Source organism: Takifugu flavidus, chromosome 18, assembly GCF_003711565.1.
Source record: "Takifugu flavidus isolate HTHZ2018 chromosome 18, ASM371156v2, whole genome shotgun sequence".
NCBI lineage: Eukaryota > Metazoa > Chordata > Actinopteri > Tetraodontiformes > Tetraodontidae > Takifugu > Takifugu flavidus.
The window spans coordinates 10,059,156-10,174,254 of NC_079537.1; the positions used below are offsets into that span (position 1 = coordinate 10,059,156).

At 45.5% G+C, this 115,099-nt stretch overlaps 8 protein-coding genes and 1 long non-coding RNA gene across 13 annotated transcripts; 4 read left to right on the forward strand and 5 right to left on the reverse strand.

Annotated features, from left to right (window-relative positions):
• The first annotated feature begins 463 nt into the window (after positions 1–463).
• Positions 464–4,002, forward strand: arf2a (ADP-ribosylation factor 2a). Its single transcript, XM_057014990.1, has 5 exons — positions 464–617; positions 1,392–1,546; positions 1,671–1,781; positions 2,016–2,140; positions 2,295–4,002. The coding sequence occupies exons 2-5, from the start codon at positions 1,402–1,404 to the stop codon at positions 2,454–2,456; spliced, it is 543 nt and encodes a 180-aa protein (XP_056870970.1). The 5' UTR covers positions 464–617; positions 1,392–1,401; the 3' UTR covers positions 2,457–4,002.
• A 4,292-nt stretch (positions 4,003–8,294) lies between these two features.
• srcin1a (SRC kinase signaling inhibitor 1a) lies at positions 8,295–64,859 on the forward strand. Its single transcript, XM_057014879.1, is given in 24 exon segments — positions 8,295–8,722; positions 32,491–32,541; positions 34,560–34,589; positions 35,297–35,649; positions 40,124–40,150; positions 44,480–44,675; positions 45,227–45,238; positions 45,550–45,845; positions 46,404–47,227; positions 47,391–47,492; positions 48,728–48,855; positions 49,614–49,634; positions 50,277–50,437; positions 52,179–52,354; positions 52,939–53,069; positions 53,323–53,470; positions 53,736–54,042; positions 54,153–54,417; positions 54,512–54,651; positions 54,793–54,945; positions 56,033–56,269; positions 57,425–57,562; positions 60,542–60,788; positions 60,791–64,859. Coding segments are annotated over 24 exon segments (4,464 nt in total). The 5' UTR covers positions 8,295–8,658; the 3' UTR covers positions 61,048–64,859.
• LOC130515016 (uncharacterized) lies at positions 26,797–29,389 on the reverse strand. Its single transcript, XR_008947106.1, has 2 exons — positions 28,957–29,389; positions 26,797–28,852 (listed from the first exon to the last, which is right to left on the reverse strand). It is a non-coding gene; the product is annotated as an uncharacterized LOC130515016 (long non-coding RNA).
• Positions 64,860–64,942: 83 nt separating the features above from the next.
• On the reverse strand, positions 64,943–73,650 carry fmnl1a (formin-like 1a). 2 transcript variants are annotated; one of them, XM_057014907.1, is made up of 25 exons: positions 73,153–73,648; positions 71,134–71,217; positions 70,891–70,977; positions 70,725–70,798; positions 70,415–70,498; positions 70,183–70,329; positions 69,927–70,032; positions 69,730–69,806; positions 69,556–69,649; positions 69,210–69,284; positions 69,015–69,125; positions 68,712–68,861; positions 68,518–68,619; positions 67,622–68,249; positions 67,415–67,539; positions 67,120–67,319; positions 66,801–67,035; positions 66,653–66,721; positions 66,500–66,580; positions 66,174–66,303; positions 65,932–66,095; positions 65,752–65,853; positions 65,575–65,673; positions 65,353–65,467; positions 64,943–65,275 (listed from the first exon to the last, which is right to left on the reverse strand). In XM_057014907.1, exons 1-25 carry the CDS (start codon positions 73,321–73,323, stop codon positions 65,211–65,213), a joined length of 3,375 nt encoding a protein of 1,124 aa, XP_056870887.1. In that variant the 5' UTR covers positions 73,324–73,648; the 3' UTR covers positions 64,943–65,210. The 2 variants fall into 2 exon arrangements, with proteins under 2 accessions (XP_056870887.1, XP_056870886.1); XM_057014906.1 differs by having other exon boundaries at positions 65,932–66,303; positions 73,153–73,650.
• A 471-nt stretch (positions 73,651–74,121) lies between these two features.
• On the forward strand, positions 74,122–78,035 carry mlx (MAX dimerization protein MLX). Of its 3 annotated transcripts, none has more exons than XM_057014973.1 (8): positions 74,122–74,363; positions 75,129–75,168; positions 75,280–75,369; positions 75,885–75,994; positions 76,070–76,172; positions 76,602–76,701; positions 76,832–77,033; positions 77,125–78,035. In XM_057014973.1, exons 1-8 carry the CDS (start codon positions 74,325–74,327, stop codon positions 77,179–77,181), a joined length of 741 nt encoding a protein of 246 aa, XP_056870953.1. In that variant the 5' UTR covers positions 74,122–74,324; the 3' UTR covers positions 77,182–78,035. The 3 variants fall into 3 exon arrangements, with proteins under 3 accessions (XP_056870953.1, XP_056870955.1, XP_056870954.1); XM_057014975.1 differs by having other exon boundaries at positions 74,211–74,363; positions 74,936–75,168; XM_057014974.1 differs by having other exon boundaries at positions 74,256–74,363; positions 75,132–75,168.
• A 229-nt stretch (positions 78,036–78,264) lies between these two features.
• psmc3ip (PSMC3 interacting protein) lies at positions 78,265–80,337 on the reverse strand. The gene is made up of 8 exons (XM_057014984.1): positions 79,922–80,337; positions 79,567–79,667; positions 79,410–79,499; positions 79,201–79,312; positions 78,906–79,051; positions 78,770–78,823; positions 78,628–78,687; positions 78,265–78,553 (listed from the first exon to the last, which is right to left on the reverse strand). Exons 1-8 carry the CDS (start codon positions 79,938–79,940, stop codon positions 78,497–78,499), a joined length of 639 nt encoding a protein of 212 aa, XP_056870964.1. The 5' UTR covers positions 79,941–80,337; the 3' UTR covers positions 78,265–78,496.
• Positions 80,338–80,756: 419 nt separating this feature from the next.
• Positions 80,757–85,912, reverse strand: retreg3 (reticulophagy regulator family member 3). 2 transcript variants are annotated; one of them, XM_057014942.1, is made up of 10 exons: positions 85,805–85,912; positions 85,320–85,583; positions 84,415–84,521; positions 84,175–84,205; positions 83,959–84,085; positions 83,759–83,843; positions 83,141–83,278; positions 82,954–83,033; positions 82,646–82,778; positions 80,757–82,556 (listed from the first exon to the last, which is right to left on the reverse strand). In XM_057014942.1, the coding sequence occupies exons 2-10, from the start codon at positions 85,553–85,555 to the stop codon at positions 82,027–82,029; spliced, it is 1,467 nt and encodes a 488-aa protein (XP_056870922.1). In that variant the 5' UTR covers positions 85,556–85,583; positions 85,805–85,912; the 3' UTR covers positions 80,757–82,026. The 2 variants fall into 2 exon arrangements, with proteins under 2 accessions (XP_056870922.1, XP_056870921.1); XM_057014941.1 differs by having other exon boundaries at positions 85,320–85,886.
• Positions 85,913–86,579: 667 nt separating this feature from the next.
• On the forward strand, positions 86,580–91,762 carry tubg1 (tubulin, gamma 1). Its single transcript, XM_057014945.1, has 11 exons — positions 86,580–86,763; positions 87,104–87,216; positions 87,406–87,573; positions 87,659–87,727; positions 88,553–88,632; positions 88,705–88,831; positions 89,771–89,857; positions 90,092–90,241; positions 90,324–90,476; positions 90,557–90,718; positions 90,829–91,762. Exons 1-11 carry the CDS (start codon positions 86,715–86,717, stop codon positions 91,024–91,026), a joined length of 1,356 nt encoding a protein of 451 aa, XP_056870925.1. The 5' UTR covers positions 86,580–86,714; the 3' UTR covers positions 91,027–91,762.
• Positions 91,763–92,009: 247 nt separating this feature from the next.
• Positions 92,010–111,959, reverse strand: plekhh3 (pleckstrin homology, MyTH4 and FERM domain containing H3). The gene is made up of 13 exons (XM_057014925.1): positions 111,349–111,959; positions 108,214–108,269; positions 103,854–103,948; positions 101,205–101,387; positions 100,127–100,284; positions 98,548–98,671; positions 98,062–98,359; positions 96,865–97,072; positions 96,595–96,722; positions 96,058–96,178; positions 95,235–95,723; positions 94,939–95,130; positions 92,010–94,137 (listed from the first exon to the last, which is right to left on the reverse strand). Exons 1-13 carry the CDS (start codon positions 111,481–111,483, stop codon positions 93,967–93,969), a joined length of 2,358 nt encoding a protein of 785 aa, XP_056870905.1. The 5' UTR covers positions 111,484–111,959; the 3' UTR covers positions 92,010–93,966.
• Between the last annotated feature and the right edge of the window lie 3,140 nt (positions 111,960–115,099).

Genomic DNA, 115,099 nt, shown 5'->3' on the forward strand with positions numbered 1-115,099 from the left:
AACTTGATCAACTGTCGATATCTGTCTGAATTCAAAAGTGCTTAATCGTGCAAATGACTTTTTCCATCCATAAACAGCACAGCTTCATCTGTTGGTCTTCAAGAGAAAGCGCAGTCATGCATGGAGCCCCATCTACTGGAGTCACGATATAATTAAATAACAAATGTCCGCGATGGGTTTGCCTGAATTGTTATATTTAGGACTATAGTTTGCAGTCACTGCCCAACATCTTTATCTTTTCATAATTTCTATCATTTGGCATATGGGCACATATGGGCAGAATTTGAACCTGTTTTTGTTTTTTTAAAAAAAAAAAAAACCAAAAAAACCCCACGATCCTCAGATTTGACCCTAAGCACATTCTGCTGTTTGCTGTGTTGTGTACTCACGCAATAAATTTCATTGAAAACATTTCGACTTAAATGAAAACCACGTTTCGTAGATCGTTATAATGATATTACCACTCCAGTCCACAGTGTGGCGCACTTAATTTGTGCACCAGCGTCGTCACACACGAAGAAGAACGGGGAGGATGTGATGACGAAGAAAACGACAAAGCCTCCGCCGGAAGACGCCATTTTGTTGTCCAGTGGCTCGAGCGACGGGAGGAACGAGAGGTACAAATGTAGTTTAAAAATATTTTACAGTCGGGTGTTGGTTTGCGGCTTTAAACACACGTACAGCAAGGCGACGGACGCGTTAAAAATCAATCAAAGTTGAAGGGCGTTTCAAGTTGTTCAAACGTAAAGCAGGGCACTTGTGACAGTTCATCAGCGGTCTCCTAAGCTGTTAAACTTAAGCGTTTTTTTTTTTTGCTAAATCGCTAAGTTTTAAAATTGTTTGCATGTTAGTATAGAATTCTGAAATAATCGACACATTGTCGTGTTATTTTGTTAATGTTGACTTCATCGCGTTGTCTAGATTTAACAAGAGATTTAACGTTAGCCATAGCACCAATCTTCCATTCCTCTTTACGGGAGTCGTGTTCATTGAATAATTACCGGTAGTAATAGTGTGAAGTTTACTTTTTGGACATGATCAATTGAGCCTGCTTGCAAATTAAGTTCAAGTTCTTGGCCTGTATGTGGACCTAAACTTGAATGTCAGACGTAATGTGTCGAGATAGCGTTGAGTTCATCCTATATTTGATCTAATAAGTGTATAACAACTTTTAACAATTTCACAAGCTGCTTTTCTTGAGGCCACGTTTACCAGTGCTCTTAAAGCTGGATTGTAATAAGTCACTACTTATTTTTTTTTGTGATTCTTAACATACCAAGAGACTGACTCACTGCCAACACCCACCGTGACCCTGAACGCACCACGCTCGCAATAGCAGTTCTCTATGAGAAGTGTTCCAGTGACAAAAGATGTTGTGTATGTTCCTACAGGTGAGACAAGATGGGGAATTTTGCTTCCTTGTTTAAAGGCTTGTTTGGCAAGAAAGAAATGAGGATTCTGATGGTTGGGCTTGATGCTGCTGGAAAGACGACCATCCTGTACAAGCTCAAACTTGGAGAGATTGTTACCACGATCCCCACTATTGGTGAGTTGTGCCTCCCAGCTTTCCAGCCCTTTACAATATGATGTCAATGCATACTAATCTAGAAATGCTCCGAAGGCCGGGCTTTGTTCCAACTCCAATCATTTTGCTTGCACGCCACTGACAGGTTTCAATGTGGAGACGGTAGAATACAAGAACATCAGTTTTACAGTGTGGGACGTTGGTGGTCAGGACAAGATCAGGCCTCTGTGGAGGCATTACTTCCAAAACACGCAAGGTTAGTTTCCCTCATGTTAGCAGATCTCTTTATGTTTGGGCCAGAAATATGTGGCCATGCTGGCCTTAGCGGTATGTTCTTTGTTAATAAAATCGATACTGGGTGTTATTTATAGATATAATGTGCTGCAATGATAAATGATGTATATTTGGAGATGACCTGCATATGTGAATGCAAGGAGCGAGACTCACGCGGACATTTACCCACTTTCCTTCACACCGTTTCCACCTTCAGGCCTTATTTTCGTGGTGGACAGCAACGACCGTGAGAGGGTTGGCGAGGCCAAGGAAGAGCTGATGCGAATGCTGTCTGAGGATGAGCTGAAGGAGGCCGTGCTGCTCGTGTTTGCCAACAAACAGGTGGGCCTCCTCGAACGTCCCTCAGCGTGGGGCGATTGAGTAGCGGTCAATGAAGTCTTTTGTCAAAACCGTTGAGTTAAATTTAGTCCTGTGGAAGGTCGTAGCTTGGTCGCAGGTCATTTTGGTTGCTAATTGTTTGTTTGTGGGCCTTCAGGACCTGCCCAATGCCATGAATGCTGCTGAGATCACAGACAAGCTCGGCCTGCACAGCCTGCGACATCGTAACTGGTACATCCAGGCCACGTGCGCCACGAGCGGAGACGGTCTCTACGAGGGTCTGGATTGGCTGTCGAACCAGCTGAAGAATATAAAATGATCACGCCTGTCTCCCCGGTCCGTGGCGTGATGGAGACTGCACTGGTCTGACTGTCACACCGTCTTTCTTCTCTTTCGACTGAAGCGTTGGACCTCTGGTCAGCGACCCCCCCTCCCCCCCATCCCCCCCTCCCTTGAGAATCTTTGTACTGTATGGCTGTGTTTGAGTATTTTTGGACGTGTGAATGAGTGTCTGAGTGGAGTGGGAGTGGCCCTGCTGTGCCTTGAACACAGTTAACTCCCAAATACTTCATCTCTCCAGTGTCAGCACATCCAGAGGCTTCGGCCTCCAACATTCCTGTCAGACGAATTAGTAACAAGAGTTCCTCTTTTAAATCTGTGTCTTTAAGACATTTGTGATGAGCACATATTGACAATGAGAATATTGTACTTGTCACATGTCACAGTAATTTATATTATCTGACATTCCAGTAAAAAAAGAAAATTGTTCTGAAAACTGATTTTGGAAGCTTTAAATTTTAACCTTCGCCCAGCCGGATCCTCTACTAATTCATTTAGTTTGAATCGTGAATCATCCACCTAAGGGATTATTTTATTAGAGATGTGTTCCTGGTAAAGTTCCCAGTTGGTCCTGACAGTGATTTACCTCCAAACTGAGTCTGGAAAAGGCAATAAATGGTTCATGTTTACATTATGAAGGTGTGCTGAGTGGCAGCTGTGGGATGGCTTTCAGTCTCCTCTGGTCCAGTCCACTGGAACCGCGTCGCCTTGGATCCCGCTCCGGCCTTTCATTTCCAGTCTAATGTCTTAAACGCCATTCTTCGGGTCAGGTTGCTGTTACAGTGGAAGCGTGCATGACCTGGTTTACTTAGCAGGAGCAGCGTGCCAGGTGTGCACCCTGTGAGTAAATACGCCCTGTGGACCCACTGGGAGGAGAAAGGGCTCGTTGTTTCTCCTGTTCGGGATGGTGGCGGCGTGAGCGTTCTCCTCCTGCGCTTTCACAGGGGGACACTTGAACAAATTGTCTCTGCTCTGATGGACGGAGTTGTCCTACTCTACCCAGGACTCCATCTTTGTTTCATTCTGGTGCGTCGTCTATCGGCAGAGAACCTGCACAGACACGCCAGCAACAGGCTAGTTCGGACGCATCCGTGTTTCCCGGTGGCTCCCGAACCCATCGGGAGCGTTGCTCCACCTGCCCCGACCAATACTCTACGATCAGTGTCAAATTAACCTCAAGGAAAATCATTTTCCAACCTTTGCGTTTCTCCAAATCGACGCGTTGATTTCCTGTAGCCTTTGTGATGGTCTGAGTTTTCCTTTCGTACGTTACAGCGTTTTGCTTTCCTTAACATTTTCCTAGAATAGGGCAGAATAATCGGCGGTGCAGTCCTGACTGTATAAATAAATGATATTCTCTCTACGGCTATACAGTTTTTTCAGATGTGAAGCTTTAATTTTCATGATTGTTTCTGTACAAACAAGGTATGTGTATATGCTTTTCTTAATTATGCTTTTTTTTTGACTCAACGTGTAACATCCGATAAATGCACTATAATAAAGAGATCTCTATTGTATAACTTGAACTGGCTTATATTTTAACAACTACTTCCACTGGGAACACTGGAGGTACATGATCCCAAAAACAGATCACTACAGTTGTTGATCTAAAATCCAGAGAAATGGGATGAAGGAATATTTAAAATAATCTGACAATTTTATGCTGAAAATGAGATCAGCAACAAAGATGAACATACTAATAGAAATGGGATTATACCTTAATAGGCTTTATTTATTTATTCAGTGGTTACCCAAACAATTCGTTAAATATAAACCAGAAAAAACACGGATGATGGCAAAAATAATAAATCATAACTTATGTTTTCAAAAATGCCACGTCTGCTATGACGTCGACCCTCCACTAGATGGCAGTAAATGCGCATGATTGAAAAGAACAGGGCCGCTACTACAGGCGGCCACACTCGGACGAAACCATCACGCACGCACGTTCGGTCAAAATTTTAAAAAACAATCAAAAAAGTTTGACAGAGCAAACTTGCCTCCACATAATTTAAACAGCTGTTTATATGTTGCGCCTCAGTAGAATGAATCGTCATCATCTTGGACTCTCCTCCTCCTCGCACCGGTGTTTTAGGGCACAAAGGGATGCTGACTGGCTGGATGAAGCCCGGGGCTCTCGGGGATGCGGTCGAGATCAAGGTTTTCCTCTTTCCTGACCCCTGAATGGCCTGCGGACCTCTGCACCTTCTCCTCCTCCTCTCCCCCTCTAAATTCCAGGTGTCCAATTCTCTATGGAGTTGTTACCTTGGAAACAGCACCTCATGTATTTATAAAGAGACAGTGGGTCGACATGGAGATGGGGAGCACCGAGACGCGTGCTGTAATCGTGGGCACGTGCACGAATGTTGCATAGGTTAAAGGGTCTCACCCTCATCACTTTCACACTCATAAATCTTGAATGATCCCCTTTCCTTTATTTCAATCGTCCAGTTGTGTGTGTGAGATTGAGCTCAGGGGATCATCGTGAATTCGAGATGAACGGATCTGATGCCGCGCGTTCACGTTCCTATACACGCAGCATCCGCGTGGAAGCGGTCACTCGCCTGGTGTGGTGTGCACAAGTCACAGAAGGTGCTCAGCAGTGTGCCGGTGACCAGGCTGGTATTTTACATCCACCACCCACACACACACACACACACACACACACACACACACACACACACACACACACACACACACATGCGCGACACGGCTCCGGGAACATTTCAGCAGTGACTGTGCTGCTGCATAAAGGCGAGTAATCTCTGTCGTCTCCCATTGCCATGGAAACGCAGGAGATGTCAAATTGATTGGCGGCGTTTGAATTGAAGCCGACGCCCAGAACTTTGACTTGACTGGGATCAAATGTCAGCGGGCCGGATGTCCTGCAACAATGTCCTCCTCTATATCTCTAAATGTTCACGTTTGATCCGGAACTACACGGAGAGAAATTCTCCAGTCAGAGATCTTAATTGCAGGATCCCTTCGCCTGGGTTTCCCCCCATGAGGGGACGTGTGTGTCTCCCCGGGGGACGTCAGACAGGTTGTTTGTCTTCCGCACGGCTCCATCCTGTGGCCGTCCTTTGTTCTCTTCTTCTCTGTACACGAGTGTCCGTGAAACCTCCCAAAGGATGGAAGCGTTCATCTGCATCATCTCTGCCATTTATCCCTCTTTCATTACTGTTCGTGTTTAGATGACGGATGCTGGGAGGACATCCGGGTTATGAGCCGCATCCGTCACCGAGGACGTCGGGGGGCCTTCGCCCGACCTCGTGCCGTCCCCTCCGAGGCTCTGGCGGCGGAGGTCGCAGCACGGACGCCCGTGCGTACGTGTGAGTGGAGCTTCTGTCCGGTGTGGAAGAAAATCTGGGATGTAGATTGATGTGTTATGACAGCCACCTCCGCTCTGGCAGGAGGAACACCTCTGCCTCCCGCCTGTCCAGGTTGGCTGACATCCCTCCCAGCCTCCGCGGCTCTAATGACCTCGGATGGCCAGGTTTCGCTGGAGCGAGTGCAGATCTATTGGGCCATCAGATGTGTTGAAGGTTTTCCGGGTCGATGAGCTCGCAGGAGCGAGATGGAGAAGGACAACCGGGCCACAAAGTGGGTTCTTCTCCCAGCGGGAAGCAGCCAGTCTCATACTGACTTCACGGGCAGAATTACGACCGACTCTATGGCGCTCATCAGCTCCGTACTTACTCCTCAAGTTGGTCCATTGTCAATTACCGGTTATTGCTCAGTGGGATGACGAACGCCTCAGTCAGAAGACGGCACCAGCACGGCGCCGTCGCCATCAGCCTTGGGCTGAGAATCCGTCTTCGTCTCTTGCAGCCGCACATCTAGAGGCGTCATGAAAGGGAATCCAAACAATCAGCCACCGCCGTTAAAGTCCCACGTCGGGGCGTTTGAGTAGCGCCAGCAACCTCGCTAGCTGAGATGAAGGATTATCACCTTCATGCTAATCGCTGTTGCCTCTGAACGGGCCTAGCCGATCTGGATTCGTTAGCGCGCCGCGACAGCACGCCGGTGTTTGTTTACAGGCAGCCTGACTGTACTGGGGTGTTGCAGCACATTTTTAATGAGGCGAAGACTCAGCTCTGACACTCCGTCATCATCGTTAGAGACGCTGCCGCGTCCACGTCCGCTCGGACGCTAAGACCGGCGGGTAACTCCCGTGCTGCCCACTCAGTCATTATTCATCACTCCTCACACCTCTGTCCTCTTTTATCTCTCTCTCCTGGCATTTTGCCTCCTCGCCCCCCCCACCCCTCCATCTAACCCCATCGTGGTTCGTTCTTTCCACAAACCCACGTGTAGTTCCGCACACCACAGCTTCCGGTGCGGTTTTCTCCCCTTTACACGTGGACCTTCTGCGTTCCAGGACAGGTCTGCCGTCCCCCTCCCGTCCGGTCGGTCTCACCTTTCCCAAACTGGCCTCAAGCCTAACCCAGCTCCAGCATCAGCTCTTGTCACTGGGGACAGTTGACGCGTTCACTCTTATCTCCCCCATCTTCTCCCTCGCTCGCATGCATCACCAGCACCACCCTCCCCCACCCTCTGGTACAGTAGCTGGGCTGTTCTCCACCCACCCCCTGCTAGCTCAGCTGCCAGGCTCCGCACACGAGTGTGTCCCTGGACTCCACTTTATTACCATATGATGAGAGGCGCCGTAGGCATGTTGCAATGCAGCGTGCGGCCTGCGTCTTTAAAAGAGGGAGAAGAACGCCATCATGCATGATGGCAAAGGAGGCGTGATGGAGGGAGAGAGGGTTGGAGGCAGCGTGGATTCCTAATGGTGGGCTTTTTCCTGGCACGCTCTGAAAACTCCCACAACTGAAGAGCGCACCTTCTCTCTCTCTCTCTCAGGTTCTCCCCATCAACCTCCCCCTCACGCACACGCGAGCGCACGCCCGTGCTCACAGGCGCACACACGCGCAGTGCTGTCAAGGAGCGCCGCCGCCGCTGGACCACAGCCATCTCGCAGAGGAGGTTCCAGCGGAGGGAAGAGGAAGCCGGAGACAAAGGGAAGGAGGACGCGAGAGGAGAGAGGAGCGAGCCCACGCACGGACAGGAGCGAGCCGCGCACTCCGGAGAAGAACGCAGGCGGCGAGGCACAGGAAGAGGGAGGAGGAGAGAAGGAAAGGAGAGGAGGGGAAACAGGAAACGCGATCACTTGCAGCTGCAGCGGTCCGTGGCGCAGCATGGGCAATGCACCATCCCAAGGCATGTGAACCCTTTCTCCCTTCAGAAATGTGTGGCGGGTGGCGCTTGGAGCCCGCGTCTTGTGCTGTCCAAGCGGGGGAGGGTTGGCACGCGGAGCGCGCCCTCGCTGGGGGAGAGCGAGGCTGATGGGCTGCAGGTTAGGAGGCTGGTGCCCGGGGAGGGACTGGAAGGAGTGCCGGGTGGGAGCTGGAAAGGCTGGGTGGAGGCACCGATGGTGGGAGCAACAAGAAATATGAGGGGTGGGGTGGGGTGGTGGGGCTGGAGAGCAGGAGCCATCGGTGGAGCAGGTGGTGCTGGTGGGTGTGTGTGTGTGTGTGGGGATGTAACAGAGTAGAGGGAGACTTGTTAAGGTGATTATTGTCACTGAGTGTGGAGAGTATTGATGTGCTTCTGAGTGTGTGTGTGTGTGTGTGTGTGTGTGTGTGTGTGTGTGTGTGTGTGTGTGCGTGCGCTGGAATGATGCAAAGCCACCCTCAGCCACACGGATGACCTCTGGAGAGTGATCCACACCAGAGGGGTGGATGGGAACGATGATGGGATGGAAAAAGGTCTTCATGGGTGGAGGTGGATGCCGGTGGTTTGATGCTGGGGGGGGGGGGGATGATCTCCGGACGGACGTGGCTGGACCACTGTTTTCCCTCTTTCTCACATTGTGTTATGTGTCTTTATGCTCCCGCACGCTTCCTTCCATTTTCGTGAAATCTCCTGGCGAATCTTGAAGTCGGACTGTAAAATGTTCTGATTTGGGTCTCTGCTTCTTGATGGGGGGGCGGGGTTTGCCGCTCGATGTGCATTTGCCGTGTGTCTCGTAGCGTATTTGCACATGTCGTAGGGGAAGAGGGGCAAAATCAGGGATTCTCTTCGTTCTCTCACCTTTTTCTGCCCCCCCCCACCCCCCCACCAAGAGGACAGTCTGCCAGGTAAAGTGAGGAGAGAAGCAGCGATCAGAGAGGGTTGCAATGAAAGACGTGGACAGATCAAAAGACCACAAGAGGAAAGGAGGGTCGGCACGTAGTGGGACGGGTAAGTGGTCAGGATGAGGTCATGCTGGAGCTGGTGGTAACCTGAAACCTATTTAAGCCTCTTTAAATGCACTTATTGATCGCTGTGGGGGGGAGTTTAAAGCTGTGCTGGGAGGACACGGATGAGCTGGACTCGTTTGGTCGGGTTTTGACTCCCTGTCATCTGCAGGGTGACCTGTGGCTTCACCGGTCGTTGCTCCAGGTCCCGGCGGTCTGAAATCAGGTGAAGGCGGTCGCTCGCTGCGGCGGAGGTGCGAGTCTGTGGAGCCGCTCCAAGGCTCGTTCCTGGAGTCCTCCTGGACGCCGCAATGATCCAAGAGCAGAAGCACGGCGCTTTTAATTAACAGGCCGAAGCCGAAGCTGATACGACCCTGGGGTATTCTTCATTTCGTTGCTTCCGTGAGGCCGGGTACGGTTTCCCAGATAATCCTGCCAACGCGGGAGCCGGAAGGTCACCAGGTTTAACTTTACCACCCTCACCAGCAGAACAGGGGCCTCCTACAGGCAGATTCAGGGGCCGTTGGTTTCCTGTCCTGATTGTGGTTGCTCTCGGCTCCCTGTAGCCAGCACCATGGCGTGCGCGCTTGTGTTCATCCTCTCCACGAAGCAGCGCCAGATGCTACCAGGACATGGTCAGGGGACGGGAACGCCGTCCGGTAACATAACTTAAGTTTCTTTCAGGAAAAGCAGCGGGGACGTGACAGGCAGAGGCCCCGCTCCGCTGGGTTAGCTGGTTTTAATTTCGGCGCTCGCCGTCCTGACTCCTGCGCTCGTCAGATCAGATGTTTATCTGCGTTTATCTGATGTCCTTCGTGCCGTTCCAGCCTTTTCAGACCGGGGCCACACAGATCATCTCGCTATGTGATATTGAGAGTTGTGTGTGTTTGCCGGTGCCACACAAAGCGCCCCCGGCTGCTGCCTCCTGATTGGCTGATGATGATGCAATGGTGTGTGACAGGAGAGGCAGCGTGATGAAGGAAGCACGCGGTGGACAGACTAACCAGCACTAACACTCACTAACGGGTGATAAAATAAAGGAACGGCATCACAAATGTGACGTAAATGACTTCAGTGAGTCTGCAGAGTCTGACCTTGAACGTGCATTGCTGTCTCGTGCACGCTCCAATCTGCGTTTTGAGAAAGTAAAGATAGAGAGAAAGATTTTTGGAATTATAGTGTGGAAACTGCAGGAGGTGGGGGCTCTCGCTCCAGGTTCCTGAGGGTTTGCATCAGTGGTTTGTGGCCAGCATGGCGAGTGTTAAGTGCGCTACCTGACTGTGGGGGTCACTAACGGTCGAGCAGTTATAAAATGCTTCTTCGATGTCATTATCTGGGATATTTAGGACGTTTAACACAGCGGAACCTGTGAACCCCTGCGTAGTCAAAGCCCAGCTGGCTGGATTAGTCCAGTTTTTAAACAACATCCACGCAGGTGTGCTAGCTTAAAACTAAAGTTGGATCTCAACAAAACAGGTAAAACTGCAAACTTTAGTTCTGAATGTGGCAAAGTGTCGAAATACAAGAAAATAAGCCGTGTTGTAACGTAAATCATTTTTTTTAAAGGCTCAGTCAGCGCCGGCAGCCGATATCGACGGTCCTGACATAAAGTTACCGTAGCAACAGAATGGCCAGTCTACATTATTCCTGATCTGTTGCGTACTTTCTGCTGCCCCCGTAGTGCCACAGGTCCTTAATGCAGTCTTTAAAAGCTCCAGCCTCTGAGTAATAAAGCATCTCTGGCTGTATGGGGGGGGGGGGGGGGGGGGGGGGGTGCTCACCTACAAGCCCTAAAAATCCTCAATCAAAGGTAGCAGAAAGCGATCTGCGGCATAAGCTAGGTGCTACGTGTGCAAAGGGCGTTTTAGTTATCATAAAACTTTCCCTTTTTGCTGTTTATTTTACAGTTAATTGGTCCGTTAGAGTGATGCTGGGCAGTAATTGCAATCTGTTTTCTCCTGACAGTTGCTACGCTGCAGTTTAACGTTAAAAAAAGGAGCAGTTAATTAGGTAAATATTCAGATTTGCTAAAGGAAAGCTGTTTGGCTTCAGAACTCTTTCTTTTTCGTTCCTTTTTTTATAGACTGTGCAGTAATGGCCACTCTCCCCCCATTTTTAGATGGTTAAAAGTCTATTTTAATAGAAATGTGAGCAAGGCTGAGAATCCGGGCGTGTGAGGACGATTATGATAATCTTTTCATTTGCAGACCCGAGTGTAGACGACCGGATATCGTCTGCACGGCGACACCATTTATAACTCCTGTTTTAAAATCTAATCAATGCACATTTTTAATTGTTATCTCACCGTTCAAATCTCACACAGTAGAAAAGTTTAGTTGGAATCGAATTCTATTTCATTTTTTTCCAAACCGTTTTTACTCTTAACACATTCAACAGTAGCGGCGTCTCGTTTTTGGCTCATCCGTTTGAACCTCACCTGCTGTTTGGACACCAAAAATAGCTGCGAACGATGTTGGAGGACTCGTGTTCGGTGAAAACGGGCCTTACGAATCAGCTGGCATCCGTTTCTGTCCCTCGCGGCACGGCGGCGTGAGCAGATCTCGTTGCACGCGGTCGTATTTAGCAACGCGGTTTTTGCGGCGCTATTAAACATTTAAAGCTACACGAATGGCTGAAAAGGTTTCCGTAACATGCATGTAAGGAAAAAAAAAGTGTTGGAGTGAAAGAGAAAAGTTTAACGGAAGGAAGATGGAGGCGTTAGCGAGTCGTTAGCAGAAGCGCTAATCATTTTTGGTTTTGCGTTCTACATTTTCTTATTTTCATCCCCAAGATGCTCTTGGGACAGCCATTGATGAGTTTGGGTGGATTAGCTTCCTTCTGCTCTTGACTGGATCCAAATATCCACTTTTTTCTGGTCATAGCCGCAGTGGTCTTCCTCTCTAGCTAGCACACACTCTGGAAATCATTTATTAAACGCTATTAGCGGACGAGCAGGTAAATTCCCTTTGAGTCGAAGGTTTCTTCCTCGTGTGATGTTGCTCTGCGTGTCGTCGCCCACTATTACCCATCAGGTGGATCACAGAGCTGACTTTAACTGCGGCTGAGCAGAAAACGCCTTATTTCTGCCAGCAAATCGATGGATCGATGCGAGCGGGGACATTTACCTTCTCATGTGAAGACAGCAGCTCCAGCCTAATTGCATCAAACAGGAGTGTAAAAAGAAATAACTAGTTGGACTCGATGTGCTTTCATGTGTTTCCTCTTTTTTATTATAGTGAGTGAATTTGCCAGTAATAATTAAATGTTTCTCCAGCTACAGTTATTAAACTTTGAGAAATGACGCCCCCCCCCAAAAAAAAAGGTCAGCAGCAGGCTAACGTTAGCGGCACCTTTGACCAGAAAATCTGTGTAAATCACAGCGTTTCTACTCAAACGTCAATTCTTTTTTTTCTCAGAAGAATCCCGACACCTCACATTTGTTAATTTAAGACAACATCTAAAGACTCGTTAAATCTAAATAAAGAAGAAAAAAAAAGCAGACGCACATTTGCGCGCGAAAAACTGTGCATGCGCGCGTACGATACTCAAGTAATCTTCTGTTTGGAAGTCGTTGCACGTGAGTGAGAGACATAAAAAGCCCTCTGCTCACCCCGACAATCCTGCCACAGTTACTAGGAAACAAGAACCTGGTTGTTGAGGCAGCGGAGGTGCAACAAAGATGCAGCCTGTCAGCCAGGCGGATAACATGGTCACGAGGGGCGGGGCTCTGTCTGAACGCCACATACTGATAAATAGATGAATAAAGGGAAGAAATTCTTCTCTAATTCAATTCTGAATTCATGATCTGTCTCCTCCATCATTAAAAAAAACCTCTGTGTGGCCATTTTACGCGTCTAAGTATGCAAAAAGCACGTGCGTGCGCACTAAGACGTGGATTTTCATGTGTTTTGGACTGTGTGGGCTGTTTCTCCAGCTCTTTTACTCTCTGCAGAGGTGGGTGTGGCACCGTGCCTCCTTCAGCCGGGGTAGCAGGAAGGTTGGCTCCACCTGAGCCTGAGCAGCAGCAGGCGGACGCCGTCATCACCGGGACGCCGCCTGGCGCTCTGTCGGCATTCACTCGTTTGTGTATTCAGTTCATTTCCGCTGAGTGAAAGGAAGCTGGAATTATGAAGCAGCCACGAGACACCTGGACACGGAGCGAGACGTCGTTTCTGCTTCTCGAGGAGCTTTTGATGCCTCCTGAGTTACAGATGGTTTCAGGAGCCTCGCTTGTCATGTTTCTCCGCAATATCGACGCTAATCCCGCTAATCAAGGCGGCTGAGTTCGTCCCAAATCCGAATTCCTGATGGTGGCGTCAGTGGGTCGGAGCAACTCCCAACTGTTTCATGTGGCTCGTCCACGGTTGTCTTGGAAACGCTTATATGTCACCTCCCGCGTCGTGCCGGTGGGAGTAAGAGCCCTCGTGCACTTGTGCCTTTGCCGGCGCCTGAGGTGCACGTGGGCGTCCCTTTCCGTGCAACACAAGCCGCACTTCATCCGCAGTTTGCATCTGTTAGCGTCCCAGCGATGTTTTTGTGGATGGAGCTAATAAAGGCTCCCGGCTGAGCTCAGAGGAGTCTGAGGGAAATCAGCGGTGGTCAGCGGGGGGCCGTTTTCTCCTGGTACTTCAGTCGCTGCTCCTCGCCTGTTCTTTTCATGGTTTTCTCCCCACAGGCTTCAGTTCGGAGCGTCTGAGGTGTGTGTGAAGGGTGTTTCCCTGCTGTTGTCACAACCCAATATGGAGATAATGCAAGTCGAGTCCGGTGAATAAATGTCAAGGTCGGAGCGGCTGCGCGGCGCTTCCAGCAACGACGCCAAGCCAAATGGGCTTGAACTGGTTTACGTCAATAATTAACGATGGTTGGAGTTAACGGCAAAACGTAACGGAAAATCTTTCGTAGAAAATAAGGGAACCCTTCATTTCCTTCGTTTTATAATCGTCTGCTATTTTTATGGACTTTTATGAGCTAGTGTGTGCGTATGTGTGTGTGTGTGTGTGTGTGTGTGTGTGTGAGGTGCTCACCTGCTGATAATGACAGCAGGTTCTGTTTGAATGATTCATAACGGAATACAAATGAGACTGGCTGCAGACGCCTCGGAGGAGCTGAGCTCTGCATTTCCGATGCCACTCGTCCCCCCGGGGGGACGTCGGTCACCTGCACGTCTCGCTCTCGCCGCTCATGGCCGCCAGGACCTTGGCGGAGAGTACCAGCCCATGCAGGGCCTTCTTAATTAGTTTTTCCCTTAATAGGAAACCGTCCTCGCGTCCACCTCCGCCTTTCCAATCGAAGCGGTTTGGGATTTGCCCCGTGAGGTTTTTGTTGAGGAATGAGCAGCGGGATCCGGGCGAAAGAGGCCGCGGCATCGTTGTGCTTTTAGGGAACCGGTGGAACGGCAACAGTGTTGACCTTCAACTTGCGCCTGATTGCTGCCTTACATTCCTGGTGCCGGGCGCTCCGGCTCTTCCTTCCCCTCCTTCCTCTTCACGGTTGAATCTCCCCGATGCCGCCTGGATGTAGCGTGAGTCAGTATCGATTTCTTTTCTCTCTGCTGTGTCAGTAGGTGTTTGATGCAGGAGTTCAGCCGTACGCGCAGCTTTGCTGGAGCCCACTCCTCCTTTTTGTGTGTCCTCATCCTCACCCAGTCTATTCATACCTCACACACACACAAAAAAGAATCCGCGCACGACGCCCACTTGACAACCCTGGAATGTTGCTGTCGCCGTCTGGAGCGCCGAGGTCCTGCAGGTCTCTGCAGGAGCAAATATCTCAGCGACTGATTCCTTAGAACACAAGAACCCCGCGCACGTGCGCCATGAAAATGTGGGTATTAAACGGTGCACAATAATGGAGTTTTAAATTGCTGCCGTTATGCTTCCTTGTGTTGAGATAAGTCCGGAGCATGTCCGTCCTAATGTGTTATTTGCAGCTTCAGACCAGCGTAGGTAATTGCGGCCTTATCAGCACAGAAAAATGGAGGCCATAGGCAGCCACGGCCTGCGGCGTGTGCGGCAGGTAACGGGAGAGGAATGTATAACGTCCTTGTTGTGTTCGATTTATTCCTCTCTTGTCATCTTATTTTGTGTTGTTTTGCAGATTTCCTGTAGCCTTTAGCTTCCGCGTGAATGACGCTGAGCTGCTCGAGGGGTCACGCCTGCTTCGCGCCTCATTATCATAACCGTCATATTGTGATGGCGCGTTCCTTCTCTCTCACGATCACTTCAGTTAAACTGGAGCTGGAATGGAAGCGATTTTGTGGCGTCCGCCTGGGAGCGGCCGTGTGGTTAGCTTTGACTTGATCCTGGTGCCTGTGAAGGAGGGTCGCCCCTTATTCCACTGCTGCACATCAGCTCCGTCAAATGGGATTTCCTGTGTCGGAACGTTGTTCATTTGCGTCTGGAAGTGTCCCGAAAATCTGTCGAACTGAGCATCTCTCTGGTGTCGCACGTGCAAAAACTGTGGACAATGGCGAGCAGGTTTCCGGGGAGGACCGTGTGATTCCGATGGCACCTTGGCCCGCCGGCGCTATCGCTGCAATCACGCTCCCGTCGAGTTCAGCCTTTTATCACAGGCCTTTCACAGAGACCTTTCAAATCCAGAGGGGGGGGGGGGGGGGTAGGGGGGTGTAGGGGGGGGTGGAAAGAGCAAGATGGAGCCAGAGAGGAGACGAGGAGTGCTTCTGCTGCCCCGAGCGCTCGTCTCCTGGTCTCGGCTATGAAAAAGTGCTGCTGGTGAAGAGCGCCGCTCCATAATAGCAAAGAAATGTGGGCAGAAAACTGGAGCGGCCCGTGCACGACTGCAGCCCCGCTATTGTGTGCGTTCACCACCACCACCGCGTCAGCCAGGGAGCCTTTTTTGATTGTGACTTCAGCGTGCACGATAAAGCCAAGCGCTGAGGCGTGATGCTGCTGTGCAGCGCGGCGTCGCTCAGCACCAGTACAGTAGAGGGTACAGTACCGGCCTGGGACGCCTCTTGGACTTGGCTGCAGAGGTTTGGGTGCTCGTGCGAGTGAAGCTGTGCGGTTTTAGGGCGTTTGCTGGCAAATCTGGATGGCAGAATGATGGATGAGGACTACCAGGTGCTCCTCTCAGACGGGCAGATGTTTGGGCAGCTGTGGGTGCTGGGTGCTGAGGACGCTGCAGCAGGAGGTAGGCAGAAAAAGCTCTGCTGTAGAAACACTGATCGTTAGCCTGCCCCCCCGGTTCAAACGGCTCCCCTAAGAGAAATGTGGGACTTTGAGGATTTTCGTTACCGTCAAGTTTGTAAGGCCTCGCTTTATGGAGCACTTATCTCCAATAAACAACCAACAAGCTTTGTTTCCTCTCATGAATCATTTAGGCCTGCTTTGTATGCCAAGAGGAGTCTGAGAGAACATTTGACACAGCAAACTGAGACCATTTCTGCTCTCAATGCCTCCCAGCGCTGCATTTGTGTGTGTGTGTTGTCCATAATTCTTTCTTTTGTGTTCTGGCGTTTCCTATTTATTTGATGTCCATAAGATGAATTATGAAGAATCATCTAAGGAAGAATAGGGAGGAGATGTGCAGCATGCTCCGTTGTTTCCTGCTCCTTTTATACCTCCTTTCCTGTCACAGGGAGGAATATGACGGGAGGTTAATTGGCCTCCTCCAACCAACCAACTGAAATGTTGAAAAGACTAAAATCTCTGGGGAGGGTGGGGGGGGAATGCAGCCTTAAAGACTCAGATATCATTACAGATTCTACAGTATATATATATATATATATATGTAAGTAGCAATAAGTCATATAGGACCATCTCACCGATGCTTTGTTGTCCTTATTAGTGTTGCAGGCAGATTTAGGATGGCATAAAAGAGAGATTTGAACCTGCCTCCCAATTACCAAGACAAATACTCATAAGGTGACACACGCAGATGGGATTTCCCTTGAAAGATATGATGCCTGAGTTTGCTGTAAAAATGCCTGCAAAGGGCTGAGGAGCGTGCAGAGCTGAACGGAAGTCGTGCCTGACAAAAGCAGGAGAGGTGGTGTGTGTGTGTGTGTGAGTGTGAGGGGGGGTGGTAGGAGTGTGCATGATCGAGATAAGCGACAGATAGACTGAGAGCCATGTACGATCCCCCCCCACTCTCCGTGGTTGAGACACCCCGCTGAGACGGTGGAGCACTGCAGTCGTGATGTCGTACAAGGACACGTGAAGGACGCGTAGAGCTGGCTGCACCTCCGTGGCGGAGAGGATTCATATAGAGTGAAAGGAGAACAGGCACGGCCATGATGGCGATGATGACGATGATGGCGATGATGATGGCGCCAAGCTAACATCCTCCATTACAGGAGGCGGTTATTGCGCAGTTGAAATGACTTATTTTGACTTGAAAGTGATTTCTGCTGGTGTATATGTGGGTACAGATGCCCTATAGAACATGCAAGCTCCATATGGAAAGGCCTCCACGGAGAAGGCTTGTTCACGCCTTCCTGCTGAACCCTGCGTGTACGGCAGGTAAAATAGGTCCCCTGGGTGAATGTCCGAGACTTTCCAATCAACCCACACGCCGGCTCCCTCCTCCCCACAGCGAATCTAGGTCAGACCTTGCGTGACGGACAGCTCGCCATTATCACTGCTCAGACACACAAAACCGAAAGGCCGGGAGCTGCAAAGTGCTGGCAGAGAGGGGGAAGAGGGCAAAAGTGTGTCCTTTAATTCCTCCCCCGGCATTGTGACAGGATTGAAAGTCCCACCGCGGATGCTGCCGCGAGCTCCTCCGGCACAGCGACGCACGTAAGGGTGGAGCAGACAGACATTTTATCTCGCCGCTCCTTTTGGGTCTTAGCTGTTGAACCGGGCCTTGTCGGGGTTTAGTGAGTGCAGACTCTCATTTGCCCGACTCTGCCCGTAATAGCCCTGACTTAGAGGGAGCCTGCGGTTCACGCTGGGTCATCATCACTGGGATGTTCAGATGACAGGGCCATGCACCCTTTCTTTATTCTGCCAGTCGATGACAGCGGTTGCACTCTGATCCGCTCCCGCCAGTCGGTTTCCTCCCCACAGTTCCTCGTTCTCCGTCCTCTGTCTCCATTCTCCATCCTCCGGGTCGTTTCCACGCTCTGCTAACGCTGTTTAACACTGTGTAAGCTTCCTAATTTGTTCTGCCGGAGACGCTGATGTGTAGCCAGGCAAAAGAGGTAAACATAGCAACTGTCAAGTAGTTCCTGCGACCTGAAGTTTTGAGAGTTAATTACACCCACTTCCAGACTCCCGGGTGGAAACGCGTCCTCTGTACACATGCTGCTGTTTCCTGCTTCCATTGGGATACCCCAACATTAGTCACGATTCATCACCCAGCCATGGAAGGGAACAAATGTGAGTCACAGCTCTTCTGTTATATTAATGCCCAAACATTAGTACTATTCTGCAGCTTCCTGAAGAAAAAATATGTCATTGATCCGGGATAAAGGAAGTGGAAGAGATTAACACTGGGAAATGAAATCCAAGCAAGGTCATAGGCACCTTCCCTCTGTGTTATATGTTCTTATTTATAATCTATGGTCACACATTAGGTGAGGAATGGGATTTATTGTGCCAATCACACTGAATTTTGCATGCTATATTTCCTACCGAGGCTGTTTTTCAGCTACTCTGACTCTGGGTATTTTGGCATAAGAAGTGCAAATGATTACTGTAAATCCAGAGCTAGACTCATGTTGAAAGCAGGAATCTTTTTTTTTTCCCTTCTTTTTTTTTGTAAAGACTGTGAATTCCTGCTGGATCTGTCAGATTTAAAGTAATAAATCCTCACATCTCCCTTGACAGAGGCTAGGATTACTTTCGCTGTTCCCACCTGTTAACAAGGGAGTTTGCTTTGTGGTTGGAGATGAGACGTTTGTAGTCGTTGCCTGATGCTGCTGCTGCCTCTGCGGCTCGTTTGAACCGCTTATTCAAGCTATTTTCTTTCTTTCACATCACTCCGCCTGTTCATTACAGGTGTACCACACTGTTCTGGAGTCCTGCTTGTTTGTATAAAGGCTACAGAGCTGTAATTGGACGTGATTGTTGCTCTCCCCCCCGACACGTTAGCAGCAACCGTGCGGGTGGATCGAGTCGACGAAAGACGACTGGGTCGTGGTGTCACACAGTTCTGCAGGGGGGAAATAAAGGGGGCAGAATCTCTGTGAAAAGGAGGCAACACAGATGTTCATACACAACTCATTGTCCTGCCACTACACGTGTGACACCTCCCGCTCATGCTCGGTGCTGTGTTAGTTGGGACACTTTGTCGAACGAAGGATCGCTGCCAGGTGAAAAACGACAGATTCATTCCATATCTGTCAACCAGGATGTCTGCGTCAATGTGGGAGGTTCTGCGTTCATCCTGGAAGACTGTCGTCCATAGAAGGCAGAGAGAAGCTTTTCATGCATCGGCGTTTAAATAGAGGCCAGAGTTCGACGACTACGGTCAGAATTCGGGAGCGAATACAGATATTCTATGGTTCTGTTCTGCTTTAATATCTAATGCGTGCGTCCGATTGAAGGTGTTTCAAATGTGGCTGATATGCTGCAGAAGAGAGACGCGGAGGTTTGAATTAAAAAGGACGTTTTAACAAGGGCTCAGAGGACGTAAAAGCCCAGACTACCTGCTCCCAATAACCTCCTGAAACAAAAGTCCGATGGAAAGATGCGAGGGTTTTATGCTCCTTTGTACTAGTGTGTGTCTCCACACGAGGACATGGATCACCTCTGCCCTTTCTGCTCCTTGAGTGCTATGTGTGGTATTTCCACAGCTCATTACAGCTGAAGAGCCAATTAATGGTTCTGGGGGGAGAAAGCATTTTTATGACATGTAGCCATATTGTCCTGGTAAACAGCTGCATAGGAAGTGAATAAATGTGTAATTTGCAGTGGAGAAACTGTCCTTTGGTGCCTTGTTGTCTAAAGAACCCTGGTTTTCTGACAAGGACATCTGGATTTCCTCTGATAAGGTTGAGTAGAACTGTTAAATAGCTTCTTGCTGATGCTGAAAAGCCTCTTAAATAGGAAATCCTCATAATTTTGTGCTCTATTATTAGGATAACGCAGCCAGGGTGAAGGTTAAAGCAAGGATAAATATATATGCCACTATTATTAGAGCGAGATAGATGAATGAACAACATAGAAAGACATTTCAATGCAAGTGGAAGTGCAGACGTTCATGGGAGGAAGTCTTCCTTTTGGTTGGAGTTGCATCCCCCCTGTGAGCAGCTGCAGGAGGCAGAAACGCTCTCCTGTAAATATGACGGTCACAACGTGGGAACATAAATTAACAGCTAAAAAAGAGGGAATGACAGAATGTTGCCGTGACAATGATGGAGCTCGGGTGCGGTACTGAGTAGCCAATTGTGGATCGATATCTCACACAGTCCTGTCCAGCATCTGAGTGAAAGTCTCAGTTTACTCCCTCTGGATCCCCTTCAGACTCGACCGAGCCTTCGTTGAATACCAACGAGCCTTCCCTCTGATGCGCGGTCTGCTTTAGGACTTCACCGAGAGATCGTTCCTTTGATTGGGAAGAACGTTGACGTGGGGTTCTCCATTAAATAAACACAACTCATTGACTCAAACAAACGGATGGTTCAACCGGGCGACCCTCTAATATTAAAGCATCGTTTATTAATGATGTTAGAACGCAGGGAAGGTGGTGTTTGGAAAAGTGCCGTTTGCAGCGTAATTAATCCTTAGTTTAACAGTTCGCTTTGCTCTTACTTCTTCCAGCTCTGGCGCATAATCAGCTGCTAATTTGTATTTTAGCTCCATTTCTCAGTGAGGTTTTTTTTTTCAACATAAAGAGGAGGAATTTGTGGAAATGGCGCTAAGGAGGCATAACAGCAGGGAAAATATTCCTGTTTAGAAAGTTGTAGGTTCATTTTTTTCAGTCATGCAACGCCAGAGGAACCTTAAACTCTCTAAATGCTGTGTCCGCCACCACGCTTGACATCTCTGGAGCTCCAACTGATGCCATTTGATCACTTTAATTTAGGATTCTGTAAAAACGTTAAATGGCAATAAAGTAAAAATTCTGTTCGAGTTAGGATAAAAAGTTGAAACGTCTTCGTTCGCTCGCCGTGGTGCTGCACAGCTGGGAATTTCCGACCGTCGGGGAGATGAAAAGAAGAGGGAAGCTGACAGCACCGTGATTCGATTTTACGTTGTAGTGCCTCGCAAAGCTAACATCCCAACATGACTTTGCTGTCTGCTTTAGATTCCTGGTGGGCTGATTAAATCTATTGTTAATGTTACTCTGCGGTGATAAATGCTTAAAAATTGATTTCATCACTCTTGTTCTGTGTAGCAGAACGATGCTCCATCTTTTCACGAGTTCCAGCATCGTGGAATCGGGAGTTCCACGATGCTCAAAGATGTTCTCTAGAGGAGCTTTGCAGAACCAGCGTTTGCACTCGTATCTGTTCTCAAACGGGACGTTCAGACGCTCCCGGGCGTCACTCTTGATGTGTTGGTGAGGAGAAAAGATAAAGACGTGGATTATAGTACGACATCCATTAAAGTGTGGTGTTCTGGTTGGTTTTTCTTAGTTCTGTCCATATAATGAGGGTCAAATAAACAGAAGCTCCTCGGAGTGGCTGGCCTGCCTTCGCCCTATGTCAGCTTATGAGGGGTTGGATAAAGCTTTAGTATTTCCACACTGCTCACATTGTCAACTACTGGGGTGCAGAAGGAAGGTCAGGCACTTTGGCAACGGTTGCAGAAAATAGCAGGAGAAGCAGAAAGTTTCTGACACTGTTACAAGCAGGGGAAACTTTTTAATTTGCCTCGCAGCCCTTCACCTTTATGACTTAAATCCACTCTGAGTTTATGCCCGAGTCATACTTGGCTGTGCAGTCTGAGCAGCCTTTGCGTCGCACTTTTCTCCATGTAGACACTCATGTTATCACTTTCAGCTCCTAGTTCCTCTCTTTTTTCTATTTTCTATTGGCTTGGTGGAAAGGCTGGTGTGGCCAAGATGGGGAGGAACGATGCGGAATCTCTTCCACCCCATTTTTGAAGACGTCGGGCCTTTTTTTGTCAGATATGGTGAAGATGTCATGCTTGTTTTTGTTACGTTGTCACTTCATCTTGCTGATTTTCTCACCCCAGGATGACCCAGTTGAAGATATTAGCGCAGAGTTGTTGAACTGGAAAGAGGCAGCCTTAATTGGCTGTGGTGGGGGAGCACTGCTTAAGGCTGCAGGATGATCTACTCTGTGCCCAACTCGGAGGCAGCGTTAGAGGGATTGGGATGGTCACTGAGAGGCCTAGATTGGATCCTCCCTCACAGGTAGCGCCCTCGCATCTGCTGTTTTCATGCATATTAACAAAAATAACTGGAACTGTGACTGGTGGTAATAACAGAATGTACTGTAAAACTGGTGGCAGTGCACCTGGGACCTAAATATAAAAGCACATGGTGTAAACAATAAGAGGACCTGCCGGTAGCTTGATGCATTTAGTGCTTCAAATGGGGCCTTTGAGTAGCTTCTCCTTGTTCTCTCCTGTATCATAAAGGTGATTCAGCCCAGAGGCATTTTGGGCTGATTTAACCTTAATTCACTGCATGTTGGAGAAACCTGATTGGAGATCCTGAGTGCTCAGACTGGATTATCACGTAATGTCACTCTTAAGCCTTCTGATCTGCCCAGACATTTTCCCATGTACCGCACCTCAACCAAGGAAGTTATGTGGGCGATGTCCCATTAATGTCCAACTTTGATTTCTGTTGGGATGTGAAGAAACTGCTGACAGTTTGGTTTACCATCCTGTCGAAATAACTGTCTATAACTTCAAACATCCGCGCCTACGACAGTCTGTTGTCCCGGTGCATTCGAGGCAGGCAGGAAATCTGAAATAAAGGCTTAAAAGCGGTGGCAGGATGCCGAGGAAGAACACAATTGGAAAGAGATAGACATAAATGAAAGATGCCAGAGCGATAGCAGTAGTGTGTTTAAAAGCTGTGACATCTTGCAAATGGAGGGCGAGCCAGGTGGGACTGAGGAGAGCTAGAGAGAAAGGAAGTTAGAGAGGCTGTGGAAAGGACGGAGGGTTGAATGAACATCACAATTATGGAGGATGATGGAAAGTGGCAGAGACGGCGCCCGTTCTCCAGATGCCTCGCTCTCAAGATAAAAGGGAAGCAGTGGTCCTCTCCAGAGACACGCTCAGTGGGAGCAGGAGGGAAGAATTCAAAGAGAGGCCAAGGGAAGTTCTGCCGTAATGGCGGCAACAAAGAGCAGAGAGAGGTGTTAGAAACCTGCAGTGGAGATGGAGGAAACCACTTTGCAGCATTTGTGCCATAAACAATTATAACGTATAACGTCCGAATCATCTCTTTGCCGAGAGAGCAAAATTGCACATCAAGCGTCTTGGCGCTTGTGAATGAGACAATAAATCCAATGAGGAGTACGGTCAATTGGGCTCCCGCAGTTCAGAGTGTGTGATTTAGTACCCAAAAAAGAAGGGATTGTTATCCCATCTGCTGCATCACAAGTGTCTCTCTTCCGGAACATTAAGTAAACCTGCAGAGATGCTAATGCAATTACGCCGCGCGCGCTCTGCGTGCAAATCCCAATGATTTAAAGGTCAAAGAGGACACGGTGAGCCATTGATATCGCATCTGTATTTATTTGTAAGTACCAAGCAGCTTGGCAGGAAGTGGCTGGTTCTTGTAGCTTATTCTTTACTTGTCCTTGGAAGGCATGGAGTCATTGCTTCAAATTAACGGCATATTTCCTGCTTTACCACAGGCACTGATGGAAATAAGCCACACATAGACACTGAAACGCGATACGTCAAACTACTGCCTGTGTGTTTGCATACACGCATGCTTGCATGCATGTGTGTGTGTGTGTGTGTGTGTGTGTGCACTCTGTGGGGAGTGATGCTGCTTGTTCAGGACTTGTCGAACACTATGAGGCCTTTGTTAATCTTGCCTCCCTCAGCAGGTGCAGCTCTGCATAGAGCGAGACGCCGTAGTGGGTGGAATCTGCTGCTGTAGAAGTGACCTTTGTCCCTTTAGCAAACAAACGTTAAGGTATAGAAAAAGACTGTGTGCAGAGACAAGAAGAGGTACTGGAAAAGGATGAGCTAATGCTGCCGACATGATGCTTGATTATTATGTAAATGCCTCCCCGCTGATGAGAACACAATAAAGCAGCAGCGGGAAATGACGGATGTGGATGTGACAGCTGACTAAAGGGTGGTGTGAAAAATAAATGTCAGGCTGATGTATGCAGAAGGAATAATATTCAAATATTCTGTTAGCATGTCACAAGATATGTTTTGATGAGGGGCCCCCGCTTGAATGTAGTCATTTTGTGTTATTACACACACACACACACACACACACACACACACACACCACACACACACACACACACACACACACACACACACCCAAAGCATAGAAATTAAGCAAATTCCCGAGCTGTGCTCCGTCCTTACCCTGAGTGTTTGACAACCCTCTGCTTTCATGCTGCCTCCCCGCAGCCGATCTGGACTCAGCGTAACGTCTTAATTAAACGTCACGGCCATGTCAGGCGAGCAGAGAGAAGATTCTGCCTTCACCCTGGGCGGTCGTAACCGTGGCTGACGGTCAGCGTGGCTTCTGAGCTCAGCTGAGTATCGACACAGATGTAAGGGCAGACCCAGTGGTGTTAATTATCACACCGCTTCTCCCTTCCTAGCTCAGTCAGGGTATTTTTATCTGGGCATGGAAGCACCCTGGGGGCCGTCTGTATGTACATCGCTTTGATGGGCTCTGCCCCCCCCCCCTTTTTTTTTCAAGACCCAGAGATTGATAATCTTCCTCTGGGATGCACAGAATTACTGCCGCTATAGGTTGTCAAGGTGGATGAATTTAAAGTTCTTTAGGCGAGGAAAAGAGGCGGCGTGAGAGAGACAGAGGCAGAGCGTGGAGGATGGTGAAGTGGATAAACTGTGGACTGGGGGATGCGAGACAAGGAGCGGAGGTGTTGCCGGGGTTACGAGAAGGATGAAGTAGGATGTGCCAGTGGAGCTGCAATAATCTGCAGCTCTGCCTGGCTGACATGACAGTTTCTCTCGTTCTCTCACACCACACACACACACGCACACGCGCACACACACGCTCTATAGTCGCCAGAACACACAGTGAGCACAGGTCCAAAGGCAGCATGCAGCAGGTGTCCGGACTAAGGGCCAAAATAAGCCCTGTTCTGTTTTTTCCGTTTCTTTTTTCCTGTCGTCTTGCTGGCTCGGCAGAAGCGCTCAGATGGACATAATGAGGGGAATGGGGAGAGCGGGAGCCAGCGAGACATTTAACCAGAGACACACATAGAAAGAGAGGGACGAGACAGCGCTCTGAGCTGTCTTACTTCTGTCTCTTTCTTTACATATCTCTCTCCCTCGCTGTGTTCCCCTCCTCTTCCTCCTCCTCCTCCTCCTCTCCCCCACCTCCTGCACGGAGATTCACTCCCATCCTGCCATTTGATTTTCAGTATTCCGCTTTGGCCAGTGTCCCAGTGAGCTGGAAATGTCCATTTGAAAATGGGAGGAGGGTTGGAATAACTTAGATGAAAAACAAAAGAGAGGAGCCCAGATGGAGAATGCTGGAAGACCCTCAGGTGGGTGCTTGGAGTGCTTCCCTCCTTCCTCTTGTAGTGCTAATTGTCTTCCTCATTTGTTGCCCACGGTTTCTTTTACATCAAGTCAAAGTTTCCTTGTAGCCGGTTCTTTGGATCTTTAGGATATATTCATGTGGATAACCTGCAGCAACGAGGGATGCGACTATGGATTAGTTGTCATTAAAGTCACGTCGCTCTGCTGGCTGCTGCCTCCTGTGAGTTCAGAGGCTGTGGAGCTCGTCAGCTCCTCCAGGATTCAAGCCGCCGTTACCGCCGCATCATTCGTGACAGGCTCCTTCCCAACCCCCCCCCCCCATGGCAGCCTGCAGACACTTTTTAAGTCATTTGTTGCGAGTCAGTTTTAGTTTCGCAGATTCTGCTTCGCTGATTTATTTCGCGCGTGCTTTTAAGTGTGTTTCTTCCAGCTGGAAATTGTTTGGATCTATTGTTCTGCTCTGGTGTGCCATCATCCCCACCCTGCTGGTATTTCACCGATTTCGACAGATGACAATGGCAGCGTTGCCACTCCCGTTGGCACCTACGCCCCGTTTTCAACCTCCCTCTGTCTAACCTGTTGACCTCAGTGACAGTGTGTGTGTGTGTGTGTGTGATTTGGGTGTCTATAATAAAACTGCTTTGATAAACAACCGAATAGGCTGTCGACAGAGACAACCGGTGCTTTTGTCTGCTGGAATGGAGCAACTCGTCTTTTGCTTCTTCTGGTTTCTCTCTTCCTGGCAGCGGGAGTCACAACAGGAAGAATTTAAAGCAGAAAACTCTGTGTGTAAATGAAAGTGTTTATGTGTGCGTCTGCATGCATGAACCTTGAGCGGTGAGCTTTTATTTACTTCTTGATCTTTTCTGGTTCTCCCCTGTTAATTAGCCAAGGGAACCTTCAGAGTTTAAACTATTATTAATTCATTCTGCCCTCAGTTTGATCTCTAACTGGTGGGATATGGTTAGCAAAGAGGCACTTCAGTTTCTTCAGTGAATTTAAAAAGCTTTGAGCCCTCAAGAGTGGAGTATATAGCAGTCGTGCATTGGATTTTTCCCAATAATAAAAAAAAGCCACACAATTTTGATTTGGATGTTGAGGACATGTTTGAAAATCCACTGAAATCTGCCGAATGCAAATTTCTGAAAGGCGGGTTTAGGCTTACTTTTCTTCAGGCGGTGGTTGCACTTGAAACTCTGCATGTGCACGCTGTGTCACTTCCACGGAGGGGAAGAGGAAGATGCCAGCGTGAAATTGCCCGTGAAGAGAAGCGAAGAGCAGAGAAGAGCCGAGAAACTAATTATGCAACTTCTACTGTAACCTCAAAGCATTTCTCCTTACATATACAGTATAGACTCTGAGAAAAACATCAACGCTCACCCTCTGGCATTTGCTCTATACGGCTAGTTTCACATAAGCGGGATATTATTAGATAGTTCGTTGATCTTGCATTTATGATTTTGTATTTGGACACACCTTCCTCTTTCTTACCAAAGGTTTATTGCATTGTGGGGAATCACACACAGATTTCAGTTTCAAAAGTTAAAACAATGAAACACTGGCGACAAGATGGCAGAAGAATAAGAAGTAAGGGTTTATATTAAATGCTTCATAATATATAGCTGTTATTGCACGATTTTAATGTATGGAAAAATAATGGTGTCAACATCGATTGCGTCACTTCCTTTGGGATATTATACCTCTAGACTGCCAGTTAGACAGGAGAAGCCCGGCTGAATCAATAAATCTCTCATTAGCAGTGATCAGTGAGTTTGAGGCAGCTGGGTTTGCTGTCCGTTTGCTCCAGGCGAGGCCCTGACCTGTGCTGCAGCCGTACCTTCTGCTCTACCAGGGGCAGCTTTAATGACCTGCAGTGTTGTTGGGGATAAAGGAACCAGAAGGACGCCTGGATCTGTGGTCGAGAATACTTGGAAGGGCATACGGTGGAGGTATTTGTTGCGGAAAATATACCGTATGCGATTCAAGCCTTTAAGGAAGCATCTATGAAAAGCACTGTGAGCAGGGAGAGCCCAATATTCTGAAGTGAACTTCTGAGAAGACAGACGAGCATCTGGGGACATGGGGACCGGTTGTAGTTTTACATTTTAAAAATATGAGCATGTGGCGTCCAAAAGAGTGAGTTTTGTTGTTTGTCTTCCAGTTTTTCGACATTCTGAGAGGGACTGATATCCTGCCATCAAATGCTCCACTACCTCCAGCCTTCAACAAGCTCTGAAGCCTATTTTTAACCAGACATCTCCACCAAAATGCTAACGAGAATCTCTGGGTGACAAAGAGATCAGGAGCACACCTCGCGCGCGGCGTTCCTCCGTGCACGTCTGTCTGCTTCCATCACTCTTTCTGCCCGTGGCAACATCGACATCTTCTGTCGGCACCCAGCTGTAGCCTGCTTTTGCCAGGTTACATACATCACTGTAGTGACTGGAAGTCTGCCAAACCACCGTTCTTTTAGAGATTAGTTGTTGTTAGCGGTAGAAAATTCCCTAAACGCCACCTAAATCACCGTGTTTAATTACTTAAATGCATCAATATTGATTACTCGTATTCAGGCACTGTTCAGTGGCCTACAGGCTTATGGTGACATCATATCAGTAGTTAAATCGAATTCTACTCATTTCACCGCTTGAATAATGGATCCTCTCCCAGTCTACGGCGTGGAAACGTGCATTCGCTCAATATAATCCTTGATATTCACCTTGATCTGTGGCTTTCTGATCCAAACCACCTGTTATTTTCGCCTCTGGAGCTGCCGTTGTTTTGGAGCCTCCTCTCAGCTCGCTGTGAGTCAGTGCGAGCGTCTGCTGGATTAGCAGCGGGCTGTTCTGCCAACTGTGCTGGGGGCTGCACGGCTCAGCGCTTAATCATTGTCAGACTTCACTTTGATTCAACGGATGACAAGAGAAAAGGGGGAATTATCGTTGAAATAGAGATATAGGCTTCAGGTTCTCTGATGTTTTAATCTTGTTAATTATCAGTCCACCACTGCAGCGTAACTCCCTGGATTAGGTCCGTTTACAGGCCTCCGCGTGCCCTCTTGGACGTGGGCTACATGAAGGGGGGGTTAAACAAACCATTCAAATTGTGCAACTTGAATCCATTTTAGCTACCAGGCTGGAATGAGAAAACATTTTCTGCAGCTGTTCATAATATTACGAAATATTGAATGATATTCTAGCAGGAAGCATTGTGGGAGAAATTCTTGATACCCTTATTTCAAAGATTAAACATCTGTTGACATCTCTCATCTGGGATGTAAACGTAGCTTTGATCAAACGTTTCTTCACGATTCTCCCAGACTGGAAGTGTGAGCTAAACACTTTGGATCGTTCCTACAACACTGGTACTAAAACAGAGCATCTGGATCACTCCAGGGAACATTTAAAGCGTCTCTCTGGTGGTTTTGTTGTTTTCCGACTGTCGGGTTTAAAGGAACATTTTGAAGCGGTGGTTTCGGTAGCATCCCGTGATCCTTGTCCTGCCAACTGGGAACGAGCGGAGACGTCAAGGTTAGTCTGTTGTGGAGGGGAAAAAAATTGTGAAAATGGTTTAAGAAACTGACAGAACACATAAATAGTGGTTGCATTTTAGATTCAAGTCAGATATTTTCTCTATAAACCTGCCCGGGTTGTCGCGCATTCGCCCCATCAGGGATTTATCTTGGTAGTGTTGCGCTTGTGATCCTCTATTTTTCCTGTTTCACGCCAGCTGGCTGCTCCTCCCTGCTCACCTACACCACGTCACCATAGAAACCTACCCTCCATCTGTATGGCGGCTTTGTCCTTTCATCCATCTGCACATCATCCCGAGAGGAGATTCATAACAAACACGCTGAGCCGTCGAGACAAATGACACACAAGCAAAGGGTCGCGTCGGGAGAAAGAGGCGTTCTTGGCGTGTGTGAGCGCGTGTGCTGACGTCCACATACACACTGGTCTGATCCAGGATCCAGTCAGTACTTCCTCATATCAGACATGACACAGGGGCACTCGATGACGCACTCGCACGTTCCTCCCGTGCACATTTGTTGTCTTAACACTTTAATTGCTCCAAATTTGCTTCACCTCAAACCGCTTTGGTCACAAGCACAAGCCAACCCCCCCACCCCCCCCACAGATCCGCAGATTTAAGGAAAAGCCAACGGCTGTGAGATTGGGAGATCCTTTAGGACAGAGACACACAGTAGGTGGGCAGCAGAGGATGCTGGGACATGCAAGGCAGAATTTGGAGCTGTTGCTCTCGAGCGCCTCTTCTTTTGTCCTCTGGGAACTAATGAAAAAAAAAAGAAATTCCTCAAACCCCCACTTGGGAGTGCTGTTGGCTGTTCATCTCCCAGTCTCTATAGAATCACCTCACTTGTGTGAGAACCAGTCTTTGGTACTATGGACTTCATTTTTGAGCCGTTGCCCAGATCTGCTGACGGAGGGATCCCACAGCCCGGCGGGCAGAGGGCGCTTTGTGCTGTGTGACACATGACTGTCAGCCACAGGATGCAGATCTGTGCCAGCCTGACTTTCCAACTTGTGTTTGCTGCCTGTGTCTCTCACCTACAGGCTGGTGCAACCTTGCGAGGACGCTTTTTGGACAAATTTGGGACAAATGTGTCCCATAAGTGTGTATGTGTGGGTGTTTACAGGAGTGGGCCAGGGTTAGCTGCAGACAGCTTTGTGAAACAGCTGACCTGTTGTCAAGGCAACCGATCTGCAGCAGCACGCCCTGTCGCACTCGCCTCCATTAATGAGCCTTTTTGTCCCCGCTCTTCATTTATTTCTTGAAGTCATTTTTTGTTGTTGTTGTTTTTTACCTTTGACCCTTATAAATACAAACAATTACCTCTGGTAGCGTTTGAATTAAGCTGTCAGGGGAAATTGTGTTCAGGAAATTTGGTTTCGCTTGTGTTATTTAGAGTTAATCACCCATCCTGATACGGTGGCATTTTATTTTTTCCTTCACTGGGTGAAAAAGCAGCAACTGCCTGTTTCATGAGCCCAGAGTCTTTCCTCCCTGGAGCTGATGGACCCTTATAGAGGACACAGCTAAGCTCCAACTTGGCCTTAATTGTCACATATTCCCTCTGCAGGCTCTGCTCTTCTCATGCTCGGCCTTGTTTTTACTGTCTAATGGTTCTACTCTTCCTCTAAAGCGCTGGAACACGCTTCATCATTTATTTAAAGAGTTCAAATTTCTTCAAGCTATAGCTAGCTTACACCTTTTGAAATTATGCACTTAATGGTTTTGCCCAAGGGAGTATTTCAAAAGATTTGGAATGTGAAATATTATTATCATTATTATTATTTTGTATATCTAAGACATGTCTCTGAGCTTCCTTCCTATGCGCAGTGTAAACACTTCAGCGTAACTCTTTTCCCTCCAATCGTCTTGACAACACGCTCGCAGAAACGGTTGTATAATCAGGCCGGTGCTGTCAGGATGTCGGCCTCTGGAGGTGAGAAGGGAAAAAAGGCTCTGACTTGTCAAGTTCCAGCCTAATGAACCTCAAGGATACAGTAACAACACTTTCTCTCTCTGTACTTTCATATTTTGGTATCATTTTACTTCTTTTTTTTAAAAATCCCTTCATTTATAGTATTTTTATCCTTATACAGCGTGCGAGAGAGACATCTGCAGGGTGCAGCATCACAGGTTTACAGTGAAACATCACCTGTACTGAACATAACAGAAGCTGGTGCAGGGGTTCATCAGACATTAGTTTTACACTATACAATGCAGAATGATAAAATGTGAGACTTTATGCTAAAGGCCAAATCGCTTATATGTGAATAAATATTAAATGTATCTAAGTTCAGCTTGAAGGCCCTTCGCTGCACTGTGCTGCACAAGTATCCATCGGTGATAGTTTAAAGATAAATTGAACACCGTCTTGCAAACGTTTGAAGACACGCGGACAGGCAGAATTCGAAGACCGGGATCCAGCTCTTTAGCTTTACAAAGAATCTGATGGTAATTGTTCGGCAAAAGAGGTTTTGTCACCGCAACAGTAGCCTGATCTGAATGTGGAGCAATGTGGATCTGGAGGGAAGAGACATTTCCAGCACGGGTCAATACGGTATCGTATTAACATCACCAATAATAATCATGGGCGGCCATTTAGCATCTCCACGTGCAATTAGTTCAGGGAAATATTTGCTTAGGCTGGTATATTTCTACACTACCTACCATCTTTGCCAAGTGTGTGTAGGAACTTGTGTGTGTGCCAGTGCCAGAGCCCCGTTAGGCCCGTGTCAGCAATGCCTTGTTGCATCTTTCCTTAGATGCGTGATGCAGTGTCTCGGTACAATAATGGCCTGATGTGACGAGGTGTGGCCAAAGAGGCATGCAGTCGTTAAAATGCCCCCCCCCCTCCCCATGTTGATGGAGTTGCTCCTTGTTATTTCAGAAGAAGATATTTTGCTGATATGAGGCTGAGTAGTGGAAGAAAGTTTTACCTTCGAACAATCGGACCTTATTTTAAAGCCTTTTAAGACGTTCAAGAATCTTAAAAACGTGTGGCTGGATACAGAGGAGCCGGGTCAGGGAACAGGAAGCCGTCTGCACTGTTGCTCCTGTTACCCCCCCTCGCCCGCCCCCACCTGCCTCGTCTTACTCATTTAAGCTGAACATGCTTGCGTTGGTTATGTTCTGTGACAAACCACCCCGGAGATGCAGCAACATGCTCTAATTGTCTCGGCACGTGCCAACAGATGCTTTACTGGACGCATTACCGCTGCGTTGGTTGTGCCCCCCTGGTGCTGCGTGAAGACAGCTTTGATGGTGGGAGGGGACGAGGTAGACGGCGGATGTCTGGATGTTCCCAAACACACCAGCAGTCCCGTTCTGACGGCTCCCTCTTGCTGCCTGTGGTCCATTCCTTCCTTCAGGCCACACACCCTGACTCCTGGGTCTTGATCTTGCTGGCTGGCTGGTGCAGCAGCTGTTGGGGGAACTTGATCTGTGTGGAGCCACAGTCCTTTCTTTCCCCTTGGCCTGCAGATGATATGATTGTTTAATATTTAATTTGGTTGTAACCTTTCATCATGGTATATTTCACAGTGTACTTACAGTAGTTTATTGTAATGACTTGTGAACTAAGAATGAATCTGTGAGGACTTTTGATTCCATTACTAAAGGCATTTCTTTTCCTCGATATCCTCAGAGAAAACCTCGTACTGTGTTAGTCAAGGAGGGGAGAGACACACACTCACAGGTACACGCTATTTTTTTACCCCTACTTGTAGATGTTATAAGTTAAATGTTAAGTGATTTGTGTCTTTTGTCACATGAAACATTTACAATCACAGTTTTGTTTTTCCCCCTGTGTGTGTCATTTGTGGTTAAACAGAAAGGGTTCAACAAGTGAGATTTTAGGCTCACAAAAAGGAATATTTTTCATCTTTTTAGAGTAAAAAGTCCAAAAAGCTGTTGAAAACAGCAGTAACTGGATGACCCAATGCATTTTTGTGTCTTTACATACATACTGTACAAAAGTACGAAGGAGTAACTCTAAAGCTTTATTAGCATCCTTACTTTCTGATTCTAACACTTTTGTGCTAATAATGACCATTATTGTTTATAAAGTCCAGTTTTGCAGATGAGAAAATCAAATAAACTTTTTTTTTTTCTGGTCCTGGTCCTGGATTTGGATGTTGTGTTTCTTGTCATTGTGGGCGTGTCTGCATATATATATATTTTAGCTTATGTGAAAGACTGGATATATAATCCTACATAAATGCACTGCTGGCGGAGGTGGATACAGACGATTCCACCCAGAACTGGAATGGCCTTCTGCTTTGTTTTCTGGGATATTTTATGTGCTAGAGCTTTGTCTTCGCCTGTTTTTGTCTTATCTCTTGAATGCCCACTGCAGCAGCCTTTTTATTGGGCAGGTTAATGTTCTTGATTGCGGTCTCTATCTTGGCAATGCAGCCTGGGACTTGTTGGCAGGGCTCACTGATGTTATCAGCTCTGATTGCAGACTCACGCCATCATTCAGACCCTCTTTTATTCTGTTAACGTGCATGCTGTTCATTTTCCTGTAGGTTCTGCATCGGTGCATCTGCTGTAAACCGAAATTTATGATTAGACAAGCCTTATAAAGAGGCTTTGCTAGGAACAAACCTATCATCTGGTTTAAATTACTTTTGTCAACATGAACCATTTATCTTAAAACTTGTTTTAGAATTATATTTTCTCAGGTATTCAGGTCACATTAAGCTAAAAAGGTCTTTTTACTAACTATGTAGGCTTTAACTGTCATCTTGTTAATATTAGCACTGGCATCCACCTTTTAAAGTAGTAAACTTACATAAGGTCTGCTGATAAAATTGCCAACCCAGCTTTTTGCTGCTACCGTAGATGCTTTGTCACAATAATAAGCCATAGCGCATATGCTCAGATTTGCCATCTATTTCAATGGGGCCCTTGAGTCAGGTCCTTGTTAGCCGCTGCCCAATAAGCTTCGGCCTAATGAAGTGTCAACCAGAGATCTGGGAGAGCGGACCAGATGAATATGGCTGGTGGCCTCGGAGCGTGGCAGAGAGCTCAATCCTAATGCTGTTATCCAGGAGGTCAGTCCATTCTGCTTTGGCCCGGCGGAGTTTATCAGCACTTCATGATGAGCTGGATGGTGTTGGCGTTGAAAGAGCACCACTATCGTGGTGTTTCCCCAGGAATGGAAAACATTTCAATAGTCGTTGACCTTCTGACCTCAGCATGTTTGCACGGTGTTGTTTTGGCCACCGGGGAGCCACCGTTCTCTCCCCAACCTTTATCAGCTCCCTCCTCGCCATCTCTTCATTCATTAACACTCCATTTGTTGCTCGTGTCCCGTGGAGCTTTCCTCTCTGCTGCTTATTGCTTAGCTCATCCTAATGCTGCTGATGAGCCTTAAATGTGCAGATGGTCCACTTCATTTGGACTTATTAAGTTGCTGCTCTTTTTACACCATCCGTTTAGCGTTTTCGTCTGCGCCCCTGGACGGATAGATACCTCCACTTGTTATGAGTCTGGAAACGCATGATGTATGATTTCTTGGCCGTTGTAAAGTTGTTGTCTGACGTTTACTGTTCATCGGTAATCATTCATCGTGTGTCTGTAATATATTGCATACCTGTTTATTTACAATAGCTCCTTTCTGAGAAGGTTCTGGTGATGGTCTCCTGGTGTGTTTGCTTACTCATCTGTGCACAAACACACAAATTAACACTCGGCTTGTTTCTCTTCTAGCCAACACCAGGGCGTGTTTCCCTCAGCAAGGTAACTCAACGGGCAAACAGCGCCCTGCTCTTTTGTCTGTGCTTATCCATTAATTTTTCAGGTCACATACTTTTCATTCTGCGTCCATACTCTGTCTTTCTGGCTGTCTCCTCCCTTCCATTACTGTGTCTTCCACCCTCGGTGCAATGTCAGCTAAAAGGCCAAAGGCTGTCAGAGTGATGTGTCCTCTTAAAACAGGCGGCCAAATAAGAAACCTCCAGACAAGGACTGGGAATATGCAGAGAAGGTCACAGAGGGATGGACGCAGGGAGAGCTCAGTTTTAGTAACACAAACTGGTATCTGACCTTTGGACACCTGGATTTTGGTATTTTTTCAAAATAAAGGATGGCGAAACAAAACCAAATAAATATGATTGCACAGGAATTTAGCTTTTTCTTTTTCTTCCATTCACAACTTAAAAAGAATGAACCATCCTTCAGGGAATCATTCTGTCCTGATGGCAAATAGTCTAACATTCCTCCATCTCGCTCTCTCTCTCTCTCTCTTGTTCTCTTTCTGGCTTTTTTCCACGTCCTTGTTTCTGCTTCATTTGCTTTCACTTGTGCGTGTTTGTTTGGCGTGTGTGTATGCCTGAAATCTTTGTGCGTTTTTGTGTGAGGATTCATCTTGCACACTTTCCCTTCCCTTTCTTCTTTGACCCCCCCCTCCCCACCTACCCTTTCTCCTTTTCTGTCCTCATCTTCAGATCCTGAGCGTGGCGGCGGTCACTTAATATCCAGAGATGACCTGGAGTATCCACGGGAGTACCGGACGCTGGGGAACAGCGGTCGGCGCTTCTCAAATGTTGGCTTGGTGCACACATCAGAGCATCGCCACACAGTCACCGCCGCCCAGAGCCTGGAGGCCCTGACCAACCTCCACAAAGCTGACATGGAGCGTAAGAGGGATGCCTTCATGGATCACCTGAAGAGCAAGTACCAGCAGCAGCAGCAACAGCAGCTGCAGCATCCCCACCACAGCCCACACCACACCCCCCCATCGCCCTCCCCCTCTCACGCGAGCATGAGGGGCACGTCAGACCGATCTGTGCGTGAACAGGTACCGTAACAAGATTGATAACTCTCATTCTGTGTTAACTTTATTTGATTCTCCGCTTAAATTGATTTCTTTAAGGTCAGTCGTAGGTTTAATAAAGTACTGTGTCCTGTGAGCCTTTTACACGGGGCTGCGAGCCTTTCCTACCAACATTTGTCCCTCTTCTAAAAGTTGCTGACAGCAAAATTTCCTGCTCAGTAGTTACATATTCATCTAGCAAAGGACTTTAGCAGTTGATAGATGAACTCAATAAGGGAACAAAGTGAAGCTGGACACTCGTATCGTGCTTGTTGAAGGTAGATTGTACTTGAATTTAGTCAATTTAACTACACTGTGCAAAAGGATGATTAAAAAGTTGTTTTTCCTTTGATTCTCTGCTATGGGAACCCATGGAGTAAGTGCTAGCCCAAGCTAAGAGGCAAAATTAGCAAAAGGAAGCTCTCACAAGCCAACATATTGTATTTTATATTTAGCACCATCTTCCACTGTGTAAGGTTGTTATGGAAGACAAAAGTTGAAAGACTGCATTGAAATGAGAGAGAAGCTGAGATGAAAGGTGGGGGAGAAAGCATTTGAGAGACAGGTGGAGTCCACAGTTGCCGTGGCAACCTCTCCCATAAATGGCAAGTGGGGAGCTCACGTTGCAAAGGTCAGGCTGTGTCAACAAAGAGAAAATGCACAAAAAAAAATTGACGCAGATTGAGTAAATGAGGACTTGTGAAAAATGTTTAAAAAACAGCGAGGAAAGTGACATTTCCTGGAGTGACGGGGCATTTTCGCTGCACCGGGGAGGGAAGCATTAGAGCCCAGGTTTGTCGTGTGAATATGGGAGTGGGGGGGGGCGGAGGAGGAGGAGGAGGAGGAGGAGCCGAGGGAGAACGCAGCAGCCAGTCAAACAGCCGCGCAGCTCAATTATCCAGCACCAGCGTGAGCCAGCCACCCATCTGCGAAGGAGTTAATCGGCTGGTGTTGTAATGAATTAAATAAAGAGTTTCCACTGCATGTGCTACTGGAAAGCCACAGAGAGAGAGAGAGAAAGAGAGAGAGAGAGAGAGAGAGAGAGAGAGAGAGAGTGGGTTGTAGAAGCAGAGCGAGCGAGCAACGACAAAAATGTGATGAGGATTTGCTGCACCTGATGGATAGCCTGGGATGACGAGAGTGTTGGACATGCACAGGTGCACTGAAGGTGAGAGACGACTGTGAGCAGGAGAATGGAAGATGTTTTCATGGGTTCATGTGTGTGTGCGTGTGTGACAGACAGAGAGGCTGCGGGGTGCTGTTTCGACTCCACACCTGTTGTATTGTCTTTATTGTAGGCAAACTCAGAGGAGATGAGGCTGTGAAGTGGGTGAGCATTCACTAGACGTGCAGACTAGCGCACGTGCTTCTGAAGTGAGAACGTAAGAGAGGCTGTAGTGACACCCAGCTATCAAAAGACTGGCGGGGAACTGAAGGGGAAACAGTAGGAGCGATTGAGGTGGAGGGTGTCGAGAGGATGACGACATGAAAAAGCGATGTGGGTGGAGGAGGGGTGGTGCGAGTATAGCCTGCTTTACATGCAGGTCAGGTAATGCAGCACTCGACTCCACGAGGCTACATCCTTCTGTTGTGGCCAACTCCAGCAAACGCACACCTGTGTGTAGACTCTGTGTGTGTGTGTGCGTGTGTGCATCGCTCTCTGCAGCAGTCATCCCCCCTCAGGCAGGTCAACACACAGCAAACCAGTTATGCTCCTTGTTTGCAGCTCAGGTTATATTTATTCCAGCAGGACATTAAATGTTTTCGTATTTGAATAGGTATTCAGCCATGTTTTCTCTTACTCCGTGACTCATATAACAATAACTTAGCACGATGAACGAGTGATGATAACATCTATTTAAGATTGATCCCTCCAGGTCGCTCTCAGACAATATTTGAGACTCAAAGTCCAAACACAGTGTGTGTGTGTGTGTGTGGGGGGGTGGGGGGGCGGGGGGGAGTGATGTAAAGCAGGAGGACTGTGTCTATGTTAGGTGAGTAGTGTGAGATAAAGCTCATGAAAGCAGCAGAGAGGAACCCTTGCAGAGGGACTCGTAGGACTGCAGATCATCGCTGCACATTAAGGCCCGGCCTGCTATCCGCAGGATTTTACATTTGTAGGAATGTAAAATCATTAATGTTGCGTAAACTGCAGTTATTCACGGTGCCAATGAGCTGATGTCAGACCAGCAGAGCCAAGGACAGAGTTCTCCCGTCTGCAAAATGACTGACACATGATCTGGTCGTCAAGGCCAACGTGAATCAGTTATTAAAAACAAAAAAGTACCATTTTTTTTAATTAAACTACAAATAGGCCATCTAAGAGAAGCACTGCGTTTCTGTTTTACATATTAAGATCTAGGAAGATGATAATCACCATATTATTTAAAAAAAAAAAACAGTATTGTTTTTTTTGGGGGGGGGGGGGTAATTACGAACCTTTAGAAAACCAACAATAGGGACTCAAATACAGAATGAAAAGGTTTAAATGTCTGCAAAGCCCTCAGAAGCTGGACAGCAAGGCTGCGGTTTGTTTAAAGTCAGAGACACAATATAAGGCTTCTCTGCTAAAAGATGAATTACTTTCTTCCTCTCTGGGTGGGGCGACATGCAAGTCGCAATATTTCTTTCCTTGCATGAGGCTTTCTCCCTAAATGACCTCTTTCTATAAGCTAAAGTTCCCTCAGTGCAACTGCATTGCTGTAAAGGCCATAAAGACTCTGTAGTCTGTTAAAACAGCAGCAAAGCGAATGATGAGTGAACCACCAAGGACGCAGCCAAGACTCACTCTAAAGGCAACTGAGCTGCTTTGTGATAAAGGGGACTTTCTTATAGGATAACCACACATGCTGTCTTCTATAGAAGCCTATAGGATAAACAAACACCGTCTGCTTGTCTTCTATAGTAGCTCAGGACAGTTTTTCCTTGTTGTGATGTCCTTGAATTGGGTTTCCAGCTATTACCAGTAAAGACCAACATAAAGCTTTCACAGACTTCAAGCAGCAGTTAACCCCCCCCCCCCCACACACACACACACACACATCCATATATATATAAATAAATTAAAGCAAAATTATTATATGATGCAACATACAAAATAGTTCCCAGCAAATTGGACGGACACCGAAATTCTCCTCAGTGTCACATCAAAGAGGTTCCTTTAATAATAGCTTTGACATACGTTGGCAGAATGTTGGAAGCTACGGGGAAAAGAAAGTGTGGGTTGAGTTGAGGCGCTTTATCCCTTTTTCTTTTCAGTTCTGTGCCAGAGAGGTTAGGCACGCATGGATGTGCATGCCGGTATTTTAACATTCGGAATTGGAAGGAGCAAAAGTTCCCTCTCTGCCCGTCTTAAGACGTTTTTAGAAAGGGTTCAAGTGATTGTGGTTTGCTTCCGTGTTCACTTTACAGCATCATGGCGTCCTTTAAAACAGAAAATCTCTTTTTCTGGAGCATACTGCAGGAATGGAGTTGACTTTAAGAAGGCATTTTCCCCCTATTCTAACACTATTAAACTTTTCACAATCTTTGACTTTTGTAATATTTCAGTTTGCACAAGGGTGTTTGTACAGGTGTGTTGAAATAGAACACACAGAGCCAGGCTGTATCTGACAGCGTTAGATCCGTTTATTTACAGTTCATGGTGAGGTACGTGAATGAGGAGTTAAAGAGTTGCATAACATGAAAGGTTATATTGCGAATTTTCTGTATTGAAATCAAAAGTTGGAATGAGAAACTACAAGTTTTCCTGAATGTAACTTTTTTTTTGTCCACCCTCTGTGCCAGGAGAATAATGCGGTTCCTACAGAACAGAATGAAAATCACTTTAGATAAGAACTAGAAGACATTTGGACTAGAATTGAACTCACTTTTATTCATTTTGTCATTTCGAGGTATTTCTGTGCTATCAGCGATGATTGCGTATTATAAATGGAAAGCTCACTGCCTGAGACCTTTGTAAGCATGTGTGCACATTTTCATATTTGACAGAGAGAGAGAGACATAGAGAGAGAGAGAGAGAGAGCCCAAATGTGAGTCTCAGATGGAAACGTTGCTGGATGTGGGTCAGGAATGAAAGCGGAGACAGGCCAGTTGCTCTGCCGTTGGCTGTGATGAAAATGTTTGCAACTGAGGCTCCAGTATCAGCTCTGCTTGATTCGATTCTGCTCTTTTCATTTCATTCTTATTATAGTAACCCGACTCGCTCAAACGTGGCTGCCCCGTCCTGTAACACGAGCCAGCTTTCTCAACGTGGCTTTAATAGCATTTAATCTGGCTGTCAGCAACATTTCAAAGGTGGACAGAGATAACTCATTGAACAACAGCTCCGAAGGGGAGTTTTCGGGATGATTTGTGGCTAAATTGTGGTTTTCCTTTTGTCACTAAATATCAGCCATCATGGGCCAAAAAACCTAACTTTTCTCTGTGTTTCCCTCCCTTCCCTCTGCGTACTCTGCAGCAACAGCCCAACTACTGGAGCTTTAAGGTCAGTGCTGCATGCCCCTGTGTGTTCTGTTATCCCTCCTTCTATTTTGTGTGTTTGTGTGTGTTTGTGAGTTTTTGCCAATACGTGTGTCCTCTACTGCTGGGTCATGTCAGACTCCTCAGGCATCAGCTTGTCTCCTCGGTCCTGAACACACAGCTTACTTGGCATCTCTCTCTTTGTGTGTGTGTGTGTGTGTTGTGTGTGTGTGTGTGCGCGCGCGCGTGTGTGTGTAAGGGTTTTTGGTGGCAGAGGTGTCCAGGGAGGTGGCAGCTTAAACTTCTCCAGCTTAATTTAATCTGCAGGAGAGGATTCTTTCTGGATTTATGATACCACAGTGAGCGGGCATTAATGACTGGGAGTCATGTGACCCTGCTGGAACTGAGTGAGACATTAAGGAGAACGTTTAGATCTGCTGTTGATGCATAAATTAAACGACGCTTTGCTACGTGCCTGTCAGCTCTGCCCATCCATAACCAACATATTAGTCCAACTGTTGATCTTACTAGTAGTTTTGTGTGTGTGTGTGTGTGTGTGTGTGTGTGTGTGTGTGTGTGGAGGAGTAGAGCCGAGGGCTTCTTTAAACCCATCACATGTGCTCACAGTATCATTCAGACAAGGTAGAAATGCCACTGACTATCAGTGTTCTTGTGCGGTGACCCGTGCAGAGGCTCTCTCCCTCTTTTTCTCTGATAAACCTTTCACATAAAATTACTGCAAAACAATTTAATCGAATCTTTGCAGAAAGATTTAATTTGAAACACACAACATTAAGTTGAATTGTGTTTACCGAATGTCTTTTTTAGGACAGTATGGAGGTTGCACATGTTTCTCTTTAAAGATGGCAAAATAAAGACTTTATTATCTCAGTGGTCCATATGCTAACTGATTTTAGCCTATTTGCATTCAATATAGTCTAACACCTTTTATATTTGACACCATCCTTCTACTTTCACACAAAAGCTCCATCCTACTCCCTCCCTTGTGCCAGCAGCTCGAAAAATGTATTTCTCCTGGTCAAGATGTTAATAATAAATATTAAATGCTACTGCATTGTGATTTATATTTGTCTAATTGCAGAAACATTTGTAAATTACCAGTGTGTTACAGCCGCACTGGCCTGAAATTGTACTGGTGCCTGCGGATGAATGAAGGAGTGTTGGACATTCTTACAAATCCCCACCGTCAGGGCAGGAAGTTTATTGTCTTCTATGCGGGTTTTTTCTGAGAAAGGAGAATCCTGCAATCTCAGGAGTAATTTGCCTTTGGAAGGAGGAAGCTATTGTGTCTCTTGTCTTTTTAAATAATCCCAATACGTCAATGTACAATTGACAACAATAGTGCAGGAGAGTAAATTGCTCCATGTATTGACAGCTCCCGTTATTACAAAAAAGGGAGGATAGAGATGGAGGGGGGAGTGTGAGCCAAGGCACGGGATTAGGGTAGGATTTAGAAAAGTTTCAGATAACTTTACAATAGGGGAAATGATGTCAACACATATGCCAGATGAATGTGTTTTTTAACATTCATGCCACAGTTTTAGACCTAAATGCAGAATTATAGAAAGCAACTGCGGCAAACAACACTGTCCACGGCCTTTTAGAGAGGGAGGAGCAGGCAAATATGTTGACATGAAGCAGTTGACGTGAAATTGGGGAGTGGATGTAGGACACTTGAGTGACAGGGGGTAAACAGGAGGGAGAAGCAAGAACAACTGGAGTCAGCGGGAGCCAGAACCTTCCGGGAAGCAGAGATATGAAGAATATAAATGAGAAAAGCTATAGAGAAGAACAGCCGCCACTGTTGAGGAGTGAGGCTTTTGATTTGAAGCATTTAACACGTGTCTCTGGGACAGTACCAGAGACACAGCAACTCTTCCTCTTGACTGTCATTTCACACATCAGACAGTATTTGATATTTATGCTCCCTTTTCGTTGGATACAGCAGCCCTCACAGTAACATGCCAAATGATTACAGAATATCAGAAATTACACCTCTAAACTTCCGGTATATGTGTGTATATCTGCCGCCTGCGACAATATCTTGTGTGTGTAACTGTGTGTGAATGTGTGCGTGTGAGTGTGTCGTTTTTCCTTGTACAAATGCAGTAAGAGGCAGAAAGCCCACATGGTGGCACGCTGTAAAGGGTTTAATGCAGTTTGTAGCCCAAGGACTGTTGTCAGGGTGCCAGGTGCTGCTTCCCCCTCCTTTCATTTCTGATCCTCCCATTCTTCACTCGCTCCTGTGCCGCCGTGGTCGTGTAGTGAAGAGTTCTCAAAAGTAATCGAGTGCCGTTGAAAAGTCAGAATCACTTTAAAGGAATAGATAGAGGTGCAGCAACAGCAGAGGGTGGCGTAGATATAGACCCCGTCTTCCTTAGAAAACCATCTCCGTCTCTTAGCACAAAGAAGAGCTGCATAACTAGATGGCTTGTGTACAAGTATTTGTAAGGTTTATTGCTGAAATATATTTTAAGAGTCCTTAACATTTAAACCTCCAATAAGAAATTGGAATGCAAGTCATGAAGAATAACTACACCCCTTGATTTTGGACATTTTTTAAACAATGTCTTGATTGTGGGCAGAGCTTATGGAGCGTTTAAGACACATTCAGCTGCTCTCCAACAGCAATTCAACCTACTCGCCGAGCGAACGCTGGTGGTCCGTGGAGAAACGTGCCTTCGAATCCTCATCGCCTTTGTCAGCCAATAGCAAAATTTGGTTGTAATAGCCGGGTTTCAACCCATAGAGGGCAGTCTCTCTTACTTTTAAAAACAAAATAAGCTAATTTGGAATACTTTGACAGAAAATGTCATTAATTTGGACCAGAAACAATCAACAACATTACTTCATACCCAATTCCACGTGTTTTCAATAGGGGGAAAAAAGTGGTTTGGGGCTGTAGTTACTTTTTAAATTGGACATAAGGCTAGATAGTGATAAAAGGAAATGCAACACAATGTGGCCAGTAATATATCTGAGCCGTGAAAGTCTCACCGTAGCTGTCAGAACATGATACATTTGCAGGATAGCCTCTTTCTACTGGTCTGTCAGTGGCAATTTTATTCAGCGTGTTTACAGATTTGATGAATGAACCCCTTTAAAAAATACAGTGGGGTTATCTTTCAGCATCACCTCCTGCCACCATTATCGGTGGCTGCAGCACATTGACATGAAGGTTATGTGTCAGACAAAAACCTTCCTATTTCTGCTTCTTAACGTTCTAGCTATGCTGATGGGATTCCCTCACAATGTCAACAGAATGTATTGGGAATTAAACAGTCAACAGAGGCTCCATCTGAATGACTGGGGGGGTTTGATCACTGTCCAGGAAAACAACCCAAATGAACCTGCTTGTCAAGATGCATTAAACCACTTAAACAGTTAACTCTTGGATCTTCACGTGTCAAATGACAGATGGGTGATGTAAGCCGTTTAATCAGTTACACAAATATAGATATGCAACAGGGTTTATCGCATTGCTACAGATAATTCATCATCAAAAAATAAAGGGAAATCATAGTTGATTTTGTCAAATTTGCAAGTGTCTATTGTGCGTATTTTAAGAGTCGGTTTGACTCAAAGTAAAACTTGGATCAAACAGTGGGGGTGGTGCTGTGTGCTCATGATGCAATGAGGAAAATACATACAAACCGACCGTAATGTGGCTCGGGGTGTGTTTGTCTCAGCAGACAGCATTCTGTGAGCTCATTACATCAGAGTCTCTGGGCTCAAGGGACTGCTGCGGGGGGGGGGATAAGGGAGCCGTGCAGTTCACTGAGCTCAGCCCAGCTGCATGGGCTTTCAGCGAGAGCTGTCTCAGTACAAACCAGCAGGATAAACCCACAGTAACAGCCTAGATTTGCATGAGCCTCTCCTCCCATCCCATAAGCACTTGTTTAAAGTTTATAGCAGAGTAGAGACAAGGATTTGGGTTTGGGAGGTGTGGAGTGTTGAACAAACATGAAAGGCAAATTTGCTGGATGCTAACCTGGAGTATATTTTGTCACCCAGCAAAGGTAATTCTTCAAGCCTGATTCTCAGGAGTGCGATGCTATTTGAAAACAACACTTTTACGCCTATTTTACGGCATTCTGCTCATAATAAACACCATGACAACAGTATTTTTTTTTAGCGAATGGCTTGTAGCTGAAGCATTGTCAAGGTCTTGCAAATCCTGTTATTTGGTTCATTGTGTGACTGCTCATTGTGTGTTTGGTGTCTGTTTTCTGGTTGGTTTTACTTTATTCGCCCTTTACAATCGATTCTCTTCGCTTGGATGTTACCTCTTAGTGCAATTTTGCGTGTCTCAATTTTTGCTTTTTCCTTCCAGAGTCGTAGTCCTCGACATTCCCAGTCTACGCAGTCTGGACTCGCCGACCAGGCAGCCAAGCTCTCATTTGCCTCTGCTGAATCCCTGGAAACGATGTCAGAAGCTGACGTTCCTGTTGGTTTCAATCGGATGAACCGATTGCGCCAGAGCCTACCTCTGTCCCGCTCTGCCAGCCAGAATAAGCTCCGATCTCCAGGTTACTGAGACAGTCTGCCTACCCATCTGCTTGATTGTGTTAGAAGATTAAAGAACTTGAAAACTGTCAGATTATTTATCCTAAAAGCTTGAATGTTAAAAAAAAGCATCTGCAGTCCACGAAAAGAAACAGATGTGGAGCATCAGTCCCCAGTTATGTAGTACTGGGAGCCCAGTTTAAAAGGACAGTAGGTGTCAAAATTTAGATTTGCTTGATTGCAGACCAAGAAAAATGAGACGCTTAGATTATAATAAGATGAATGTTGCTGTTCAATTTACATTGGCTTTATATTGCATCTTATCAATGTATCTTCATGGCTGGTGTGGATTCATGAAGTTAGGAATGCGATGTTATATAGGGTAGAATGTGATTAAGAAGAGTGTGTAAAACAGAATATACAGTGACAGACAGAAGAGGGAAAAGTCAATGCCAAGTCTCTCCACTTTATGTTTCTTTACTTACTTTTACTTACTTATTTTCTTTCTTTTCTTCTCTCCAACTTGTTGTCTTCAACTTTGTTTGTTCTTTTGTTTGTCTCTTGGTGTTTGAAGATGAATATTCAGGTTAGTCAGGCAACAAACCTACCTTTGCTCTCTAAGTAAGTGCTGTCACATTCCACGGGGTGGAGCCATTATATCTAATATCTGCCACCTTTCTTTCACTTTGATTTGAGGTAAATAGTTTTTCATATCCATAGGTGTAAAAAAACCCATCACCATATGATGTTGCTTTTGTTAGAAGTCAAATCGTACATTTAGAAATAATAAATTCAAGCTGAGAACAAGCCACAGACTGTCCTAATAGTTAATCTACAGAACCCCCCCCCCCCACTCAAAAAACATGCTTAAACCTTTTCTTCCCTGCTCCACATTAGGTGTGCTGTTCCTGCAGTACGGAGACGAGACACGCCGCGTGCACATCACTCACGAGTTAAGCAGCTTGGACACGCTGCACGCTCTCATCGTGCACATGTTTCCTCAGAAGTTGACAGCCGGTATGCTAAAGTCGCCCAACACGGCCATCTTGATCAAGGATGAGGCCCGCAACGTCTTCTACGAGCTTGAGGATGTCCGAGATATCCAGGACCGCAGCGTCATCAAGATTTATCGCAAGGAGCCCATCTATGCTTCTTACCCTGCTGCGGCGCACCTGGCCAACGGAGACCTGAGGGTGAGTAGACACCAGCTAGATTTGAAAGTTGATGACTTTCCATTCAATGGCCGCTCGAGTGGGACACATCAGTTAATAATGACTGTGTGTTTGTGTTTCATGCTAACTGGATTGTTGTTGCATTGTCTTGTATATGGCTTAATCATTTTACAGTTGGCCTTCCTGGGAGCATATTTTCTTATCTTCAAGTAGGCCATCTGTTGCTGAGCAGACACTAGAGAACAATGTTTCTTTGTGAAAACAGCATATTTTAACATCCAAATCTATTTATGCTTCACTGAAGCTGAAGGAAGCCTGAGGGAGACAATTTAAAAAAAATTATTAAATACGAACCTGCTCACCGTCTGTATTATTCACTGAGTGTAGGTAATACAGCTGCTACTCGCTGGTATAATAAGACAGTGAAAAGCATCAGTATGCAGTATTTGACAGTGGGTAGCATTTCTCTCCATCATCTTCTTGGCTGTCTGTCATATTTTATCAACCTACACTTGGAGAACATGGCAACCTCTTCCCTAAGGTTCCAGTGGTAACACCGTTTTCCGCCTGTTCCTTTAGAGGGAGATGGTGTACTCTTCACGTGACTCCTCCCCTACTCGCCGTCTCAACACCCTGCCCTCCTCTTCGGGCAGCGCATCCTCTGGCTCTCCATCCCGCTCGCGCCTCTCCTACAGTGGGGGCCGTCCACCGTCCTTTGCCAGCCCCCACTCTCAGCTCGAACAACCTCGACATCCGCACCATCCCTCTGCTGGGCACGGCATTGATGCCGCCCTCTCACCATCACCCAGTGCTATTCTGGAGCGCCGGGACGTCAAGCCTGACGAGGAGGTGTCTGCAAAAAACTTGGCACTAATGAAGAATGAGGGACTGTATGCAGATCCCTACAGCTTGATGCACGAGGGCCGGCTCAGCATCGCCTCCACTCAGTCGTTAGCCACCATTGGAGACCCTTTTAACTTCCCTGTGTCCACTGGTCTGTACAGGCGGGGCTCTGTGCGTTCTCTCAGCACCTACTCAGCAGCTGCTCTCCAGGGAGACCTGGAGGACTCCCTGTACAAGCCTGGAAGTTCTCTCTATTCTGACACCTACTCTTCAGCCACACTTGGAATGGGTTTTCGAATGCCTCCCTCATCCCCGCAGAAAATCACCGACATGCATATGAGGGATAGAGACTCCTATTCCAGTTCACCAAGCCGAGCCTCTCCTGTCAGGCAAACCTTCCGCAAGGACTCGACTTCCTCATCTGTATTTGTAGAGAGCCCAAAGTCAAGGCCCAGCTCAGGTTCAGAGCCCCTGTGTCTGACTGCTGGCCCTGGGGAGGGTGGCAGGACCACATCTGTCTTTGGCTCTTCAATGTCTGCACAAGACTCGGATAGCAGCAGGTTAGTTTATGTGTGTTTGGTGAATCTCATAAGCTGCATCAATATCATTTTCTCAAAAACCTTTTTGTGTATGTTCATCCTCTCAGTCTAAATTCTGTAATGTCTTCTGCAACACTTCTTTGGTGTGCAGGTTTTTGGTCATCCGAAGCATTTTCTTTTGCAGGGACCATCGCCTGGAGCGTATGGAGGCAATGGAGAAACAAATAGCTAGCCTTACTGGTTTGGTCCAAAGCGTGTTGACCAGAGCACCAGACAGTGACAGCACGTAAGGTTTTGAAATATGACCCATTAATCTACACAAGATCTCATGTTTGCCTAAACACACTGGCAGGAACTGCGGGATCATTATCAGCAGTATCAGTCCCAGACTGCAGCACATTGTGAGAACACATTTGTAAAACACACAAACAAAGATAATATTAATAATAAGTGGCGCGTTTGCATCACTAATGCATCTAGAAGAGACGGATAATTAGACAATGTGTCTTGCTGTGTTTCACTAAACTGGATCGGACTGGATCCTCTAACAACTGCAGGCTCCACATATCAGTCGATGCTTGAGAAATGCAGACATGACGCAAAGTTGTGTTTGCCATTTCATCACAAATTAAATGTCACAGTGAACAAAGAGCACTCGCCCTCATGTCAAACGGTGGAAGAGTTTGGAAAACTTGCACAACGGGGCTCCGATGCTTCAACTGGCAACTGCACTGGGTGGTGGTCGCTCCGTTTGTTGGGAACTGGGCTGAAGGGTCTTGGTTTGAGCCCCAGTGCAGACAAACAGGAAAAGTCTTCTGGTAGTAGGTGCCAGAACACCTTCAGAGTACTGCCGAGGTACCCTTGAGCAAGATGTGGGGTCCTGCGATGAACAGCAACTGTGTACCCCCCCCCCCCCCCCCCCCCATGACCCTAAAAGGGATAAAGCGGTTAAGAAGACGAGACAGGAGATTTATAACCAGCTTTTTTTTAAAAACAATTTAAAACAAACACTGAACAGACTAAATTACGTTGCATCTGTCATATTTGGTTTGAATGTGTGTATTATCTATTTTTTCAAGCATCCTCAAATCTCTTGGTGCATGTTAGCTGCAGCCAAGATTAAGAGCAATGTGCCCACGCTGTTATTACATATAGTGATGTGGATAAATCATTTCCACTCTGGATGTGCATATTTACTACCCACAGATTAAAACAGCTCATTTCTGCGTGCAACTGACACTCACGTCACTTGCTGCTGCCTGTAAAACTGGAAACCTTTTGAATCTTTGCCATTTATGTGTGATTTTTGCCATATTTATCTGCACACAATGGAACCTTTTTGATGATTCTCTGGCCCAAATCAGCAGTTTGATACAGTCTGATAAAAAAGCGACTTGCTCCAACCCAAATGATAAATACAGCTACGATTAGACCTGCTTGAGCCGCGTGAAAACAGTCCTTTGTGTTCACGAGTGGAGATGAACACCGTCATTGCCTTGCCCTGTGGCCGTTGATCCTCAGATGCGGCCTGCTGCGTCTCTGCATGATGGCGGGCTGCCCTCCAGACCAAGGGACGGAGTTCTCACGGCCATTACCTTTCTCTTCCAGCGAGAAGACCGAAACCAACAGCGACGGCTCTGCCACTGCAGGTGGGGAACTTACATTCTGGTCGCCGTGTTCTGTTGGTTATTTAATTGCTTTTCTGTTCACTCTAAATGAAACAGACTGTTATACAAAACTAGATGCTCCCTTTTCATTTCTCCTGCCTAAAGTAAAGGTGAAGATTTTTCTCGACTGCCGGTGGCTGGTGTAAACACAATGGTTTTTATTTCAACGCCTCAATCCGTGGAGAAAAAAGCATTTCATTTTTAACCAGCATTAGGACTTCAGATACAGGCTGACGGGTGGGCTGTATTCATGTTTAAACATGACAACGCTTGAAACTGTTGAACTGTGATAAGGAAGCAGGCCAGACTAAGGAGACTCTCAGCAGACATAACCCTCTTAGTGAGATAATTACTGTAATAACAAGGGTAGATTTGAACTTTTGGCTCAGTGGTGGTTGGTGGAGGTTGAAATGTTCAATACATTTAATCTCGCAACTTATTTGAGTCCGTTTAACTTTCCTGTTTTTGTTCTAATTGTTTTTGTTGAATGCTTTGCTTTATTTTGGAACGTCATCTCACACAATCCAAATTTCTCTATTACCACATCGACACTGAGCCCGTATTGGATGTTGGACCTTGTGAAGCCCCCCTGCACACTGTCCACACCCTCAGCCCATTGCCAAAGTCATTATAAAATCCAAACTCTGTAAAATTAACTTCAAAGACGTTCCTGTCCCTCATAGTTTCAATCCCCATCTCATTAATTTCTCAGTAACACGCTCACTTTTTCTATATTCCAGCTGGACGGCTAAAGCAGAAAGGTAGTTGCCATCTTTTGCTTTCTTTCACCCTTTTTTCTTTCCTATCAATCACCTTCCATGTCTCTCTGCTCTTAGTGTGGGAATTCAGTGTCATCAGGGGACAGGTAGCCTCCTTGCCCCTGTCCTGACTTTTCCCCCCTGGTTAGACTTCTACAGACCAGAAATTCATCTCTCTGTATTGAGTTCTTGGAATTTCTGTCCAGTTTTGCCTTTGGGAATTTATGATGGGTGTGTTGTTCTTGAACGGACACTTTGTAAATGTGTGCACTGTGTGTCCGCTGATTATGATTGAGTGGGGGGTTCTGTTCTGGAGGCATATCTGAATGTCAGAACAGCAGCAGAGTCATTGACCATACTCATTACTCAAAGCCCTGTGTTAATGTGTGTTACGATAACACTGTGGTTATCCCCATGTGTGTAACTAAACACAGTAATTGCACTTCCATATAGGTTACTAATGAGCTCACATTTCCCTCTGTAAGCATTAGTTGTATGGAAGAGTGTGTGTGCGTGCGTATGTGTGTATTCGAACCCGAATGCTGCCTGATTGTAAATCTGCCTGGATCAAAAACTAACCATTTTTTCTTCCAGTCACCTCTGTGAGCTCTTGTTGACCCACGTTTCCCACTCTTTGATTGGCAGCTCACACGCCGTCGGCGCCCCTCGCTCTGATGCCGCCGCCACCTTCCAATGCAGCCCATGTGAACAGCATCAACCACCTGCAGATGCAGCTTCACCTCAGCGGTCTAAAGAAAAACGCCACCGACCTGCGCAAGCAGCTCACACAGCTTCGGAAAACACAGGTCCATAGGGGGGAACGCATTATTACCTGGACTTTTTTGGAGGGGCGGACAAGATGTGCCAGTAACTAATTGTCCTGAAACTACTGTCACGCTATTTAGTGGGTTTAGACAGGGTTAAATGATTCATTTTGAGTCAACAGCCTGCAGCTCGTGCAGAAGAACAGAATGAAAAATGAGTTGTTCCCTCATTTTTTGAGGGGAAAATATGCTCAGAAGGGGTGGCGCGGAACACATTTATTTAATTCAGCATCCCAGCCTGCACATATAGATGTCGTCCTTGACTAATGACATTTTAAAGCAATTGGGGAATCATTAACTATCTCTAATTAACAATTAAGCAACTATTTGTGTGAATTTGTACAGCACACTTGGTCACAAAAATAAAAGATGGGTTTATAGGTGGGTTTATAAAAGAAAATGTGGAAATGAAATCTGGTGCCTCACTTCTGTATTCGTGAGGAGGATGTGTTCGGTTTAATGCTTTCTTTGGCACAGAAGAGGGTGTGAGGTCCTATCTCAGCATTTGTCATTCTTGGCTTCATGCCGTAGTTTTCATTTCCAGGAGCCATTATTGTGGAAGTAGCAAATCTATATGCACGCACTCATTTGTGCTCGCGTGCATGTGGGTTGTTATGTAGCATTAGGTGTGATCAAGTGTTATTTTGGCCCACAGCTATTTTGAAGCAGGAGAAAATGATTGTTCTGTTGAACAAAAACCTGGCCTATAATCAATAGTTCAGCATTTATTTGTTGTTGGTTTTTCCTCCTTCAGCCACATTGTGCTTGACTGACAATGACGCATAGAGATAGATACTAGAATGAAGAGTGCTCACTTTCATTTGAAAGGTTTTCAGGAGGAGACGCTGCTGCAAACGCTGCAAAAACACACAAGACCCTTAAACAGAATTAACTCAAACCCTTAATAGGTGGAAAGAGGAAAGTCACCACAAGAGAGATTACTACCTAAGTATAAATGTTAGTTCAAGTCGACAATGAGCGTCATCGCAGGCATGCTTAGAACACAGAAGATATGTCTTGATCTGCTGTCAGGGGTTTTAAATAATCAGAGAATAAATGTGTAGCAATCTTGGTGCAGCACATAATATGGATGCGTATGAATTTTTATGACTTTATTACTTTGAACCTTTGACTAAATGCATTTGCATCACAAACTGAAAGTGGGCATTTACATGAGACCCCGCTGGACCCCGAATGTTGTGGAGGATGGTTATCCACGTCGTTAATATTGCATGCTCCTGGTGATTAATTAATTAGAGCACGTGTGGCAGAAAGAGAAGCAACAGAGGAATTTAATTTATTCTTTTTGAATATAAAATTGCATTTTTTTTGGGTGTCCATTGATGTTGGACACCACATAATTTACCTCATAATTTGCCTCAACACAATCACCTATTGAAGAATACGGTATACGGATATTGTTGTCTTGCTGGAACGCTGGTCTAATCTATTATTAATTATTCTTGGTCAGTTGTATTACAGGCTGTATTACTGTAGAATATTCCATTCATAGGACTCTAAGTAGGCTCAGGTCTATGCGTCTCACATCTATTTAGGTGTTTTTCTGCATGAAGAGAACTATTATCACCGAGGGCACAACATTGGATTTTAGCAGACTAAAAACATCCCATATATTTACAGACATGTATGTCCCCTGCTAAATGGTAGCAAAACTACCTATCACTGTGTTTGATTGTATATATTGGTGTGTGTGTGGGTTCAGCTGGATAACCAGGATTCAGTGCGATCCCTGTTGAAGCGGACAGAAGCGGAGCTGAACGTTCGTGTCACTGATGCCCTGAGGAAGCAAGAAGACCCTCTGCAACGACAGCGTTTGTTGGTGGAGGAGGAGAGACTCAAGTACCTCAACGAGGAGGAGCTCATCATCCAGCAGCTCCAGTCAGTGCACGTTTTCAGCAGCAATGTCAGCAGTATCATTCCCTAAGTTCCCAGTCATTTTAAAAAAAAAAAAAATTTAATTCAGAATGAGATTTCATAGCATGAAACAGCCATAATTTTAGCTTTTACATTCTAATTTTTTAAATTTCGCAGGGTGATGTAGGATGGATGAAACTCTTACAGTTAATTACATCCAACAAAGAGCGAGATCCTTATTAAGATCTGAAGTGTGAGCCAGTCCAGAAACTAATTGAAGTGACTGTAAAACCAGAGCTGAGACCTACCTTGAGATTTAATAAAAAGATAACTTACTTCCGTCTCATATGCAGAGATTGTGGTAATGATTCCCAAGTTTATCTACAAGCTGTAGTGGAGCTCCCGATGTACTGAAAGTGGCATTTTGAGTGCAGACTAATTGGTTTAGTTGTTCAATGATCCCTGCTAATCAACATGTATTATTCAGCCTGACTAATGGCCAATTTATTTTGCTCAATTATGTATCAAACCTTTGATTCATTACGCAACGCAATGATTTATGCACATAAAGTGAGCCTGAACAGATCCTTCTGTACATTCCATCCCAGTGATTTGGAGAAATCAGTGGAAGAAATCCAGAAAGAGTCATCTGTCAACCACAAGCTGTTGTCAGTACAGGAGCTGGAGGAGAAAACCAATGTTCTTAGAAGGCTGGGAGAGACACTGACAGAGCTGAAGAGTGAGTCATTCTGGCTTGTTCCATAGTCGTGCACGAATGCAAAATTTGAATAAGAACACTGTGGGATGCAATTTAAAAGGCACCATCGCTCATCATGGGGCTGATTATTGATTATTGCACAGCCAGTGTGTCAAACATTCATCCAGCCCCAGATTGTGTCACATCTCAATTCACTGCCTAAACATTCACTAAGGAAATTATTTTTTTCACAGTTATGTTTGAACTAGACTTTGCGTGACACCTTTTCGTGCAGATCAGTTCCCAGGCCTGCAGAGCAAGATGCGGGTGGTGCTCAGGGTTGAAGTGGAGGCTGTCAAGTTCCTGAAAGAAGAGCCGCACAGGCTGGATGCCTTATTAAAGCGCTGCAAGACCATAAGCGACACCCTCAACACCATGCGCAAGTATGAACCTTCTTCAGCTGTGAGCTAAAGTGAATCGGTGCCTATTTTCTTTGTTTGCCCCTTAAAGAATTCATTATTGAGACAAAATTAAATGATTTTCATCGGCTGCCCCATGGAAAATTGCAGATAGTTCAGCGCTGTGTAATTAAATTGAATCTAATTAGTCCACTTTGAGGTTTGTGTCTGTTTTGTCTTTTGTCATTAAGTAGCAAATATTGTTGGGAGTTGATTAATGATTTATTCTACCATGTCCTCCCCACTCCAGACAAGCAAATGAAGGTATTTGGAAGAAGCAGGAGGACTTTTCTAATCCTTTGTCAAAGCACAATGATGACTTAAGAAAGCTTTCAGACTTTGACATCCCCACCAGCCCACCGCTCGCCATCAATGACCTTGGGGGAAGCAACAGTCTGTCCAACTGGAGCCCCCACTCCAGCCTCAGCCGTGGCCACAGGGTCCAATCTGGCCAACACAAAGACAATCACCCCGCTGTTCCCCACAAGGGAAAAGCCCTGGAGGAGCTGGAACGCCGCACAGCTGCCGACAAAGCTCTGTCGGTGGAGGTCCGACTGGTAGGAATTACCTCTGACTTTTATTACAGATCATTTGGCAACACTTTGATGCATGTAACACTCACTCGCTCTGTGTTTATTGAGCTTAGATCCAACTGTCTATTTCACAGGCAGCAGAGCGCGATTGGGAGGAGAAGCGTGCCAGTCTGACACAGTACAGTGCCCAGGACATCAACCGGCTGCTGGAGGAAACCCAGGCAGAGTTAATGAAAGCTATTCCGGACCTAGACTTTGCTGCTAAGCAGATCAAGCCCTCCACCAACACTCCATCAACACAGCCGCCCCAGAGTGGGACAGGAACCCCGGAGCATCGTGTCTGCAAGCCTCAGCACAAGCTTCCTGGAGGCAAAGAGGGAGGATCCAGGCGCAGTTCTGGTAAGATGCACGACCTTCGTGACTTGAATAGGTCACGTGATCAGCTCAACATCAACTTACCTTCTAAACACGTGTGAACATTTCATTGTTCTAGATGAGCTCACAGTTCCAAGATATCGCACAGAGAAGCCCTCTAAGTCCCCCCCACCTCCACCGCCAAGACGCAGTTTCCCCTCATCGCCCGGCCTAACCTCTCGCAGCGGCGAGCCGCTTATTCCTGGAAAGAGCATCAAGGTTAAATTAAGAAAATGCAAAAATGCAGTGTTATTATGTATGCTGCATATTAATAACTATGAGATGGAGAGTCAAAACACACCGCTAACAAATGAAAACAATGTGTTTTTGCGTCCCATCACCTTGGCTTTTGTGTTTTAGAAGACAGAATCGGAAGAAACAGAAGGTCAGAAACCTCATATCAAACTGAGGAGGGCTGTGTCCGAAAGCCCCCGTCCTGCCTCGACGCCCCCCACTCTCGCCTCTGAAGACAGGGAGGAAAGAGAAGTAGAGAAAAAAGCAGCTGATTTAGAGGTAAATTAAAAGGCTGATATTAATTAGCGTGCGTGACTTCACCCTTCCTGAAGTTGCGTTCACAGTCTGCTGCTGCTTTCGCGCACAGACTTGCTCACCCTCGTAAACACATGTTCAGGCAGCAGGGGCCATATGTCGCCCTGCCCCTGGCACCGGGTGAACCCAGAGATCACATACTGCTCAGTCACACACATCATCACCCTCACAGATCACAGCCAGACATATGGAGTCTGATGGCTGCTTGGGTCGTGGTTTGAAATGATCTGTCTGAAATCGAAGATTTTCTTTCGCTAACAAACACATTTTGTATTATTTAGTCACTGGCATGTCATACTAGAAGTTTATGGCAGCCCAACATATGCCTGTTAGCCCTCTGTGCGGGTAAAATGTAGACTGACCCTGTGATCCTCACAGGCTCGTGATGCTAATGGTAACCACGTTGACAACTTTTTATGTTGTGATAGCTTTGAATCTAGCAAAGCCACAACGCTTCAAAGTTAGCGGCATAACACAAATCATTTGTTGTGTAATTAGTCTCTATGTTGGTGTATTAGATGATAAAATGGCTAATTTTTTTATGCTTTTCCTTTAGAGATTTAGCATATAACTGTGTAGAGAGTCCATCACAAGAGGACAATGAACGCCAGCCTCAAATTTCTGAAGAGAAGGGTTTTTTTTGTAGAAGTTCTCCTTGACAGTAACAGCTTCAAATCAAAGATAATGTGGAATAAAAGAGAAGGTTGCTCCGCTCTTGAGTTCGGAGTGAGAGTGATTTCCTCTGTTGAAGCTCAGCGGGAGTAAAGCCCTGCAAACTCTGATCATCTCACCACAGACCAGAATAGCTTCTGAGGTTGAGCCTCCTCTCTTGTTCATCGAGGAAATAGATATCCACGAGGCCTGCGGGTGTCTTTGTTCACATTTGGAGTTGAACATAATATTCCACAAACCCAGAAAATAAATATTTATGAGCTCTCCACTGGAGGCTCTGAGTAGAAATTAGGACAATTCCCAAATCTCAGCAGAACTTGTGAAATGCTCTTGTTAAGACCCACCTGACTCTGACGACAGTGTCTTCATTCAAAACCAGAGAAAAGCGAGTGGAGATATTCGGCGCGTCACCTACAAGAGGTTGGACAGCTTGGAGGAGACCATTCGCGAGCTGGAGAGAACCTTGATTGAGATCAGTGTTCCTCCACCTGCAGGGCAGCTCCACACAGACCCGCCTTCCAAAAGCAGTCCTGTCCACATGTCACATGGTCAGACCTCTGGGACAAGGAAGCCACCAGTCCCACCGAAGCCGTCTTTGGACCCGGCATCCACCCAGGTTCCTGCCTCACACCTCTTGTGCAGAATCATGCTCTGATGCAGCATGAGCTGTTTTCCTTCTTCTCTCTGGATGACTTCACTTTCAGGCTTCTGATATCTTCCCTCTTAATAAATCAGCTTCTGGATTCTTTCTTTCTAAGGAGACTCGCAGATTAAAATCCTTCCTTCGCGTCTTTTGTCTCATAAACACCGGGGCTGCTATCCTGCTGAGTTCAGAGGCGTAGTGTCTTTATTGATCTTGGCAGCTGTTTTTCCTCCAAGTCTAGTCACATTTCCCTCACGTTATACTAACTGGCAGGAAAAATAAAGTTACACAGAAATAGTTTCAACCCAAATGAAATGATGCATCAGCCGTTAAAGGGATATTTTTGTGCTATGGCCAAAACTTTACTGTGACTCAATTAAAGTTATTTGATTTTGTACCCTATTTTTTATCTTCTGTCCTTAAAATATATGAACATACCTTTGAGTATCTAAGTTTCTCAACTGAGGGCAGTTTGTCCTGCAGATGTGTCCTCCCGCACACGGCAGGACGGCTGTACTTGACAGTCACACTCGTGGCAACATGGAGCCTTTTGATGTGGAGTCAGGCGGTATTCCTGCGGGCCTGGCTGAGGATTACACCAGCTCCGCGCAGGATTTCATCAGCCCCACTACCATGTTCATCATTTTAACATGACCCTTTTTTCCCCAACACATGTCCAACATTTGCTCATATGCTCGCCAGTTTTTTCAGCCAGGACTGATCTGCTTTCAGGGCCCGTTGCGGCTCGAGGTTTTAATTAGTCCGTTGGAATATGAAGCTTCAAATGCGCTTTGTGTTTTATGTCCATGCTTCAACATTTTCATCATATGAAAAAGGTCAGCGAACTACTCTGTTGAACGGATCGTTAAGGATCTGCTGTGTTGTGGGATGTCACTCGTGCTATTGCCTTTCCACCTTCTTGTCTTCGTCAGTTTTACTTCTGAGCGTTAAAACTATACGATTCAGTTCTTTGGCTTGTCTGGAACAAACTCTGACCATTAAACTGCTCTGTCCTGAGCAGACAGGCCAGCTGTGTGTGTGGGTATGAAGCGTGAAATAAAAACGTGAATTGTGTTGCCCAGCACTGTGGCCACTGTGTGAATTTAATTGCCTCTCCTCTCCCATCAGGGAGGAAATATTTTGAGCGTGGGCAAGGTGCTCCACTCATCAGCTGCCTCCAAACTGAAGCACCTACAGCAGAACAACACCGACAAAATGAAAAGTGGGAAGAAGGAGGATTTTCAGAGCATCCAGGGCCAACAACAGGTATACAGACCACTGTCCAGATCAGTATTGTAAACCACTGGTTGCTTTTATTTCTGACATTTATTTATTCATTTTATATGGATTTTAAAAAATCTCTCGATATACGTACTAAATATGCATATAAAAGGCTGAAAAAGTTTTTTTCTAAAACTAAACTAATCAACATGGAGGCAATGGTCTCTGCCAAAGAGAAATCACGATTGTGAGAGAGAAAATTCTATGAACGGAAAGTTTTTAATCCCCTTTACAAATAGTAGTACATGCAATGAGTCCTAAACTACCCGTGGACTAAACTACCCACCACTGTTCAACTCCACTTTATAGCTAATAAATGTTTTAAAATACCAAAATATTAAAAATTTTCCAACCTTTTATTAGAACTGCACTTAACTACAATATATATATATATATATATATATATATATAATCTTTTTTTTTTTACTAATTTGCTAGCGCTCTCGTGCTATTAAAAAGAGGGGAACTGTTCAAGCATGTCAGTCTAGTAAAACCATGCGAAGATTCACACACTGTGCCAGTGAAAAACTAATGTGTGTGTAATTTAAAAAAATAGAAGAATGCAAGCAGTGAAATGAACATAAATGTAACATAAATTAACATAAATTCCCCACAGAAGATTTCAGAGAGAGAAAGAGAGGCAGAGAAATAGAGATGAATGGCCTCAATCTAAGAGAGGATTGAGAGGAGTCTCTCTACATAACTCCATGCAATGATCCCCCCTTGAATCACTTGCAATCACTGATTGTTCTATATGGAAAGGACGGATCTCTTTCCTCACTATTTAATCCTTCATCTTCTTCCGTCTTCCTCTCTCTGTATGATTTAAGCATGCTGCCCTGCTTTCATTTTTTATTCTCAGTCACCCTGTTATTCAGAGGCAAAGGGCTCCTGTGCTTGTGCAATGAATGCAAAATTAGCACCAATCTTCCCGATATGCTTGTAGCATCATTTATTCATCCATAAAGCTGCTAAAAGTGATTTAAAGGAGTTGTATGACTGTTTGAGGGGGCAGTGGACAGTCAAAGTAAACAGTGTAGTGTAGAAAGGCTTTGTCAGTCCAATTAGGGTTGTTCTAAACTGCAACTGAACATTGACAAAAAGACAAAAGGCTGCGTCAGGAGTCTTATTAAACCGAATGTTTGTAGGTAGAAATGTTTTATGTGTATCTCACAACCAAAGCCAGTGAAGGGGGGCGGGGGGGGGGGGGGGGGGGGGGGGGGGCACAGAGGGCTGCGTCTTTCAATAATGCACAACAGAAAAGGGTTACAGAGAGGGCAAATGCAAAGATGTAACATCCGAAGGAATTTTTAAGGTCCCGGCCCTTTCCGTGGAGGCTGCAAGGGATAAAACATGAAATCAATATCTTCTGATACACAGAGAGTCACTCAGCCATGTGCGTCACAGCTCGCTCGTTCTGTTTTTTGGTTCTGGCCCTGATTGGTACTTTTGGCTCTGATGGTATCTGTGTGATAATTGCAGGTGCTGAAATGAATTTTCAGATTCTTTCCGTCTGTCGGTGCGCTGCACCACCGAGCACAGGCTGCCTGCTCTGCCGAGCTTTACTCGGTGATATTACTACATTCCAAGCATGAAAATCCCTCAAATCAATGTGATGGATAAGAACAGACAGTTCAAAGCCGCTATTTCTCTCCATTTGCTTTGGCATAGATCAAGAAGGGCGTGACAATGTGAATCACATTCACACCACAGAACCCTATTTCCATTTCTCATTTGGCCTCTTATTACTTCTGGCAGTAAAACAGGCTGGTTAAAGGTAGCGGGCACGAGGTGGGGGTTATGATGTCCAATCCTTGGTGGCTGTCTTTTGGCAGACTCCTCCGAGTGCATGAAATGAAGGGGCAGCTGCCGTGCAGCACTCACAGAGCAGAATAAATGCGCAGGCCAAACTTGAGAGGAGTTCCTCAAGCAGAAGAAGCAGCCCCTGCTCGCTGGGGACGTTTCAGAGCAGGGGCTGTGGATCTCCAGCAGAGCAGGGGAAAGTGTTTCAGCCCTGCACTTCCCGCTTTCCTTTCAGACACATCCAATATCCATAATCCCTAATAAACACAGTTTAGAAGTTTTAAACCCATATTAAAAAAAACCTCAGTCATGTTCCTGCTTGTCCTTCTCAATATTCTGTTGGATTTCCTAAACTGTTATTTCAAACCGCACGCTGTTGGGACACTACCATCTGCTGCCCCTTTTCCAGCATTACATGACAAAATGTAGAACTCGATGTTGGAAATATTTAGCTTTTAAAAAATATACTAAAAACATTTTTAAAGAAATGAATAAATGTCATTAAAACAGGTGCAGAAATAAAAGTGGTCAATTTTCACCGATTGTCGCACCCTGTGATATCTTGGTGTGTTTTTCAGTGATTTGGTCACCATGTGTAGATGCCATCCTGTCTGTCGGTTGCATCGCACATGCTGAAATCAACCTGAATAACAATCTCCTGTGTTTGTCTCTTGTTCTGTTCCCTCACCCCTCACCTTTACGCATTTCTTCTGACACATGGCCAACCTCACCCACCCTGTCACCCTGTGAACCTGTGCTGTCCCGCACCCTCCGGTCCGCCAACCTACTGTGTCTGTGACCCTGCAGCAGTGATGGACCTCTCCATGTCCGACCTCTTCAGCATCCTCTTCCTCCTTTGCATTTCCTGGGATAGCGACACTCACCCATCCTACCTTATTATTGGTTCCTCTTATATATTGCGTGCTGCCCCCGAGTTCCACACTGAAACCTGATGTGAGTGCACTTGTGGATGTATGTGAGCATTTATACGTGTGCAAGCATGCATGCACGGGCATGTTTGACTGTGATGACCAGGGGAAGGTACAGCAGGAAACAGTGTCCAGCCAAGTTTAAGATTTCAGTTTATCAAGATTTTCCCTTTGATCCGTAAAAAACCTTCCGTCCACCTTCCTGTGTTTTATGTCCCCGCTCGTCCCGAAGGCCTTAAGGACCAGCTCCAGCGGCAGCATTGAGCCATTCAAAACAGGATTTTTTTCAGGCCGAGTGCCCCGCACTGCAGCGGCGCTTGCACCGGGCCTGAGGAAATATCCCCATGGGGGGGTCGTCTCCCTCACAACCTCCTCCAGCCAAGCGAAAGCCCTCCTAGCAAGCCTGTCCGCGTCCGGCCTGACTACAGAGGCCCTGCTGCTCTCCTCCACCCTCCGCTATCACCGACTTCTGCGTGAGCAGCGAGCTCCTCGGTGCCCCTGCCCAGCAGCCAGTCCTCCTCCCCTACTCCCCCCGCCTCCTCCTCCTCCTCGTCCTGCTCCTCTTCACCCACAACCCTGACTCCTTCTCTGTCTCCCTCCTCTCCCAGTCCACTGAATTCCCTTACCTACTCTTCTGCTTTCGTCAACGGCAGTGCTTGTAGCATTGACAGCTCCATCCTGAGCAACGGCAAAGATGAGGCGGGGAACAAGGACCTCACCCACGGCAACGTTGAGTGAGCATGATAAAAAGATGAGAATTCAAGCACCATTTGATTATAAATCACAGAAAAAGAACAACTTGAAATGTTTTGCCTTTTTCTTTTCTATAGGACTGTTTTTCATTTACTTATTCTTCTTTTCCAAAATAATTCTGGACTCATCGTCCTTATATTCCCACTGCTCAAACGAATCTATTGTCTGTGGACTCGGGATTTGCTTGGGTCGGATTGTGCCATGAACTCTCATGGTCAGGTTGGATGATAACCTCATAGTTGGCCCCATTTATTGGCTTAGTTCATCAGACACAAATAGTGATTAGACTCTTAGAAATTTAGATAACTTAGCAGCAAATTCAGTCCAATAATTGTGCAAAATGTGAGTCCGCTCACAAAAAAAAGACCCAGGTCAGAGTAATGATTCTTTATTCAGCCATTTTGTGTTTGAAAACAGCTTTTTGTGGTTCCTTGAATGTGTGTCTTTAAACTCTGAACTGGTGCTCTCTTTTTGTACACCGTGTGAAAACAGTGTAGATGATTGTGGGTCCCTGAGATTTGGTCCACTTTACATGCTTTAAATGTTTAGGGGGAAAAACAGTCATTGAAGTTCTAGAAACAATACTCTAACAACTATAGATCCCTTCTGAAAAGCACATTGTAGGTTAGAACAGCAACATTTTCATTCAAAACAGAAAAAAATAGAATGTGGACAAACAGAAAAATGTAAATGATTGGTTGTACAAATGTTGATTCTCTGTAAATGTCTTTAGATTATTATGACAATCAGACGGTTTCTCAACAATTCCCGCAAGACTTTCGGCACATCGAAAACCTTCCCGAGTTTTCTCGTGCGCACAGTGACAGGACAAGATTTCTGTTGTATTTGTTAATGTTCGTTAAACCAAAATGTGCTGCAAAATCGTAGAAGCACAGAGTTGCACAAGTGTTTGTTTCAGCAAATGTTGCCTGACGATGACGCTTCGACCTTCAAGCCTGTTGCGCCTGAGATGAAGAGCACTTTGGCAAAGTATGCCCACAAGAGCATGACTTCACTCCTCAACACCTCACCTCTGAACGTCTATGATAAAGATGAGCAGATTACAAGGTTCCCAGCCACTGTAGCTTATTTTGAAGCACAGCACTCTTCCCAATGTCGGAGAGGAATCACAGAGTTGAAAAGGATCAGCAAGATATTTAGATTTGGATTATCTTCCACCGCCACGGTGCTGAGAGCAGAATATAGAAATAATGATTCCGCACAAACGCATCACAACAATTCTGATTCATTTAATAATGACAAGCACAGCAAATCCGCAATCGTTTCCCCTGTACCGCCGTCATTGCTGCTTCCTCTGGTTTTATCGCCTTTGATAATACAAAGTACGTCGAATGCCTTTAAATGTAAACACTGCACACAGAAACAGTGGTAAAGCTTTTCGCCGCGGACACGGTTTCACTGCCACGATGAGTGTGGGCTTCTTTAAGAACTCGCCTGCCTCCTTCCACAGAGCTTGTCTTCTTAAGACCTGAAGACACGTGAGGGAGGGTTTGATGGGGAGCCATTAAGAGGCTGCTCTTTTCCTGCCCTTTTCACTTTGCTCTGGTTTTGTGTGATCACCTGCCGGGTTGAGGTTATTTTAGGACAAAGTTTGCGAGCGTCAGTTCAACAACAGTAACAGCGTGTGACACATAATCGGCATCCTCTGAGTCCTACTGAGGTCGTGCCTTTGAGAAAGTCCTGTTTGTCTGCAAGGACCTGTTACCCTGTTTTAACCAGTGCCTCTAAGACTTCAAATTCATCTTCAGTATTGGGTCGGAGAAAGTGACAGATATTTTAAAGTTCCTCCATTCATGGTTTTTGTTTAATTCCACTACAAATGACACTTGAAATACTGCAGGTTTCAGCAAGGACATGTCACTCCCCCGAGCTCCAACAATATGCAAATCTGTACGCACAAAGAAGGAAGCCTCTCTCTAGCTCTACCGACCAGCTTCGAGCCCTGGGTTTTACACCAAGTGAAGTCAAATGAAAGAAATCCGCTCGCTCATGCTGTTCCACGCTAAAGTCCGTAACTCACTGGGTTAAAGTTGCTGCATTTGCATGTGATGTGAGTTGAGGAGGAAGTATTCATACTTGGTTGGCTCGCCTACATCATGTCTAAGATAAGTCCTCCTGGAATTCGTGTGACCGTGTGTCCTGGAATGATTTCTTTCCTCTCAAAAGTGTTAGCAGACTGTGATTTTAAAACAGCTGGAGGCTGTTTCGGAGTCCGTTTCGGAGACACTCTGGCAATCAGAGCAACTTGTAAACTTGAACTCAGACATAGAAGTATACGTGTACAAATAAACCTGAGATGTCTGTGTATGATATTATAATTGTGGAGAAAAGTGTGATATACATATAGATATTTATAGGCCTAGTTGAAATATATACTGTAAAATGTCACCATCTCTTCAGTTTTATATTTCAGTGACCATTTTGTACAGATTTTTCTTTGGTAATTCATTGGCAGAGATATTACATTTCACACTGAGATTATTTATTCACACACAGAGCATTTTTATATATGTTTAAAGATATGTATAGAGCAGTCGCTGTAATATATACAATGAAGTTCATTTTCAATGTCCAGGACTTTTCTTGAGTTCAATTTTATGGACTATTGAATCACGTGTTACCTTTTCCCTGAAAAAGCTCGTCCAGCTCATCCGTACCTCTGCCTTCTTACGTCAAGGGGTCGGTTTGTAGGTGTAAGTGGCTGGACCAGTGCCTGTACGTTGGGCCTTTTTTGCTACTGTCCTTTTGTTTTAGGGCTTGTTTTCTGTCTGAGTTTTCCGTCCCATCCTGTATTTGCGCTTCGGTATATTGAGGTGAGTTGGAGGCTGTCAGAATCAAATGTTGTTGCGGCTTCTTCGAATCTTTGAATCGTTCGGCTTGGTAAAAGTCGCTGAAAAGGCTTCAATCGTCATTCTGTTTGCATGTTGACAGGAGTGGAGATGGTAGAGGAGATGCGTCTGGATGCAAAAAACATTCAGAGAAGTAGGTGTCTAATCATTAAGCTAAAATGTTCTTTCTTTGTTTCCGCCATTGTCTTTTTATATATATATATATATAAGAAAATGAGCCTACCTTCTACTGTACTTTTGGTTTTTTTTACATGAATGTGTGGATGTGCAAAGATCTTGGCATCAAACCTTGTGAATAAGTCCAGTCATTCCTTCAAGTACAACCAATTGTTATGTCCAAAAGATGTTTTAGTAATAAACTATGATGATGGTTTCAAAGGTATTTACCGTATAAAACAATGCATGTATAGTCTCGAGCAATCGCACGGTGCAGTTGAGAAGAAAAAAAAAACAAGCTATGTTGTCTACATGTTTTTGCAGAGAGTTCTATGGTCTGTTGCGGGATTCTAAACATGAAGAGTAACATGTTATTTTGGTATATATGAAACAGGCATGTTGCGTCTTATTGTGATGTTAAATCACAATTACAATAGTGGCAGAGAGTAATGAATAATTAAAGGGAATCTGAACGCTTGTACGCACCCAAAGAAGAGATGCTTTACTCTTTCCACAGAGCGATTCTCCCATTTGTAGAGTAGTGTGATATAAGAACAAACATTATACAGAAATAGATCTATCTCTAATGTAATGATATAAACATTTAAATGCCTACTGATACTAGAGATATTAATTTATCAGTATGGGTGCCATGATATCCTGTGAGAAGTGTGTGTATTCCCTGTGAGAAGACAACAGGCGCCTCCACCTGTTTTCTTTTGTACATACATTGCTGTGATTGTGTGTCCAATAAAGTGCAGCTCTCTTGTACAGTCGTGATGTCCGATTTTCCTTTTTGGTGGCAGCGTTTTACTTGATTGACGTGCTTTAAGCTCACAGATGGAGAGGACAACTTATTTTGTACAGAATTTTTTTTTTATTTCAAAATAATATCATTTTCATGACTGAACTCTAAATGTGAATACAAAACCACTTGGCACTACAGGGATGCTTTTTTTTTTAACTGAAAAAAATACCTAAATTCTATTTACACAGAAAATGTGTATATATACTGTATATATAAAATGCAGTTATTATATATATGTTTTCTGTGTATGTACAGACCAGTTTAAAGTTTGTTATTCTGTGTGTTCGGGAGTTTGTCCACAGTCCAGAAGCAGCTCAAGTGTCCTGGCGCTGAGCCGGTCGGCGACCATCTGTTCTCCTGTATGGTGTGTTTCTCAAATCTGAGGCATCGCAAAAATGTGTGAATTTCAGCAGCAGAGCAAACAGGCGTCACGGGTAAAATAATGCGCCACGTTACCTGTGATGATGTCCTCCAGGGCGCCGTCCTTGCCCTCGCGTACCTGAGGCTTCACCTGCCTCTTTTTCAGCTCTGCTATCAGGTCCATCTGGGGCATCTTAGGCATCGCAGGTCCCTAGAACAAAATCACTCTTTTTAGAAGAAAAATCCTGTTCCATAAATTTAAGGTGGTTTCGCAGCGTCTCAGCTTCTGTATATGTGAGCCATCAATCATAGCAGTACCTTTTGTCCTCCAGCCTTGTTTGGAGACGATGATGGCTGAGTTCCCTCTTGACTCTGGCTCTCCATTTTCTTCTTCTGCTCAAGCTCTTGCTGCACTGTCTGTTCTCAATAAACCAACATGCTGCAATGACCATATCAAAAATGATTAATCAACCTCCAAACCACCCACCCACCCACCTTATAGGCCTTTACGAAGCGTCCAAATATTGGGAAAAACATGGCCGGCTGTGTAGTTTTGGGATTCTCCCCAAAATACTCCACCGCAGAACCGTAGGCCTCCTGAACAGAGAGCGACACGGAAGCGTGAAACAAAAGAGCTGACCACAGTTTTGACTTGATGCCAGGTTGCAGACTAACCTGCGCCGTCTTGCTGTCTTTGGTCAAAGTTTCCAGAATCTCACTGTTGGTTTTGATAAAGTCCTTCAACACCGTGTTGTCATCCTGCACGAGGAATTCCTTTTTGGCCATTTCCATCCCCCGTTCTAGTGAACGGATGTCCTGAAGGAGGCCGTCCAATGACACTTTGAAAGAAACAGAATTGAGTTGGTACCACTCCCCACATAGAGACACTGCAGGACCAGGAGAGTCTGGTTTTGTACCTAAAGCTGCCTTATCTACAAAGTGCAGCTCCGTATGGAAGTTTTCCAGGTCTTTGTATTTGTCCTGTATGATGGTGGTGATGAAGTGGAGAAGAGTCTGAGAGCGGTCGGTGGACTTGGTCTCCAGCAGCTATATTGTGGAGGGAGAGCAGAGTTCGATGTGAATGACTGTTATATATGTCCATTTTAGCTAACCAGAATAAATCCGTATAATACAAAAACGCAAGCGAACTAAATCTCTCATTTATTTTAACCTCGGATGCCAGTTGAGATTTATAAAAAGAGACATGATTTTAACTGAACATCGGTGTCAAATGTATACTTACAAGGTCCAGACTCTGCAGTCGAAAACCATAAACTGCACCCTTCTTACTGCTGTTCATGTAGTTGCCAAAAGCGAGAATAATCTGAAAGGAGAAAAGGTCCAGGTCATTATGAAAAGGCACCATTTGGTGTGTGTAGCATTGTTATTCACTTACTTCTAAGATCTTTTTCAGTTTGCTGGAAGACTTGATGGACATGGACGCAGCTATGATGGAGTTCAGTTGCTGCGATTACAGAAAGAAGTCAGTACGTTTAGTTTCATCAGCTCAGGTCAAAGGTCACGATAGCTCTGGGAAGACCGACCGGCTGCAGGCGTTTGACGATGTCTGGGAAGTTGCCCATGAATGTGAGGGTGTTTATTCTCTGTCTCAGACGAGGAATCTTCCCGAAACTTAACATAAATTGGTCTTCGTTCGTCAGCTCCTCCAGAGGACGCCCGTCCTTCTCATAGTTAACAAGCAACTTAAGCTCAAAGTCTGATGGTATGAAGTGCTCAAGGAGTTCTAGAAACTCTATAGACAAGGACTGCTGGTCATACCTGCAAACAAAAGCAGATTTTCACAGATTTGTGTGGGAGACAGAGAGGAACATGGCTCAGGAATGAACAGGATGAAGAACGTACGTCTCGATGGCAGTGCAGATAGCAGATGGAGTCATGCCACCCTTGCGTAAGGTGATGGCCAGATTCTTGGACTTATTTTGGTCAATCAGAGACGTCTTGCTCGGTGCCTTCTTGGACGCCTTCTTAATTTTTGTCAAGTCTGCTGTGTTACCCTGGGCTCTGGTCTTGAAGAGTTCTTCAAATACGTCCATATTCAACTCCTGATTGAGAGGCAGAATTATCAGCAGGTGAAGATAAAAAATTATTTAAATGGCTGTTTTTAAGAGACAATGTGTCATCGGAATCTTTATCTTACCCCTAGGACCTGCTCATCATCCAGTTCATTGAAGACAGTGTCTTTCACCTGGGTTGGTTTTAAGGTCTGCCAGTTTAGCAGCGGCATCTTGAACTTGGTCTGAATGGGCTTTTTGATTTTAAGTCCTATTGGAAGAGAGAATCCACAACGGGTTCATTGTTACTGAGAACTCATGACTGGTCTTTATATTCTTTCTATCCAACCTACCAGACGGTGTGTTTGGTGCTCCTGGAGCAGGTGGGATGCCCCCTATAGGTGGAGGTCCTAAACCTGGTGGAGGAGGGGGTGGTGGTGGTCCTGCACCAGACGGAGGAGGAGGAGGTGGAGGTGGTGGAATTCCTCCAACAGCAGGTGGAGGGGGAGGCGGAGGTGGAGGTGGAGGTGGTAGAATTCCTCCAACAGCAGGTGGAGGGGGAGGAACAGAATCACAAACATCGGAACCTAGGGCAGGAGAGCGACTACTTCCTGGAATACAAGGAGGGGGAGGTGGCGGTGGAGGTGGTGGTGGTGGAGGGGTAGAGGTTGGAAGGCTGACCGATGGATCCTTGGGTTCAAAGTCCGGAGGGCCGGCCTGGGTGGTCGAGGCCGGAAGCTGGACATATTCAACCACTGTAACCGGTACGACCTCGATGTCCAGCCCACCAGACGCGCTGTGTCTCAGGCGGATCAGGCCCTTATCCTGCAGCTCCTGGATCTTCTGCTCCAGCTCTGATGAATCTTGAGGGGTGGAGGCGCTCAAACGCTCCCGGTCCTTCTCCCTCTCCCTGTCCAGCTCTCGCTCTCTTTCTCTCTGCTGTAATCCAGCAACCTGGGAGCAGGATTCTCGCAAGCTTTCCTGTTATCGACAGAGTTGACAGAATGACACCTTTTTACCAAGATTCGAATGGTAAAAAGGGATTATAAAAATGTGCTCAGATCTATTCCTAAATTAATTCCTAAAATTCCTAAATCTCCATACTGACTTTATTCTAGATTTCAATTCCACGCTACGTCAAAACCAAATGAATCGCCACTCTTTTCATTATTTTTAGTCGCTTTTTAGTCACCTTCAAATCATCACTTTTGCCATTGAACTTATTAAATATGTGTCAAGCAGCACTTACTTTGAGCAGCTCTGTCTCCTTGGTGGCCTGCATGAGCTGAGTCTCAAGTTCAGATATCCTCTCTGCAGCCTGCTTCTGGATCTCCTCAAGCCGTGCATTCAGCTACAGCACATAAAAATGGATTTAACACAACAAATGAGGCCTCTTCCTGCTCATGGCCACTCTATTTATTTATTTATGGGGGGGGGGCTGACCTGTATGTTGTGATCCTGCAGATCGTCCACATGATCCAACATCCCTCCTTTGTTTTCAGCGTCTTCCAACAGGGCACCGACGTCCAACACGTTGTCCATGTACGCTTGGATCTGGACATGCAGCTTCTCGCTCTCTGTTTCCTTCAAATTCTATTCGGGAGATTTAGATCAAATATAACAACATCATAAAGGCAGAAGTGTCATTAACAGTTTTAAACCGTTAATGATCTGAATGCTGTGTGGTGGTCTGCAGACAGAGGATGTACAGTAAGGGTCTCATGCCTGAGGGTTTAGTGGACTAACCTGTAGATACGTGTCTAATCCCAGGTGGGTGAACTCGTACTGCAGGTGAACACGGAAGTTCATGTTCTCCACTGAATGGACGACAATGTTTATGAACTGCATGCAGGCTACCTGGAGACACAGTAACAGATAAGTCAGTTTATCTGAGGCTCCTTTTATTCTGTTAAGATGTCGGGCATAAAATCTTCAGCCTACCATGAAGTCAATGTTGCTGTCGTCGTTGATGAAGTACTCCATTAGCTTTTCGAAGCGGTTCTTTTCTTTGCTCACCTGACAGAAAAAATATATGCATATTTTTTTAAATAAGGGAGGCAAGAGTGCAGACGATTAGAAGTGGAAATGAACATTTCAATACTGCACTTTTCTATTGACTATTTCTTGAACTCAAATGCATGACTTTATGACATGTGCCCACATTCCATGTGGGGAGGGGGGGGGGGGGGTGATGTCTCACGCAAGCTGTGAGTCAATAACGGAAGTATGAGGCAACCAAATGTCAAATGACAGCCACGTAGGAAGTTTAAGGCTAGACTTATTTCACCTCTTTAAAGTTGTCAAAAGCCGAAAGAATGATGTCGTGCCCTCCTCTGACGAGACACACTGCTGCCAGCAGCTCCAGAACCAGGGCTTTGGTTCTGTAGAATGGAATGGAAAGATAAGATATATACTCAGGTGGGCTGACAACACAGGTGTTTCCATCCTTTGGTGTGCTCACCTGGGATTTCTGCTGTAGAGACTGAGCGTGATCTCATTCACGCAGCGGGGATGACTCATCACCAGGTTGAATCCAGACTAGAAATAGGCGTTATTTAGCATAATAGACATTAAAATTAGCTAGCGGCAGATTCGTGGTCTTCTGATAACACACTTTTAGTGGCATTTCTGATCCTGTTAAAGCAAAAGTGTCTGTACCTGGTAGTTCATTATAGCTCGTAAGCACATGATACAGACGTGTACGTCATCCCTCTGACTGGAACTGGACTTCTTATAGATCTTGTTCCCTAGAGTTGAGCTTAATCTGGAAAGGGATGATATAAATACAGCAATAACAATCTCTAGAACTAAGGTATTTGGTATTAATCATGATACATTTATTGGTCTGTAACGTCCATAGATAGTTAATTAACTAGACGTTCCACATTCAGGCAAACATGGTTGCAGTTCTTACCTTACAGTCAGCGCACGAGCCGCTCTGCTCATCCCATACGATGAGTGGGAGCTGCTGGAACTCTTGGTCAAGTCTTCCACTGACCTATCTGGTGATTTTGCTCTGTCTGAAATGGTGCCACCATTTTCAACGCTCTCCACTTCAAACCTACAGAATTTGGACAACATTAATCATCAACCAGTGATAAAAACTTTTATTTCGAAGAATCTGCTCCCATCCTTCAGATACTCACGAGGCATCACTTTGTGCGTGGGACAAGTATTCCACCAGAACATCCAAGCCGTTGTTTTTCTCATCGAGGAACTCCTGAGCCCAACTAAAGTAGATGTAAAATAAATGTCAAAGAATAGTTTTACTCAGCAAACCATCTTAATTGGTCTGATGCATTCAGGTAGTCCTCGTATAAACATTTCAACCAATTTTCCATTGACTATAGTAAGCTAATGGTAATGTGTAGAGTTATCTAAGATGTAGAAATTGACATCTACATGAATGTACAATGAATATATCACAAGTGGCCAACGCTGCCATGACCTACACACCCGATGTGGTTGGTGCGAAGAGATATCTCCAGATCTTTGAGGACCTGGGTGGCCTCTTGGATGCGTTTCTTCAGCTAAACACAGAAGAATGGGTCTCATGGCAGCACTGTGCATGTGGAAACATGAGAATGTCGTATTTGAAAGGATGCTTTTACGTGACACTGACCCTCCGTGGTACTCCTCCTTGGTCTTGGTAGAAGCTCTTGATTTTAGTCAGGTAAGTGGATGGAGGGCTCTTGACCTGGAAACGCTCCTTTAGGACGAGATGAGCAGAGATTTACAGACACATTAACTCCTCTACAGCAGTCACTCGGACTGAAAGTGCCCTCGGTAGCTTTCCTGACATCACCTGCTGCCACGGAAACACGGAGGCTTTACGGCTCTCGGCCGCTTCTGTGTGAATCCTTACCTGATCACAGACTAATTCCCACTTTTTTTCATTGTCATATTGACTCAACAGCTTCAGTTTATCTGGAGGCAGGTTCATGGAGCTCTGAAAGACCGAGAGATAGTCAAATGTGAGCAAACTTTTATATGCCTGGTGTCACCATGGTGAAATTAAAAGAAAACATGCTTTCCGTTACCATAGGCAAGTATTCCATTTTCTTTCTGCAACAGTATTCAAATCTATGTAACCACAAAATACAATTTCTTACTGATGCAGGAGGTCTCCAAGGCCTGCCGGAAGTAAATATGACTCAGTGTTTACATCTTTTATCGATGGTTGTCAGTAGATACTGTTGTCAGCACAACCGGTGACATATTTGGATCTAAATGAAAGGATGCTGTTTTCTTCTCTTTGAATGTTTATTCTAAGATAAATAAAATTGTGCATTGCCACATGGCTTGCTGAACAGGCCTATGAAACCTCACTGCGGGACACTTTTAAACAGATACAGCATGAACCGACTTCCACTTCCACGCCCTTTAGTTTCAGGCTCAACCTCCCGAAATGGAAAATTAGGCTGAAAGTGACTACATGTGCTGAAGCTATATAATAAAAAGGCTCTTATACAATGTAATTATTATTGGGCCAGAGCTGACCTACATCGCCCGACTGAGTCTTATAAATCAAATTTTAAAAATGTCATAAATGTGTTTTAATAATATTATTTTGAAGAAAGAAGTGCCTCCAGTTATCCAGTCATTCAAACGAACAACACTTTTAATTAAAGGCATACTATTTTAGCTGTAATTTAATGTTATTCTACAGTCTGTATAAAGTTATCATTTTAAAAACACTGTTGCGGTGTAGCTCAGCCTTGTCTCTGATCTACTGCGTTAGCCAGCTAATGAAAATAGAGTCAGTAACGGAAATGGCGCCTTTTTAGCCTCCAGAGAGGTGCAGAGCATGGGTGGGGTGTCGTTGTGGGTTTTCTTAGTGGTAATAACCCCATTTTGCCTGTTGTTGGGTTTTTTTTTGCTTTCTTTTTTAAAATAAAAATAAAACAAGCCAAAAAACATGTATGTAGTATAACCCTAAACTTATCCCTGAACAGTTTGTTGAAGTTGTGTTTGTTGTTTTTCAAAAGAGGAAGTGAGGTCATTGCTTTTTCCCCCCTCTCTTGGAGACATAAAATAGCTTTGGTTGGTATTTTAGAGGCAGTAACATCGAAATTTGAAAAAAACATTTTCAACAGCTCAATTACAAATACCCCCCTTTCCCTGCAATCATTAATGGCAGAACTGTCATTCTCACTGTATTTGTTTTTTATTGTGTGTGCCGTTCATCGTTTCTTTCAAGAACGGAATGCTCTCTCATTAAAATAGTATATCATTAGAGAATGGAAGGTCATCAGCATCTGAGCCCTATACTGGTGCATCATCACTAATTGTTAAATAACCAACCTACAGGCAGACCGGCTAAAACTAAAAATTAGTCCCATTAATGCCAATTATTCGCTAATGGAACATCTCCATGCTTCACTGTGTCAGCATCTTTTAGACGTGTTTGTGGGAGGATTTTTTTTAAATGTGTAAATCCAAATGCACTTCATGGTGTTTAACTGAGTGTTTTTACTCAGATAATTTATCAGTTTTACAGTTAATCAAATGTGGTTTCCAAATTTTGACAGAATGGAGAAACTGTTACTTTCCGGTCTCATAGACTTGTTTGAATGTATGTTGCTCAACTTCCCCCTAAAGTCAGCTGCCTGCCCCGAAACACATCAAGATAATCTTCATGTGACATTTTTAAATCTGTCAGTGCAGAAAATGGGGAATGTGAATGTTGATGAATCAGAAAAAAATGTATGTGTTTGTGTGCATTTAAAAAAAAAAAAAAGATTAATTGATTGATTAATGTGCAAAACACAATGTAATGACATGCTGAAAGTGTGTATTATACAAAATGATGCATATTTCATTGTAATTTCAGGCTGAACATCTTGGAACTAAGTTTTATGTTAAGAAAATGCCAATTACTCACCAGGACTAAATTGAAGCGCTCCTCCAGCTCCTCCTCTGGGGGCATGGGCAGTTTTGGGGGAGCTGGCTGCTTCTTCTGGAAGAACTGAGCAGGGTCACCCATTCCTGAAGTGGTCCCAGCTGAGTTCTCAGCTGTTTCTTGCTCGAGGCCTCCTGCAGCCGCATTCCCCATCACTAATCTCCACAAGTAATCCAGGAGGAAAGCTTTACATAAACAACGTTTCCGAAAAAATCGGCGTATGTAGAGTGACAAAGTGGTCACTCTAAATCTGAAACAAACCAAACTTTTTCCCCGCCAGATCTGAGATCATGAAGACTCGTTTGTACTAAATCTTCTGTGCTCCTTACAATAAAATGTATGATGAAAAAAAATTCTCACTACTCATTTCTGTTCTATCAATATGTCACTGAGTCAACAAGGGCTTCTGAAAAAAGTCCAAGCCTTGTGGTGCCTGTTGCACCTAAATGTCACTGTATTCTCCAGTAGGTGACAAACTCTTTTAAGTGTGTGCACTGTGAGAGGAAGGAGAAGGGAGGGTGACACTCCGTAACAGACTAACCACAAAAGCAGAAGAGTAACTTCCTATGCATGACAGCAACCACAGTTAAAGATAAACATTGCATCTACTAAGTAAATGAAGGTGAAACTAAAATATACTACACCTGAATTCAATCAGTTTTTAAGCAGTGCTCTAGCCAAGCAAGATGCATATGAAACATTTAAAAAAGAGTACATTACTTTCTGACTTTTAATGATTCAGTTTTTACTCCACTTGAGCTCTTGATGCGTATGTTTGAAGATTATACCACAATTTCCCTTTTCTAAAAGCTGGGTTTTGGTGTGGTATTTCATTTAGTTTTTGAATTCATTAACACGTTGATATCGACTGTGCAACAGCGCCACGCTGTGGTCACAGTTACGCCCAGCCAGAATTATCGGTGCTGCCTCTAAGTTTGGCTTGGAAATTATACTTCTTAAATACAAACTGACAAACAAACACATAAATTAAAACTCCAAAAGTCCGTAGATTTTTAAAACACATACTCTTTAATTAATTCTACTTCGTCATAACCTCTTGATTTTGTTACTGGTTTTATATTAAGTGATTACTTTTTCCTTTGAGAATAAGTTACGTGGTGCACGAACGCAGCACTCTTACACAGCATTCCAAAATGACGGATCCGACGACGTCGCCAGAGGAGCACTGGAAAGTACGTACCAGTTATTAGGTTTCATATTATTTAAAAATGAAGAAACAGTTTCGAACGTGACACAAGTATTAAGTGACAAATTTCATTTTTACAAAAGTTGAAAATGTTTATAAATGGTGTAACGTGGCTTTGTTAGCTCGACGGCTAACGTTAGCCAAGTGACGTTTGCTAATGTAAGGAAAGTAAACAAAACGCCGGGGCGATCGCTTGTGCACATTTGGCTTAAAATAGGCGTGCAGGCACCGAAAATGGGTCGTTTTAGATGTGTGTTATTTTTTTTAAATAACTAGTTTTACAGTTATTCCAGAGGATTAAATCCCGACGTCTTAGTTTGTGTAGTTCTCGATAAGATGTCACGTTTTCACTCCAATCAGCAATAAATGCGTGAGATCAGATGGGTAGTTCCGGTTCTGAAGCAATCCCAATATCAAATTATATTGCGTACCGTAACAATGTATTTGCACATCAGCAAGAAGGCAACTTTCATTTCTAACGTCATTTTCTTGCCCTTATTGGCAAAAACGTTGTATTGTCGCGATGCCCCAGAACAAACCGCTGAATTGTGTTTGCAGGGATAATTTGGCCGACATAAACGGTCCAATTCACGATTCAAACCAGGCCAAAGCTCAGTAGGAGATCCTCGTGTTTACCAGCCAGCCTAGTTCTTGGTCTTTGGTTGTATTTTTGGCTCTGGGGGTTTGTACTTATCCCATCAACAACACGTTTCTTCCCATTTTCCTGGGCTGCGGTCTGGCGATGGCTCAGCAGACCGATGGTGCGTTCAGTGACGGCGGCTTTGACCCCAGTAAGTATTCAGCCAGTTTGTCGACTTTTTCCCCAAGAACTTCATTATCTTGGCTTTGTGTTGGTGAAGATTGAGCGATTGGTGTCAGACATCAGCCTTCTTGCTTCACAGGTTTCTTTGCTGAAACATCCAAGCGGGCTACAGTTGTGTCCAGAGCCAACAGCATCGGCTCTACCAGTGCATCCTCGGTACCAAATACAGGTGTCTCTTCACATTTCTGACATTATTCACTGTCTAGAAGGAAACTTTGTTGCATTTGTGGGTTTTTTGCACATTTTAATTGTGGACAAAGAAAAAGAATAATTGACATCTTAGTTTATTTTAACACCAGTGCTAATAATGACCCAGCACAATAAACTGCAGAGCTTTATACGGGGTTATTTTTTTCTTTTCCTGCCTTTTTTAATCATACCTTAAACATACAGAACTGTTAATCGTCTTTTGTAATAATCAGGGTAACGACAGTTGTAATAATCTACGGGTTCATTTGCGTCTTTGCTGTATATAGATTTTGCCTATAATGCCTATATATACATAGATATCCCCAATCATATTCTTTCATATAATAATTAGCAAACCAAAATGTGCAAAATTGTAATTTTCTGTTGAAATATTAAACAACAAATAACCCATTTGTGTGTTTTTTTTAGTTGCTCAGTTCATGTATGCCATAGTTAATGGTGAGACGTGCATTTGTTGTCAATATTCTTAAATAGATGATGAAGACAGCGACTACAGACATGAGACCTCATATAAAGACTCGTATAAAGACCGTCGAAGGCAAGCACACACCCAGGCGGAGCAGAAGAGGAGGGATGCCATCAAGGTAAAGCTTTTCTATACAAGTGCATCCCCTTTTTTATTTTTTATTTATATAAGAAAGACTATTATAAAACCTCAGAAAGGCTACGATGACCTCCAGTCCATCGTACCAACCTGCCAGCAGCAGTCTGAGTTTGCAATGGGAGCACAGAAGATCAGCAAAGCTACAGTCCTGCAGAAAAGTAAGTTATATTGTTCCTGTCACCAGAATGAATGATGGTCAACACAACGTTGTATCACTATATCTTCACCACAAAAGTCATTTATTTTATAGCATCAGAGCAATTATTGTGTTGGCATAATGTCTTCAACAACGATTCACAACAGTTCAGATGTACTAGACTCATTAGGATGGCCATACAGAGCTGTAGAGGCCTGGCTCCATCTCCTGCTGGGCCATACAGACGTCTGAGACCCTGTAACTCCTGGGAGAAAATCCACCTCTGCCTTACCAGAAACTCAGCTTTAAGTCATAGTCAGTAGTAAATAAAAATGTTAGAGAACATAACAGCATGTGGTTGGTGCATTAGAGATCATTGTGACGAAGCATCCTGTGGAAGATAAAAAGGAATCCCAACTGTGACCAAATCCTGTTTGTTTTGTGATTCCAGCGATCGACTACATCCATTTTCTTCATAAAGAGAAAAAGAAACAAGAAGAGGAAGTTTCTGTACTAAGGAAAGAAGTGATGGCCTTAAAGATCATGAAAACGTGAGACAAAGCCTAATCCCGAGCAGTTCTGCATGAATTAAAAATAATAGCAGGACCGGCCGTCAAACCAAAATAGCTTAAATGTTGTTTGGGTCCGCTGTTTTGTGTAACGGTCCACATCTCCTCATAGGAACTATGAACACATAGTAAAGGCCCACCAGAACAATCCGCAGCAAGGAGAGAACCAGGTGTCTGACCAGATCAAGTTCAGCATCTTTCAGAGCATCATGGATTCTTTATTTCAGTCCTTCAGCACTTCTGTCTCAGTCAGCAGTTTCCAGGAGCTGTCTGCCTGCGTCTTCAGCTGGATCGAGGAGCACTGCAAACCTCAGGTGACCAGTGTTCTTATGTAATGTGCATATATAAGCCAAGGGGCTGTGTTTATGTTAACGTCTTTGTCTGCATCTCGTGGTCTTCTTCCAGACACTGAAGGAGTTTGTGCTCGGCGTGCTGCGGCAGCTCAACGGCCAGCTTTATTAATGGAGTGAAACCTCTGGACTTGCCTCCCCAAACCTGATTTTGGGCTTGCTCTGACCTCTTCGAGTCAACCTGAAGTCGCACTCTGTCACACTGACCTCATCTCTTCACTGTCTCGGTGAGTGGAGCAAAAACCGCCTCCACGCCGGGCAGAAAGGGGAACCTATCGCGTTGGGCTGCTCCCAACGCCTCTAATGATACATTTGTTGCTTTATCCTGCTGAGCGTTGATTTTTGTTCCACTAAGAAATGCAAAGGAAAGCGGCTGTATGGAATGAATGCAGGTTGGAGAACCCTATTGCCCTTTTCCAGATCAGTTCCACCCTCATCGGGGTTTCACCTGTATTATTAATGCACATAAAATGTAAACACACACACACACAGTGGATCAGCTAAACCACTTCAACATATCACATACCCGGAGAAACAAGCTTGGTGTGAGGAACCTACTTTGAATTGGTGCAGCTGTGCTATAATACTGAACGCTAACCTGGTGCCTTCTATCAGTAGTAAAGTTCCATGGGTTATTATGGGTTGTAAAAGGGAAGTTGTGTTTAATACTAACGGTCACTCGACTTGGACTGTGAACCTCTCAGAAGATCAGTCTAACATATTTTACCAATCAAGTTTGTTGTTCAGCCAGTATATTGTTTTGTTTTTAAAAATCATTTTTATGTTCATGTATATGATCGAAAGCTTTTTTGTCAACGTTGTTTTACAGTATTCAGTAAGTTAAACCTGTCTTGTTTTGATGTTTACCATTCATTGGCTAATATTGTGTTGTCAATTTATGGATTTCCTGGAAAGATTTTATTAAACGATCCTACTGCGTCATCAGCCACTAGGCTGTAAAACCTCTTCCTGGGTCCTGTTTTCTTCCAAACAGTAGAAATAAAATAGAATGTAAATAAAATGACAGGACAATATCTAACAACACATCAGTGTCTATTGAAGCAAAACGAAAGAGACAAAACATCTCCCTGGATTTAAGGAGCAGCATGAATGAGGAACAGTGCAGTAGTACAAAGAAAACATGCAAATGATTATTCACAACCAAGAGGAAGAAAGAACACAAAGGGAATTAACGTCATCGTGAAACAACAGCGGCTTTACCAACGGACAGGTTTTATATACAAATCCCACCAAAGATGAACCTCAAAAAACAAAGGAACAAGTCGACTCCTCGGCCTTTAGAGCTTCGGCATAAATAAATCAGCCTGTTTAAGGCTGCTGCAGTTTAGGAACACACTGGCTCAGGCCACCCTGACATTTCTCAGAGGAACGCTTCTGAAGTGGATGGACAAAACGTTCTTGTTCTTTCACGAGCTTGGAACAACCACCTTACACTCTTCATCAGTCTCCACCCCAACTTCATCCTGTGAGGGCACCACAGATATTTAATTAGTACTCTGAGGCAAAGAAGTCGGTCTTCTGAGATTCTTGTTCTTACCAGAAACTCTTTTTTGCTCTTCGGATACCCTTCCAGGATGGCGTTCATCATATCGGATGCCTGAGAGAGCCCAAAGACAGAACGTAATGAGTAGGGAACACTAGCATTTAGGATCGTGGCCATTTTTAAGTATCTGCATTACCAATCTCTTCCTCTTTCGCCACTCTTTTACATATACCTCCCGCTCCTTGTACACCTGCAAATCAAAATATCTGAAGCTTTCTTCATCGAACAGAACGAGAAACTACTGCAATGTCTGTAATAGGGCTGTCCCCGACCTTTTCTCTCTCTTCTGGTGTCACGTGATTTGTGGCCGACTTGATCGTCTCCAGGCGTGCTCTGTACCCTGCACACTCCGCTTTCAGCTCCCGGATCTCAGACACAAGTTCCTCTGTTGTCAGAGAGCTGGTGAGTTCCTTCAGTTCTGTAAACAGAGATTACATACGAACACAGACAGCGTTCCCTTTCAACCACACCGCAACAAAAAATCCTTATTCTCCAGAGGTTGGAGCAACATCTAACGGACCGAAGAGCTTGCTATGAAGTGAACTTGCAGAGATCAGCATAGCTCACCTGAATCCAGCTGTTTGCAGCCCTGGTTGAGGGACTGGACCTCTGCACTCAGCTCCGAAATTTGACAGTCCATTTCTTTTAGATCAGCATCCTTCACGTCCCGGAACTGACCCTTTAGGGAAAGATTGTTAGCAATCAGTTTCCCCCGGTAAACACTTGTAAGAGACAGCCGGTGCAGCTTCATCCAGCCAAACATTTCTGAGACAAACCTGATCAGCAAAATAAATCTTTTGCTTGCCATAGATCTTCTCCTTAATCTTTCCCTCTAGCGCCAGCAGCTCCATGGCTTTGACAACTGCCTGAAATATCAAAGATATGCAATCACCTTTTCCAGTTTTGAATACACTTGTATGACTGTTTTCTCACCGTTTTTCCCAATCCATGCTGCTTCTGCAAATTGGAGAAGACATCCTGGGCGCTGTATGGCCGGTTCTTCTCATTCAGATAGGCGAGGATGGTTGCTGCGCCTGCGGGTGAGGAGGAAATCAACCGATCTACAATTCCTTTGAATAGTAGGCATCTTAAGAGTGCTACATAAAACTGATGTAGCACCACAATAGCAGTCCGGATACAACAGCTAGGCTAGTGCGGTCCATGTTGTGTTATTGTGTTCGGCGCTGTACGTGGAGCCTAATGTTTGTCTCTGAGCTAGGTTATTTTCAATCATTGGGATCTAAGTGGTGTTGGGTTTCAAGTGTTTCTGGAATAACGAAAAACGTACCGTTGTCCTTTTTGCTCATTTCAACTTAACGTCCACTTCAGCTCCTGCAACCGAGTTTCGCGCGAAAGTGTCGTCACTGCGACGCTCACCCGTTGACGTCAAATTACACCGATATCTCCTCCGAATGAGCCTCGAGACGAGCTTTTGAATATTTTAGAATAACCGTTTAAATCTAAATACGAACGAGACTTTCGAGTTTTTTGCACTTTATGCGCGAAATGTAGGAACTTTGGGTCAGAGCTCATCGGTCACCGCCCCCTTTTTCACTACGAGTCTGTTTCCGGAAACAATGTTGTCAAAAAATCCTGTTTCACAATTTTTTTTCCATCAAAAGTGTGTCGGGGAAAAAATCGAACTCAAACCGTAAATAGAATCGAACGAACAATTAAAAAAGCTTACATATTACTTATTTTTCTAAGGCCGATAGTGCTCACCGTAATCCACCAATCAGGGGCCGTATTAATGCATTGTGGGTAGTGTAGTTTTTTACCCGTCATTGAGGCGTCCAAATGTAATAATCGACCATCTTCATCAGGAACGTTCTGTTGTATAGTTCCATTGATCAATAAAACTTTTGCCAAGACTAAACATGTAGTCCCCATTTCCTTAAAACAAATATAAAAACTATATTTTATAGATTCAGTCAAACCCTTATTGTTATATCTGCCATTAAATTACTTGGTCAACAAACTACCGTAATTTTGCTCCACATACTATTTGAGTTATATTCAAGTCTAATTTTCTTCAAAGAGAACTCAAACCTCTCGTATTTGTTCAGCCATTGAAGTCTCATATTTCCTTTGAAATAGATTTCTAAATAAATTATCACATGAAATGATGCTTAAAAGTAAACATTTTATTCAATGATTTGCACAACAAAACATATCAAAAGCAATTGCAAAGGAATGCATCAGATTATCAAACCGACTACTGAAGAAATGACCCTCATGGATAATGGACAGGACTAAAGAGAGATCCCATTGGTTTATACATTTCCAAACGGAACACAGCACGGTCACTTCTGTCTCCATTTGGACTCAGCAGGTCAGCAGTGACCTCCTTTAAATCAGTGCAGTTTTTCTATTTCAATCCAGCAATTCTTCTTATATTATGCTCATCTATTACTTTGTTCTACAGCTATTATGGTGTCCTGGGAAAAGAGCAACTGAAAACAGCAGTTTTAGGACATTTTTTATAAAGGATTTCAATAAATCTCAGCTGTAGCTCACTGCAAAGCCCTGATCAACTCTGTACTTTTAAAAAAATAGCACACACACTTTCAATTCTTTACACCCAAACACTTATAGTATAGGGTTTATCTTAACACGTGACTTTCAAGTCTTTTTTTTTTTTACAAATGTAAAGATCATTTGTTTGACTTTTGAGTTAAAAACTGTCGGCCTGAATTAAAAATAGGAGACTAAACAAGAAAATTATAAATGCTTAATCTGTAAAACCATCGGCTGAGGGTACGGTTGAGGTATAAACATGGACACCACTGGAAACTTTATACAAGACAAGCAAATCTTTTTCTTCAGGGCTGCTAGAAGACCAAAACGTTCTCCTCGGGAACAGAAAAGAGTTCTGAATGAATGAAAAAGCACCAGGACTCATCGAGTGATCGTTTTTTATCGATGGAAATAACAACAGCCGAACGTGAACTTTTAAAAGCCCTCGTGTCTTTTTTTGTCATTTCTTTACTATTAGGTTGTTCCAAGGGTCAGGCCTATATGATTAAAAAAAAACTTAAATTGCTGTTGTTTAACTCAATGGACCTGGAAAAAAAGAAAAAGTAAAATTTGACTGTGTAAGGAATCTAGAAGAGTTCCATCATGTTGTCACCGAGGAAAGATGGCTCGGACGGGCCAACGGGAAGGTCGGGGTTGGTCCCACGTGAAATAGCCCTGTGTAACAAGTACCCTGGTAGACTGTGGGTGCAACGCTGCAGTGTGCTGGTTCCTCTGTAGGCTTCATCTCTGCATCTTCTATTGCTAATCCTACATATACAAGATGTTCTGGATGACTGGGATTAAGGGAGAGAACGTATAATAATTCACAGTGATGCCAATCAGAAGATCTAAAATTATCTCTTCCTCACACACGCTTTACTGTGGTTTACCCAGCAGGCTGGACAGGAAGTTTGACCCCTGACCTTCTCCCCGCCTCCCCCGTTCTCCTCCTCCAAGCGGATCCATCTGGTGCAGTTCCGCCTGGTCCAGCATCTCAAAGTCCTCCCCATCCAAGTCTGTATCCAGCTCGGAGCTGGAGATCTTGCGGTAGCTGCGCTGGGTGGCCACCTCTCTCCTCTGGGTCGTAGGAGGTCGAGGCTGCATCGCCCCCAGCAGCGCCGCTTGGATCATGTTGCTGGCGATCACTCCAGCCAGGTCGCCAGAGAAATCAGAGACGGCCGCCCGACTGCTGAAAGAAAGCTCGGCGTCGAAATCGTCCTGGTCTGAATCCAGGTGACCCTCGACATCCAGCACTGAAGCCCGGTGACTAGCAAGTCCGGATGGACCAAGACTGGGCAGCCCTATGCTGGTGTCATCGTCATCATCCATCAGGGTGGCGTCGGGGTTAATGGAGGGGAACTCTGCAAGGTCCTGAGCAAAGGACTCCTCGCTGTGCCTGTCGAGATCTGAACACCACACAGAGCAGAAGACTGAGAATTCAGAGGCAAAGGAGACCACGACGGACAATCAGCGTGGCCCAGTCCTCGTCTCCCACCTTCAGAGCCCTCAGTGAGCGGCGTCTGACCCCGCGACAGGTTAAAGGTTCCATTTTCTGTGAAGGACACTTCGGCGTCAGAGTGCTCGGAGTCGGTCATCGCCAGCTCCTTCCCGTCCTCGCTGTCATCAAACTGGGAAAGCAGGGTGGTGAGAGCTTCACAGTTAAACACCCCCCCCAAACCAAGCAGATGTCGGACGCAGCAGATCAGGTGAAATCCTTGAAGCAGCGACTCAACACTAAAATTAGCTGAACCGACGGCACCATGTTAGCTAGTGTTTGCGAATAAAATATGAAACCACACTAACCTGAGGACAGAAAGCAGCCAGCTCCTCCTCACTGTCAGTGGCATCACCTGAGGCTGCACCAGCGATGGGCCTCCGCAGGACTACACACACACACACACACACACACACACACACACACACACACAGCAAATAAGCCGACTCCACCCTCACTGGAGACAGGGGGGAAAAATCCCGCCGCGCTACTTACACTGATTATCTATAGGGTTTGACATCATGTAGCCACGAACACTGAAGTCCAACCGCTGCAGGGCCGGCTCCAGCCTCACACACACATTCTGGAACACTCTGTGGTACACTCCCAGAGGGGCCAGGAGAGTCGCCCAGACTACAGGGACAGAAGAGTTTGAAGAAAAGAAGCAGGCTGTTGAACAAGGCAGGACAAGAGAGCGAGCATGGTGAATTTGAGCTAGGAAGTCTGAATCGGGGTGTCTGTGGCTCCAGCAGAACAGTGGTGTGTTCCTGAGACGGTTACTCTGGACCCCCCGTTGTCATATGACCTGCTGACGTCAGCAGATTTTGGCAGCCCTCTCGCCTCTCCCCGTGGTCTCTGACTGTACAAGGTGGAGGCTTGGAGATTAGCTTGGTCGCAGTGTGACCTCCTGAGCTCTTTGCTTGGCTCCGCTCCATCCCTCCGTCTGTGCCTCGTCCCCAACGGTAATCACCAGAGTCTAGGCCCCCGCTAGCGGGGCCCCAAAGATCCGCTTTCACCGCTCGTGCATTTTTTAACAGAAGCAGTCGGGGTGTTCCTTCACTGCCCCTCCTGCAAAAGAACCTGGCACAGCAGTCGCACACGTGTGAGTCTCACCAGCAGAGTAGGAGAGCACCAATCCAGTAACGTGGCGTCCAACCACGGCCAGGCCGGAGAAGGCTCCACAGGTCAGGACGCAGAACTGACAGAGCAACAACACGCACGGAATCACGTCAGTTAAATGAAGCATTTCGTACCTTAAACGCCTCAAATGAGTAAATCACATGTACGTTTCCCAGTTAGCGTCTGATCTTTACCTTTCCGGGGTTTTCTTGTTTGTACTTGAGCAGGCAGGACGCCAGGACTGTGGCGCTGACCCAGGCCTCAGCTACGTGGTGGCACAATTCAGGCACGCTGAGGACGCCCGGCTGCACCAGACCCCAGCTACACCGGGAGAGAAAAGCACCCGTCAGTGACTGCACCGCCACCAACGGCGCCATTTTTCAGTCCCAATTGCACTTAAAGTAACAAACCTCTCATTTTCTGGCTCATCCAGTTTTCGGACTGTGAGATGAAGGAAAAACAGAGAGAGAAACATTCATCACATCTCCAGAGAATTTGCTATGTTAAGAAAACTGCCCGACCATGAAGAAACGCTTGTTAATCTATATATAAAACCACAAAATGGGGGAAAGGTGAGGGGAAACTAATCAGGGCATGTTAGACTGAGCTGGACAGATATCAAGAGTCTCTGAAGAAACAATTTGTAGCACCTCTAATCTGTGGCCAGATCTTATTCCTCCAGGTATCAACACACACGAGCACAGCCAACGCGGACGCCAGCAGGCACAGCAGGCGCAGTGACGTCAGGGCGAAGAACCTGCACGGCAAAATAAAAGCAGGTGAGCACAAAGCACTTCTAATCCTCCGTCAGAAACCTTAACAAAGCGGTTCGGCGCAGATTTCCTGACGGTTCCTGCTTCCTTCCACGCGTTCACATTCGGTGGCGTGACGTGAGGAGCGACTTCCCATCAACGCAAACAGAAATTTGGCTTTGCGCAGCAACTCTGCTGCCAGTTACCGGTTAGAGATTAACCCAAGAAAGAGTTTGTTTCCAGGGTGGGTTTATGATGTTCGGGCCGGAGCTGCATGACTTTACCGTGTGATCCTTTTGAGCCATTCAGGGTGTCACGTTATGGAGGGGGGGGTCCTCATTAACCGCTCATCTGTGACTCTTCTCTGTGTTGTTGATTCATGCATAAGCGTCGCATGAATGCACCAATCCATGCAGAAACTATTCCGCACCATTGTGAGTGTGCAAAGACAATTAAAGGGATGGCAGCGTGAGCAACCTTGCATACCAGTATCAAATGAAATCCGAAGGTTTAAAAGCATAAACTTTAACTTTCACAAATGCGTCTCTTTCCTGCCATCAACTGCAGCCATTTTAAACCAGAAAAGGTCAGGTGGATCAACGGCAGAAACAAGTATAAATAGTGTCAGGACCATCTGTGGCTGCTTGAATTGACAGGTGAAACATCTCATTATATGAAGGCACCACCTGTTTTCACCCCCCCTGAAAAACAGCCCCGAAAATAGACTCTTACAACACGTAGATGGATAAATGACAACGGTAACAGTGAAATCAGGGTTTTCACCAACACCAGCCGACGCTTACCAAAACACAAGGTTGACCACAGTGTAGAGGAACACACACTGAATGGGTCTTTCCCAGACGAGGACGGACTGGAGGTAGGTCAGGACGGGCTCGTAGGGTCCAAGCCTGGACTGGAGCGCAGCTTTGACAGCCCGGACCTGACTGTCTCTCTCGCCGGAGCATGGTCGACTTCTCGGGCACACACTCGCCGAGCACTCCCCGGCCAACACTTCGTTTGTTGCACCGGCGTGCGTCATTTTAGCGAATCCCGTTTGTAAAGAAAGTCTGTACATGAAGCACTTAAGTGAGTTTAAGGGAGTCGATACAGCTTCATTCACAACATCGCTCCACAGACCGAGTGTAATGCTAACGAGGTTCCAAGCTAACAGCTAGTGACACCAGATTAAACTGTCTTAGCGTTTAACACAAATCATCTGCCAACATTAGAAGCGCCAATGCCGTTAAATGTAAAGAGAATACGTCCATAACCCAAGATGACACTTAACTATTCTGTCATTTTTGCAGAACTGTAGTTCTGTCTTCGAAAGGTAACAATATGGCGTATCCTGTTTTTCTGAGCCGTAACGGTCCAATCACAAGCCGCTAGAGTCCCTGTGTCACGTTGCGTTCAGGTGGAATAGAAAACGAAAGCATTTTATTTTGAGTAGCCCAACCGGAAATGCAGTAATATAGCATCATGGTAAACCTGACTAACAGTCGGAGGTTTCACATGTAGTTATCAAGTGTGGCCACAAGAGGGCAGAAGCTCGGAAAACATAATTTCGTGACATCGATTGTCACGTTTGCTTATCAAATATATAGTTTTTTTTACGTTTATTACGAGTGCAAGCCTTTTATTTACATTATTATAATTGCAACAATGCCTGGCTCTTTCCGTCCATCTTCTGCGGCTTTCATTTTTTGCATTGAGTGTGTACCGTATCGCCGATTTCAGAGCATAAATGAAAGATTATCTACAAAAATAAAATGAAATAAACACATTTTAATACTTTTATTCGTAGACGTAATTGCAAAACATTTCCACTTGAGGGGACTGAGCTCATGAAACTACACATTCACCGGATCTTCATGAGTTCACACAACATATTATTAAGGTATTGAATATAGAACGCTGGTTCAAACCAGATAAAATAGACTTCAGTCTGAGGTTGTGGTGAAATATTTATACAACCAGCCGTCATATACTGTTGTTGCAATATCAAACAAAACCTGGCTCCTCCGCTACAGCAGGGGGCGGTATTCTCCACCGTCGGTGTGGTAGAAGAAGTCGCCCCCGCGTCACATCAGCACCAAGCGGGAAGAAGCAGGCTGGTGCGAAGCAGTTTGGGTATTTTTGTGTTATTTAGCTGGTCATTAGCTTGCGTACTGGCTAAATAAGCGCAAGATTAAAACAACATGCCGCGGGAAATAATAACGCTCCAGCTGGGCCAGTGTGGAAATCAAAGTACGTGGAAAACGGGAGGATTTCTCCGTTCATATGATTAGAATCCTTGTGATGTTAGTCCAAACTGTGGCGTTAAATTAGCTTGCTAAGATGATACGCTTTTAGTCATCTCACGAGTCATTGTTGGCTTGTTTAAATCACTTTTTTTCAAGTATGTAAATTAAAGAGTGCAAAGCAACTTAGTATGTCTTGACTGACTTGACATATCTGGTGTTTTTACCAGAGATAATGTTATAACAAATGGGTCATAGCTATCCGCAGTGCGCTTTGTATAACGGTGGCTGTCAGGAGCATAAACTTGTTCATTTTATCGCCTTCATTTTCGTATCTGTGTTTGCAGTTGGATTTGAGTTTTGGAAGCAGTTGTGTGCCGAGCACGGCATCAGTCCTGAGGGGATCGTTGAGGAGTTCGCAACTGAAGGGACCGACAGAAAGGATGTGTTCTTCTACCAGGTGACCCATCTAAACCCTGTCTGCCTCAGTGCCATTTTCACCTCCCCAGGGACGAACAAACCAAGCATTTCTGTCTTTACACTCTTTAGTTTCTTCCCCCTCTGGCGCTTTATTTGCAACAACATGTGTCGCCACTAGGTGGCGTAGTTATCCCGTGTACGGTAAAACCTGTGATGCTGCTCTGCACAGGCTGATGATGAGCACTACATCCCCCGAGCGGTGCTCCTGGATCTGGAGCCAAGGGTGATTCACTCCATTCTCAACTCACCTTATGCAAACCTGTACAATCCAGAGAACATCTACCTCTCTGAGCACGGCGGGGGTGCCGGGAACAACTGGGCTAGTGGATACTCGCAGGTGAGCGCTGGCAATTGCTTTATTTAGTCCCATGCAAGTAATAGTGGTGAGAGTGGGTTTAAAATGGGGCCTTTTTCCTTTCTAGGGCAAAAAAATCCAGGAAGATATCTTTGACATCATTGACCGAGAAGCGGATGGAAGCGACAGCCTGGAGGTGGGTTTTTCTGGAGCTGGGAATTCTTAAAATAACCAAGTTAACAGTGATTTGATGTAAGAATGTGGGGGGGATTCTACGTACTGGTTAATTCCCCGATTCTATCTTCAGAGAAACAGCATGAACCGATGTGATGAACACAGGTTCTGCAGAATGTCTCCATGGTTGTTTTCTGTATCTTTGTCATTTTGCATCATGCTAATTTAGTTCGTGACACTTTTGCTTCTCTGGTAAGTTTCTGCCCAGCTGGTATGAATGTACGGTATGAAGAGTACGCAACTTTTATTCAGAAACTTGTACTTTGTTGCGGTGAAACACTTCCAAAAATAAATCGGGCCATGTTCAATGGTCCTGTTGGCTGTAATCAAGAACCAAGCAAAGCCTTAGAACAGCCTTGGTAATATTCTTGGTGCCTTTTGGGAACTTTTATTTAGAACCCAGCCTCCTATGAAACAACTTTCATTTCCCCGCAGAGGTCTGCAATTTCTCTAATGTGTTCACATCATGACCCCACATTACTATTGAGCACGTGCGCTCCTGTGTGCACTCCTAGATCGGTGGGCTGTGCTGTAGTGTGTGTGTGTGTGTGTTGGCAGGGCGTGGTGTGCTGTGCAGAACGTCTGGTGATAATAGCTGGGCAAGGGTAGAAGGCAGGTATTACAGGGCTGCGTTGGGGTAACTGTGAGGTGGAGCTGCTCCCGTTTATATAAATACTTGCTGTAGGAGGAGAAGTGTTTGCTCACCCACACACGGCGCGCTGCCTGCACGTATGGCCCGTGCTGCAGCCAGACGATGTCGCTGAGAATAACTGAGGCGTCTTTGCAGGGGTTCGTCTTGTGTCATTCTATTGCTGGGGGGACCGGCTCAGGACTGGGATCGTATCTCCTGGAGAAACTCAACGACAGGTTGAAAACACACTGGTTTTTCTCATCAGGTTTTAAAATCAAGAATCACAGTGTGTATCTCCCCCCCCTCAGGTATCCAAAGAAGCTGGTACAGACTTACTCTGTCTTCCCGAACCAGGACGAGATGAGCGACGTGGTCGTTCAGCCATACAACTCGCTGCTCACGCTGAAGAGGCTCACTCAGAACGCAGACTGCGTGGTGAGCCGCGGCGCTGAATAATGAGGGTTAATTAATCCCTTTGTGTCTTTGCTTTGTCCAGCCAAACCCCTAAATCACCTCGTAAATCACCCCTCCCCCCTGGAAAAGTCCTGGGACCGTTGTCACGGTATAACACTAAATGTTTCCACTGCAAGTCAGCTGAACCAGGAAACAAAATCAAATTTAGCTAATAAAATTAGGATGTGACGTCAGACTTGTTAAACAAATTTGTCCTTCCCCGCTCTGACGTGAATGGCAGCAGCCAAGGAAATTCTCCCCCATGTGTCAGAACGTGTTAAGACATGAAAGGAGTGCAGCCCTGGCATCAGTTAAATAGGATTAAGGCTCCGAGGATCATTACGGGCGCTAATGACGGCGTCAGAAAACCAGTTTCACGCTAAATGTGAATCCAGCGTGATAAACTAAAGCCTGAAACCACAACCATCAGTAATTCATTCAATTATATAAAACAAGTTGTGGTTTGTCGTATTCATCTCCAAAACTGAAGTTTGTGACATTACACTGAGTTTCCAAAGGCACTTTTATCATCAATTAACGCTCTTGATGGCTCTTATGCTAATTTAGTGATTCCACGCGTTTAAAAAAGCTATTTTGTTTTTTCATGCGGGGAAGCAATAAAAGTAACATATTTTGATTCTATTGGGTTCAGATGCCCCACCAGTCTAATGGGGTTTCCCCTCCTAATACCTCCTTCCTCTGGGGTTTTGTGTAAGGGCCTGATGCTGATTCAATTAGCCGCAGGGCTAATAGAATCTGCCCAACAATTGGTCCCCCTGTTCTGTCTCTACAGTCTGCCTTTTCTAATCCGCTTTTTCTAACAGCAGCACACTGTGTTGGTCTTTAAGACCTTCCTGGTCCCGTAACCCTCTTGCTCCAGTTTCTCTCTTCAGGTTCCGTCTCTGTGTGTTTTTACGTCAGGTGGTGTTGGACAACACGGCTTTAAATCGCATCGCCACCGACAGGCTGCACATCCAGAATCCCTCCTTCTCCCAGATCAATCAGCTGGTGAGCGAACGGCGATATTTTTTCTGGTATCGGAGGCCCGTTTCTCGCAGCAGGCGGAGCGTCATCTGCTCAGGTGCTGCTGGAGCTGATCTGAATTCAGATCGGTTAAAATGGCGGCCGTTATTGCGCTTAACGCATAAGTAATTCTTCTACTTTTCATGTCCATGTAGTTCTAAATTGGCTGTTTTTGTCCCACGGGATTGAATTTAAAGGCGGTGTTCAATGTTTCCGCAGGTTTCCACCATCATGTCGGCGAGCACAACCACTCTGCGCTACCCCGGCTACATGAACAATGACCTGATCGGCCTGATCGCGTCCCTCATCCCGACACCCCGCCTCCACTTCCTCATGACTGGGTACACGCCACTGACCACTGACCAGTCTGTGAGTGGAAGCTGAGGCTTTCCTACCGTACTGTGGCTTTGATTTAAAACGACGGCCTGGTGGTTAATGCAACTCCTTTCAGGTTGCAAGTGTCAGGAAAACCACGGTTCTGGACGTGATGAGGAGGCTTCTGCAGCCCAAGAACGTGATGGTTTCCACAGGGAGGGAGAGGCAGCCCAGCCACTGCTACATCGCCATCCTCAACATCATCCAGGGCGAGGTGGATCCCACGCAGGTAGGAACGCGGCGCCTCCTTCTTGGCCACGCGCATGGCGGCGTCGGCTCCTTCACTGGTTCTGACTCACTCTTGGACAGGTGCACAAAAGTCTCCAAAGGATTCGGGAGAGAAAACTTGCCAGTTTCATTCCCTGGGGTCCCGCCAGCATCCAGGTGGCCTTGTCGAGGAGGTCCCCGTACCTGCCGTCGGCCCACCGAGTCAGCGGTTTGATGATGGCCAATCACACAAGTATCTCCTCTGTAAGTGGGGCTCTTTTTCTATTTTTAGCAGCTGGGGGGGGTCATGAATTGAGTTGAAGTTATTCTGAGTACTGGATTTAGCACTGATGCGTCTCCTGGCTGCGCCGCAGTTGTTCGAGAGGACCAGTCGGCAGTATGACAAGCTGCGGAAACGCGAGGCCTTCCTGGAGCAGTTCCGCAAGGAGGACATTTTCAAGGACAACTTTGACGAGCTGGACGACTCTCGTGAAGTCGTCCAGCAGCTGGTGGAGGAGTACAGCGCAGCTACGCGGCCTGACTATATTTCCTGGGGAACACAAGAACAATAAACAGACTCTTTCCTCTGCTCCACACAGAATATCTCCTTCCACTCAGTTCACATTAATTATGTCCACTCAGCAGCATATTTTCTATACCTGGTTGACAAATGGACAGAATTCTTTAAATCTGCGTCTCCACAATGGTATTTATTGGCTTGGTCTAGCATGTAACAGTAGTGTGTGTGTATCACATAAATACAGGGTTAGCCTGATAAATGAATACTGACGTCCAGAGTTATATTAGCCAAAAACTTTGTCTGGATTGTGTCACTTACTGGGAATTGTCAAACCCCAGTTTCCATCTTCTTAGGTGAAGTTGTTGCAGCCTACTTGGTGCGAAGAGCACCAGTATAACCTGTCCCTAATGTCCCTCGATAGTCATCTTTCCAATTCTCTTCTGTGAGCCCGAACTGCCCATTTCCAGCAATGCAAGAAAAGATGTTGCCTCAGTTCTGTCTATTTTTCTACAGAGTAAAGGTCTTTAGTTTTGGTGCTGTTGTTTTCCAGGTTTCAAAAAAATTCAGTTGCCTTGTTTAATTTGAGCAGGTTTGACGGACGCATCGATGGTAAAGTTGACTGACAAGATAGTAAACTTGTAGTTGGACTCGAGCCAGAACCGATGCGGGACCGCTGTCCTAGTTGCCAGGGTGACGCCTCCTTGCCTGTCAATCTCTGCCTTGTGTCTCTTAAGTTGCTTTGCTTGTTGGACCTGTGTAAAATGCCGAATAAACAAATGTTTACGTCACATTTGGAATTTTAAATACAATCTACTGGTTCATTGGTGGACATGGAAGGTGGCACAGCACCAAACCCAGGGGTGCACAACTGGATAGAGCAACCAAGAAGCTGCAGAAACCACACCACGTTGACATCACCTGCACACCGGTGGGCCCAGCCAGCCCCCCCCCCCCCCCGGGACAGCAAAAGGGCTGGCTAGCATCAACACTAGTGAAGAAAACACATTTTGAAGACCCCAAAAAACAAGAATCATGTAAAATGGTGCTATTTTTTATTAATTCTTACAGTATTTATAGTTTTTATTGCACTTCCAAGTTAGTTAAAAACAAATGATAGTGCAATTAACTATACACCCATAACTAAAAAGGTACCATGCAACATACAAACGAGTTTAATACAAAGCAACATCTCCGGCTTCGATCCGTATAAAGTTCAGAGCTGCCTGCAGCTGTAGTAGAAAAACCAGTGTTGCTTCAGGACAGAAGCAGGGTCGACTGTGCAATGGATCTTCAAGGCTTTTCGTGGTGAGAGGTTGTCTTGAGGCTGCTTTATTGCGTGACATCGTGTCGCAGACTGCTCGGATTTGCAAAGCCTATCGTCTTGAGTCTACTTCCGCCTGAGCGTTTACTGCAGGTTGTCTTCGTCGTTGTCTTCGTCTTTGTCTCACGTTTCAAGTTTTAAGTCAAGCAAATGTGACGCGAGTCGAAATATCTGTCTGCTTTGGGATCATTTGTTATAAAAGCTTTTTAAAAAAAAAAAGAAAGACGTCTTTGGTCCATGCTCAAACACACGGCGGCGAAACAAAAAGGAGCTACACAGGATCTGAACTGCTTCCGGGAGCAGAACTAAAAGCCTCAAATATCTGGGTCTACACTTAAGACGCAAGGAACTATTACCAAAAGAAGTTGCATAAATAATACTACAAAAGCATCCAAGGCTAGATGAGAAAGATCTGTTTAAATAGCAGACAGATGGGGAACTGCACGGTAAAAAGCCGCAGTGACACAAACCTCTGGGGGGACTGGAGAGTTGCTGGGTTTTCTTCCATTAAACATGTATTTACATTTCGTAAATAATCTAAATCGGACCTGTTGCCGTCAGCAGATTCGAGCCGTTTCGGGGTAACAACAGCCGTAAGTACGATGATCAGTCGAGTTAAGCAAAACTCAAGGATTCCAAGCCACGGCGAGCAGCCCAGCGAAGGATGCATGCGAGCGCTGGGGTGGAAACAATGCAGAAGGGGCTCCAATATCCTTTGGATTATAGCAAACCGAGCTAAGTCGGGTCCTGAATGTTATCCAGGAAATGGTTTTCTTGATCCCGCACACATACAGGCGCGCAGATAATCCCATAGGTGAGAGTCTATATGGCTGCGGCAGCCGGAGCGACTTGGCTGCAGAGTTCGACATCTGTTTCCAGTTCCAAGTTCACATGGCTGACTGCATCGATGGTTCCAGGTCTGGCAGGGACCTTAAGAAAACTGCCCCCTTCTGAACATGTCAGCACCGGGGCGCGTGAGAGTGACTGACTGGGCGTGTGTGTGGGTGAGGGAGAGAGTGTGTAAAAAGGAAAGTTGCCAAAGACACAGCAGGGCGTGTTTGTGTGTCACAGAATGTTCCCAAAACGATTCCAGCAGTGCATGAGTGATGGCCGCTTTCTAGGAAAAGGAAAGCCGACGCTGAGAGCAGCGTTTCCACCCGGAGCCAAAGCGGATCGTTACCACAGCTCTTCTTCTGCTTGGCTCTTCCAGGCGTAGCAACACTTGAAGCAGCGTCTCACATTGTTGGGGGGGAGGTGGAATGGGGAGGGGAGGGGGGGGGGGTTGGGGGGTTAGCATGCAGGGTAGCAGAGCTGGCTACGAGAGTGGATGGGCTGAAGAGTGTGTGACAGCTCATCATCGACCGCGCTGGTTTCTGTGGGTTGCTGGCCTCACTCGCAAACAGACCCTCTTGCCTTGCCTTTCCTGTCCCCCGTGCCCCCACCCAACCACCCACCCACCCCCTCCCCCATCTTCCCGCTCCTTCAGCTGGAAAGCGCAGCAAGGGTTTATTTTCACGGATGGGGAGTGAAAACAGCGCTCTCTTTGTTTTGGCTGCCGTGTCTTTCCCAGTTGAAGAGGTGGAGTGTCCAGGGGACCGGGGTGGGCCTCAGGACGCCACGTGGAGAGGGAGGAGGCGGGGGGGCAGAGGGGGGTCAAAGTATAGGTCCCTTTCAAACCGGGTGAGAGGGCAGCTCCAGCAGCGTGGGCGTCAGTGTGGAGGCCAAGTGTTTCAACCCAACTTCTGTACTCTCTGCTTTGGTTATGTCCACGTCTTCCCCCTTCCCTTGTGGGCAACGGATGGCACTGAAGTAGGCATTCATCAGCTGCATGATCTCAGCCAGCTGCCAGAGAGAAAGAGAGGAAGGTCAGGCTTTAGCATCAGTCTGGCGCTGCTACAGGAGGGTGGAGCTGCGCGGTGTTCTCCAGCATCCAAGAGAATTGGCTCATCTAAAAGCAGATGATAATGATGATGATGATGATGATATTTGGCACTTGCAGGGGAACATTTCATGTGTGGAATGGATATTTCATCACATATTTTCTTCTACAGCTGTTATGGAAATATAGCAAATATAACCCCACCCCTTGACTCTGATTAGCAATAAGCAGCAGTTAGGAAGATGAACCACGGCTCCTCCTCCTCCATCTTATTTTCATTCCTGGTAAAATTCCATTAAGGTCAGCCCATACGAGGATGAGTTTATTAAAACAAGCCTTCTTAGTTTGGCCTCAATAAATAAATAACAGACAGTTTTATGTGCCAATAATGTTCAGAGGCATTTTTGCTCTGTGCAGGAAAATCAAGTCAATTAGGCCAAAGTAACAGGATTTGCTTTGTGCTGGGGGGTGGGGGGGGTCTTGGTTTCTCAGAAATGTTGCATCATACTTAACGCAATACCCTGCTGTAATAAAACTCACCCACTGTTGTCAGGAAGTTCAAAAGTTTGGTGCTTGGCTGTGGTTGGGGTGCCAAAATAAGTCGTGTGCGCTCCTTTGAGAGCGGAATTATACGTTTTTAGAACGGCTCGGACGGACGGAGGGAGGGCCTTTCGAGCACAGCGACACGGAGGTGATAAAACCGAGCAATGCGGCGTTCACACGCGGCGTTGGGCGGCTTTAACTGGAGGAGGGTGCCAGAATACCTTGGTGGTTTCAAACAGCAGATCCCGATCCCCAGCTGTGATCCTGAAGGTGTTGCTATCAGACACGCCGTAGGAACAGATCTGGCCGTAGGGGAAAGACTCCAGGGCCTCAGCCTCTCCTTGCCGGTACAGAGACACAGATGTAGCAGCGACGCCCAACCACAGCTTCTGGGAAAAGCTTCCAGTTGAACTCTGGGGAGAGCCAGATGTCAGCACAACTGACCCCGAGCGACCTCGGAACACAGCGGCGGTCTAACTTTTAGCGACCCTAATAAATAAAACGACGCAGCACTCACAATGTAGAAGTCCACTTCGTAAAGCGTGCATCCGAAACCCGACCACTGGCGTGCGATGGCGAGGTAAGCGGCTATGCTGTCCCTGCAGCCGTAGCCGACGAGACCTCGCCACCGCTCCAGGATGACCCCCATAACTGCCGCCGCTTCTTCTTTCAGCCGACTCCGCAGGTGAATGTCCTGCTTGAGCTTCTGCTTGTGCGCCGCCGTGGCGGCGTGGCTCCACAGCGCTCCTGCCCACAGCCCAGAGGTGAAGCGCTGCGTGGAGTGGCAGCCCTGAGCTGCCACCTGGCAGGGGGACAGGGCTTGTGCTGAAGACAGGGACACCAGGACCCGAGCCTCTAACACGTGATTTGGAAACAGCTCCTCCAGAGGAGGACAAGGGGCGTGTGTGCTGAAGTCCCCCATCAGAAACTGAAGCCTGAGAGCCGCGAGGGTCTGAAGGTCTTCCTCACAGCCTGGCAGCTGTCCACGCACCACCATCTCGTGACACTGAGGCCGGAAAGAAGCAAAATACAGAACAAACTGTCGGTAAGTCTCCTTCCTGTAATCAAAACCTTCCATCCCAAACCATTTGACTTTTTCATTGAGTTCTTCCCTGGAGAGACCCGAGGAAAACTATTCTAATAAAACAAGTGCCAGTTCTTTTTTGCCCCTTCTGTTCTGCAGCCAGCGCTCTTAGTCACACTTTTGAATGCATTTTACACCCATATAATATTGTTCCATAAAAACAATGATTCAACGAAATGTGACGAATGAATCACTGCAGTAAAATCAAGGATGGCTCATGGTTCACAGTTCAGACATCTGCGTTCTGCTTCATTACCTGCTCAAACAGAAAGAGATACTCGATGCTGTCCACCGATATGCTGTCTGTATCCATCAGGCAGTAGAGTTTGAAACACAGCTTCCACTGGGATTTGGCTTCTGATTCTTTACTGGCGAGGCTACAGACGGGGACAAAACAAGAGTCGTAAATTTGTTCCATGTTAAACGTGTTCTCTACAGGTCGCCAGGTATTGTTGGAGTACTGTAACATGAACCTGAATTCAAGTGTTTCATGCTTTCACAAAGCTGTGACTTGCTTTGCTGGCAGAAATAATACAAGTCCAGTTTCCCAGCCAAGTGCTGTATTTGAGACAAGGTCGTCAGTTATCAAGGATACCAGTGCACGTTAAGAGGGTGAGAGGAGATAAATACACAATCTCCTGCTGTGTTCATGTTCAGTGGGTGATAAATGACTCAGGTCTCTGCCGGAGCTGTTGATAGCTCGTCTGTCTACTTGTTTATTATGTCTGACCTCTTTGGGAAGGGGGGGTCTGTTCTGTTTTACAGGCTGAAGACTGACATTTACTTTACAAACCTGGTCAGGACGTCTGCGATCAGAGCGCTGCCGGCCACTGGCTGCTCCCAGACCGAGCTCTGTTTGTACAGTGCAAATGTGTTGTTGCTGTCCTGCAGGCCGAGCTTCTCCTGCATCCTCCGCACCACCTGGAAGTTGGTAGCAATGACAGATGAGCACCCAAAAGGTTCATTTGGAGGTAAAAACAAAAGATAAGCAGCATAATATGGGTGATGTTTTTTGAAAATTGGAAGCGGAACACAATTGAGAACAAAAGAAGTGTCCCCCGACCTCATTGGCAGTCGTGTGTGAGCTGATGTAGAGTTGGCACGATCCAGGACCAGGATAGTGGACCGTGCACAGCATTTTCTGTCGGTTCATCAGGGTCTGGATCTCTTCCCAGCAGGGCACGCACTCCCGACACTTGGTCTTATCCAGAGCCTCATTGATGAATGACGCATAGTTATCCATCTCAGACTCGGGGTTCTGGCTCTGGATCCTGCAAAACATTGCGTGAACCCTTTCAGAATTTCCAATAAACACAGAATCCACTGAATTTCTTTATTTTGGGGCCTGGCAACGCTTGGATTGAGAAACGTTTTCATCTTTTAAGGTCTTTGGGCACAATATCCGTCAGTCCGTCAAATAAAAGTAAAATGCAAAGAAAGGAGAGAGTGTGGGTAGTGCGCTAAACAGGAAAAGGTGTTATCCACGCCTGTGAACCAGTGTGACCCTCCACTTCCTCCCTGAGTCTGTTATTTCAGAAGGGCAACACAAAGGCGGCAGGCAGGAGCTCCAAATGGAGCCTGAAGTTTCACACATGCTGCAGAGTGTGTGAGGTGTGAAAGACAAGCTGATGCACTTATGCTGTATGTAAACAGAAGGGAGGAACGGAAGGAAGCAATTATAATGACAGGCTCTTCTCAGGGCGAACAAAAGTGGCCTGCAAACATTCTTCCATAGGGAGAAGGCCCGTCCTTCCCTCTGATGGCTTGTTGATTTTGTTCAACAGTGTGATTCTTCCTGCGGTCTAATCTCCTCACTCCTTCCTGTCTCGCCACCATTCTGTTCTCCCTCCTGACCTGCTCTGTGTCACCAGACGTTCCCGGGCTGTTTCTCATGGCACTGGGTAAAGGAAGGAGGGCCGAGAGGGTGGGAATGCTGCCCTGCTGCATCAGTCTGGTTTGCAGGAATGTTATTAATGGAACACTTGCACAGAAAAAAGACAGAAAAGCTCATTCTGGATTGTAAATCCTGGTGTTAAACACTGAATGATGTACTAACAAAATTAAGTGATTCCATCTTATCTGCTGGTCTTTTTTACCACGTCAGTTAATACCATTATTGTTGCAGCACATTAAATCATTACTATTGATCATATTTTGTTGTACTGTTCTGTTTTAAACACGTGACAAGCAAATAAAACCTTAAACACACGTGGGAGAGGTGTTGTGGACTACAGATCTGGCCCTTCTGTGGGCTCCTCACCTCTTCAGGTGGAAACGAAGATACTTGAGTACGTTGGGTCCGGGCAGAAAGGTGCAACTCATGCAGGTAAGAAGTTGCCAGTAGCGGAGGTGTGCAGCAGTATAGGGCGCAGGTGTGTAGCTGGTCTGCTTCACTAGCTGACAGTAGACCTCGTCACGGAGGGGCCGCAGGTCCAAGCACGTCTGCAGAACCCCCTGGATGATGGGAACAGGCTCCCGGGAAGATTCTAGCTGCTGGAGGCAGTTAAAGAGCTTCACAGCCTCCTCACGGACGGAACCATAGCCTTTCCCACTGTGGTCTGCAAACAGGTGGAACATCAGTCCTGCATTTCTGCAGACCATCACTGACGATTCCTTTTTATACCGACAGCCTTGGTTTAGTTCATCATTTTATTAGTTGTTTTAGAGTCTCTGATGAAATCATATATATAGTTGTGATTGAAAATAATGTTCCAGATAGTTTATGATGTAAAGGTGGACTACTTACAGGTGTGCTCCAGGCTACCATAAGGGAAGGGCAGCAGAGGAGCGTACAGGGGGCCCTGGGTGTACTTCAATATGGGATTGTGCTGGTAGATGTGCTCCACTACTTCAGGGTGGAATTTATTCTCCTAGAAAAAAAAAATCAAAGTTATGTTATTTTCACAATAAACTTGAACTTGAGAAGCCTGTCTGTCAAAGGTGAACGAGGTCGAGCCGACCAGGGTCAGAATTCAGCTCTGGCGAGTTTCAAAGCAGAGGAAAGGTCAAATGATGACCCAGCAAACCACGAGAGCCTGGCTAACATATATACTTCATCTGCTGGTGTCAATGACTGAGCAGGCTTGTGTTTGTGTCTTCCGTTGCCTATGTGGATAGATGCCTTCCAGCAGTACAGATGGCTCCCATACATCAGCCTTCCGGCACCTGTTGCTTATTAGAAATGTTGCCACTCTGCCCCCACTGAACAAAAAAGATCTACCCCGGAGTGGAGCAGAGACGACAGATTCTTCTGAAGTGTTGGGTTCACAGTGGTGACAGACTCGTCTATTTGAAATGCGGAAATAAGATGCCGCTGCGTGGAAACGTGAGGATATGCACAGTCTGCACGTGCAAAGAATCACAGCTCAGCATGCCGGGGACTGGGATGAGAAGGGGGGGGGCAACAGTTGGAAGGTGGTTTGGTAGCAGGAGAGGTGCCAGGACGTCTTCCAAGGTGCCTTTGAGCAAGGTACCAAACCCCCGAATGCTCAGATGAGCCAGGTTGAACCCTTTCTTTGTCTGTATGCACCCTTATGGGATAGACTCCAGCACCCCCACCTCAACACAATTAGCAGTCCAAAAAACCAAATCTATGAAAACTTTTGCTTCCACGATTGGTCTGCATGTCTGACCCCTGCTGCTCCATGTGTGGAGAGAATGACTGGAAAACAGCAAAAAAAACCCAAAAAACTAAACTTTTTGTTTCATTTTTGAAAAGTAGTCCTAATCTCGCATTTAGAAGAGAAAATAGATCCTCCCTTTGAGAAAGTGTGCCTGTGCCTAAAGTGAACACATGGTGAGACTAAGAGAGAATGAGGACCGGTTCTCACCATTAGATAAGTCAAAAGCGTCTAAAAATAGAACGAATGAGTTGATATCAAAGCAGCCCCCCCTCTGCTCCTTAAGAACTTGGCCCCTCATGAGGGAGCCAACTGGGGCAGACGAAAGCAAGAAGATTAACCACTTTCTTCAAGATTAGAGACTTTCGTTGGGAGATTATGGGGACAGGAGGCCAGGCAAATGACTGCTTATCTGGCCTTGCTGCCCCCCTCCCCCAGTTAGGCTACTGCAGGATGAGTTGGCTCATTGAGATTTTGACACGCTTTGCTCCTTCAACCTCTCCTGTCCATAAATACATCTATCCCACCTTTACGGTACATGAAAATCACTTCACCTGGGAGTTAAATAACTCCACAAAATCCCAAGTTCTGAGAATTCAGTCAGATTGATTAGAAAATAGATCACGAGCCGGATCAGGAGTTATTTGAAACATCAGCCTCCAGTAAAGGCCGACTCCTCCGCAGTGGAAACATCTGAACACCCACCTCAATGTCCCGAATAAGGAGCTGCGTTGGTGTTTCTACTGGCGCCTTCGTATCAATGATCTTCTGGATGGCACAGGCCCAGTGCACAGCCTCGTTGAAGTGCTTGGTGTACAGTCTGTAGCAGTGCTTTCTCCCATATACTGTGATGTTCCAGAAGCCTGAAAGCACAATTCAGCATTTTCGGAACCTTATTCTGACACTGTAATTGAACTAAAATATGGAAGACAACAGAGAAACGCTCCCTGCATCTGGATGTTTTGCATATTTGGCAGAGTCTTTCTTCCTGACTTCCTCTCTGGCTTTCACTGAGAGTCAAAAGTCACTGAGAGGAACCTCAGACCACAGGAAAGCCAAATAAAACCCGATTCTGCTGATGAGTTAGGAGGCCAGTGTTTAAACCCTCCGTGTGTTCTCCCTGCATAAATACGGGCTTCCTTTGTGTGGAGCGCGAGATGGTCCCCAGGCCTCAGGTCTGCAGCCTGACAGCTTTACTGACTTTACAACACATCCTTCTTTGTTTGGGTTCTACAATGTAATAGAATTAACATGACGGATGTAAATACGTTATGCTAATAGCAGTGGCTTGGTTGATTATGGAGAACAAAACAGTAGTCACAGTAGTGATAAGGATGACAGAGCTCCTGACAGTGGTACAGTGGTTGAAGGAAGCCCCCAGATTATTGAATCAGTAAAGAACTGAATTTAAATTTATCAAATAATTTGGTTAAATGAAGTGGTTTGTGGATGTCAGCAGGACACAGTCCTCCATTCATTGACATGTGGACCAACTGGACAGCCTGCTTTATGATGCAGATAAATTTGGTGACTCTTTAATTGCATCTATCAAATACTCTTAATGGCCTGGAGCTTTTGTTTCTAGCTCAGAAAGACAAGAGAGCTGTTATATTAAGGCAATATTCTTTTTTATATCTAAAAAAAACAACACTTTCTCATGGCATCTTGACCCTTGAACTTTCCTTTGCAGGGTCTTTCCATTGGTCTAAGCTGTCATGTGAGAGGTTAGGTGCAGGTCAGCAATGGCATGTGGGTCATTCTGTGCATCAGTGGCCACCCTCACCTGTCTCTTTGTATTTCTGCTTGTCTGGCCAGATGACGGAGCAGAGACTGGTGAGGACCAGCGTGCCAAGTCTGCGGGCTCCTTTCTCTGATCCACTATAATAGTCGAGGGAATCCTGGCTCAACACAAACCAGTAGCGCCGCTGCTTGATCCAGTTTCCTCTCACCTCCAGTAACAGCCACCCTACATATAAAGATAAGCACCCACACCATTCCACTGTTAGAATTACAGAGGATACAACACACGGACTGATGAGAGAGAATGAGAACAAAGAAGAAAAGCTCATGTTGCGACAAATGTCCTAAAGCTTGTATATGTGCAGCAGAGCACACAAGCAAAGGCCATTCGGTTGTGTACAACAGTAGGTGAAAATGGAAGTGACGGCACACCCGTACCACCGCTTCCTCCCTGAATAGCCGTGTTCCAAAGGGTCGAAAAAAGCCTCAGCCTCTCAGGCTATGCTTCCTGTTTAAGGAATTCTTCTAAATGATATAAGTGGCAGGTCTGGCCCTGCAATAAACCCACCAGATATAGCCCAGAACAAAAATCCCAGAGGTACTTATCACCGCAACGGGAGGGGGGGGGGGGGGGGCATAAAAAAACAAACATGAAATGGATAAATAAAAACCATGAGGTAATGCTGGCTGAGTTTGCTGACAGACTAGAGGAGGCAGACAAGCCGACGGACTCTGAAATGTCTTTTACCTCAGCGCTTTTATTACAGACGCAGGACGACCCACAGATACAGCTCTCAACCTGCTCTTTTTTTAATCTCTTCTCTTTTCCTGTCCCCTTTTCTCATCTGCATTCCTCTCATTGGTTTGTATTAAAAGGTTGTATCAAATTTTAGGTGTTTTCTTTGTTACTTATTTTCCCCCGGAATGCTCTGAGGCTGATACCGTCGGTCATGTGACCTGAAGGTAAGAAAGGCTAAGATAGAGTGGACATAGATGGGTGCACAAAAATGACCAGATCCAATATAAACAGATAATGACAGTGTTATTTACAACATTTCTCCCTCTCTGGGCTACAAATTGCTCTGGTTTCGACTGCAGAAACAGTGAAAAACATCAACTCTCCTCACGGTTGCCTTGAAAACTCTTCTTCATGTCTTTTCCTAATGCTGGATGTTATTGCTCCCCCTACAGCATCGGAGTGCACAGGCGTTTGAAATGAGCTATGAGTATTGGCTGTTTTTGTTCAGTTAAAACTAATTATCACCCCCCCCCCCAAAAAAAAATTTCATTATCACTTATAAATACAGATAGACAGATATTGTACATTATTCTTCTTATTATTAAACAAAAGGTCTCTAAACCCCTTGTATAATTCTTCCAGAGTCCACCATCTGGACTTCATCCTTGTGGCCCACTAATGTCTCCCCTGGGGGCCACAGCTCACCCTTAATTTGTTTCATTTGTGACCCCTAACCCTCAATTCCCAGCCCCCTCAAACACAGACTGAGCAAACAATCTTCTTCTCTGTGCTTCTCCATCTCTTTACTGCAAACATCCTGTCACTTACAGAGTACATTCCAGTCCAGAAAAAATGGACTTTTTGTATTTTTTAACATTGCTGAAAATATTAGCGGATCAATATGTAGTCTAACATGTTCGAACAGCATATTTTATGAAGATTAATTGTCATAGGACCATTTTCCTCTTCTGCCATAACCATTGGCTTAACATCATTTCCAAGTGGAAATGCAAAAAAATATCCGTGAATACTCAAAAAAATCCAAAGAGCAGTAAAGGATTAGTTCTAAACTATAGATGTGCTGCAGCCTTGCAGGTCCTGCTGAGTAACCGTCCCGTGCTTTGGTGGGAACTCCATCGGTGAAAAGAGACAGAGAAGGAACAGCTGCAATAAAGGAGGGGCGCTAGTAGAGGGTGCATAGTAACTGTTGTCAGAATTAGGCAATCTGACTGCTGCCAATCCAATTGAGATGCAACTTATCCAAGTGCTGTCATTTTACTGCTCCCTTTTAGAAACAGGCCAAGAAAAACACACACACACACACACACATTTCTTTCACTTTGTATCATGAATTATTGTCAGTATGTGAGCATGCGAAGAGGCACAAAGAGGCAACCGTGGTTCACAGGCAGATATTTGGCCGTTGAACTGTATCCATTGGTAGTAAGTGGTCTGAAATGTGCATAAATAGCCCCCACACTATTACACCACTACCAGCCAGTAGCCCGCCCTCTTCAAGGTTCGGCATGTTTTGCCTTCATACGCATCCGTCTGCATATCTTGGTTACAACAATCTTTGCGTTACTTTCCCATCTTCTCAGCATAAACAAGTCTGGCTCCTCATGTCTCCTGACACATTTGCCCAGAGACGTTCCGCTCATTGAATATGTCCTGTAAGCGACTCCCTGGGAACCCTAGAACTTCATGTATGTAAAGATGGAGATCAGCATTTTCCGAACACCACGTCACATTCAGGTTCAGTTATTAAAATGCTCTTTACTTCCTGTTCCAGTGGTTTGTCTTTAAGATAATCATCACAACTGTGACTAAATGCATTGAGTTGCTGCCATGCGACTGGCTGACTAACTATATTTACATTAGGAGCAGTTTAACAGGGTGGCCACGGGGGAGCGTGCATTCAGCGCAAATGAGTATCATGCAATCGTAACTCACCTTTAACCAGCAGCTCAGGCTCTTCATCCAGTCCCATTTTACTCTTCTCAATTACCAGGCTCTTCATCTCTTCTGACACCTCAGAGATTGTGTGCCTGTGTGGAGGAACAGGAGGATACTGTAACTGCTTCTCCTGACGACTCAGGAGGACTACTGGACAGTTAATTGGCCCAGAGACATATACTTGGCTGTTGACGTCCCATGTGACACCATGCCGTTGGAACTACCAACCTCTCCGTTAGCTGTGTGGGTGTGTGTGGTTGGGATGGGGGGGGTGTACTAAAAGGAGTGCCACAAATATCTGTCCTACAGTGTTCTGCCACTTTCCCTCCCTCTCAGCACGCAAGCTAAACACACACACACGCACACACACAGATATATAACACAGCGCTGCGGACAGCTCGTCTGTCTTTTATCACTCTGACTGACGAGTCGAGCAAGACTGAAAATAAACGTGACTGGGAGACGCCGGTCTGACTCCCAGCCAGCCAGCTCATGTTGGGCAGAGAACGACCGAAGTTCAGGAGGTCACAGCCTCAGACAGTCCCAGCTAAACATCGAACACATATTTAATTCCGCTGAAGCGCCATCCCTTCTTTTTCTTTAGAGTTCTGTGGGATTGTGTTTACATACAATATATGTACGGATATAAATGTGGGTGGCCAGTTTTGAGGTCAAATTCCAACTTTTATCTGATTGTCATGTAGGTTATCTGAGGTCAAGGCCCATTTCTAGTCTATTCAATTAGCATAAACTTGAACTTTCCACATTTATTTATCCTCACTAATGTAGAGGAACAAGCGACTCCCTTCTTAGCTTACTCATTATTAACATTGTCCTGGGAATATACAGTAGATTCCACAAGACTTCCGTATTAGGGATATCCAGCTCGCGGTTTCCTAATCTGTCCACTGATTTACTGTAGGTTGGTATTGATCGGGTTATTTTAAGAGGTTCTGCTCCATGAATGGCAGCAAAAACCAATAGGTATCACTATAGCCCTACCAGTTGTGACTCAGCTTACAATTCCAGAGAGGTTACAGCCTTTCACATGTGTTATTTTACTGTACATGGACTAAAGGACTGGATTGATATTGCCCTTTTCTACTCATCTTTGACCAGTGATTTACATTACAAGTCCGTATGCAGCCATTCACACTACTCGTGTTACTCACAGGGTACAACATGCTCATTAGGAATAACCTGTCACGCAGGGGCAAACGCCAGAGACCCAGCTCCAGGAGCTATTTTAGGACTTTGTATCTTGCTCAAGGACACTTTTTTTTCAAGACCACCTTGCCATTAATCTCAAATAATGGTATATTATGATCACGTGGATATAATTTGTTACTTTTCAAGGATATATTTGTGGTGATCAGGATTCTAACTCACAGATTTAAAATGAAAAAGAATGTATGTTGAATGTGGGATAAAGTCCATGTGCGCTGAGCTGGTTTGAAATATGCAGGCATACATCTCTGAATATTGATTGCTTTGAGATTTCCACAGCTGCCCAGTAATCTTAAGAGCTATACCTTTATGACCTCCCCTCAATCCCTCCATCCCCACATTCCCAGAGGGCCATGACAGGCCTGTAGGAGGCTACTTCCTGTGGAGGCCAGGAAACAATTTGACATGGGGATTTAGACAGCACAGAGAGTGGCCTAAGTGAAAAGGCATCGTCACTGTCTTCGTTCACCCCAAGATATGTCTTTCTGCTTTAGATTTGGGGTTCTGTTTTGCATTTTTCTGACATCAAAGCTTTGCTATAAAAACTTGAAAAGGCCAGGGAATTATCTAAGTTGTCAATAACAACCGGCATTCATGACAACTGTTCAAAAGTAGGATAGTCCTATTACGTTCTCCCTATTTTAAAGTCATATGTGCATTATACGTGGTGCCAAGTTATAGACTATTATTGGCAGCTCTCGCGTCCTTGTGCAGGGTCGTCACAACTGGAGAGCAGCATACTGCCCGCATCGCTTTGTTAAAGGTAACAATGATGATGACAGACCTAAATTCAGCGCGAGTGCCACAATAATCTGATCAGCTCATGTCTGTCTGGCAGTTGCCACTGTGTCATTGAACTATTGATCACAGTTCTGTGTGCAGTAACAATGCGAGACAGTAATTATAGTTAGAAAAGTATTGTCCTTGCTCTGGGGCATAGATGACCTCTGCAGAATCAGGGGAAACGTGTTTCTGAATGCAGAGGCTGACCTCATGTCCACAGGAACACGGCGGCCAAAATGACACTTGTGTGGACGTGTTGAAGGTTTAATCGGAGAAGTAAATGCAGGAATAGTTCCAAAAGGGAAAATCTGGCTTTATCTTTCGCTACTGGACACAGCAGTGCATCATTTTATACAGTTAAATGGAGGTCACATCCCTACAGTTTATTAAAATCCTATGTGACATACTAAAGAGCTGGTTTCTCTTCAGACACATCCTCTTTTCTCTCTCTAGACTCTATCCCCTCACCCACGATGCATGAGCAGAAAGCAAAGGCCTCTTGCTGAATCTGGGCTGGTGGGAAAATGGGAATGTGGTGATTAAGACTGGGCCTATATGACCTCTCAGCTAAAAATATGTTGTTTACTCAAGACCACTGCCAAGAAATTTTGGACTGAGCTGAAGGAAGAGAGAAAAAGTCATGTTTTTAGAACGGATGAGGAGGAGGGGCACATTTATATGACAGGAAGAGTAACTTTGCGACTCAAAAAGAGTGCTGATCAGCAATAAAGGCTGTATGAGTACACTGATCCTTATGACAAAGAAGAGCAAGTACCGGTAGTCTTCAAGTGTCCACTTACCTTTTGATATAGTTACTAATTAACTCTCCCACCTATAAGGCAGAACTAATGAATACAAACAGAATGAGTTGAGAAGGATACTGTGAGCTATTGTGAGCAGAGCTCATGGGGGGAAAGTTTCTCGACACTGCTGACAGGAAGATAGACTTGAGAGATCTGACAGTGTCTGGCTGAGATATGCCCCCCACCCACACCCTCTGCAAGCTGTCTGACATGGAGAGGTCAGTGTAAACACAGCCTATCTGTTACAGCCTTCCCAACAATGACCAGACTAATAAAAAGAGTTCAAATCATTGCTCTGATCCACTTGTGGTTGGTCTCAGGCCAACAACAACAGATTTCTTTTCCCGTCCAAGTTAAAGGCTAAACTGTTTTTGGCACCAGAAATAAAGAATCTGTCCGTGTTCACCTGTGAACAGTAAAAACAGAATAGTCATTTTGGTGTACATATCAAAGCAATAACTACCGGCATCTTCAGAAATGTTCTATTCTTCGCTGCATAAGCACTAGCGCAGATGGCTGCAAACCCCAGCTTTGATATTTATTGCTTGATTTTTTTTAATTTTTTTTTTATGTGGTATTTCACTTTTCTCCAAATACTTGAGTTTTAAATGGGAAAACCACTATTTAAACCAAGAGTTATGATGGGTTTAATAGCCCCAGAGAAACACGCAGCAAAAAGCTGTCATGTCTACAATGTGACATTTAAGTGAAACTCCCATCCGCTGTTTAACAATCAGCTGACGTGTCAGCGACTAGCTTGGCTGCTGCTTCAGCGAGCTGCCCCTCTGCGTGCGCCGGTCACCTTTGAGGCGTCGCAGTTACTAATCTGCATTAGGTGTGATAATTACAACCCAGTTTTTTTAAAAGGGTTATTTATGTCCTCAACACACTGCCGCACTAGTACCATAGACGTGGGTGGATGTGGTACTACACAAGCACATTCAAGACACACCTCTCCTTAGTGTGCTTCTGACACAGAACTGAGTCACCAAGTCCAGTTGCCCAGCCTTTTGCTTCCACTTCAAAATCCACTTTCCTGTTACTGTAAACTGAGGCCCACACATGTGAGGAAACAATGGCCTAATACCTGGTTCTTTTCCTCATCTCCCCCCCAAAAAGAGTTACCGGTACTCTACTACCCTTCTATGTTGGGCCTCACACAAGAACTTTGTGACTCATTTCTGGTAAGTGCTCAAGTTAGCAGGGCAGATTAATTATTCCTCAGTGGTGATGCAAGAATTCACTTGCCAACCCACGTAGTTTACTGAAATCAGTGGTTGCCGAGACATCCAGTGGCTCTGTGTATCACCAACAATTTTAGTATGAGGAAACCACACAAGGAATCACTGGATGGCCCTCCAGGCCATCTGTGTTGAGACACAAGGGTTAGCAGTGGAGAACATCTGATCATCTGTCAATAAAAATGTGAATATTTACACGTGTGTTCAGGTGAGGATGTGTTAACAGGAGATTTGACCACAAATAGAAGAAATTTAGCCCAGTAGAGGAGGGCTCATGTTTTAAAGAACATTATCTGTCCTCACCCTTTGGATCCATTGGCTGTATGAGTTGGTTGACAAACAGTCACCTCCGCTGGACTCTGTCAAGAGAAGAAAGAGAACAGAGGAAACACATGAGGATGCGAGGCAAAAAAAACCAGAAAGTCTTTGCTCCACACAGTTTCAAAACAGGCTAATTTTGCATAAACGTCACATGGTGTCACTGTATTTGAGTCAACACAAACATAAAACATTAAATTAAGCAATTGGAGAAGCTGTTTTTTATTATCTGCAAACCTGAGATCTGTATTAAATCAATGTTGGTTTAGTGTTTTGCGTAGAGGTCGGCATCGTTGCTACTGTATGCTGATTCTAAATGGGGCTGCCACTAGCAAACACAGGAAATGAAATTGCATGAGTGTAACAATGGACTTTTAATTCCAAGTCTCAAATGAAGTAAAAAAGGATCTTTTTTTCATGGTGCTCAGGCCCCAGCATGACCTTGGAAAACCCCATCAGTGATTGCCTGTGTGCAGCTTGGACCATTTCCCTGGAGTGCAGAGCTGCACTCTGCGTCCCAATTGGCCCGGATGGTTGTCTCTATGAGCCACAGCCTTGAGCCAACTCCTGTGGTTGCCCCCACCAAACTTGGGGGTTGGCCTACCTGAAACACTATCCAGGACAGCTCTGGGCCTCTCACACTTCATACACTATTGGACACATTTGCCTATGTGTAGCCACTCTAGTGAAAAAAGAAGCCTGCTTTTAATAACTCGAATAAACAAGGATTCTAAATGTATGTGGGCTTAGGAGAAATTGTTGCACTTCTACGCTATCGTGAAGGATTTTTATTGCGGTATGAGAAATGAGGATTGCGTGAGATTAAGCTCCAGCCAATGCTCAGCTGAAGGTCAGGGAATGAATCACTCCAGACTGGAGCAGATCCGATGCCATGATTTGCTCATTCCATGGTTGACTTCCGCTGTTATATCCACCCCTGCCAGTCTACACTCTCTCTCTCTTCAGCTCCTCTTGGGGAAGGGGGGGTGGGGGTGGGGGGAGTAGACCAGATGGAAATGCTTGGGCACAGCCAGCACTGGCCTGTAGACCAGATGTGTGGCCTAAAGGTGGTGAGGCAAACCAAATATAACCAGCATACAGTGACACCTCTGAAGACAGGGGGCAGTATTGACAGTCGGTGGGACCTGCTCACATCATAGCTGGACTGTTTCCATTTGCTCCAAGTAACAGGATGTGCTGTGGTATTGCAGGCCGCACTTTAAACGGAGCAGGCCTAAACAGTCTGTGGTAGTAGCTCATTCAAAAACGTGACTTGTTACATAAAAACTGAATAAAGTCTCAGTGGAAACATGAAAAGAGAGAGAAAATGACGGATGTCCTGTCCTAAAATTAGTGCCTTACTGTCCCAACACTGCAGGCATTCAGCTCACTGTGACTGTTTGGGCAGCTGTTGGAGAGCAAATTCATTGAATGAGGACTGTCAACATGCAAGGAAAAGGTTCTGACACTGCCTGGTGCTGTTAAGCACAAAGTCTACACAAGCATCTGCACTCTCTCACGATTCCAATCTAAGCAAGAAGAGGTCCGGTAAGAAGAAAGGCCTTCAGCTTCAGTGCTATGTGAGCTTATTCATCGTGGTGAGACGTTGAGGACAATGTTGACGTCCTAAACCTGATCTGTGTCCATTACTATTGTCCAGGACAGATGCCTACCTGATTGAGTGCATGTAGCTCTGTGTTGTGTTAAGCTGAAAAGATGCATACACCCGAGGAGATGTGACCCGCTGTCAGACAATAATGATCATGAAGCTGTGGAGAAAATTGAGTGCTTTGGGTAAAAGATGGGACACGGCCCTGAGGGGACTGTCAAAGCTTCCCCCTCCCCCTACATCAACAGCGATGATAACAGTTAGCTTGGTATATTGACAAGGGAGGGCCTGAGGATTTCAAGGCTAGGTTAGCTGATGAGCTGGATTTAATTTGGCATTAATTATTGACCCAGAATAAACTATTGACACTAAATTATAATAACTGACGGGGACAGAAATGAAGACAAACCTGGATTTGTGGAATTATGATGACGCATACTTTGAACGGTTGAAACCATTTCTTCAAAAGATGAAACAGTTCAATTAACAATTAACAATAAAGGCCTGTTCTTATTGCCCACACTGCCATCTAAAGTCATCAAATAGAGTTTAATCATGAACGCACACACTCCATATATTGTGCTGTGGAAATTGCGGAATAAACTTTACTTTCCAAGAAAATCCGCGCTTCGTTGCAGCACATCCACCTCTGAGCAGCAGATGTTGCTGCTATCTGGTGGCTGCTTGTACAGTTAAACTTCTGTTAAGCAGCAATGGGGAAAATATATGTATGCAGCATTTTTATGCATATTACTGGCTGTTTGCAAGTAGCTAAAGTATAAATACAACAGATAACATCTTGACAATATCACCAGCAGGTCTGTAACAATGCTTAAGCAGCACATGTACCTTTTACCATGATACATATAATAATTAAGACTGGCCCAGAATACACGCCAAGATCATAGTAAGGATCTGTATGTGGAAGACACACGCAAAGTGCTGGATTTGGGGTGGTTTGCAGCATGTTGGCTCACACAGACAGAGCTTACCTCAACTGAATTCAACAATGCCCCTCTGACAAATGGGTGGACAATGCTGAACTCTCTGCGCCCGATCAGATGACTAACATTACAGAGAAGACAAGGCTGCAGTCTTACTCGCAATGGAGCGGACAGGGCTAGTACACATGATTGCTCCAACACACTGGGGTTTACAGTTTGCATGTGCGCACATACTGTATGTGCGTGTGTAGCGTTGCTCAACGTCGCCCCGGGCATGCAATCCAATCTAAACCAGCCAGCGGCGCGCACATATCTTGGAAATCCCACAGACTTTAACAATCGAGTGAAAAAGCACAGCCCGCCGAAAATATTTTAAAACTGGCGTTTTATTAAGGCCACGCTGCTTATAAGCATTTGAAAAACTTTTCTTTTTTAACCTGTCGTGCGTTTCGTTCAAGACAATCTTGGATTCTGTAATGTTACATCATCCATGTACACGACAAACAAGGAAAACGAGTAATAAATCCCTACAATTAGATACGGTGTGAGGTGCAGGTGGATAGTTACCCTTCCACTGGGAGTCAAGTCCTCCTTGTTGCGCAACTCAAAAGATTCTTCCTCCTCTTTCTCCCCATAGTCCCGTCCGAGCAAACTAAATCCCTGTCTGCAGCACAGAAACCAGCAAACTGCGTGCAAAGGCATTCAAATAAGGTTACGTGTGCCGCCTTCTTCTATCCAGGTCGATGACTTCAACACCACCGCTGCTGCTTCGGCCGCCGCAAGTGACTCCAAGAGTTGCGAGGAAGCGAAGTGGGCAGCCACTCCATAGATCCGGCCAGGAGGATAACGGGCACCGAGGACTCTCCTTTCTCTCACTCATGTGATAGGTGCTTTAAAGGCAGGTCTTCAGAACACTCGCCATGGTCCAAACACAACTAAGAAATCAAATCAAAAAGAGTGATCTCCCAGGACTTCAGGTGCTTTGCTCACGGTGTCCCAGCGTTGTGAAAACGCACGATATTAAATCGTTATCTTAAAACCGGCATGGCGGGTTTAAAACGTAGAACCGAGCCCGTTTGAGATATCTGCTGTCAGCGTTTCCTAAAGACATTCGTTTGAAGTATTAATAAAGGGAACTATTGCGCTGGACCGACACTCTGACTCCAGTTTGAACAAAAGCGTGCTGGGTCTCGGACAGGATACTGTGGGCGGTCGGGCCACGCCCACAACACAGCGGCTAAGGTTTTAATTGGGTGAACGCAGACACTCCTCAAAAGGGCACGCCCACCGACCACGCCCCTCGGACAGACTGATTTATGATCGCTTTGGTATTGTGAAGAGTTAGCCTGTTAAATAGCTAAAGATAACAAGGGCAGATAGCGAAATTCTTTTTATTATTTAAAGATCTGTAAATCTTTCTCAGTACCACGCTGATGATGAGTTTAAAACTCTAGGTTTAATGTAGTCCAGTATGGTTCAGAAAAGTTAAGAATGTCAGATGGTTAAAACCAGTTCTACCTGTTCTGTATGTATTTGGGCCCAACCCTATATTTTGTAAGAAAATTGCCATATGCCAATTAAATAAAACAAAAAGCCTTTACTGGCAAACTAAATTACTTACAAATAATCTTTACTTAAACACCCTTAGTCAAAAAAGAATATGCAAATTGGACAATATTAAGAGGAGCCTCCGGAAGAAACCGTAGAACACATACAATACACATCAATATAATTAAATAGGCATTAAAACCACCAGTTACCTCATTTGCACCTATAGCACATAGGTATGGACCATCCGTCTCATCTGAGGTCTACAGTAGGCAAAAGGCTTTTAAAATGCTTTATATAATACGCATCCTAATTTAATTTGATTCTGCGATTCACAGCCTTCTTTGTTTCAATATTGTATTCTTACACCACACACACACACACACACACACACACACACACACACACACACACACACACGTACGTACACACGTACGTACACACACACACACACACGCACTGTCTTCTTCCACTTTAATGAACAATCTACAAAGATATAACAGTAGGAGGTAGGAGGACTGCTGCTAAATCCAGACACGTGATATATACAGCCCCCTCTGCATTCATGCTCATTTCTCACTTAATATCCCTTCATTTCCCCTCCGCTCCTCTGTGTCAACGCCCCCTCACATCCAAGTCAGCTGGTTTTAACTCATTCCTCACCAAGAAGAGCTCTGAAAACCACTTCCCTGCCCATTTTACATTGCTGGAGAAATAATTTGCTTTCCATTAGACATATATGCAAACCCAACATGAATGCACAATGCTGATTTTAGGGGCTAAATGTATAAGCAACCTTTAACCCCATGTTCTTGAGTATTTTCAAGTCAAGGATGTAAAAAATGTACTGTCCCACATTTTAATTTTACATTGTTACAGGTAAAAGTGGAGGATATGTGTGCAAATGCAGAAATTAGTATACCTAATTATCTTTTCCCTTTAATTCTAACTGTAAATTGCAAAGCACATTTAGAAAATAGCGTGTTGGAGTTAATGTCTCTGCAACTCTTTCCTTGAAGGTACAGCAGCCCTGCCCCCTTTGCTCTGTGTCTGTATCCAGTGTGCAAAATCTCAGTCTGGGCCAGATTTGGCTGTCCTCCCCCATATCCCAAAACAATACGCTGGAGGCCCTGCTCCTACAGACCTGGTGGAACATGTGTTTTATTTTTAGTGCTCTCTCAGCCCACATTACCAAAGAAAAAAAAGAAGAGCCAGATATGGTTTCAAAGAGAAGAAGTTGCTCCAACATTCAGTATAAATGCATTATTAAAGAAAATACTAGACCAAAACTCTGTTCTCATATTATCTGGGGTGATAAATAAACAGTTAAACTTGAGAGTGTTAACAGATTCCATTTTGCTACGAGAGAAACAGCTAAAGTCTTTCAGTACATTTCAATGTCGTACTTCACCCTCTCCTCTGGTGTCTTCCTCGGTTTCCAGGAGATGACACATCATTATCCAGTAAAACACAGGCGCAGACACACACACATACACACACACAGCTAGCGAGAGAGAGAGAGAGAGAGATCCTGATAACCTGATACTGCAAGGTTGAGCCACCAGATCAAGAGAAGGGCAAATGATTTGGTTGAGCTCCCAACACAGACAGGGTTTTACTGTTTTCATTTGTCTTGATAAAATACTTTTAAGTTTTATCCATTCTACCACTTACTACTACCCATCACTGCTATTTTTAAAAAAAAAATATATATATAGTACACCAAAACCCTATGAAAATGCACATATCTTCTATTCTCTGTGACTTTTGCCAGTCATTGCATGTGAGATCCAGTTTCACTGCACTCTGTATTGCAGTCAGACTCCAAAAAGTGATGTGAAACCTTTTCTGGCGAGCCAACTCTCTTCATCAGACAGTTTGACAGTTATAACTTTCTTTAAAGCCTTCAGAGCGTGACGATGGGGCAACTATCACCAATATTGTGCATTTCTCCCTTTTTTATTTAAATTGAAACTAAATCCCCCACTGTGGTTGCTGACTAAAAAAAGAATCGCCTTACGTGCTCAGCACAGATTTCCTGCTACAGTTTTGTTTCAGAAGAGACTCAGGGTCAAAGTTTATCTAACAAAAGTAAACCAGAGATTTCAAATCGGACCCCGATGACCTTTTACCTTGATTTAAGCGGATTTCCTCCCCACTGTGTCCAGCATTGAACTTAATTGTCACCCCCACCTCTGGCACAGCCCAGCGTGTGTTGAACCAGTAACTTTGGGCAGTTCAACAGAATAGAACTCCCATTTAATGACTACCCCATGTACGGGTTGCTGCAGGAAAACCTATTTTGTTACTTGACCTTGAGTCCACACCATAAAATATCCAGCTGTGCATTTGCATCAGTGTTAAAATGTCTGTGATTATGTTTTTCAAAATTCTGTTCACACCTTTTTCAAATCCAAGTGAGATGTGTCTACCTTTGGCTGTGGGACATTTTTTGGGGACTGCGTGGCACGTGTGTCAAGCGAAGGCCAGGCTTGGGAAAACATTCTCAGCCAACATCTGACCCTCTTGCCCTGGTTAACCCCTGCCTGTCTTCAGAGGAGAAACTTTGAGCACTGCTGAATGTTGCACGTTGTCTCAGGCTGCCCACATTTAAACTGCAAAACATGTAACACACTAATAACGTGTTGCAATGAGGCTTATCAGGTATTGACCAGAAGCATCCTCCTGAGTGGGGCTGTGGATCTGTGGTGTTTACCTAAAGACACTCTTTTGTCTACATGGGCATCAACATCTTACAGAGCTCAGAGTA

Excerpts from the sequence above, each read along its gene's own strand:
- arf2a (XM_057014990.1), top strand. The coding sequence starts at position 1,402 with ATGGGGAATTTTGCTTCCTTGTTTAAAGGCTTGTTTGGCAAGAAAGAA. Across the intron at positions 1,547-1,670 it reads TACCACGATCCCCACTATTG|GTTTCAATGTGGAGACGGTA; the intron begins GTGAGTTGTGCC and ends CGCCACTGACAG. Across the intron at positions 2,141-2,294 it reads TCGTGTTTGCCAACAAACAG|GACCTGCCCAATGCCATGAA; the intron begins GTGGGCCTCCTC and ends GTGGGCCTTCAG.
- fmnl1a (XM_057014906.1), bottom strand. The coding sequence starts at position 73,323 with ATGGGGAATGCGGCTGCAGGAGGCCTCGAGCAAGAAACAGCTGAGAAC. Across the intron at positions 70,978-71,133 it reads GGGAATTAGTCTGTGATCAG|GAGCGTTTCCAGGTCAAGAG; the intron begins GTAAGGATTCAC and ends CTCGTCCTAAAG. Across the intron at positions 69,126-69,209 it reads ACAGCAACATTGACTTCATG|GTAGCCTGCATGCAGTTCAT; the intron begins GTAGGCTGAAGA and ends CTGTGTCTCCAG.
- mlx (XM_057014973.1), top strand. The coding sequence starts at position 74,325 with ATGACGGATCCGACGACGTCGCCAGAGGAGCACTGGAAA. Across the intron at positions 74,364-75,128 it reads CGCCAGAGGAGCACTGGAAA|CAGACCGATGGTGCGTTCAG; the intron begins GTACGTACCAGT and ends GCGATGGCTCAG. Across the intron at positions 75,370-75,884 it reads ATCCTCGGTACCAAATACAG|ATGATGAAGACAGCGACTAC; the intron begins GTGTCTCTTCAC and ends ATTCTTAAATAG.
- psmc3ip (XM_057014984.1), bottom strand. Across the intron at positions 79,500-79,566 it reads AGCATGGATTGGGAAAAACG|GCAGTTGTCAAAGCCATGGA; the intron begins GTGAGAAAACAG and ends TTGATATTTCAG. Across the intron at positions 78,554-78,627 it reads AGAGCAAAAAAGAGTTTCTG|GATGAAGTTGGGGTGGAGAC; the intron begins GTAAGAACAAGA and ends GTGCCCTCACAG.
- retreg3 (XM_057014941.1), bottom strand. The coding sequence starts at position 85,591 with ATGTACAGACTTTCTTTACAAACGGGATTCGCTAAAATGACGCACGCC. Across the intron at positions 83,844-83,958 it reads AACAAGAAAACCCCGGAAAG|TTCTGCGTCCTGACCTGTGG; the intron begins GTAAAGATCAGA and ends TTGCTCTGTCAG. Across the intron at positions 83,034-83,140 it reads AAACCCTATAGATAATCAGT|TCCTGCGGAGGCCCATCGCT; the intron begins GTAAGTAGCGCG and ends GTGTGTGTGTAG.
- tubg1 (XM_057014945.1), top strand. The coding sequence starts at position 86,715 with ATGCCGCGGGAAATAATAACGCTCCAGCTGGGCCAGTGTGGAAATCAA. Across the intron at positions 87,728-88,552 it reads ATGGAAGCGACAGCCTGGAG|GGGTTCGTCTTGTGTCATTC; the intron begins GTGGGTTTTTCT and ends GCGTCTTTGCAG. Across the intron at positions 88,832-89,770 it reads CTCAGAACGCAGACTGCGTG|GTGGTGTTGGACAACACGGC; the intron begins GTGAGCCGCGGC and ends TTTTTACGTCAG.
- plekhh3 (XM_057014925.1), bottom strand. The coding sequence starts at position 111,483 with ATGCCTTTGCACGCAGTTTGCTGGTTTCTGTGCTGCAGACAGGGATTT. Across the intron at positions 101,388-103,853 it reads GCCTGAGCTGCTGGTTAAAG|GGTGGCTGTTACTGGAGGTG; the intron begins GTGAGTTACGAT and ends CTTTATATGTAG. Across the intron at positions 96,179-96,594 it reads ATCGCAGACGTCCTGACCAG|CCTCGCCAGTAAAGAATCAG; the intron begins GTTTGTAAAGTA and ends CCCCGTCTGTAG.